Source organism: Triticum aestivum, chromosome 6D (genome assembly GCF_018294505.1).
Source record: "Triticum aestivum cultivar Chinese Spring chromosome 6D, IWGSC CS RefSeq v2.1, whole genome shotgun sequence".
NCBI lineage: Eukaryota > Viridiplantae > Streptophyta > Magnoliopsida > Poales > Poaceae > Triticum > Triticum aestivum.
The window spans coordinates 266,326,749-266,470,927 of record NC_057811.1 but is presented as its reverse complement, the minus strand read 5'-3'; positions in this window follow the sequence as shown (position 1 = coordinate 266,470,927).

Here is a 144,179-nt window from a genome sequence, read left to right as displayed (position 1 = left end):
ATCATGCTTGTTGTGAGAAGCTCTGGTTTGTGAGAAGCATATACCCCAACCTGCCCGAAATGGGACAAAAAATTTACGACGGCATGTTGATGCTGCTCCATGATAGCATGCCAAGTTTCATGAATTTCAAACAAGTTTTGGATTTATTAGAATTTAAAAACAAAGTATCTCAATGTTTTGCCGGCAATCAAGGGTGCCCTGGTGTTTGAAATTCATTCCCATTACTTGCATTGGACCTAAGCATGCACCCAAGGACAAAGATTTGGTTTTTCAACCAATTTATATGCATTGGAGCATGTGCATGTAGTTCAAATTTGAATTATGCACACAAATGCATTGAAAACTCAATTAATGCATGAAGATGTCCAAAGGAACCCCGAAAAATCACAAAAATTGACACAACACTCCTGTTGTTCTATGTTGACACGAGAATTTTTTTGAAAGCAATAAGAGGCAATGGATATCATTTCGTCCCAAAAGGTGGGACGTTCCCTACCAAAACCATCATGCTTGTTGTGAGAAGCTCTGGGTTGTGAGAAGCATATACCCAAACCTGCCCCAAATGGGACAAAAACTTTACCACAGCATGTTGATGCCGCTCCATGATAGCATGCCAAGTTTCATGAATTTCAGACGAGTTTTGGATTTACTAGAATTTAAAAACCAGGTATCTCAATGTTTGAGGCCGAGTGACGGTGGCAGGGTGTTTGAAATTCATTCCCATTTCTTGCATTGGACCTAAGCATGCACCCAAGGACAAAGATTTGATTTTTCAACCAATTCATATGCATTGGAGCATGTGCATGTAGTTCAAATTTGAATTATGCACATAAATGCATTGAAAACTCAGTTAATGCATAAAAATATCCTAACAAACCCCGAAAAATCACAAAAATTGACACAACACTCCTGTTGTTCTATGTTGAGACGAGAAATTTGTTGAAAGCAATAAGAGGCAATGGATATCGTTTCGTCCCCAAAGGTGGGACGTTCCCTACCGAAACCATCATGCTTGTTGTGAGAAGCTCTGGTTTGTGAGAAGCATACACCCAAACCTGCCCCAAATGGGACAAAAGAATTACCACGGCATGCTGATGCCGCTCCATGGTAGCATGCCAAGTTTCATGAATTTCAGACGAGTTTTGGATTTACTAGAATTAAAAAACCAGGTATCTCAATGTTTGCCGCCGAGTGGCGGTGGTAGGGTGTTTGAAATTCATTTCAATTTCTTGCATGGGACCAAAGCATGCAACCAAGGACACATATTTGAATTTTCAACTAATTTATATGTATTAGAGCATGTGCACATAGTTCGAATTTGAATTATGCACATGAATGCATAGAAAACTCAGTTAAAGTATAAAAATGTCCAAGCGAACCCCAAAAATCCCAAGAATTGACACAACACTCCTGTTGTTCTATGTTGACACTAGCTAGGAAAAAAAATTGAAATCAAGAAGAGGCAATGGATATCGTTTAGTCCAGAAAGGTGAAACGTTCCCTACCGAAACCATCACGCTTGTTGTGAGAAGCTTATACCCAAACCTGCCCCAAATGGGACAAAAATTTTACCACGACATGTTGATGCCGCTGCATGATAGCATGCCAAGTTTCATGAATTTTAGAGGACTTTTGGATTTACACTACTGGAATCAGCTAATTTGCCATCTGCCAGCTCTTTGCCGTCTGCTAGCTGACGGCAAAGAAGCTCTTTGCCATCAGCTACCTAAAAGCAGACGGCAAAGAAATGGCAGACGACAAAATAGGTCTTTGCCATCTGCGAGCTCTTTGCCGTCTGCTGGCAGACGGCAAAGAGAGAGGTGGCCCCCACCCCCCGCCCGTTTGGAAAAAACTTAACGCCCCACCTCTTTGCCGTCTGCTAGCAGACGACAAAGAGACAAAAAGGCGGACGGCAAAGATTGGCGGACGGCAAAGAGGAGAGTACCTAACGGCCCGTACCCCCCCGCCCGTTACTCTCTGTTCTCTCCCTCTCTATCCTCCCCGACGCGGCCCGCCACCACATCCCACCCCACCGCCGCCGCCGCCGCCCGCCGCCGCCCCCGCCCCCCCGCCGCCCCGCCACCCGCCGCCCGGCGCCGCCCCGTCGCCCCCTCTGCCCCGTTGCCCCCACCCCCCGCCCGGCGCCACCCCGTCGCCCCCTCTGCCCCGTCGCCCCCACCCCTCCGCCCCGTCGCCCCCACCCCTCCGCCCGGCCAGCGCCACCCCGCCGCCCCTCCGTCGGCGAGCGCCACCCCGCCGCCCCTCCGTCGGCGAGCGCCCCGCCGCCCCTCCGCCGGCGAGCGCCCCTCCGCCGCCCCTCCGTCGGCGAGCGCCCCACCCCTGCCGCAGGTGAGCCCCACCCCTCTTCTCCTTTTTTTTCTTCTATTTTTTCTGTTTTTTAGTTTAGATTACTTTTGGTTTAGTTTTAGATTTAGTTTAGTTTAGTTTTAGAATTTTTTTCTGTTTTTTCTGTTTTTTAGTATAGATTACTTTTAGTTTAGTTTTAGTTTTGTTTTAGGTTACTTAGTGCTAGGTTGAAGAAGAGGAAAAAGGAGAAGAAGAAGAAGAAGAGGAGGAGGAGAAGAAAGAAGAAGAAGAAGAAGAAGAAGAAGAAGAAGAAGAAGAAAGAGGAGAGGAGGAGGAGGAGGAGAAAGCTAGAGGAGAGGAGGAGAAGAAGAAGACCACCGACACGCCGACCCCGACCACCGACACCCCCACCCTGACGCGACACCCCGACACGACACCCCGACCCCGACACGACACCCCGACACGACACGACACGACACCCCGACACGACACGACACCCCGACCCCGACACGACACCCTGACACCGACACCCTGACGCCACACCACCCTTACCCCGACACCGACACGACACCCCGACCCCGACCCGGCACCCCGACCCGACACCCCGACCCCGAGACCCCGACCCCGAGCCTGACCCGACACCCCGACCCCGACACCGACACGGCACCCCGACCCGGACCCGGCACCCCGACCCTGAGACCCCGATCCCGACCCCGACCCCGAGACCCCGAACCCGAGCCTGACCCGACACCCCGACCCCGACACCGACACGGCACCCCGACCCCGACCCAGCACCCCGACCCAACACCCCGACCCCGAGACCCCGACCCCGACCCCGACCCCGAGACCCCGACCCCGAGCCTGACCCGACACCCCAACCCCGACACCGAAACGGCACCACGACCCCGACCCCGAGACCCCGACCCCGAGACCCCGACCCCGAGACCCCGACCGCTGACATCATACGGCAGACGGCAAAGGCACTAGAAAGTTTGCCGTCAGCGGCGGACGACAAAGGCACTAGAAAGTTTGCCGTCAGCGGCGGACGGCAAAGGCCTGCCGTTAGCCACTTAACGGACTGACAACGCAATTATTGCCGTCCGCTCTCTTTGCCGTCCGCGGCAGACGGCAAAGGGCCTTTGCCGTCAGCCGCCAGGAAGCAGACGGCAAAGTAGCTCTTTACCGTAGCCTACTTTGCCGGAGCCTTTTGCCGTCCGCGGCTGACGACAAAGGTCTTTGCCGTCCGCCGTTCATGCCTTTGCCGTCCGCCGTGGCAGACGGCAAAATAGCTGATTCCTGTAGTGTTACTAGAATTACAAAAGCAAGTACGTCAACATTTTCCGGAGAGCCACGGTGTCGTGGTGTTCGAAATTCATCCCCATTTATTGCATGGGACATAAGCATAAACTCATGGACACATATATGATTTTACAACCCATGTTGGTGCACCGGAGCATGTGCATGTAGTTTAATTTTGAATTGTGCATGTGAAATTGTCGGCGTTCTGGGACAGGGGGTGCCCAGACTTGCCTGCCTGCGGCCCGTCGCGTGGCTCCACCAACGGCCTGGTACGACCCAGCTTCGGCAGTAGCAGCTCAAGACCCTCGCGAGGAAGACGGCACCAAGACCTCCCTGGGGGCGGTCTCACCAGGCTAGCTCCAGAGGACCGGAGATATCTATGCAAGGGGCACCTCGTGAGGTTCACGTGACGTGAGCCATGACGACCAAGGCCAGGCGGGCGCCAGCGGGCGCAGTGTACCAGTTTCCTCTTTGGTGCCAAGGAGGCAAGCACAGGAGCGGGGTCCCGAGGCATCAAGCAAAGGTTTCCATATCGGTGCAACAAGACCAAGACCAGCAGGACGACAGGACGGAGGTCATCGCAGAGCCCACAGCAGCGTCACCACCCTAGCCTTTGGCAGGCGAAGACCACCTTTTGTCAGGATAGCTTGTGCTAGTTGTCTCCCTTCAAACTTGGCCGTTGTGGGATCCCTTCTCGCCTAACATTTGGGAAGAGGACCAGGGCCTCTATAAGTAGGACTAGCCACCACCGTAGGAGGCATCTGATAGAGAACTGACCGGGGATTGGATCCATTCCATCCTCACATCCACCAGCTCATCGAGCCCAAGAACACCTCTCCTCCTGAGGCGGTTCATCCACTGTACTAGTTCATCCTCAGCCCTCGAGGCAATCCACCACCACACTGGAGTAGGGTATTACACCACGCGGTGGCCCGAACCAGTATAAAACTCTATGTCTCTTGTTCTTCGGGTTCATCGAGCTAGGCCATGGGATCGTTGAGAGAGCGATCTTGGAAGAGAGAGTTCTTCGTGCGCACCCCAGAGTTCGAACCTCACAAGGGTTTGCCGGAACCCGCAATCCGACATTTGGCGTGCGAGGCAGGGGTGCGCCGAAGCTTCGCCTCTCTGCTTGCTTTGTCTCTCCGTCCGGCTCCCATGGCAGGCGCCACTCCTCCGACTGGATCGACGGGCGCGTGCGGAGGCGCCATGGGCCTCCGGGCCTTCACCCCCACCTTGCGGCATGTGCGGTAGCTGCACAAGTTCAAGCCGGAGATGCCGCCTCGCAATGACGGCGCGGCGGATCCAGCGGCCTTCCTGCTGGCGTACTAGGAGGCCGTTCTGGAAGCCGGAGGCGATGACAAGGTCATGGCCAACTGGTTCCCCATGGCCCTCACTGGCGTGCCGCGCGCCTGGTTGCCCAACCTGCCGGAGTCCTCTGTGGCCTCCTGGGAGGAGCTGCGTGACCTTTTCATCGCGTGCTTCGCGTGCTTCGCGGCACTGGCGCCGCCCGCCGTCGCGGCCCTCTGGGTGGATCTTAGGCGCCGCCCTCGGATCGCCACGTCAAGCAGTTCGTCCGCTAGATGGGCGCAACACGTGTACAGTAGGGGGATCCTCCTGGATGGGCGGCACCCAAGGCCGGCCTCACCTTCGACTCGGGGGACACCCACCATCTGCAATGTAGCAGTTACCAAGACCCTCATCGATGGAGGAGCCGGCCTCAATGTGCTCTCTGTGGAGGCCTTCAGCTTGCTCCAGGTGCCACTCGGCCGGCTCCGTCACACCAAGCCCTTCTCCGGAGTTGGTGGTGGATCCACCAGCCCCCTAGGGCCGATCTGCCTCCCAGTCACCTTCGGCACCCGCGAAAACTACCACACCGAGCTTATCGACTTCGACATCGCCCGCATCGGCCTCCTGTACAACGCCATCCTCGGGTACCCTGCCTTGGCTCAGTTCATGGCGGCAACCCATCCCGCCTACAACCTCATGAAGATGCCGGGGAGCAACGGTGTCCTTCCCGTGGCCGGAGACACCAAGGAGGCCTTAGAGGCCCTAAGGCTCGCCCTTAGGGCCGCAGCGACAGCTCGCCCCACTGACGAGGCAGCGAATGGGGCCCAGGGGGCTGTGCCGGCGAAGAAGAAGTAGTTATTCTCACAAGATCGGGCCAAGACGAAGCAAGTACCGGTCGAGGATGACGGGGCCTTGGGAGACACCTTCACCATAGGCACCAACCTCGACCTGGACCAAGAAGAGGCACTGGTGAAATTCCTGCGCGCGAACAAGGAGGTATTCGCCTGGGAGCCCAAGCAACTAGTGGGAGTCCCAAGGGGAGTAATCGAGCACCACTTGAGGGTGTGCCCCAATGTGCGCCCGGTGAAGCAGAAGGCGCGACGATAGTCCACGAAGAAGTAGTCCTTCATCACCCAGGAAACCCGCAAGCTACAGGCAGCGGGTGTCATCCGCGAAGGCCGGTACCCGGAGTGGCTGGCAAACCTTGTCGTCGTGCCCAAGAAGGGCAGGAAGGAGCGCATGTGCGTCGACTTCACCAACCTCAAGAAGGCCTGCCCTCAGGACCCGTTCCCGCTTCCTCGCATCGATCAGATCGCCAACTCCACCGCCGAGTGCGACCTGTTATGTTTTCTAGATGCCTTCTTAGGTTACCACCAGATCAAGATGGCGGTGGAGGATGTAGAGAAAGACGAAAGACGACCTTCTTGACCCCGTGCGGGGTGTACTACTACAATTGCATGCCGTTCGGGCTGCGCAATGCTAGGGCGACCTTCCAGCGACTAATGCACATCGCTCTGGGCCAACAGCCCGGGAGGAACGCAGAGGCCTACGTCGACGACATTGTGGTGAAGTCTCGGGAGGCAAGGACCCTCATTCAGGACCTGTAGGAGACTTTCGCCAGCCTGCGCAAGGTGAACCTGCGGCTCAACCCGGAGAAGTGTGTGTTGGGCGTCCCCTCCAGCAAGCTGTTGGGTTTCCTCGTGTCGCACAGGGGGATCGAGGCGAATCCGGAGAAGGTCAAGGCAATAGAAGACATGAGCCCGCCGCAGACACTCAAGGAAATGCAAAAGCTCGCGGGCTGTGTGACCTCGCTAGGGCGCATCATCTCCAAGCTTGGGGAGCATGCCCTCCTGTTCTTCAAGCTGATGAAGAAGAAGGGCCCGTTCGAGTGGACCCGGAGGCCGACACAGCATTTCAAGACCTCAAGAGATACCTGACCAGCCCACCGATGATGGTAGCGCCTCATCCCCTTGAGCCCCTGGTGCTTTACCTAGCCGCCACACCTCATTCCGCCAGCGCAGCGCTGGTGGCCATCCGGGAGGAGCGCCAGGCCAAGGGCCTGCCACACAATGACGCATCTTTGGTTGGGATGGTTGTTGGGGAACGTAGCAGAAATTCAAAATTTTCTACGCATCACCAGGATCAATCTATGGAGTAATCTAGCAACGAAGGGAAGGGGAGTGCATCTACATACCATTGTAGACCGCGATACGGAAGCGTTGCAAGAACGCGGATGAAGGAGTCGTACTCGTAGCGATTCAGCTCGCGGTTGATTCCGATCTAAGCGCCGAACCACGACGCCTCCGCGTTCAACACACGTGCAGCCCGGTAACGTCTCCTACGCCTTGATCCAGCAAGGAGAGAGGGAGAGGTTGGGGAAGACTCCGTCCAGCAGCAGCACGACGGCGTGGTGGTGATGGAGGAGCGTGGCAATCATGCAGGGCTTCGCCAAGCACTGCGGGAGAGGAGGAGGGAGAGGGGTAGGGCTGCGCCAAGAGAGAGATGTTCTCATGTGTATGGCAGCCCCAAAACCCCCACTATATATAGGGGAGGGGGAGGGGCTACGCCCCCATCTAGGGTTTCCCCCCCAAGGGGTGCGGCCAGCCCTAGATCCATCTAGGGGGCGGCCAAGGGGGGAGAGAGGGGGGGCGCACCACTAGGTGGGCCTTAGGCCCATCTGAGCCTAGGGTTTCCCCCTTCCCCCCCTTCCTGCGCCCTGGGCCCCTTGTGGGAGGCGCACCAGCCCACCTAGGGGCTGGTCCCTTCCCACACTTGGCCCACGCAGCCCTCTGGGGCCGGTGGCCCCACCTAGTGGACCCCGGGACCCTCCCGGTGGTCCCGGTACGTTACCGATAGCACCCAAAACTTTTTCGGTGACCAAAACAGGACTTCCCATATATAAATCTTTACCTCCGGACCATTCCGGAACTCCTAGTGACATCCGGGATCTCATTCGGGACTCCGGACAACATTCGGTAACCACGTATATCTATTCCCTATAACCCTAGCGTCATCGAACCTTAAGTGTGTAGACCCTACGGGTTCGGGAACCATGCAGACATGACCGAGACGTTCTCCGGTCAATAACCAACAGCGGGATCTGGATACCCATGTTGGTTCCCACATGTTCCACGATGATCTCATCGGATGAACCACGATGTCGGGGATTCAATCAATCCCGTATACAATTCCCTTTGTCAATCGGTATGTTACTTGCCCGAGATTCGATCGTCGGTATCCCGATACCTTGTTCAATCTCGTTACCGGCAAGTCTCTTTACTCGTTCCATAACACATCATCCCGTGATCAACTCCTTGGTCACATTGTGCACATTATGATGATGTCCTACCGAGTGGGCCCAGAGATACCTCTCCGTTTACACGGAGTGACAAATCCCAATCTCGATTCGTGCCAACCCAACAGACACTTTCGGAGATACCTGTAGTGCACCTTTATAGCCACCCAGTTACGTTGTGACGTTTGGTACACCCAAAGCATTCCTACGGTATCCGGGAGTTGCACAATCTCATGGTCTAAGGAACTGATACTTAACATTAGAAAAGCTCTTAGCAAACGAACTACACGATCTTGTGCTAGGCTTAGGATTGGGTCTTGTCCATCACATCATTCTCCTAATGATGTGATCCCGTTATCAACGACATCCAATGTCCATGGTCAGGAAACCGTAACCATCTGTTGACCAACGAGCTAGTCAACTAGAGGCTTACTAGGGACATGGTGTTGTCTATATATCCACACATGTATCTGAGTTTCCTATCAATACAATTCTAGCATGGATAATAAACGATTATCATGAACAAGGAAATATAATAATAACCAATTTATTATTGCCTCTAGGGCATATTTCCAACAGTCTCACGCTTGCACTAGAGTCAATAATCCAGTTCACATCACCATGTGATTAACACTCACAGGTCATATCACCATGTGACCAACATCCAAAGAGTTTACTAGAGTCAACAATCTAGTTCACATCACTATGCGATTAACACTCAATGAGTTCTGGTTTGATCATGTTATGCATGTGAGAGAGGTTATTAGTCAACGGGTCTGAACCTTTCAGATCCGTGTGTGCTTTACGAATATCTATGTCATCTTGTGGATGCTACCACGTGCTACTTGGAGCCATTTCAAATAACTGCTCTACTATACAAATCTGGTTTACTACTCAGAGTCATCCGGATTAGTGTCAAAGTTCGCATCGAGGTAACCCTTTACGACGAACTCCTTTTCACCTCCATAATCGAGAAAATTCCTTAGTCCACTACATACTAAGGATAAGTTCGACCGCTATTATGTGATCCATTCCCGGATCACTATTGTACCCCTTGACCAACTCATGGCAAGGCACACTTCATGTGCGGTACACAACTTAGCATACTGTAGAGCCTACGTCTAAAGCATAGGGGACGACCTTCGTCCTTTCTCTCTCTTCTGCTGTGGTCAGGTCTTGAGTCTTACTCAATACTCACACCTTGTAACACAGCCAAGAACTCCTTCTTTGCTGATCTATTTTGAACTCTTTCAAAATCATGTCAAGGTGTGCGTTCTTGGAAAGTATCATCAGGCGTCTTGATCTATCTCTATAGATCTTGATGCCCAATATGTAAGCAGCTTTATCCAGGTCTTCCTTTGAAAAACTCCTTTCAAACAACCCTTTATGCTTTCCAGAAATTCTACATCATTTCGGATCAACAATATGTCATTCACATATACTTATCAGAAATGTTGTAGCGCTCCCACTCACTTTATTGTAAATACAAGTTTCTAACAAACTTTGTATAAACCCAAAAAATTTGATCACTCCATCAAAGCGTATATTCTGACTCCAAGATGCTTGCTCTAATCCATGGAAGGATCGCTGGAGCTAGCATACCTTTCAGCATCCTTAGGATCGACAAAACCTTTCTGATTGTATCACATACAACCTTTCCTTACGAAAAACTGGTAAGGAAACTTGTTTTGACATCCATCTGCCAGATTTCATAAATGCAGCTAATGCTAACATGATTCCGACGGACTTAAGCATCGCTACGGATGAGAAAAATCTCATCGTAGTCAACTCCTTGAACTTGTGAAAATACTCTTTGCCACAAGTCGAGCTTCATAGACGGTAACCTTACCGTCCACGTCCGTCTTCTTCTTAAAGATCCATTTATCTCAATGGCTTGCCGATCATCGGGCAAGTTCACCAAAGTCCATGCTTTGTTCTGAAACATGGATCCTATCTCGGATTTCATGGCTTCTAACCATTTGTCGGAATATGGGCCCACCATCGCTTCTCCATAGCTCGTAGGTTCATTGTTGTCTAGCAACATGACTTCCAAGACAGGATCACGCATTACTCTGAAGTAGTACGCATCCTCGTCGTCCTATGAGGTTTGGTAGTGACTTGATCCAAAGTTTCATGATCACTATCATAAGCTTCCACTTCAATTGGTGTAGGTGCCACAGGAACAACTTCCTGTGCCCTGCTACACACTAGTTGAAGTGACGGTTCAATAACCTTATCAAGTCTCCACCATCCTCCCACTCAATTCTTTTCGAGAGAAACTTTTCCTCGAGAAAGGACCCGTTTCTAGAAGCAATTACTTTTGCTTCCAGATCTGAAATAGGAGGTATACCCAACTATTTTGGGTATTCTATGAAGATGCATTTATCCGCTTTGGGTTCGAGCTTATCAGCCTGAAACTTTTTCACATAAGCGTCGCAGCCCCAAACTTTTAAGAAACGACAGCTTAGGTTTCTCTAAACCATAGTTCATACGGTGTCGTCTTAACGGAATTGCGTGGTGCCCTATTTAAAGTGAATGCGGTTGTCTCTAATGCCTAACCCATAAATGATAGTTGTAATTCGATAAGAGACATCATGGTATGCACCATATCCAATAGGGTGCAGTTATGATGTTCGGACACACCATCACACTATGGTGTTCCAGGCGGTATTAATTGTGAAACACTTTCCACAATGTCTTAATTGTGTGCCAAACTCGTAACTCAGATATCTCTATGATCATATCATAGACATTTTATCCTCTTGTCACGACGATCTTCAACTTCACTCTGAAATTACTTGAACCTTTCAATAATTCAGACTTGTGTTTCATCAAGTAAATCTCAGCATCTACTCAAATCATCTGTGAAGTAAGAACGTATCGATATCCACTGCGTGCCTCAGCACTCATTGGACTGCACACATCAAATGTATTACTTCCAACAAGTTGCTCTCTTGTTCCATCTTACTGAAAATGAGGCCTTTCAGTCATCTTGCCCATGTGGTATGATTTGCATGTCTCAAGTGATTCAAAATCAAGTGAGTCCAAACGATCCATCTGCATGGAGTTTCTTCATGCATATATACCAATAGACATGGTTCGCATGTCTCAATCTTTTCAAAAACGAGTGAGTCCAAAGATCCATCTACATGGAGCTTCTTCATGCATTCTATACCAATATGACTCAAATGGCAGTGCCACAAGTATGTGGTACTATCATTACTATTTTATATCTTTTGGCACGAACATGTGTATCACTGCGATCGAGATTCATTTTAGGTGCAAGACCATTGAAGGTATTATTCAAATAAACAGAGTAACCATTATTCTCCTTAAATGAATAACTGTATTGCGATAAAGATAATCCAATCATGTTTATGCTCAACGCAAACACCAAATAACAATTATTTAGGTTTAACACCAATCTCGATGGTAGAGGGAGCATGCGACGCTTGATCACATCAACCTTGGAAACACTTCCAACACATATCGTCATCTCACCTTTAGCTAGTCTCCGTTTACACCGCAACTTTTATTTCGAGTTACTAACACTTAGCAACCGAACCGGTATCTAATACCCTGGTGCTGCTAGGAGTACTAGTAAAGTACACATTCATATAATGTATATCCAATATACTTCTGTCGACCTTGCCTGCCTTCTCATCTACCAAGTATCTAGGGTAGTTCTGCTTCAGTGACCGTTCCCCTCATTACAGGAGCACTTAGTCTTGGGTTTGGGTTTAACCTTGGGATTCTTCACTAGAGCAGCAAATGATTTGCTGTTTCATGAAGTATCCCTTCTTCCCTTGCCCTTCTTAAAACTAGTGGTTTTACTAACCATCAACAATTGATGCTCCTATTTGATTTCTACTTTGGCGGTGTCAAACATCGCGAATAGCTCAAGAATCATCATATCTATCCCTGATATGTTATAGTTCATCATGAAGCTCTAATAGCTTGGTGGCAATGACTATGGAGAACCATCACTATCTCATCTGGAAGATTAACTCCCACTCGATTCAAGCGATTGTGGCACTCAGACAATCTGAGCACATGCTCAACGATTGAGCTTTTCTCCCTTAGTCTGCAGGCTTAAGAAACTTGTCAGAGGTCTCATACCTCTTGACGTGCGCACTAGTCTGAAATCCCAATTTCAGTCTTCGGAACATCTCATATGTTCTGCGACGTTTCAAAAACGTCTCTCGTGCCACAATTCTAAACCGTTAGCATTACGCACTGAACTATCACGTAGTCATCAAAACGTGTATGTCGGATGTTTCACAACATCCACAGACGACGCTGAGGTTCAGCACACCGAGCGGTGCATTAAGGACATAAGCCTTCTGTGCAGCAATGAGGACAATCCTCAGTTTACGGACCCAGTCCGCATAATTGCTACTATCGACTTTCAACTAAATTTTCTCTAGGAACATCTCTTAAACAATAGAGCTATGACATAATTTGCAAAGACCTTTTGACTATGTTCATGATAATGAAGTTCATCTGATTAATGAACTCCCACTCAGATAGACATCCCTCTAGTCATCTAAGTGATACATGATCCGAGTCAAACTAGGCCGTGTCCGATCATCACGTGAGACGGACTAGTCATCATCGGTGAACATCTCCATGTTGATCGCATCTACTATACGACTCATGTTCGACCTTTCGCTCTCTTGTGTTCCGAGGCCATGTCTGTACATAATAGGCTCGTCAAGTCAACCTAAGTGTTTCGCATGTGTTCCGAGGCCATGTCTGTACATGCTAGGCTCGTCAACACCCGTTGTATTCGAACGTTAGAATCTATCACACCCGATCATCACGTGGTGCTTCGAAACAACGAACCTTCGCAAAGGTGCACAGTTAGGGGGAACACGTCTCTTGAAATTTTAGTGAGGGATCATCTTATTTATGCTACCGTCGTTCTAAGCAAATAAGATGTAAACATGACAAACATCACATGCAAATCATAAAGTGACGTGATATGGCCAATATCATCTTGCGCCTTTGATCTCCATCTTCGAGGCGCGCCATGATCACCTTCGTCACCGGCATGACACCATGATCTCCATCATCATGATCTCCATCACCGTGTCTTCATGAAGTTGTCTCGCCAACTATTACTTCTACTACTATGGCTAACGGTTAGCAATAAAGTAAAGTAATTACATGGCGTTTTCATTGACACGCAGGTCATACAATAAATTAAGACAACTCCTATGGCTCCTGCCGGTTGTCATACTCATCGACATGCAAGTCGTGATTCCTATTACAAGAACATGATCAATCTCATACATCACATATATCATTCATCACATCCTTTTGGCCATATCACATCACATAGCATACCCTGCAAAAACAAGTTAGACGTCCTCTAATTGTTGTTGCATGTTTTACGTGGCTGCTATGGGATTCTAGCAAGAACGTTTCTTACCTACGCAAAAGCCACAACGTGATATGCCAATTTCTATTTACCCTTCATAAGGACCCTTTTCATCGAATCCGATCCGACTAAAGTGGGAGAGACAGACACCCGCTAGCCACCTTATGCAACTAGTGCATGTCAGTCGGTGGAACCTGTCTCACGTAAGTGTACGTGTAAGGTCGGTCCGGGCCGCTTCATCCCACGATGCCGCCGAATCAAGATAAGACTAGTAACGGCAAGTAAATTGACAAAATCGACGCCCACAACTACTTTGTGTTCTACTCGTGCATACACGCATAGACCTAGCTCATGATGCCACTGTTGGGGAACGTAGCAGAAATTCAAAATTTTCTACGCATCACCAGGATCAATCTATGGAGTAATCTAGCAACGAAGGGAAGGGGAGTGCATCTACATACCATTGTAGATCGCGATGCGGAAGCGTTGCAAGAACGCGGATGAAGGAGTCGTACTCGTAGCGATTCAGATCGCGGTTGATTCCGATCTAAGCGCCGAACCACGGCGCCTCCGCGTTCAACACACGTGCAGCCCGGTGACGTCTCCTACGCCTTGATCCAGCAAGGAGAGAGGGAGAGGTTGGGGAAGACTCCGTCCAGCAGCAGCACGACGGCGTGGTGGTGATGGAGGAGCGTGTCAATCATGCAGGGCTTCGCCAAGCACCGCGGGAGAGGAGGAGGGAGAGGGGTAGGGCTGCGCCAAGAGAGAGATGTTCTCATGTGTATGGCAGCCCCAAAACCCCCACTATATATAGGGGAGGGGGAGGGGCTGCGCCCCCATCTAGGGTTCCCCCCCCAAGGGGTGCGGCCAGCCCTAGATCCATCTAGGGGGCGGCCAAGGGGGGAGAGAGGGGGGGCGCACCACTAGGTGGGCCTTAGGCCCATCTGAGCCTAGGGTTTCCCCCTTCCCCCCTTCCTGCGCCCTGGGCCCCTTGTGGGAGGCGCACCAGCCCACCTAGGGGCTGGTCCCTTCCCACACTTGGCCCACGCAGCCCTCTGGGGCCGGTGGCCCCACCTAGTGGACCCCCGGGACCCTCCCGGTGGTCCCGGTACGTTACCGATAGCACCCGAAACTTTTCCGGTGACCAAAACAGGACTTCCCATATATAAATCTTTACCTCCGGACCATTCCGGAACTCCTCGTGACGTCCGGGATCTCATCGGGACTCCGAACAACATTCGGTAACCACGTATATCTATTCCCTATAACCCTAGCGTCATCGAACCTTAAGTGTGTAGACCCTACGGGTTCGGGAACCATGCAGACATGACCGAGACGTTCTCCGGTCAATAACCAACAGCGGGATCTGGATACCCATGTTGGCTCCCACATGTTCCACGATGATCTCATCGGATGAACCACGATGTCGGGGATTCAATCAATCCCGTATACAATTCCCTTTGTCAATCGGTATGTTACTTGCCCGAGATTCGATCGTCGGTATCCCGATACCTTGTTCAATCTCGTTACCGGCAAGTCTCTTTACTCGTTCCGTAACACATCATCCCGTGATCAACTCCTTGGTCACATTGTGCACATTATGATGATGTCCTACCGAGTGGGCCCAGAGATACCTCTCCGTTTACACGGAGTGACAAATCCCAGTCTCGATTCGTGCCAACCCAACAGACACTTTCGGAGATACCTGTAGTGCACCTTTATAGCCACCCAGTTACGTTGTGACGTTTGGTACACCCAAAGCATTCCTACGGTATCCGGGAGTTGCACAATCTCATGGTCTAAGGAAATGATACTTGACATTAGAAAAGCTCTTAGCAAACGAACTACACGATCTTGTGCTAGGCTTAGGATTGGGTCTTGTCCATCACATCATTCTCCTAATGATGTGATCCCGTTATCAACGACATCCAATGTCCATGGTCAGGAAACCGTAACCATCTATTGATCAACGAGCTAGTCAACTAGAGGCTTACTAGGGACATGGTGTTGTCTATATATCCACACATGTATCTGAGTTTCCTATCAATACAATTCTAGCATGGATAATAAACGATTATCATGAACAAGGAAATATAATAATAACCAATTTATTATTGCCTCTAGGGCATATTTCCAACAATGGTGCGGCACCAAGACGGCGCCTCTGAAGCCACGGCGGCATTAGCAGATGACCAGGCTCCACAAGATCGCGCTCCTGAGACTGCGTGGCCCCGATGGGCAACCAAGCTCCTGAGGTCCCCTGGCCTCAGGAGGCGTCCCAACCTCTGGAGACCTCGGACTCCACCGACGCTCCGACCCTCGTCGAGCACCCGGTGTACTTCGTCACGGTGTTACGGGACGCAAGGGCACACTATCCCATGCCATAGAAGCTTCTACTCGCACTCCTCGTGGCCTCACGCAAGTTGCGTCACTACTTCCAAGGCCACCCCATCAAGGTCGTCTCGGCGTACCCGCTGGAGAGGGTACTCCGGAGCCCCAATGCTGCGGGGAGGGTGCCGAATGGAACATCGAGTTGCAGGCATTCCAGCTGGAGTTCAGCAACACCAGGGTCATCAAGGGAGCCGCACTCGCCGACTTCATGGCGGAATGGACCGACGCTCCAAGGCCCGAAGCGGGCGAGGACCGATCTCTCTCGCCAGGAAGCGAAGCACGAGACGGCTGAGTCATGTACTTCGACGGCGCTTTCGCACGCCAGGGCGCGAGGGCTGGTGCCGTGCTCATCTCGCCCACCCAAGACAAACTCTACTACGCCGTGCAGCTCTGGTTCCAGCGAGGCAAGAAGGTCTCCAACAACATCGCGGAATACGAAGGATTGATCGCCGGCCTCAAGGCTGCGGTGGCCTTGGGAGTGAAGTGCCTCACCATCAAGGGCGACTCTCAGCTCCTCGTCGACTTTTCCAACAAAGTGTACGAGCCAAAGGACGAGCACATGGAGGCGTACCTCGCAGAGGTACGCAAAATGGAGAAGCAATTCTTGGGCCTGGAACTGCAGCATGTGCCCCGCGACACAAACAAGGAAGCCGACAATATCACCAAAAGGGCGTCAAAGCATGAGCCCCAAGAGCCCGGTCTCTTCGAGGAGCGACTCTTCAAGCCCTCAGCGGCCCCTCCGGCGGCGGAGCCTGCGCCGCCTCATGAGGAACTTCCCCCGCCGCCAGCCTCGGGAGCCCCTGCCCGCGGTCCGACCTCAGGAGCACGCCTGCTCCTAGCACTCGAGCCCTAGGAGGGGAGCTGGACCTAAGAGTTCAGGGCATAATTGATGCAAGGAACACTGCCAGAGAAGGAGGAGGATCCGGAGCGCGTGGCCCAGCTGGCTACAACGTACTGCATTCAGGATGGTGAGCTATACCGGAAGCGACCGAATGACGTTTCCTTGCGATGCATCTCCAGGAAGCAGGGGTGCGAACTGCTAGCTGACATACACGGTGGGGACTACGGGCATCATTCGTCGTCGGGTACCTTGGTGGGTAAGGCGTTCCACAGCGGATTCTACTGGCCCACGGCACTCAACGACGCAACCGAGCTGGTGAGATCCTGCGAGGCATGCCAGTTCCACGCCAAGCAAATCCACCAGCCCGCTAGGGGCCTCCATACTATCCCACTCTCGTGGCCGTTTGCGGTTTGGGGGCTGGATATCCTGGGTCCATTCCCTCGAGTGCCTGGGGGCTACCGCTACCTCTACGTCTCCATCGACAAGTTCACTAAGTGGGAGGAGGTGGAAGCCATCCGCACCATCCCAGCCGGCTCTACAGTCAAGTTCAGCAAGGGCCTCGTGAGCCGGTTCGGAGTCCCTAATCGCATCATCACCGACAACGACTCGCAGTTCGCTAGGACTATCTTCAAAAAATATTGTGCTAACCTTGGAACGTAGATATGCTATGCCTTAGTGGTACACCCCAGGAGCAACGGCCAAGCCGAGCGCGCCAACGCGGAGGTCTTGAGAGGCCTCAAAACAAGGACCTTCAAGAAGAAGCTCGAGGCCTGCGGCAGAGGCTGGCACGATGAGCTCCAATCTGTGCCGTGGTCCATCCGCACCACCGCCACCAAGCCAACGGGCGAGACTCCGTTCTTCCTCGTCTACGGAGCCGAAGTGGTTCTCCCTCACGAGGTCAAACCTCATTTCGCGTGGATCTTGGCGTTTGACGAGGCACGCCAGGACACCATGCGGGGGATGGACCTCGTGCTGGGGGAGGAACACCGCCGCCAAGCCTCGCACCGTGCGGCAAGGTACCAGCAGGCGCTACGGCGGTACCACTGCCGCAGCGTCCGCTCCAGGACGCTCGAGGTCGGCGATCTCGTCCTGAGGTGGGTGCTCTCCAGGGAAGGGCTGCATAAGCTCTCACCCATGTGGGAGGGCCCATTTAGGATTGCCCGCGTCTCCAGGCCCGGCGCTGTGCGCCTGGAGACGCAGGACGGGATCCCCATCCAGAATGCCTGGAACATCTAGCACCTCCGGAAGTTCTACCCATGAAGCAAGGCCCAGTGCCTGTGAAGGTCTCTGCCAATGACACTCTCACGTAATAATGAGTGGGGCTGTACACACCCCGGAGTCTCCGGAGTGCCGCCCTCGGGCCTCGAGGGCTCCCTCCCATGTCCTAGTGGTAGCACTTAGCTCTGCGCTGGTGAGAAGACTAGACTAGGTGCTGGACGCGGCTGTTCATTTGCTTTCTATAGCTAGTTTGCAACCTTTTAGTGAAATTTGGAGTTCTTGCGTTTCTCGCTTGCTTGGTTGAGTTCCCCTCTCTTTTACTTCTTTGCTCGCTTCTTTGTCTTGCGCCAGGGAGGACGACAGTTGCCTGACGCTCTCCCTCTTGCGCCTCACGTGGGGGCTGGGCATGTGTGTGCGTGCGCTGGGTTAGCCTAAACCACGGACACACCTCTCCGAAGCGCTGCCGCTCTAGAGCTTCGGCTCCCTTGATCTTTGCGAGGCGCCCTCGATCGGGCTCGTGATTGGCGCACCCTCCTAAGTCTGTGCCCCACGGGTACCGCGACACGGTGCACTAAGCCATGATTAGCCCATGTCTGAAGGCTCGCGCAAGGAGGAACAAGGCACACGACAGATGTCCTAACAAATTTCTGCAGCTTCGCGGTGCCTCCCGAGGTCAGCGGCTCCCGAGTCGGCAGCAAGGAAACCTCACCAGATGCCAGGAGGCGCGCCCTCACGAGACGGAAACGAACCCCGAGCGTATTAAGCTAAGTTGCCCCTCCTACATCTACGTGGAGCGCGAACAGCGTCGGAACAACAAGCATAACATAATAGAATAAAGACCACAGTTCATTACACGCCCCAACAGGGCCATCTACCTTTTTTCAAAATGCAGGAAGGAGGGAAAAGTCAAACAAAAGCGGCCCGCACGACTGTGGCAGCTCATGAGGCCCGGCACCGAAGGCCTCCGGACTCAGCTCAGTCTGAGCCCCCCTCGCGCTTCACCGCCGCGCGGTGGCGGGATGACCCGCCACCGTCCTCGAAGCGGGCCCGGCGGCGAGGCGGCTGGTCGTAGCCGTCACTGTTGGTGCTCTCGCTGGCAGAGAAGCTGCCACCACTGGGCGAACCGCGACCGTCGCCAAGGGCGAGTTCGCCCTCAACCTCGTCACGGCCGTCGCCCAGGCGGAGCTCGTCGTCCCCGCCGCTGTCTTCGGGGCAGCACCTTGCGCGGCGACCATCTTCCTTGAAAACCCTCACAAAGAGGGTCGCGACGCCATCGTACTTGAAGTGGAGGGTGAAGGAAATATGCCCTAGAGGCAATAATAAAGAGTTTATTTCTATTTCCTTATATCATATTAAATGTTTATTATTCATGCTAGAATTGTATTAACCGGAAACTTAGTACATGTGTGAATACATAGACAAAATATAGTGTCCCTAGTATGCCTCTACTTGACTAGCTCGTTAATCAAAGATGGTTATGTTTCCTGACCATAGACATGTGTTGTCATTTGATGAACGGGATGACATCATTAGAGAATGATGTGATGGACAAGACCCATCCATTAGCTTAGCATAATGATCGTTTAGTTTTATTGCTATTGCTTTCATCATGACTTGTACATGTTCCTCTGACTATGAGATTATGCAACTCCCGAATACCGGAGGAACACCTTGTGTGCTATAAGACGTCACAACATAACTGGGTGATTATAAAGATGCTCTACAGATGTCTCCGAAGGTGTTTGTTGAGTTGGCATAGATCGAGATTAGGATTTGTCACTCCGTGTATCGGAGATGTATCTCTGGGCCCTCTCGGTAATGCACATCATTATAAGCCTTGCAAGCAATGTGACTAATGAGTTAGTCATAGGATGATGCATTACGAAACGAGTAACGAGACTTGCTGGTAACGAGATTGAACTAGGTATGATGATACTGACGATCGAATCTCAGGCAAGTAACATACCGATGACAAAGGGAACAACGTATGTTGATATGCGGTTTGACCGATAAAGATCTTCATAGAATATGTAGGAGACAATAAGAGCAACCAGGTTCCGCTATTGGTTATTGACTGGAGAGGTGTCTCGGTCATTTCTACATAGTTCTCGAACCCGTAGGGTCCGCACGCTTAACGTTCGATGACGATTGGTATTGTGAGTTTATGTGATTTGATGTACCGAAGGTTGTTCGGAGTCCTGGATGAGATCACGGACATGAAGAGGAGTCTCGAAATGGTCGAGACATAAAGATTGATATATTGGACCATGTTGTTCGGACACCGGAAGTGTTCCGGAGAGTTTCGGATAAAACCGGAGAGTCGGAGGGTTACCGGACCCCCCCGGGAAGTTATGGGCCTTAGTGGGCCTTAGGGCAGAGAGAGGGCAGCAGCTAGTAGGTGGCGCATGGCCCCCCAAGGGGAGTCCAAATAGGACTAGGGGAGGGGGGCGCGACCCCTCTTTCCCTCTCCCTCTCCGTCCTTCTTCTCCTAGTTGGACTAGGAAAGAGGGGAACCTATTCCTACCTGGAGTAGGATTCCCCCCTTGGGCGCGCCCCTTGTAGCCGGCTGGCCTCCTCCTCCCCTCCTTTATATACGGAGGAGGGGGCACCCCATAGACACACAAGTTGATCTTTAGCCGTGTGCGGTGCCCCCTCCACAGTTTTCCACCTCGGTCATATTGTCGTAGTGCTTAGGCGAAGCCCTACGCCAGTAACTTCATCATCACCGTCACCACGCCGTCGTGCTGACGGAACTCTCCCTCGGCCTCAGCTGGATCAAGAGTTCGAGGGACGTCACCGAGCTGAACGTGTGCAGATCACGGAGGTGTCGTGCATTTGGTACTTGATTGGTTGGATCGTGAAGACGTTCGACTACATCAACCGCGTTACTAAACGCTTCCGCTTTCGGTCTACGAGGGTACGTAGACACACTCTCCCCATTCGTTGCTATGCTTCTCCTAGATAGATCTTGCGTGTTCGTAGGTAATTTTTTTGAAATACGACGTTCCCCAACTGTGGCATCCGAGCCAGGTCTATGCGTAGATGTTATATGCACGAGTAGAACACAAAGAGTTGTGGGCGATAATAGTCATACTGCTTACCAACAACGTCTTACTTTGATCAGCAGTATTGTTGGATGAAGCGGCCCAGACCGACAGTACGTGACCATGTTCATGAGACTGGTTCTACCGGCGTGCTTTGCACACAGGTGGCTGGCGGGTGTCTGTTTCTCCAACTTTTGTTGAATCGAGTTTGACTACGCATGGTCCTTGTTGAAGGTTAAAACAGCACACTTGACGAAAAATCATTGTGGTTTTGATGCGTAGGTAAGAACGGTTCTTGCTAGAAGCCCATAGCAACCACGTAAAACTTGCAACAACAAAGTAGAGGACGTCTAACTTGTTTTTGCAGGGCATGTTGTGATGTGATATGGTCAAGACGTGATGATATACAAATTGTTGTATGAGATGATCATGTTTTGTTAAAGTTATTGGCAACTGGCAGGAGCCTTATGGTTGTCTCTTTATTGCATAAGATGCAAGCGCCATATAATTGCTTTACTTTATCGCTATGCGATAGCAATAGTTGCAAAAAGCAATAGTTGGCGAGACGACCATGTGACGACACGTTGATAAAGATCAAGATGATGGAGATCATGGTGTCATGCCGGTGACGATGGAGATCATGACGGTACTTTGGAGATGGAGATCAAAGGCACAAGATGATGATGGCCATATCATGTAACATATTTTGATTGCATGTGATGTTTATCTTTTATGCATCTTATATTGCTTAGTACGACGGTAGCATTATGAGATGATCCCTTACTAAAATTTTCAAGGTATAAGTGTTCTCCCTGAGTATGCACTGTTGCAACAGTTCTTCGTGCTGAGACACCACGTGATGATCGGGTGTGATAAGCTCTACATTCACATACAACAGGTGCAAGCCAGTTTTGCACATGCAGAATACTCGGGTTAAACTTGATGAGCCTAGCATATGCAGATATGGCCTCGGAACACTGAGACCGAAAGGTCAAATGTGAATCATATAGTAGATATGATCAACATAGTGATGTTCAGCATTGAAAGTTATTCCATATCACGTGATGATTGGACATGGTTTAGTTGATATGGATCACGTGATCATTTAGATGACTAGAGGGATGTCTATCTAAGTGGGAGTTCTTAAGTAATATGATTAATTGAAATTAAATTTATCATGAACTTAGTCCTGATAGTATTTGCATATCTATGTTGTAGATCAATTGCTCGCGTATAGCTTCCCTGTTTTATTTATGATATGTTCCTAGAGAAAACTAAGTTGAAAGATGATAGTAGCAATGATGCGGACTGGGTCCGTGATCTGAGGATTATCCTCATTGCTGCACAGAAGAATTATGTCCTTGATGCACCGCTAGCTGACGGACCTATTGCAGGAGCAGATGCAGACGATATGAACGTTTGGCAAGCTCGGTATGATGACTACTTGATAGTTTAGTGCGCCATGCTTTATAGCTTAGAACCAGGACTTCAAAAATGTTTTGAACGCCATGGAGCATATAAGATGTTCCAAGAGCTGAAATTGGTATTTCAGACTCATGCCCGAGTCGAGAGGTATGAGACCTCTCACAAGTACTTTGCCTACAAGATGGAGGAGAATAGCTCAACCAGTGAGCATGTGCTCAGAATGTCTGAGTACTACAATCACTTGAATAAAGTGGGAGTTAATCTTCTAGATAAGATAGGGATTGACAGAGTTCTCTAGTTACTTTCACCAAGTTACTGGAACTTCGTGATGAACTATAATATGCAAGGGATGACGAAAACGATTCCCGAGCATGCTGAAATCGACGAAGGTAGAAATCAAGAAAAGCATCAAATGTTGATGGTTGACAAGACCACTAGTTTCAAGTAAAAGGGCAATGGAAAGAAAGGGAACTTCAAGAAGAATGAGAAGCAAGTTGCCACTCCCATGAAGAAGCCCAAAGCTAGACCCAAGCCTGAAACTAAGTGCTTCTACTGCAAAGGAAATGGTCACTGGAAGCGAAATTGCCCCAAATACTTGGTGGATAAGAAGGATGACAAAGTGAACAAAAAAAAATATGATATACATGTTATTGATGTGTACTTTACTAGTATTCATTGTAGCCCCTGGATATTTGATACTGGTTCAGTTGCTATGATTAGTAACTTGAAACAGGAGTTACAAAATGAACAGAGACTAGTTGAGGGCAAGGTGACGATGTGTGTTGGAAGTGATTCCAAGGTTGATAAGATCACCATTGCACACTCCCTTTACCTTCGGGATTAGTGTTGAACCTAAAATAAATGTTATTTGGTGTTTGCGTTGAGCATAATATGATTGGATCACGTTTATTGCAATACGATTATTCATTTAAGTCAAAGAATAATTGTTATTCTGTTTACATGAATAAAACCTTATGTGGTCATACACCCAAGGTGAATGGTTTATTGAATCTCGATCATAGTGATACACATATTCATGATATTGATGCCAAAAGATGCAAAGTTGATAATGATAGTGCAACATACTAGTGGCACTGCCGTTTAGGTCATATTGATGTTAAGCGCATGAAGAAACTCCATGCTGATGGGCTTTTGGAATCACTTGATTATGAATCACTTGATGCTTGCGAACCATGTCTCATAGGCAAGATGACTAAGACTCCGTTCTCCGAAAAAATAGAGCGAGCCACTAACTTATTGGAAATAATACATACTGATGCATGCGGTCCGATAAGTGTTGAGGCTCGCGGCGGGTATCGTTATTTTCTGACCTTCATAGATGATTTAAGAAGATATGTGTATATCTACTTAATGAAACACAAGTCTGAAACATTTGAAAAGTTCAAAGAAATTCAGAGTGAAGTGGAGAATCATCGTAACAAGAAAATAAAGTTTCTACGATCTGATCGCGGAGGCGAATATTTGAGTTACGAGTTTGGCCTTCAATTAAAACAATGTGGAATAGTTTCACAAAATCATGCCACCTAGAACACCATAGCATAATGGTGTGTCCAAACGTTGTAACCGTACTTTATTAGATATGGTGCAATTTATGATGTCGCTTACCGATTTACCACTATCGTTTTGGGGTTATGCATTAGAGACAGCCGCATTCACGTTAAATTGGGCACCGTCTAAAAATCCATTGAGAAGACACCGTATGAACTGTGGTTTAGCAAGAAACCTAAGCCGTCGTTTCTTAAAGTTTGGGGTTGCGATGCTTATGTGAAAATGTTTCAGCTTGATAAGCTCAAACAGAAATTGGAGAAGTGCGCCTTCATAGGATACCCAAAAGAAACTGTTGGGTACACCTTCTATCACAGATCCAAAGGCAAGATCTTTGTTGCTAAGAGTGGATCCTTTCTAGAGAAGGAGTTTCTCTTGAAAGAAGTGAGTGGGAGGAAAGTAGAACTTGATGAGGTAATTGTACCTGCTCCCTTATTGGAAAGTAGTTCGTCACAGAAATTAGTTCCAGTGATTCCTACACCAATTAGTGAGGAAGCTAATGATGATGATCATGAAACTTCTGATCAAGTTACTACCGAACCTCGTAGGTCAACCAGAGTGGTACGATAATCCTGTTCTGGAGGTCATGTTACTTGACCATGACGAACCTACGAACTATGAGGAAGCGATGATGAGCCCAGATTCCGCAAAATGGCTTGAGGCCATGAAATCTGAGATGGGATCCATGTATGAGAACAAATTATGGACTTTGGTTGACTTGCCCGATGATCGGCAAGCCATAGAGAATAAATGGATCTTCAAGAAGAAGACTGACGCTGACGGTAATGTTACTGTCTACAAAGCTCGACTTGTTGAAAAGGGTTTTTTTGACAAATTCAAGATGTTACTGTCTACGATGCTTAAAGTCTATCCGAATCATGTTAGCAATTGCCACATTTTATGAAATCTGACAAATGGATATCAAAACTGCATTCCTTAATGGATTTATTAAAGAAGAGTTGTATATGATACAATCAGAAGTTTTTGTCAATCCTAAAGGTGCTAACAAAATGTGCAAGCTCCAGCGATCCATCTATGGACTGGTGCAAGCATCTCGGAGTTGGAATATATGCTTTGATAAGTTTGATCAAAGCATATAGTTTTATACAGACTAGCGGTGAAGCCTGTATTTACAAGAAAGTGAGTGGGTGCACTACAACTTTTCTGATAAGTATATGTGAATGATATATTGTTGATCAAAAATGATGTAGAATTTCCTGGAAAGCATAAATGAGTGTTTGAAAGGAGTTATTCAAAGAGAGACCTCAGTGAAGCTGCTTACATATTGGGCATCAATATTTATAGAGATAGATCAAGACGCTTGATAAGATTTTCAATGAGTACATACCTTGACAAGATTTTTGAAGTAGTTCAAAATGGAACAGTCAAAGAAGGAGTTCTTGCCTGTATTGCAAGGTGTAAAGTTGAGTAAGACTCAAAAACACGACCACGGTAGAAAATAGAAAGAGAATGAAAGTAATTCCCTATGCCTCAGCCATAGGTTCTATAAAATATGCTATGCTGTGTACCAAACCTATTGTGTACCTTACCATGAGTTTGGCAAGGGGTACGATATTGATCCAGGAGTGGATAACTTGACAGCGGTCAAAATTATCCTTAGAAGCTAAGGAGATATTTCTCGGTTATGGAGGTGATAAAGAGTTCGTCGTAAAGAGTTACGCTGATGCAAGCTTTTACACCGATCCGGATGACTCTGAGTCTCAATCTGGATACATATTGAAAGTGGGAACAATTAGCTAGAGTAGCTCCATGCAGAGCATTGTAGACATAGAAAATTTGCAAAATACATACGACTCTGAATGTGACAAACCAATTGACTAAGCTTCTCTCACAAGCAAAACATGATCACACCTTAGTACTCTTTGGGTGTTAATCACATAGCAATGTGAACTAGATTATTGACTATAGTAAAACCCTTTGGGTATTAGTCACATGGCGATGTGAACTAATCACATGGTGATGTGAACTATTGGTGTTAAATCACATGGCGATGTGAACTAGATTATTTAGTCTAGTGCAAGTGGGAGACTGAAGGAAATATGCCCTATAGGCAATAATAAAGTTGTTATTTATATTTCCTTATATCATGACAAATGTTTATTATTCATGCTAGAATTGTATTAACCGGAAACTTAGTACATGTGTGAATACATAGACAAAACATAGTGTCCCTAGTATGCCACTACTTGACTAGCTCGTTAATCAAAGATGGTTATGTTTCCTGACCATAGACATGTGTTGTCATTTGATGAACGATATCACATCATTAGAGAATGATGTGATGGACAAGACCCATCCGTTAGCTTAGCATAATGATCGTTTAGTTTTATTGCTATTGCTTTCATCATGACTTATACATGTTCCTCTGACTATGAGATTATGCAACACACGAATACCGGAGGAACACCTTGTGTGCTATAAAACGTCACAACGTAACTGGGTGATTATAAATATGCTCTATAGATGTCTCCGAAGGTGTTTGTTCAGTTGGCATAGATCGAGATTAGGATTTGTCACTCCGTGTATCGGAGAGGTATCTCTGGGCCCTCTCGGTAATGCACATCATTATAAGCCTTGCAAGCAACGTGACTAATGAGTTAGTCACAGGATCATGCATTACAGAACGAGTAAAGAGACTTGCTGGTAACGAGATTGAACTAGGTATGATGATACCGACGATCGAATCTCAGGCAAGTAACATACCGATGACAAAGGGAACAACATATGTTGTTATGAGGTTTGACCGATAAGGATCTTCGTAGAATATGTAGGAGCCAATATGAGCATCCAGGTTCCGCTATTGGTTATTGAATGGAGAGGTGTCTCGGTCATGTCTACATAGTTCTCGAACCTGTAGGGTCCGCACGCTTAACCTTCGACGACGATTGGTATTATGAGTTTATGTGATTTGATGTACCGAAGGTTGTTTGGAGTCCCAGATGAGATCACGGACATGACGAGGAGTCTCGAAATGGTCGAGACATAAAGATTGACATATTGGACCATGTTGTTCGGACACCAGAAGTGTTCCGGAGAGTTTCGGATAAATCCGGAGTGCCGGAGGGTTATCGAAACCCCCCGAGAAGTTATGGGCCTTAGGGGAGAGAGAGGGCAGCAGCCAGGAGGTGGCGCACGCCGCCCCAAGGGGAGTCCGAATAGGACTAGTGGAGGGGGGCGCGGCCCCTCTTTCCCTCTCCCTCTCCCTCTCCTTCCTTCTTCTCCTACTTGGACTAGGAAAGGGGGAACCTATTCCTACTTGCAGTAGGATTCCCCCCCTTGGGCGCGCCCCTTGTGGCCGGGTGGCCTCCTCCTCCCCTCCTTTATATACGGGGGGAGGGGGACACCCCATAGAAACACAAGTTGATCTTTAGCCATGTGCGGTGCCCCCCTCCACAGTTTTCCACCTCGGTCATATTGTCGTGGTGCTTAGGCGAAGCCCTGCGCCGGTAACTTCATCATCACCGTCACCACGCCGTCGTGCTGACGAAACTCTCCCTCAGCCTCAGCTGGATCAAGAGTTCGAGGGACGTCACCGAGATGAACGTGTGCAGATCGTGGAGGTGCCGTGCATTCAGTACTTGATCGGTTGGATCGCGAAGACGTTCGACTACATCAACCGCGTTACTAAACACTTCCGCTTTCGGTCTACGAGGGTACGTAGACACACTCTCCCCGCTCGTTGCTATGCTTCTCCTAGATAGATCTTGCGTGTTCGTAGGCAACTTTTTTGAAATACTACGTTCCCCAACAGAGGGTGCACCGCCCGCTTAGGCTGCGCGTGCGGGCAAACGTCTGCCAGCCGCGGGCCAGGGCCATGTTGCCCGCGACGGAGGTCTCCACCGCGACCCATGAGGCCTGGCTGCAGCAATCGTCGGCTGGAAGCCATAGGCCGCCAAGACCCCTAGCCAGCAGCTCATCTGCAAAGGAGCGCGGGAGCTGGAGCCAGGTGCCTGACGGACTCTCTGACCACACAACAAACTCCGGGAGCACCTCCGCCGAATGGAGGCGCGGACGAGGAGGCCGGGCGACCACGGCACGCCTACCCTCGGCACAAGGGCTTCTCCGCCTAGAGCGCCCGCCGCCGTGGGAGGAGGCACCGCTGCGGCCGCCGAGGACGACACCGGCCCCCGAAGGAGTGCGACCGCGCCCCCGAGGAGCCATGGCGGGGGTCGCAACATGCTTAAGGGGGCGTCCTCGCCCCCTTTTGGGCGGTGGCGAGCCGGGCCCCTCCTGGTGAGCCTTCCCTTTCTCCGCGTCCGAGAACCTCTTGGCCGGTGCCATGGGAATACAACAAGATGGCGAGGCGAGGAAGAAGAAGAAGCAGGCAGCGGGGAGAAGGAGATGAGCAACAAGGGCTCCGCCCCACTCTTCATTTATAGCCGGAAGGATGCCAACCGCCAGCCTCCATGATCGCAGGTAATGAAGGTTTCCTTCTGCATGTAGCAGCGTCTCATCAAGTCGAACGGTTGCCGAGGCAGCATGGGGAAGCGGCGATGCCCACGTACCATCAACCGCCATGTGTTAATCAAGGCCGCAGGCGGTTGGGGCCCGCGGCGCTCCGCACATGCCCTTTGGCTTCGTCTTGAAGCCAAGTTCGAGCGCGCCTTGAGCCCGGGGGCTACTGTCGGTGTTTTGGGACCGGGGGTGCCCAGACTTGCTTGCCTGTGGCCCGTGGCGTGGCTCCACCAACGCCTGGTATGGCCCAGCTTTGGCAGCAGCAGCTCAAGACCCTTGCGAGGGGACAAGCCTCGCGAGGCGGACGACACCAAGACCTCCCTGGGGGCGGTCTCACCAGGCTGGCTACTGAGGAGCAGAGATATCTATGCAAGGGGCACCTCGCGAGGTTCACTTGACGTGAGCCGTGACGACCAAGACCAGGTTGGCGCCAGCGGGCGCAGTGTACCAGTTTCCTCTTTGGTGCCAAGGAGGCAAGCATAGGCGCGGGGTCCCGAGGCATCAGGCAAAGGTTTCCATATCGGTGCAACAAGACCAAGACTAGCAGGACGGCAGGACGGAGCCCACAGCAGCGTCATCACCCGAGCCTTTGGTAGGCGAAGACCACCTTTTGTCAGGATAGCTTGTACTAGTTGTCTCCCTTCAAACTTGGCCGTTGTGGGATCCCTTCCCGCCTAACATTTGGGAAGAGTACCAGGGCCTCTATAAGTAGGACTAGCCACCACCGTAGGAGGCATCTGATAGAGAACTGACCGGGGATTGGATCCATTCCATCCTCACATCCACCAGCTCATCAAGCCCAAGAACACCTCTCCTCCTGAGGCGGTTCATCCACTGTACCAGTTCATCCTCAGCCCTCGAGGCAATCCACCACCACACTGGAGTAGGGTACAACACCACTCGGTGGCCCGAACCAGTATAAACCTCTGTGTCTCTTGTTCTTCGGGTTCATCGAGCTAGGCCGTGGGATCGTTGAGAGAGAGAGAGAGAGAGCTTGGAAGAGAGAGTTCTCCGTGCGCACCCCAGAGTTCGAACCTCACAAGGGTTTGTCGGAACCCGCAATCCGACAGAAATGGCTAGAAAACCAATTTAATGTATAAAATGTCCAAATGAACCCCGAATAATTCGAATTCTTTTACGATAGACATATAGTTGCATGTTCACTGCAGATAAAAGGTCTAGCAATTCAAACACCATCCATTGCTGCTGTGACCCCATTATGTAATTCAAATCAAGATGAAAAATCAAGTAGATTCCACAAAGTTTATTATAACCAACCGTGTGAGATGTAGCACAAAATATCTTGGAGCATCGTTGGAGTATAGTACAGATACAACTTATGTGAGAAGGTGCGATGGCTATAGTCCACAGCCCTCTCTGAATAAGGGACCTTGTCTGATGACAGTTTGCGTGCCAGTTTTTTGCTGAAGCGATTCCAAATTTCCGCCTTCCGCGGAAATATCTACCTACCCGCCCCCTCCCCCTTACCAAAATCCACATTTCCCCTGTTTCCGCCTTCCTTTCCAAGTTGAAACCTTCAATCCTTGCTTGCAGCGTCACCTCCTCGCCGGCGACCATCCTTCACGCTGCTCGGCCTCGTCTATCCAGGCAGGTAATCCACACCCAACCCCCATCCTCCTCCTCCTTCCACATCCCACATGCCCCGACCGCTGGCGCGACACTTCCACCCAAATCACCGACCTCTCCACCAAATAAGCACCGCCGTAAGCCATGGTGCATGCAGTATAGCCAGGAGCTCAAGGAGCATTTGGCAGCGGAGAAGCAAATCGCGGCCGCACGCGCGGATGAGGTTGTGCTGGCTGCCATTCGTGCGGACCCCCAGATCTTGGAGGAGCACCGCACCGTCGAGGCCACCGTCGAGGCCACCGTCGATGCCTCATGCGCCGACGCCGCGACGCGGTTGGCTGCTTTAAATGACAGTTTGTGGCGTTTTCTCGAGGTCACCATCGGTGCCTTCGACGAAGACTACAAGGTGTTTTCTCAGCGTGCATGTGCTTACCTCATCTTGAGAGCCAGCAGGTTGGTGCCCGAAGTGGCTCAGGAAAATCACCACTACGACGAGGACACCCACGATGCGGAGGCCTCGCCCTCTTCCATGTCCAAGGAGCCAATCGTCATCGATATCTCCGACAATCAGGAGTAGGTTGTCTTATTAGCTCACTATAAGGACCCATGTTCAGTTTGCTAGCTACTGCCTTTCCTTAACAAATTCTAGTGGATTGTGCTATCTACTTTTACCATGGAATCTTCTACTCTAGAGTATATGTTCTATATGTCGTGCAATGCGGTGTTCAGTTAACTGTTTGGTTCAATTCTGCAAATGTGATGTTCAATTCTTCAGGGTGCAATTTTCCAAGTTGTCAAGCATGCTTGGTTTTGTTAACTGTCTGATCTTGTATTAGGAGTATGTTATATTGTGCAATGTGGTGCTCAGTTAACGTTTGGTTCATTTGTTGTGGTGTTTAGTTAACTGGTTGGTTCAATTCTGCAATGCGATGTTCAATTGTTGTGGGTGCATTCTGTTATTGTATACCATGTGAGAAATAAATCGAATTTGGCTGTACTAAATACATGAGAAACAAATACAATTGCTATATTTCCAAGTTGTTAAGCATGCTTGGTTCGGTTAACTGTCTGATCTTCTATTAGGAGTATGTTTTATTGTGTAATGTGGTGCTCAGTTAACGTTTGGTTCATTTGTTGTGGTGTTTAGTTAACTGCTTGGTTCAATTCTGCAATGCGATGTTCAATTGTTGTGGCTGCATTCTGTTATTGTATACCATGTGAGAAATAAATCGAATTTGGCTGTACTAAATACATGAGAAACAAATAAAATTGCTATATTTCCAAGTTGTTAAGCATGCTTGGTTTGGTTAACTGTTTGATCTTCTATTAGGAGTATGTTATATTGTGCAATGTGGTGCTCAGTTAACGTTTGGTTCATTTGTTGTGGTGTTTAGTTAACTGCTTGGTTCAATTCTGTAATGCGATGTTCAATTGTTGTGGCTGCATTCTTTTATTGTATACCGTGTGAGGAATAAATCAAATTTGGCTGCACTTAATACATGAGAAACATATACAAGTGCTATATTTCCTAGTTCTTAATCATGCTTGGTGTGGATAAATGGGTTTTCCATGTGGCTTGAATTAATTTGATGAATCTGCAATGTGCTTATTTATCATCAACATATTTACTAATAGCATGCGAACCCTTACTTATCCTGATGACTAACTACCTTATATGTGTTGCAGGGAAACAATGGAAGCAATGAGGTTTACAAGATGGTACTAACTATTATACCTTGCCTTTTTTATTCCTTTGCCCCATTTCCAAAGCAGTTCACTGATGATTACCTCTCAAACCATCTTTGTGGTCAGGAGGCGAGGAAAGTTTTCATACAACACCCATGGTTCAACATTGAAGTGTTCCTGAAGAGGTTGAAGGATGGACGGTCAATCATCCACATGCACTGGCCTAAAGTTGCAAAGACCTTCAACATGAATGAAGGCTCAATATTCGCCTTCCGCTTCAACAGTTTTCCAGATGAGATGCATCTGTCTATGTACCATCTACGATGCTAATTTTGAAAGGTTCTAGATGTTGCATGTGAAACTTGGTGCTGGTGCAGTTGTGTAATGGGGTAGCTAAGTGCTGAAGCTATATCATGTTGTATTCGGATGTATTTCAATTATGAAATCCTTCTTCCTTAATATGGAAATAAAATATACTATGTGCTTAATATGAATGTCAATTAGATTATTAAATGGATTATTAATAATAGGGCAATTAGCCTGCTAATTGGGTTTTCCTATTGCAAACGGTTATTGAGAAAACACCATGGGTGATGACCTCAGGAAACGCACACAGTTTCTAGGAATAAACCGTGTTGGATCAATGAACAATCACACACGACATTCTCTTGAAAACTATTTGCATTACGCCACCTTGCGCAAATGTTTTCCTTGGAGTGACTGTGTGGGATGTATATACAAACGGAAACGTTTAGCGGTGACTGACGACTGTGTGGGATGTACTTACGACCGGAAACGATTTTGCCTGTATAATTGTATTTTTAGCACTATTGTACGTATAACCATATTTGGTCGCTCGCCGATCGCACACGACCTCATTTTGCCGAGCGTGTGTGCCAGGAGGGCATATCCCCGACGGTTTTTGGGTCATGTGGGAAGGACCCCCCTATTGCAGTCGCTCACTAGGTGACGGTTCCGAACGCCGTCGCAGAAAGGGGTTAAGAACCGTTTGAATAGAACCTCGCTATACAAGTGAATAGATTTGAAAACAAATAAGATAAGAGATAGATCTGAAAGCAACATGATAAAAGATAAACCCGGGGGCCGTAGATTTCACTAGTGGCTTCTCTCGAGAAAATAGCATACGGTGGGTAAACAAATTACTGTTGGGCAATTGATAGAAGAACAAATAGTTATGAAAATATCAAAGGCAATGGTCATGAATATAGGCATCACGTCCAAGATTAGTAGACCAACTCTTGACTGCATCTACTACTATTACTCCACACATCGACCGCTATCCAGCATGCATCTAATGTATTAAGTTCATGGAGAAACAGAGTAATGCAATAAGAACGATGACATGATGTAGACAAGATCTATTCATGTAGGAATAGACCCCATCTTTTTATCCTTAATAGCAACGATACATGCGTGCCTCACTACCCCTTCTGTCACTGGGTGAGGACACCGCAAGATTGAACCCATCACAAAGTACCTCTTCCCATTGCAAGAAAAATCAATCTTGTTGGCCTAACTAAACCATAGATCCAGAGAAGAAATAGGAGGCGATAAATAATAATGCATATAAGAGATCAAAGAAGCAAATAATATTCATGGATATAGATCTGATCATAAACTCGAACCTCATCAGATCCCAACAAACACACCATAAAAAGTCATTACATCAAATAGATCTCCAAGAAACCATTGTATTGAGAAGAAAAAAGAGAGAAGAAGCCATCTAGGTAATGCCTACGGACCCGTAGGTCTATGGTGAACTACTCACACACCATTGGAGGAGCACCAATGAGGATGATGAACCCCTTCATGATCGTGTTCCCCTCCAGTAAAGTGCCGGAATAGGGCTCTAGATTGGATCTCGTGGTTCTGGAACTTGCGGCGGCTAGAATTGTGTTACGTCAACTCCCCTAGGGTTCCTGGATCATTTGGGTATTTATAGAGATGAGAGGCGGTGGAGGAGACACCCGTGGGCCCCACAACCCATCAGGGCACGCCAGGGGCCTCTGGCACGCCCTGGTATCTTGTGGGCCCCAGGGGCCTCCCCTCTGGTACTTCCTTGGCTCCCAAGTTGTCTTCTGGTCCAAAAACATCTCCAAAAAGTTTCGCTGCGTTTGGACTCCGTTTGATAGGAATATTCTGCGAAGTAAAAACAAGCAAAATACAGCAACTGGCACTGGGCACTATGTCAATAGGTTAGTCCCAAAAAATAATATAAAGTTGCTATAAAATGATTGTAAAACATCCAAGAATGATAATATAATAGCACAGAACAATCAAAAATTATAGATACAATGGAGATGTATCAGCATCCCCAAGCTTAATTCCTGCTCGTCTTCGAGTAGGTAAATGATAAAAGCAGAATTTTTGATGTGGAATGCTGCCTAACATGTTCATCACATATTCTTTTCCTCTGTAGCTTGGACATTTGGACTTTTAGATGGTTCAAAGCAATAGTCTATATTTGACATAAGACTTCAATACTCAAGCATATCAACAAGCAACTGTGTCTTTCAAAATATCAACACTAAAGAAAGTTATCCCTAGCCATCATGCTCAATCATTGATACATTCACGAAACACACTCGAATATTAGCTACATCCAATGCTCAAGTATGATCATAGTGCTCCCTAGTTGGTGCTTTATAAGAGAAGATGAAGACTTAAATAAAAATTGCGTAAAAGTAAATAGATAGGCCCTTTGCAGAAGGAAGCCAAGATTTGTAGAGGTGCCAGAGCTCAAAGCTTAAATCGAGAGATAAAAAATATTTTGAGAGGCATGCTTTTCCCAAACATGCCACTCAAAATACGACCGGCTAGCCTATCATACCAACACTTTCCAAGGAATTTATTATTTGACAACATAAAGTAAATTTCTTTTTCATTTTGGGACTGGGCATCCCTATTATCGCCATACTCTCGTGCAATGAAAGTGAATAAACACTCATATTGAGAATAACACATCTAGCATGAAAAATATTGGCCACCCCCTGCGACTTCATGAGCGGTACGGGCACACAAAAAGGAAATTAATTTTGAAAATTAGAGTTGGCACATACAAAATTGTAGGGGAACGTTGCATGGAAAACAAAAAAATTCTACACAAACGCAAGATCTATCCATGGAGATGCATAGCTACGAGAGGGGGAGAGCATCTACATACCCTTGTAGATCGCTAAGCGGAAGCGTTTATCAACGCGGTTTATGTAGTCGTACACCTTCACGATCCGTCCCGATCAAGTACTGAACGCATGACACCTCCATCTTCACACGTTTAGCTCGATGACGTCTTTGCCATCTTGATCCAGCAAGAGAGGCAAAGTGGTAGATGAGTTCCGGCAGCACGACGACGTGGTGACAAAGGTGTTGAAACTATCAGGGCTTCACCAAGCACAACGGCCCTGGATGGAGGAGGAAGTAGAACTAGAGGGAGACAGGGCGCCGCACACGTCTTGGGGATCGTGGTGTGTGTTTCCCCTCTCCCTCCTCTCATATATATAGGTGGGGGGAGTAGCGGAGGCAGTCTAGGGCGCCCCCAAGGGGGTCGGCGGCTAGCCCTAGGGCCTGCCCTGGCCGTGCCCCCCCTCTTCCTTCTTTGGCGCTAGGGGAAAGGAAAGGGGGCTGGCTGCTTTAGGGCACCCCCTTTCCCTTTCTCTCTTGGAGAAAGGAAGGAGGGGGCCAGCCCCTCCCTTTCCTTTACAAGGTCGGCGGCCAGGTTGGGGGCGCGCCAGCCCCTCGTGGGCTGGCGTGTGCCTGTTAGGCCCAGTAACTTCCCGTGGCCTCCCGGAACCCCTTTCGATGATCCGATAAATACCCGGTGCATTCCAAAACCTTTTTGGAGACCAAAACTATCATCCTATATATCAATCTTTACCTTTGGACCATTCCAGAGCTCCTCGTCATGTTTGTGATCTCATTCGGGACTCCGAACAACATTCAGTCACTATTCCACAGAACACATATAATACTATATCGTCAATGAACGTTAAGTGTGCGGACCCTACGGGTTCAAGAATTATGTAGACATGACTGAGACACTTCTCCGGTCAATAACCAATAGCGGGGCCTGGATGCCCATATTGGTTCCTACATATTCTACGAAGATCTTTATCGGTCGAACCTTTATGACAACATACGTAGTTCCCTTAGTTTGTCGGTATGTTACTTGCCCGAGATTCGATCGTCGGCATCTCCATACCTAGTTCAATCTCGTTACCGGCAAGTCTCTTTACTCGTTTCGTAATACATCATGTCTAACTAACTCCTTAGTCACTTTGCTTTCAAGCTTCTTGTGATGCTATATTACCGAGAAGGCCCAGAGATACCTCTCCGTCATACGGAGTGACAAGTCCCAATCTCGATTGACGCCAACTCAACAGACACCTTCGAAGATACCTGTAGAGCATCTTTATGATCACCCAGTTACGTTGTGATGTTTGATAGCACACAAGGTATTCCTCCGGTATCTAGGAGTTGCATGATCTAATGGTCGAAGGAATATGTATTTGACATTAAGAAAGCAATAGCAATAAATTGAATGATCATATGCTATGCTAAAGGATGCGTCTTGTCCATCACATCATTCTCCTAATGACATGATCCCGTTATGAATTTACAACATAGGTCTATGGTTAGGAAACCTTAACCATCTTTTGATCAACGAGCTAGTCTAGTAGAGGCTCACTAGGGACACAGTATTTGTTTATGTATGCACACATGTATTTAAGTTTCCTGTTAATAGAATTCTAGCATGAATAATAAACCTTTATCATGAATAAGGAAATATAATAATAACCATTTTATTATTTCCTCTAGGGCATAGTTCCAACAGTCTCCCACTTGCACTAGAGAGTCAATAATCTAGTTCACATCGCTATGTGATTAACACCCTTTCGGTGATCCGAGAAATACCCGATGAATTCGAAAACCTTTACGGACACCAAATACTATCATCCTATATATCAATCTTTACCTCCAGACCATTCCGGAGCTCCTCGTCATGTCCATGATCTCATCCGGGACTCCGAACAACATTCGGTCACTATTTCACAGAACTCATATAATACTATATCGTCAACACACGTTAAGTGTGCGGACCCTACTGGTTCAAGATTGATGTAGACATGACTAAGACGCTTCTCCGGTCAATAAACAATAGTGGGGCCTGGATGCCCATATTGGTTCCTACATATTCTACGAAGATCTTTATCGATCGAACCTTTATGACAACATACGTAGTTCCCTTTGTCTATCGGTATGTTACTTGCCCGAGATTCGATCGTCGGTATCTCTGTACCTAGTTCAATCTCGTTACTGGCAAGTCTCTTTACTCATTCGGTAATACATCATCTCGTAACTAACTCCTTAGTCACTTTGCTTGCAAGCATCTTGTGATGTGGTATTACCAAGAGGGCCCAGAGATACCTCTCCGTCATACGGAGTGACAAATCCGAATCTCGATTCACGCCAACTCAACAAACACCTTGGGAGATACCTGTAGAGCATCTTTATGATCACCCAGTTACGTTGTGATGTTTGATAGCACACAAGGTATTCCTCCGGTATCTGGGAGTTGCATGATCTCATTGTCGAACGAATATTTATTTGACATTAAGAAACTAGTAGCAACAAACTGAACGATCATATGCTATGGTGGGTCTTGTCCATCACGTCATTCTCCTAATGATGCGATCCCATTATCAAATGAAAACACATGTCTATGGTTAGGAAACCTTAACCATCGTTTGATCAACGAGCTAGTCTAGTAGAGGCTCACTAGGGACACGGTATTTATTTATGTATCCACTCATGTATTTAAATGTCCAGCCAATACAATTCTAGCATGAATAATAAACCTTTATCATGATTAAGGAAATATAATAATAACCATTTTATTATTGCCTCTAGGGCATATTTCCAACAAAAATTACTTAGAATGGCGAGGAAATACCACATATAGGTAGGTATGGTGGACTCATATGGCAAAACTGGGTTTAGGGATTTTGGATACACAAGTAGTATTTCTACTTAGTACAAATGGAGGCTAGCAAATAGATTTAGAAGCAACCAACCAAGAAACAAAAATTCACATAAACGAGCATTAAGCATAACTAACACCGAGTAATGCACCACAAGTATGAAGTAATTTCATTGCATAACTATTGACTTTCGTGCTTGCATAGGGAATCACAAACCTTAACACCTATATTCTTACTAAAGCATAATTACTCACCAACATGACTCACATATTACTATCATCATATCTCAAAACAATTACAAATAATCAAGTTTATTTTGTCCAGTGATCTTCATGAAAGTTTTTATTATATCCCTCTTGAATATCTATCACTTTGGGACTAATTTCATATGTTGCAATTGAGCTTAAACAAATTTAAGTGAAGAACATGAGCATGAAAATTTTCATCTCTCATATAATATAAGTGAAGCATGAGAGAATTTCTCCAAAATATTAAAGAACACCATGCTCAAAAAGATATAAGTGAAGCACTAGAGCAATTGCACAGCTCAAAAAACTTAAGTGAAGTACATAGAGCAATTCTAACAAATCATAGCATATTTTTGGCTCTCTCAAATAGGTTTGTCCAGCAAGGATAGTTGTGACAAACTAAATGGAAAAATAAGCAAAGACTCATATAATGCAAGACGCTCCAAGCAAAACTGATGATATGTGACAAATAAAAATATAGCTCCAAGTAAAATTACTGATGGTCGTTAGAAGAAAGAGGGGATGCCTTCCAGGGCATCCCCAAGCTTAGTTGCTTGGTTCTCCTTGAATATTAACTTGGGGTGCCATGGGCATCCCCAAGATTAGGCTCTTTTCACTCCTTATTCCTTCATCCATCGTGATCTCACCCAAAACTTCAATCACACAAAACTTAACAAAACCTTCGTGAGACCCGTTAGTGTAATAAAGCAAATCACCACTCTAAGTACTATTGCAAACACATTCATATTTTATTATTTTATTATACCTACTGTATTCTAACTTTACTATGGCTTATACCCCCGATACAATCCATAGAATCATCAAAATAAGCACATAATGCAACGAAAACAGAAACTATCAAAAACAGAACAGTCTGTAGTAATCTGGACTTTGCCCATACTTCTGTAACTCCAAACATTCTGAAAAATTAGGAGAAGGTAGGAAATTTGTATATCAATCTTGTATAAAAAAATTCAGAAATTTTCATCGCTTGTGTGAATTTAAACAATTCTGTTACTGGATGCAAAACTTTCTGTTCTTCAACAGGATAAAATCAACTATCACCCAAAGCTATCCCAAAGGCTTTATTTGGCACAAACACTAATTAAAACATAAAAAATACAATCATAATAGAGGCATAATTGTGCAAACACTCAAGAACAGAAAGAAAAAGGCAAAAATAAATTTTACTCATTGGGTTGCCTCCTAACAAACGCTATTGTTTTATGCCCCTAGCTAGGTGTAATGCATAGATTCAAGTATTGTCATCTTTATCCTCCATAGATGTGGTTTTGTCGGGAGGTTTCTCAAATATAACTTGAAACACATTGTCCATAGCAATTTTAGCATTATCAAGTTGTCCATCCTTATATCCCCTTTGATTCCCGGCTACAATCCAAGAATATTGTTGATTAACATCATTAAAAAACTTATTGGATAACATCCAAAACAGGGAATTTCCTTTTTTAAGGTTCTCATAAAAAATTTGATTATTTCCAAACAAATGTCTCAACACATAATCACTATTGTAAAGGATCCCATCTATTACCAGTTTTTCATGGTTCATGCCATAAAAATAAAAAATTTCCCTAGCTTCCTGTACTATGTGATCGAATTCATTCATAAGGATATGGGTGGCTAACTTTTTAGCTTTCGGATCCTTTATAATGGGTAGTTCATAGAACAATCTTTGTAAGGTGGTTTTAGGACTAGTGCTGAAATAGCTTCCGCATAAGTTTTAATTCTTTTAAGTATAGGAACATCATCATAAGTGAAATTTCCAACATAATTGAAAAATTCTTGGATAGTTTCTTTTCTTATAACGTTCCATTGTCCCAAAATAAAAGTTTTAGCATCCAGATTGTCCAATTTTTGGAGTTAGGCCATCGTATGTTTCTGCCATACCAAAGTCACTCACGATGATGAGTTCAAGCAATCAAAAGATCGAACGAGAAAAAGGCGAATGAAAAAGAAGGCGAATAAAAAAGCAAATTTTTGTGAAGTGGGGGAGATGAACACGAGAGGCAAATGGAAAATAATGTAAATTGCAAGCAGATGCGATTTTTTATTAGGAACCTAATAGATCTTGATGATGTCTCCCCGGCAACGGCGCGAGAAGTTCCTTTGACATGGCTTGAGACTGCGTTGGTATTTCCCCAAAGAGGAAGAGATGATGCAGCACAACTACGGTAAGTATTTCCCTCAATTGTGAAACCAAGGTATCAATCCAGTAGGAGAACCAAGCAACACTATGTAAACGGTACCTGCACACAAAGAACAAATACTTGCAACCCAACACATAAGAGGGGTTGTCAATCCATCCTCGGTAAAAAAGATAGATTTATTTATATGAGATTGGATAAATAGATCCGAGTAAAACACGAAAAAAATAAGTAAAGAAAAAGTGCAGCAAGGTATTTTTGGGTTTTTGGAATAATAGATCTGAAAACAAATATGATAAAAGATAGATTTGAAAACTTGATAAAAGATAGACCCGGGGCCCGTAGATTTCACTAGTGGCTTCTCTCGAGAGAATAGCATACGGTGGGTAAACAAATTTCTGTTGGGAAATTGATAGAAGACCAAGTAATTATGATGATATCCAAGGAAATGATCATGAACATACATATCACGTCCAATATTAGTAGACCGACTCCTTCCTGCATCTACTACTACTACTACTCCACTCATCGACTGCTATCCAGCACGCATCTAGTGTATTAAGTTCATGGAGAAATGGAGTAATGCAATAAGAACGATGACATGATGTAGACAAGATCTATTCATGTAGGAATAGACTCCATCTTTTTATCCTTAATAGCAACGATACATGCATGCCTCGCTACCCCTTCTGTCACTGGGTGAGGACACCGCAAGATCGAACCCATCACAAAGCACCTCTTCCCATTGCAAGAAAAAACAATCTAGTTGGCCTAACTAAACCAAAGATTCAGATAAGAAATATGAGGCTATAAATAATCATGCGTATAAGAGATTAAAGAAGACTCAAATAATATTCAGGGATATAGATGTGATCATAAACTCGATTTTCATCGGATCCCAAGAAACACACTATAAAAAGTCATTACATCAAATAGATCTCCAAGAGACCATTGTATTGAGAATCAAAAAGAGAGAAGAAGATATCTAGGTAGTGCCTACGGACTCGTAGGTCTATGGTGAACTACTCACGCATCATCGGAGGAGCACCAATGAGGATGATGAACCCCTCCGTGATCTTGTTGCCCTCCAGCAATGTGCCGGAATCTGGCTCTAGATTGGATCTCGTGGTTCTGGAACTTGCGGCGGCTGGAATTGTGTTTCGTCTACTCCCCTAGGGTTTATGGAATATTTGGGTATTTATAGAGCTCAGAGGTGGTTGAGGAGACCCCCGTGGGCCCCACAACCCATCAGGGCGCGCCAGGGGCCTCTAGCGTGCGCTGGTGTCTTGTGAGCCCCACGGGCCTCCCCTCTGGTACTTCCTTGGGTCCCAAGTTGTCTTCTGGTCCAAACAAAATCTCCAAAAAAATGCTGCGTTTGGACTCCGTTTGATAGGGATATTCTGCGAAGTAAAAACCAAGAAAAAAACAGCAACTCGTACTTGGGACTATGTCAATAGGTTAGTCCCAAAAAATGATATAAAGTTGCTATAAAATGATTGTAAAACATCCAAGAATGATAATATAACAACATGGAACAATAAAAAATTATAGATACGTTGGAGACGTATCATCCCCTACCGCTGTTAACTAGGGGCGTGGTGGACGCTGTGCGGCCGCCCAGTGCTAGTTCTTGAGCTTGCGTTGGTTTTTCTCTTGAAGAGGAAAGGGTAATGCAGCAAAGTAGAGATACGTATTTCCCTCAGATTGAGAACCAAGGTATCAATCCAGTAGGAGACAACACAAAAATCACCGAATACCTGCACAAACAATCAAACAACTTGCACCCAACGCGATAAAGGGGTTGTTAATCCCTTCACGGTTACTTGCAAAAGTGAGATCTGATAGAGATAGATAAACGATAAAGTAAATATTTTTGGTATTTTTGGTTTATAGATCGGAAAGTAAAAGATTGCAAAATAGTAGATCGGAAACTTATATGATGGAAAATAGACCCGGGGGCCATAGGTTTTAGTAGAGGCTTCTCTCAAGATAGCAAATAATACGGTGGGTGAACAAATTACTGCCGAGCAATTGATAGAAAAGCGCAAAGTTATGACGATATCTAAGGCAATGATCATGAATATAGGCATCACGTCCGTGTCAAGTAGACTGAAAAGATTCTGCATCTACTACTATTACTCCACACATCGACCGCTATCCAGCATGCATCTAGAGTATTAAGTTCATAAAGAATGGAGTAACTGATAATCCCCAAGTGCAGGGAATCATCGTAGCAATTCCCAATGGTGGAAGTGATAAGTATGGAGTGTCGAACCCACAACGAGCTAAAGGTAAGATCAATATTCTCTCAAGTCCTATCTGCCACTGATACGACTCTACGTACACCGAACATTTGCTTCTAACTAGAAACGAGAAATAAAACTACGTTGTGGGTATGAAGAGGATAACTTTGCATGATATTGGAGAGCTAAAACATAAAGGTAGGTGCTGTTATCATAAAGTTAGAATATATTACTAAATATTATAAATAGTGAGTGTGGAATAATGATGGATCGGTGTGTGGAATTGTCCTAGGCAATTGTTAACAAGACCGGTAGTGGTCATTGCAATTTCATATGAGGGAGAGGCATAAGCTAACATACTTTCTCTTCTTGGATCATAATATGTGGCATAAAGCACCATGTTCAAGTAGGGATTACAGCGGAGTGCGGGAGAGTGGACCGCGTAAAAGAGATGAGGATGGTGATGATGATGGTGATGTTGATGAAGACGATCACCACGGCGATGATTCCCCTCCCGATGGCCCTCCGGTGCCACTGAGAGAGAGGAGGAGAGGTTCTCCCCCTTGTGCTTCCTGCTCCATGGCCTCCCCCCTAGATGGGGAGAGATTCTCCCTCTGGTCCTTGGCCTTCATGGCGACGATGGCCTCTCCGGGATCCTCCTCCATGGCCACCGGTGATGATGGCCCCCTTCGGCAGGGTGCCAGAGATGGCCTAGATTGATTTCTCGTGGCTACAGAGGCTTGTGGCGGCGGAACTTCTGATCTAGGTTATTTTCTGGGGGTTTCTGTATTTATAGGATTTTTTGGCGTTGTTTTCACGTCAGGGGGATCTTCGAGTCGTCCACGAGGTAGGAGCCCACGCCCAGGGGGTGGGCGCGCCCCTCACCCTCGTGGACAACCCGGGACTGTTCTGGCCCAACTCTTTTGCTCCAGGGGCTTCTTTTGGTCCATAAAAAATCAACAAAAATTGGCACGTCAATTGGACTCCATTTGGTATTCCTTTTCTGTATAACTCAAAAACAAGGAAAAAAACAGAAACTGGCACTGGGCTCTAGGTTAATAGGTTAGTCCCAAAAATCATATAAAATAGCATATAAATGCATATAAAACATCTAAGATGGATAATATAATAGCACGAATACTTCATAAATTATAGATACGTTGGAGACGTATCAGCATCCCCAAGCTTAATTCCTGCTCGTCCTCGAGTAGGTAAATGATAAAAGAAATAATTTATGAAGTGTGAATGCTAGCAGGTGCACAAGTTTGATCAATGATAATTTCATTCACCTTTTCTAGCATCATTATATGTCATAACAGTAGCTCATTTTATAAAACTTTTCATGATCAAGTAACAAGCTATTCACATGTTAAAGTATAGATCATAAACTTTCTTGAAAACTAACAAACAGTGCTCTTAGTCATCAAACAATTGCAATTCTTCTTATTTTCGGGAAGGGTCTATTTAAGAGCTTTGATCCAGCAAACTCCACATACTCAACTATCATTTAATCTTTCACAATTGCTAACACTCATGTGATATTTATGGGTACAAAGTTTTAATGGGACACAGAGAAAGATAGGGGCTTATAGTTTCGCCTCCCAACCTTTTACCTCAAGGGTAATGTCAACAATAATAATTTATGAAAACCTACATCCAAGTGGATATATATATATATCTGGATCGCTCCAACACAATGTGCTTGCCAAAGGAAAAAGTGTAAAAAGGAAAGGTGATGATCACCATGACTCTTGTATAAGGGTAGAAGATAAAAGTAAAAGATAGGCCCTTCGCAGAGGGAAGCAGAGGTTTTCATGTGCTTTTAAGGTTGAATGCACAAAATCTTAATGCAAAAGAACGTCACTTTATATTGCCTCTTGTGATAGAGACCTTTATTATGCAGTCCGTCGCTCTTATTTCTTCCCTATCACAAGTTTGTATAAAGCTAATTTTCTTCCCACTAATAGATCATACATATTTAGATAGCAATTTTTATTGCATGCACCGATGACAACTTACTTGAAGGATCTTACTCAATCCATAGGTAGGTATGGTGGACTCTCATGGCATAACTAGTTTAAGGGTTATTCGGAAGCATAAGTAGTATCTCTACTTGGTGCAAAGAATTTGGCTAGCATGAGGGGGAAAGGCAAGCTCAGCATGTTGGATGATCCAAGACAATATACTTTATTTCGGATATAAGAAAACATAACCCATTACGTTGTCTTCCTTGTCCAACATCAACCTTTTAGCATGTCATATTTTAATGAGTGCTCACAATTACAAAAGATGTCCAAGATAGTATATTTATATGTGAAATCTCTCTTCCTTCAATATTCTTTCATGAATTGTTCAAGTGACCAATTCTACGTTTGCTAACTTTCAATAAGTTTACTACCTATACTTATTATGTGTGAAGTCATTACTCCCCATTTCATAAGCATATGAAACGTATATAAATTAAGATTTATGATACTCAATTCATTCAACCATTTACTCATAGGATATACGTGAAACACGTGAGTAAATGACAAACTACTCCAAAAAGATATAAGTGAAGAACCCTGAGTAGTCAATTAATTAACTAGCCACGGGAGGATTATTTTTCATTCAAAATTTCAGATCCAATGATTTTATTCAAACAGCAAGTAAAATTGAAAATACGCTCCAAGCAAAACACATATCATGTGATGAATAAAAATATAGCTCCGAGTAAGGTATACCGATAGTTTCGAAGACGAAAGAGGGGATGCCTTCCGGGGCATCCCCAAGCTTAGGCGCTTGACTCTTCCTTGAATATTACCTTGGGGTGCCTTGGGCATCCCCAAGCTTAGGGTCTGATATCTGACCCAAAGCTTGAAAACTTCAATCACACAAAACTTAACGGAACTTCGTGAGATAGGTTAGTATGATAAAGAGTAAACCATTCACTTTGGTACTGTCAAAGACAAGGTTCATAATTTTTCTCACACAATGCCTACTGTGCCATATCATTTCTACAATTTATATTGAGAAATATAAGCCATAGAAACTAGAAAACAAGCAAACTATGCAATGAAAACAGAATCTGTCAGAAACAGAACAGTCTGTAATGATTTGAACAGCAACCATACTTCTGCTACTCCAAAAATTATGAAATAAATTGGTGGACGTGAGGAATTTGTCTATTAATCTGCCGCAAAAATAATCAACTTGAAATAACTCTTCTGTAAAAATTGGTAGCTAAGCCCGTGAGCGCAAAGTTTCTGTTTTTACAGCAAGATCACATTAACTTTCACCCAAGTCTTCCCAAAGGTCTTACTTGGCACTTTATTGAAACACAAGCTATAAAACATGATTAATACAGTATCTTAATCATGTAAGTACACAAAAACAGTAAGGGTAACTATTGGGTTGTCTCCCAACAAGTGCTTTTCTTTAGTGCCTTTTAGCTAGTCATGATGATTTCAATGATGCTCACATAAAGGATACGAATTGAAACATAAAGAGAGCATCATGAATAATATGACTAGCATATTTAAATCTAACCCACTTCCTATTCCTAGGGATTTTGTGAGCACGTAATTTATAGGAACTAGAATCAACTAGCATAGGAAGGCAAAAGAAGTATAACTTCAAAACTTTAAGCCCATAGAGAGGAAACTTGATATTATTGCAACTCCTATAAGCATATATTCCTCCCTCATAATAGTTTTCAGTAGCATCATGAATGAATTCAACAATATAACCATCACATAAGGCATTCTTTTCATGATCTATAACCATAGGAATTTTACTACTCTCCACATAAACAAAATTCTTCTCATTCGGAATAGTGGGATCACTAATTCCTAAAGTTGACACTCTTCCAAACCCACTTTAGATGATAGCCTTATTCATACTCCAAAATATATAAGTGAAGTTCATGGAGCATTCCACAATTAATATAGAATAACTAATATCCAAGCTCAAAATATGTAAGTGAAGCACACGAAGCATTCTATAAAACCATTCTCAAAAGGTTTAAGTGAAGCACAAAGAGCAATTCTATAAGATCATACTTAAAAGATATAAGTGAATCACATGAAGTATTCTATAAATAAATGAAGGGCTATCTCATAATAGCTTGGTTCTTAAAGGAAAAACAAAAACACAAAGGACACAAATCATGTGAACAAAACAAAAACCGAGGTATACTGATATTTGTTGAAGAAGAAAGATGGGATGCCAACCGGGGGATCCCCAAGCTTAGATGCTTGAGTATCCTTTGAAATATATACTTGGGGTGCCTTGGGCATCCCCAATCTTGAACTCTCGCCTCTCTTTATTCTTCTCACATTGATTGTTCCTCGATCTTCGAACACTTCATCCACACAAAACTTTAACAAAAACTTTGTGAGATCCGTTAGTGTAATAAAGCAAACTACCACTTTAAGGTACTATAATGAACTCATTCTTTATTTATATTGGTGTTAAACCTACTTTATTCCAACTTCTCTATGGTTCATACCCCCCGATACTAGCCATAGATTCATCAAAATAAGCAAACAACACGCGGAAAACAGAATCTGTCAAAAACAGGACAGTCTGTAGTAATATGGAAGTTCATTAAACTTCTGTAACTCCCAAAATTATGAAATAAATTTGAAAACTTGAAAAATTTGTACAGAAGTAACGTGCAAAAAGTTTCAGACCCATTTGACCTTCCAGTAAAAAATGTAAAATCACGCGCTACAGCCAAAGTTTCTGTTTTTGTTCTGCACATAGTAAACAAGCAATCTAATCATCCTAAAACCAAAGCTTGGCACATTATGTTTATAATACAGTGGATATACACAAAGGGATAATTATTTACAGAGAAACTTCCACGAAAAATTCTACATTGTTTCTGTGAGCATGAACACAAGTGCTCAAGGTCGACCCTCACTTCTTCAATGCATAACTTTCCAATCACTTCTCTTTTTGAAAAACTTTTTAGTCATGAAAGGCAAGTAATTTTTTTGTATTTTCATTCTTATTTTTTTGTATGTTTCACCCAGAACTAAATAGAAACAAAAAGGAACTTAGTGAAGAAAGCAAACAAGCACACACGAGAATATCAACCCCACACTATATCTCCCCGGCAACGGCCCCAGAAAAGAGCTTGATAATCCCCAAGTGCAGGGAATCATCGTAGCAATTCCCAATGGTGGAAGTGAAAAGTATGGAGTGTCGAACCCAGAAGGAGCTAAAGGTAAGATCAATATTCTCTCAGGTCCTATCTGCCACAAATACGACTCTACGTACACCGAACGTTTGCTTCGAACTAGAAATGAGAAATAAAAGTACGTTGTGGGTATGAAGAAGATAACTTTGCATGATATCGGAGAGCTAAAACATAAAAGTAGGTGCTGTTATCATAAAGTTAGAATATATTACTAAATATTATAAATAGCGAGTGTGGAATAATGATGGATCGGTGTGCGGAATTGTCCTAGGCAATTGTTAACAAGACCGGTAGTCGTCATTGCAATTTCATATGAGGGAGAGGCATAAGCTAACATACTTTCTCTTATTGGATCATAATATGTGGAATAAAGCACCATGTTCAAGTAGGGATTACAGCGGGGTGCGGGAGAGTGGACCGCGTAAAAGAGATGAGGATGATGATGATGATGGTGATGTTGATGAAGACGATCACCACGGCGATGATTCCCCTCCCGATGGCACTCCGGCGCCACCGAGAGAGAGGAGGAGAGGTTCTCCCCCTTGTGCTTCCTCCTCCATGGCCTCCCCCTAGATGGGGAGAGGTTCTCCCTCTGGTCCTTGGCCTTCATGGCGATGATGGCCTCTCCGGGATCCGCCTCCATAGCCACCGGTGATGATGGCCCCCTCCGGCAGGGTGCCAGAGAGGGCCTAGATTGATTTCTCGTGGCTACAGAGGCTTGCGGTGGCGGAACTTCCGATCTAGGTTATTTTCTAGGGGTTTCTGTATTTATAGGAATTTTTGGCGTTGGTTTCGCGTCAGGGGGTCTCCGAGTCGTCCACGAGGCAGGGGCCCACGCCCAGGGGGGTGGGCGCGCCCCCCACCCTCGTGGACAGCCCGGGACTCTTCTGGCCCAACTCTTTTTCTCCAGGGGCTTCTTTTGGTCCATAAAAAATCAACAAAAATTGGCATGTCGATTGGACTCCATTTGGTATTCCTTTTATGTAAAACTCAAAAAGAAGGAAAAAACAGAAACTGGCACTGGGCTCTAGGTTAATAGGCTAGTCCCAAAAATCATATAAAATAGAATATAAATGCATATAAAACATCTAAGATGGATAATATAATAGCATGAATACTCTATAAATTATAGATATGTTGGAGACGTATCAGCATCCCCAAGCTTAATTCCTACTCGTCCTCGAGTAGGTAAATGATAAAAGAAATAATTTATGAAGTGTGAATGCTAGCAGGTGCACAAGTTTGATCAATGATAATTTCATTCACCTTTTCTAGCATCATTATATGTCATAACAGTAGCTCATTTCATAAAACTTTTCATGATCAAGTAACAAGCTATTCACATGTTAAAGTATAGATCATAAACTTTCTTGAAAACTAACAAACAGTGCTCTTAGTCATCAAACAATTGCAATTCTTCTTATTTTCGGGAAGGGTCTATTTAAGAGCTTTGATCCAGCAAACTCCACATACTCAACTATCATTTAATCTTTCACAATTGCTAACACTCATGTGATATTTATGGGTACAAAGTTTTAATGGGACACAGAGAAAGATAGGGGCTTATAGTTTCGCCTCCCAACCTTTTACCTCAAGGGTAATGTCAACAATAATAATTTATGAAAACCTACATCCAAGTGGATATATATATATCTGGATCGCTCCAACACAATGTGCTTGCCAAAGGAAAAAGTGTAAAAAGGAAAGGTGATGATCACCATGACTCTTGTATAAGGGTAGAAGATAAAAGTAAAAGATAGGCCCTTCGCAGAGGGAAGCAGAGGTTGTCATGTGCTTCTAAGGTTGGATGCACAAAATCTTAATGCTAAAGAACGTCACTTTATATTGCCTCTTGTGATAGAGACCTTTATTATGCAGTCCGCCGCTTTTATTTCTTCCCTATCACAAGTTCGTATAAAGCTTATTTTCTTCGCACTAATAGATCATACATATTTAGAGAGCAATTTTTATTGCATGCACCGATGACAACTTACTTGAAGGATCTTACTCAATCCATAGGTAGGTATGGTGGACTCTCTTGGCATAACTAGTTTAAGGGGTATTCGGAAGCACAAGTAGTATCTTTACTTGGTGCAAATAATTTGGCTAGCATGAGGGGGAAAGGCAAGCTGAGCATGTTGGATGATCCAAGACAATATACTTTATTTCAGATATAAGAAAACATAACCCATTACGTTGTCCTCCTTGTCCAACATCAACCTTTTAGCATGTCATATTTTAATGAGTGCTCACAATTACAAAAGATGTCCAAGATAGTATATTTATATGTGAAATCTCTCTTCCTTCAGTATTGTTTCATGAATTGTTCATGTGACCAATTTTACGTATGCTAACTTTCAATAAGTTTACTACCTATACTTATTACGTGTGAAGTCATTACTCCCCATTTCATAAGCATATGAAACGTATATAAATTCAGATTTATGATATTCAATTCATTCAACCATTTACTCATAGGATATACGTGAAGCACGTGAGTAAATGACAAACTACTCCAAAAAGATATAAGTGAAGAACACTGAGTAGTCAAATAATTAACTAGCCATGGGAGGATTATTTTTCATTCAAAATTTCAGATCCAATGATTTTATTCAAACAGCAAGTAAAATTGAAAATACGCTCCAAGCAAAACACATATCATGTGACGAATAAAAATATAGCTCCGAGTAAGGTATATCGATAGTTTCAAAGACGAAAAAGGGGATGCCTTCCGGGGCATCCCCAAGCTTAGGCGCTTGAGTCTTCCTTGAATATTACCTTGGTGTGCCTTGGGAATCCCCACGCTTAGGTTCTTTCCACTCCTTATTCTCCTCATATCGATGTCTCACCCAAAGCTTGAAAACTTCAATCACACAAAACTTAACGGAACTTCGTGAGATAGGTTAGTATGATAAGGAGTAAACCATTCACTTTGGTACTGTCAAAGACAAGGTTCATAATTTTTCTCACACAATTCCTACTGTACCATATCATTTCTACAATTTATATTGAGAAATATTAGCCATAGAAACTAGAAAACAAGCAAACTATGCAATGAAAACAGAATCTGTCAGAAACAAAACAGTCTGTAATGATTTGAACAGCAACCATACTTCTGCTACTCCAACAATTATGAAATAAATTGGTGGACGTGAGGAATTTGTCTATTAATCTTCTGCAAAAAGAATCAACTCAAAATCACTCTTTTGTAAAAATTGGTAGCTAATCCCGTGAGCGCAAAGTTTCTGTTTTTTACAGCAAGATCACATTAACTTTCACCCAAGTGTTCCCAAAGGTCTTACTTGGCACTTTATTGAAATACAAGCTATAAAACATGATTACTGCAGTAGCTTAATCATGTAATACACAAAAACAGTAAGGGTAGCTATTGGGTTGTCTCCCAACAAGCGCTTTTCTTTAGTGCCTTTTAGCTAGGCATGATGATTTCAATGATGCTCACATAAAGGATAAGAATTGAAACATAAAGAGAGCATAATGAAGAATATGACTAGCATATTTAAATATAACCCACTTCCTATGCCCAGGGATTTTGTGAGCACATAATTTATAGAAACAAGAATCAACTAGCATAGGAAGGCAAAACAAGTATAACTTCAAAACTTTAAGCCCATAGAGAGGAAACTTGATATTATTGCAACTCCTATAAGCATATATTCCTCCCTCATAATAGTTTTCAGTAGCATCATGAATGAATTCAACAATATAACCATCACATAAGGCATTCTTTTCATGATCTATAAGCATAGAAATTTTACTACTATCCACATAAACAAAATTCTTCTCATTCGGAATAGTGGGATCACTAATTCCTAAAGTTGACACTCTTCCAAACCCACTTTAGATGATAGCCTTATTCATACTCCAAAATATATAAGTGAAGTTCATGGAGCATTCCACAATTAATATAGAATAACTAATATCCAAGCTCAAAATATGTAAGTGAAGCACACGAAGCATTCTATAAAACCATTCTCAAAAGGTTTAAGTGAAGCACAAAGAGCAATTCTATAATATCATACTTAAAAGATATAAGTGGAGCACATGAAGTATTCTATAAATAAATGAAGGGCTATCTCATAATAGCTTGGTTCTTAAAGGAAAAACAAAAACACAAAGGACACAAATCATGTGAACAAAACAAAAACCGAGGTATACTGATATTTGTTGAAGAAGAAAGATGGGATGCCAACCGGGGGATCCCCAAGCTTAGATGCTTGAGTATCCTTTGAAATATATGCTTGGGGTGCCTTGGGCATCCCCAAGCTTGAACTCTTGCCTCTCTTTATTCTTCTCATATTGATAGTTCCTCGATCTTCGAACACTTCATCCACACAAAACTTTAACAAAAACTTTGTGAGATCCGTTAGTGTAATAAAGCAAACTACCACTTTAAGGTACTATAATGAACTCATTCTTTATTTATATTGGTGTTAAACCTACTTTATTCCAACTTCTCTATGGTTCATACCCCCCGATACTAGCCATAGATTCATCAAAATAAGCAAACAACACGCGGAAAACAGAATCTGTCAAAAACAGGACAGTCTGTAGTAATATGGAAGTTCATTAAACTTCTGTAACTCCCAAAATTATGAAATAAATTTGACAACTTGAAAAATTTGTACAGAAGTAACGTGCAAAAAGTTTCAGACCCATTTGACCTTCCAGTAAAAAATGTAAAATCACGCGCTACAGCCAAAGTTTCTGTTTTTGTTCTGCACATAGTAAACAAGCAATCTAATCATCCTAAAACCAAAGCTTGGCACATTATTTTTATAATACAGTGGATATACACAAAGGGATAATTATTTACAGAGAAACTTCCACGAAAAATTCTACATTGTTTCCATGAGCATGAACACAAGTGCTCAAGGTCGACCCTCACTTCTTCAATGCATAACTTTCCAATCACTTCTCTTTTTGAAAAACTTTTTAGGCATGAAAGGCAAGTAATTTTTTTGTATTTTCATTCTTAATTTTTTTTGTATGTTTCACCCAGAACTAAACAGAAACAAAAAGGAAAAACAAAATCTACTTAGTGAAGAAAGCAAACAAGCACACACGAGAATATCAACCCCACACTATTGCTCCCCGGCAACGGCGCCAGAAAAGAGTTTGATAATCCCCAAGTGCAGGGAATCATCGTAGCAATTCCCAATGGTGGAAGTGATAAGTATGGAGTGTCGAACCCACAAGGAGCTAAAAGTAAGATCAATATTCTCTCAGGTCCTATCTGCCACTGATACGACTCTATATACACCGAACGTTTGCTTCCAACTAGAAACGAGAAATAAAACTACGTTGTGGGTATGAAGAGGATAACTTTGCATGATATCGGAGAGCTAAAACATAAAAGTAGGTGCTGTTATCATAAAGTTAGAACATATTACTAAATATTATAAATATGAAGTGTGGAATAATGATGGATCGGTGTGCGGAATTGTCCTAGGCAATTGTTAACAAGACCGGTACTCGTCATTGCAATTTCATATGAGGGAGAGGCATAAGCTAACATACTTTCTCTTATTGGATCATAATATGTGGCATAAAGCACCATGTTCAAGTAGGGATTACAGCGGGGTGCAGGAGAGTGGATCGCGTAAAAGAGATGAGGATGGTGATGATGATGGTGATGTTGATGAAGACGATCACCGCGGCGATGATTCCCCTCCCGATGGCACTCCGGCGCCACCGAGAGAGAGGAGGAGAGGTTCTCCCCCTTGTGCTTCCTCCTCCATGGCCTCACCCCTAGATGGGGAGAGGTTCTCCCTCTGGTCCTTGGCCTTCATGGCGATGATGGCCTCTCCGGGATCCTTCTCCATGGCCACCGGTGATGATGGCCCTCTCCGGCAGGGTGCCAGAGATGGCCTAGATTGATTTGTCGTGGCTACAGAGGCTTGCGGCGGCGGAACTTCCGATCTAGGTTATTTTCTGGGGGTTTATGTATTTATAGGAATTTTTGGTGTTGGTTTCACATCAGGGGGGGTCTCCGAGTCATCCACGAGGTAGGGGCCCACGCCCAGGGGGTTGGGCGCGCCCCCCACCCTCGTGGACAGACCGGGACTCTTCTGGCCCAACTCTTTTGCTCCAGGGGCTTATTTTGGTCCATAAAAAATCAACAAAAATTGGCACGTCAATTGGACTCCGTTTGGTATTCCTTTTCTGTAAAACTCAAAAACAAGGAAAAAACAGAAACTAGCACTGGGCTCTCGGTTAATAGGTTAGTGCCAAAAATCATATAAAATAGGATATAAATGCATATAAAACATCTAAGATGGATAATATAATAGCATGAATACTTCATAAATTATAGATACGTTGGAGACGTATCAGCATCCCCAAGCTTAATTCCTGCTCGTCCTCGAGTAGGTAAATGATAAAAGAAATAATTTATGAAGTGTGAATGCTAGCAGGTGCACAAGTTTGATCAATGATAATTTCATTCACCTTTTCTAGCATCATTATATGTCATAACAGTAGCTCATTTCATAAAACTTTTCATGATCAAGTAACAAGCTATTCACATGTTAAAGTATAGATCATAAACTTTCTTGAAAACTAACAAACAGTGCTCTTAGTCATCAAACAATTGCAATTCATCTTATTTTCGGGAAGGGTCTATGTAAGAGCTTTGATTCAGCAAACTCCACATACTCAATTATCATTTAATGTTTCACAATTGCTAACACTCATGTGATATTTATGGGTTCAAAGTTTTAATGGGACACAGTGAAGGATAGGGGCTTATAGTTTTGCCTCCCAACCTTTTACCTCAAGGGTAATGTCAACAATAATAATTTATGAAAACCTACATCCAAGTGGATATATATATATCCGGATCGCTCCAACACAAAGTGCTTGCCAAAGTAAAAAGTGTAAAAAGGAAAGGTGATGATCACCATGACTCTTGTATAAGGGTAGAAGATAAAAGTAAAAGATAGGCCCTTCGCAGAGGGAAGCAGAGGTTGTCATGTGCTTTTAAGGTTGGATGCAAAAAATCTTAATGCAAAAGAATGTCACTTTATATTGCCTCTTGTGATAGAGACCTTTATTATGCAGTCCGTCGCTTTTATTTCTTCCCTATCACAAGTTCGTATAAAGCTTATTTTCTTCGCACTAATAGATCATACATATTTAGAGAGCAACTTTTATTGCATGCACCGATGACAACTTACTTGAAGGATCTTACTCAATCCATAGTTAGGTATGGTGGACTCTCATGGCATAACTAGTTTAAGGGGTATTCGGAAGCACAAGTAGTATCTCTACTTGGTGCAAAGAATTTGGCAAGCATGAGGGGGAAAGGCAAGCTCAGCATGTTGGATGATCCAAGACAATATACTTTATTTCGGATATAAGAAAACATAACCCATTACGTTTTCTTCCTTGTCCAACATCAACCTTTTAGCATGTCATATTTTAACGAGTGCTCACAATTACAAAAGAAGTCCAAGATAGTATATTTATATGTGAAATCTCTCTTCCTTCAATATTGTTTCATGAATTGTTCAAGTGACCAATTCTACGTTTGCTAACTTTCAATAAGTTTACTACCTATACTTATTAGTGTGAAGTCATTACTCCCCATTTCATAAGCATATGAAACGTATATAAATTCAGATTTATGATATTCGATTCATTCAACCATTTACTCATAGGATATACGTGAAGCACGTGAGTAAATGACAAACTACTCCAAAAAGATATAAGTGAAGAACACTGAGTAGTCAAATAATTAACTAGCCACGGGAGGATTATTTTTCATTCAAAATTTCAGATCCAATGATTTTATTCAAACAGCAAGTAAAATTGAAAATACGCCCCAAGCAAAACACATATCACGTGACGAATAAAAATATAGCTCCGAGTAAGGTATACCGATAGCTTCGAAGACGAAAGAGGGGATGCCCCCCAAGCTTAGGCGCTTGAGTCTTCCTTGAATATTACCTTGGGGTGCCTTGGGCCTCCCCAAGCTTAGGGTCTATCCACTCCTTATTCTCCTCATATCGATATCTCACCCAAAGCTTGAAAACTTCAATCACACAAAACTTAACGGAACTTCGTGAGATAGGTTAGTATGATAAAGAGTAAACCATTCACTTTGGTACTGTCAAAGACAAGGTTCATAATTGTTCTCACGCAATGCCTACTGTACCATATCATTTCTACAATTTATATTGAGAAATATAAGCCATAGAAACTAGAAAACAAGCAAACTATGCAATGAAAACAGAATCTGTCAGAAACAGAACAGTCTGTAATGATTTGAACAGAAACCATACCTCTGCTACTCCAAAAATTATGAAATAAATTTGTGGAGGTCAGGAATCTGTCTATTAATCTTCTGCAAAAAGAATCAACTCAAAATACATCTTCTGTAAAAATTGGTAGCTAATCCCGTGAGCGCAAAGTTTCTGTTTTTTACAGCAAGATCACATTAACTGTCACCCAAGTCTTCCCAAAGGTCTTACTTGGCACTTTATTGAAACACAAGCTATAAAACATGATTACTACATTAGCTTAATCATGTAAATACACAAAAACAGTAAGGGTAACTATTGGGTTGTCTCCCAACAAGCACTTTTCTTTAGTGCCTTTTAGCTAGGCATGATGATTTCAATGATGCTCACATAAAGGATAAAAATTGAAACATAAAGAGAGCATCATGAAGAATATGACTATCATATTTAAATCTAACACACTTCCTATGCCTAGGGATTTTGTGATCACATAATTTATAGGAAAAAGAATCAACTAGCATAGGAAGGCAAAACAAGTATAACTTCAAAACTTTAAGCCCATAGAGAGGAAACTTGATATTATTGCAACTCCTATAAGCATATATTCCTCCCTCATAATAGTTTTCAGTAGCATAATGAATGAATTCAACAATATAACCATCACATAAGGCATTCTTTTCATGATCTATAAGCATAGAAATTTTACTACTCTCCACATAAACAAGCATTCTACAATTAATATAGACTAACTAATATCCAAGCTCAAAATATGTAAGTGAAGCACACGAAGCATTCTATAAAACCATACTCAAAAGATTTAAGTGAAGCACAAAGAGCAATTCTATAATATCATACTTAAAAGATATAAGTGAAGCACATGAATTATTCTATAAATAAATGAAGGGCGATCTCATAATAGCTTGGTTCTTAAAGGAAAAACAAAAACACAAAGGACACAAATCATGTGAACAAAACAAAAACCGAGGTATACTGATATTTGTTGAAGAAGAAAGATGGGATGCCAACCGGGGCATCCCCAAGCTTAGATGCTTGAGTATCCTTTGAAATATATACTTGGGGTGCCTTGGGCATCCCCAAGCATGAACTCTTGCCTCTCTTTATTCTTCTCATATTGATAGCTCCTCGATCTTCGAACACTTCATCCACACAAAACTTTAACAAAAACTTTGTGATATCCGTTAGTGTAATAAAGCAAACTACCACTTTAAGATAGTATAACAAACTCATTCTTTATTTATATTGGTGTTAAACCTACTGTATTCCAACTTATCTATGGTTCATACCCCCCGATACTAGCCATAGATTCATCAAAATAAGCAAACAACACGCGAAAAACAGAATCTGTCAAAAACAGGACAGTCTGTAGTAATATGGAAGTTTAGTGAACTTCTGTAACTCCCAAAATTATGAAATAAATTTGACAACTTGAAAAATTTGTACATAAGTAACGTGCAAAAAGTTTCAGACCCATTTGACCTTCCAGTAAAAAAATGTAAAATCACGCGCTACAGCCAAAGTTTCTGTTTTTGTTCTGCACATAGTAAACAAGCAATCTAATCATCCTAAAACCAAAGCTTGGCACATTATTTTTATAATACAATGGATATACACAAAGGGATAATTATTTACAGAGAAACTTCCATGAAAAATTCTACATTGTTTCCGTGAGCATGAACACAAGTGCTCAAGGTCGACCCTCACTTCTTCAATGCATAACTTTCCAATCACTTCTCTTTTTGAAAAACTTTTTAGGCATGAAAGGCAAGTAATTTTTTTGTATTTTCATTCTTAATTTTTTTTGTATGTTTCACCCAGAACTAAACAGAAACAAAAAGGAAAAACAAAATCTACTTAGTGAAGAAAGCAAACAAGCACACACGAGAATATCAACCCCACAGTATTGCTCCCCGGCAACGGTGCCAGAAAAGAGCTTGATAATCCCCAAGTGCAGGGAATCATCGCAGCAATTCCCAATGGTGGAAGTGATAAGTATGGAGTGTCAAACCCACAAGGAGCTATAGGTAAGATCAATATTCTCGCAAGTCCTATCTACCACTGATACGACTCTCCACATAAACAAGCATTCTACAATTAATATAGACTAACTAATATCCAAGCTCAAAATATGTAAGTGAAGCACATGAAGCATTCTATAAAACCATACTCAAAAGATTTAAGTGAAGCACAAAGAGCAATTCTATAATATCATACTTAAAAGATATAAGTGGAGCACATGAAGTATTCTATAAATAAATGAAGGGCTATCTCATAATAGCTTGGTTCTTAAAGGAAAAACAAAAACACAAAGGACACAAATCATGTGAACAAAACAAAAACCGAGGTATACTGATATTTGTTGAAGAAGAAAGATGGGATGCCAACCGGGGGATCCCCAAGCTTAGATGCTTGAGTATCCTTTGAAATATATGCTTGGGGTGCCTTGGGCATCCCCAAGCTTGAACTCTTGCCTCTCTTTATTCTTCTCATATTGATAGTTCCTCGATCTTCGAACACTTCATCCACACAAAACTTTAACAAAAACTTTGTGAGATCCGTTAGTGTAATAAAGCAAACTACCACTTTAAGGTACTATAATGAACTCATTCTTTATTTATATTGGTGTTAAACCTACTTTATTACAACTTCTCTATGGTTCATACCCCCCGATACTAGCCATAGATTCATCAAAATAAGCAAACAACACGCGGAAAACAGAATCTGTCAAAAACAGGACAGTCTGTAGTAATATGGAAGTTCATTAAACTTCTGTAACTCCCAAAATTATGAAATAAATTTGACAACTTGAAAAATTTGTACAGAAGTAACGTGCAAAAAGTTTCAGACCCATTTGACCTTCCAGTAAAAAATGTAAAATCACGCGCTACAGCCAAAGTTTCTGTTTTTGTTCTGCACATAGTAAACAAGCAATCTAATCATCCTAAAACCAAAGCTTGGCACATTATTTTTATAATACAGTGGATATACACAAAGGGATAATTATTTACAGAGAAACTTCCACGAAAAATTCTACATTGTTTCCATGAGCATGAACACAAGTGCTCAAGGTCGACCCTCACTTCTTCAATGCATAACTTTCCAATCACTTCTCTTTTTGAAAAACTTTTTAGGCATGAAAGGCAAGTAATTTTTTTGTATTTTCATTCTTAATTTTTTTTGTATGTTTCACCCAGAACTAAACAGAAACAAAAAGGAAAAACAAAATCTACTTAGTGAAGAAAGAAAACAAGCACACACGAGAATATCAACCCCACAGTATTGCTCCCCGGCAACGGTGCCAGAAAAGAGCTTGATAATCCCCAAGTGCAGGGAATCATCGCAGCAATTCCCAATGGTGGAAGTGATAAGTATGGAGTGTCAAACCCACAAGGAGCTATAGGTAAGATCAATATTCTCGCAAGTCCTATCTACCACTGATACGACTCTATGTACACCGAACATTTGCTTCCAACTAGAAACGAGAAATAAAACTACGTTGTGGGTATGAAGAGGATAACTTTGCATGATATCGGAGAGCTAAAACATAAAAGTAGGTGCTGTTATCATAAAGTTAGAACATATTACTAAATATTATAAATATCAAGTGTGGAATAATGATGGATCGGTGTGCGGAATTGTCCTAGGCAATTGTTAACAAGACCGGTAGTCGTCATTGCAATTTCATATGAGGGAGAGGCATAAGATAACATACTTTCTCTTATTGGATCATAATATGTGGCATAAAGCACCATGTTCAAGTAGGGATTACAGCGGGGTGCAGGAGAGTGGACCGCGTAAAAGAGATGAGGATGGTGATGATGATGGTGATGTTGATGAAGACGATCACCGCGGCGATGATTCCCCTCCCGATGGCACTCCGGCGCCACCGAGAGAGAGGAGGAGAGGTTCTCCCCCTTGTGCTTCCTCCTCCATGGCCTCCCCCCTAGATGGGGAGAGGTTCTCCCTCTGGTCCTTGGCCTTCATGGCGATGATGGCCTCTGCGGGATCCTCCTCCATGGCCACCGGTAATGATGTCCCCCTCCGGCAGGGTGCCAGAGAGGGCCTAGATTGATTTCTCGTGGCTACAGAGGCTTGCGGCGACGGAACTTCTGGTCTAGGTTATTTTCTGGGGGTTTCTGTATTTATAGGAATTTTTGGCGTTGGTTTCACGTCAGGGGGGTCTCCGAGTCGTCCATGAGGCAGGGGCCCACGCCCAAGGGGGTGGGCGTGCCCCCCACCCTCGTGGATAGCCCGAGACTCTTCTAGCCCAACTCTTTTGCTCCAGGGGCTTCTTTTGGTCCATAAAAAATCAACAAAAATTGGCATGTCAATTGGACTCTGTTTGGTATTCCTTTTTTGTAACACTCAAAAACAAGGAAAAAACAGAAACTGGCACTGGGCTCTAGGTTAATAGGTTAGTCCCAAAAATCATATAAAATAGCATATAAATGCATATAAAACATCTAAGATGGATAATATAATAGCATGAATACTTCATAAATTATAGATACGTTGGAGACGTATCAGTAACGCATTAAGTAAGATGATATGATGTAGAGGAATTAACTCAAGCAATATGATGAAAACCCCATCTTTTTATCCTCGGTGGCAACAATACAATACGTGCCTTGCTGCCCCTGCTGTCACCTAGAAAGGACACCACATGATTGAACCCAAAGCTAAGCACTTCTCCCACTGAAAGAAAAACCAATCTATTTGGCCAAACCAAACCGATAGTTCGAAGAGAATTACAAAGATATGAAATCAGGCATAAAAGAATTCAGAGAAGATTCAAATAATATTCATAGATAAGCTGATCATAAATGCACAATTCATCGGATCTCGGAAAACGCGCCCCAAAAGAGTATTACATCGAATAGATCTCCAAGAACATCGATGATAACATGGTATTGAGAATCAAAGAGAGAGTAGAAGCCATCTAGCTACTAGCTATGGACCCGTAGGTGTGTGGTAAACTACTCACGCTTCATCGGAAGGGCAATAGAGTTGATGTAGAAGCCCTCCACGATCGAATCCCCCTCCGACAGGGTGGCGGAAAAGGTCCCTAGATGGGATCTCACGGGTACAGAAGGTTGCGGCGGTGGAGAAGTGTTTTCGTGGATGCCTCTGGTGGTTTGGGGACATTTGAGAATATATAGGCGAAAGTATTAGGTCAGGAGGTGCACGAGGGGTCCACAAGGGTGGGGGGCGCGCCCTACCCCCCTGGGCCCGCCCTCCGTCCTTGTGGCCGCCTCACATCTCCAAGTCTCCTGGTTTTTTTTGGTCCAAGAAAAATCATCGCGAAGGTTTCATTCCATTTGGACTCCGCTTGGTATTCCTTTTCTGCGAAACTCAAAAATAGGGAAAAAACAAGAACTAGCACTGGGCTCTAGGTTAATAGGTTAGTCCCAAAAATAATATAAAATAGCATATTAATGCATATGAAACATCCAAAACAGATAATATAGTAGCCTGGAACAATAAAAAATTGTAGATACATTTGAGACGTATCAAGCGTCCCCAAACTTAATTCCTGCTCGTCCCCGAGTAGGTAAATGATAAAAACAGAATCTTTGATGTGGAATGCTACCTAACATATTCATTCGTGTAATTCTCTCTATTGTGGCATGAATGTTCAGATCCATAAGATTCAAAACAAAAGTTTAATATTGACATAAAAACAATAATACTTCAAGCATACTAACAAGACAATTATTTCTTCTCAAAATAACATGGCCAAAGAAAGCTTATCCCTAAAAAATCATATAGTCTGGGTATGCTCCATCTTCATCACACAAAATATTCAAATCATGCACAACCCCGATGACAAGCCAAGCAATTGTTTCATACTTTTGATGTTCTCAAACTTTTTCAACTTTCACGCAATACATGAGCGTGAGCCATGGACATAGCACTATAGGTGGAATACAAGGTGGTTGTGGAGAAACAAAAGAGGGAGATAGTCTCACATCAACTACGCATATCAACGGGCTATGGAGATGCCCATCAATAGATATCAATGTGAGTGAGTAGGGATTGTCATGCAACGGATGCACTAGATCTATAAGTTTATGAAAGCTCAAAAAGAAACTAAGTGGGTGTGCATCCAACTCGCTTGCTCACGAAGACCTAGGGCAATTTGAGGAAGCCCATCATTGGAATATACAAGCCAAGTTCTATAATGAAAAATCCCCGCTAGTATATGAAAGTGACAAAATAGGAGACTCTCTATAATGAATATCATGGTGCTTACTTTGAATCAAAAGTGTGGTAAAAGGATAGTAACATTGTCCCTTCTCTTTTTTCTCTCATTTTTTATTTGGGCGTTCTCTCATTTGTTTGGCCTCTTTTTTTCGTCTGGAGTCTCATCCCGACTTGTGGGGGAATTATAGTCTCCATCATCCTTTCCTCACCTGGGACAATGCTCTAATGATGAAGATCATCACACTTTTATTTACTTACAACTCAAGAATTACAACTCGATACTTAGAACAAAATATAACTCTATATGAATGCCTTCGGCGGTGTACCGGGATGTGCAATGAATCAAGAGTGACATGTATGAAAGAATTATGAACGGTGGCTTTGCCACAAATACGATGCCAACTACATGATCATGCAAAGCAATATGACAATGATGGAACGTGTCATAATAAACGGAACGGTGGAAAGTTGCATGGAAATATATCTTGGAATGGCTATGGAAATGCCATAATAGGTAGGTATGGCGGCTGTTTTGAGGAAGGTATATGGTGGGTTTATGGTACCGGTGAAAGTTGCGTGACACTAGAGAGGCTAGCAATGGTGGAAGGGTGAGAGTGCGTATAATCCATGGACTCAACATTAGTCATAAAGAACTCACATACTTCTTGCAAAAATCTATTTAGTTATTGAAACGAAGTACTACGCGCATGCTCCTAGAGGGATAGATTGGTAGGAAAATACCATTGCTCGTCCCCAACTGCCACTCCTAAGGAAGACAATCGATAAATAAATCATGCTCTGACTTCATCACATAACGGTTCACCATACGTGCATGCTACGGGAATCACAAACTTTAAAACAAGTATTTCTACAATCCACAATTACTCACTAGCATGACTCTAATATCACCATCTTTATATCTCAAAACAAACATAGGGAATCAAACTTCTCATAGTTTTCAATGCACTTTATATGAAAGTTTTTATTATATCCTTCTTGGATGCCTATCATATTAGGACTAAATTTATAACCAAAGAAAATTACCCTGCTGTTTAAAGACTATCAAAATAATATAATTGAAGCATGAGAGTTCGACAATTTCTATAAAATAAAACCGCCGCCATGCTCTAAAAAGATATAAGTGAAGCACTAGAGCAAAATTCACTAGCTCAAAAGATATAAGTGAAGCACATAGAGTATTCTAATAAATCACGATTCATGCATGTCTCATTCAAAAGGTGTGTACAGCAAGGATGATTGTGGCAAAAAAGCAAAGACTCAAATCATACAAGACGCTCCAAGCAAAACACATATCATGTGATGAATAAAAATATAGTCTCAAGTAAAGTTACCGATAGACGAAGACAAAAGAGGGGATGCCTTCCGGGGCATCCCCAAGCTTAGGCTCTTGGTTGTCCTTTAATATTACCTTGGGGTGCCTTGGGCATCCCCAAGCTTAGGCTCTTGCGACTCCTTATTCCATAGTCCATCAAATCTTTACCCAAAACTTGAAAACTTCACAACACAAAACTCAACAGAAAATCTCATAAGCTCCGTTAGTATAAGAAAATAAATGACCACTTTTTGTACTATTGTGAAATCATTCATTATTTATATTGGTGTAATATCTACTGTATTCCAACTTATCCATGGTTCATACCCCCCGATACTACCCATGGATTCATCAAAATAAGCAAACAACACATAGAAAACAGAATCTGTCAAAAACAGAACAGTCTGTAGTAATCTGTAACTCTCGAATACTTCTGCACCTCCAAAAATTCTAAAAATTAGTATGACCTAAGAAATTTGTTTATTAATCTTCTTCAAAAATAATCAAATCAAAATCACACTTCTGTAAAAAATCAAAATTATTTTCCTGGGCGCAAAAGTTTCTGATTTGCAGCAAGATCAAATCAACTATCACCGTAAGCTATCCCAAAGGTCTTACTTGGCACAAACACTAACTAAAACACAAAACCACATCTAATCAGAGGCTAGATGAATTATTTATTGCAAAATAGAACCTAAAAAGCAAAAACCAAAATAAAATTGGGTTGCCTCCCAACAAGCGCTATTGTTTAACGCCCTTAGCTAGGCATAAAACACGAATAGATCTAGGTATTGTCATCTTTGGTATGCAATCCATAAGTAGCTCTCATAATAGATTTATATGGCAATTTAATTTTCTTTGTTGGAAAGTGTTCCATGACCTTCCTTAATGGATATTGAAATCTAATGTTTCCTTCTTTCATATCAATAATTGCACCAATCGTTCTAAGGAAAGGTATGCCAAGAATAATAGGACATGTAGGATTGCAATTTATATCAAGAACAATGAAATCTATGGGCACATAATTCCTATTTTAAGAAATAATAACATCATTAATCCTTCCCATAGGTTTCTTAATAGTGAAATCTGCAGGATGCAAATTTAAAGAACAATCATAAAATTCACGGAAACCTAGCACATCACATAAAGTTTTTGGAATCGTGGAAACACTAGCACCCAAATCACACAAAGCATGGCACTCATAATCTTTAATCTTAATTTTAATAGTAGGTTCCCACTCATCATAAACTTTTTCTAGGGATAGAAACTTCCAATTCAATCTTTTCTTCAAAAGATTGCATCATATCATCAACGATATGTTTAGTAAAAGCTTTGTTTTGATTATAAGCATGAGGAGAATTCAATATGCATTGCAACAAGGAAATACAATCTATCAAAGAACAATTATCATAATTAAATTCCTTGAAATCCAAAAGAGTGGGTTCATTGCTACTTAAAGTTTTGACCTCTCCAATCCCACTTTTATCAATTTTTGCATCAAGATCTAAAAACACCGAATCATTGGGACGCCTTTTAACTAAAGTTGACTCATCTCTAGTCCCATCTTTATCAAGACTTATATTGGAAAACAAAGATTCAATAGGAGTCACATCAATCACTTTAAGATCTTCATGATTATTTTCACAGAAACTAGAAGAACCCGTTTTTAGAAACGAATCTCGTTTAGCACGCATCTTAGCGGTTCTTTCTTTGCATTCATTAATGGAAATTACCATAGCTTTGAGAGACTCATTAATATCATGCTTGGGTGGAATAGATCTAAGTTTCAAAGAATCAACATCAAGAGAAATTCTATCCACCTTCCTAGCCAAATCACCAATCTTAAGAATTTTTTCTTCAATCAAAGCATTGAAATTCTTTTGTGAACTCATAAATTCTTTAAAAATATTCTAAAAATCAGAGGGCATGTTATTATAATTTCCATAATAATTGTTGTAGGAATTACCATAATTATTAGAGTAATTACTAGGAAACAGCCTAGAATTAAAATTACCTCTATACACGTTATTACCAAAATTGTTCCTACCAACAAAATCCACATCCATAGATTCATTATTATTTTCAATCAAAGTAGACAATGGCATATCATTAGGATCAATAGAAGCACTATTGCTAGCAAATAATTTCATAAGCTCATCCATCTTTCCACTCAAACATTAATCTCTTCAATCGCATGCACCTTTTTTACTAGTGAAAGATCTTTCAGTATGCCATTGAGAATAATTAACCATAATATTATCTAGGAGTTTAGTAGCTTATCCTAAAGTAATTTCCATAAAAGTACCTCCCGCGGCCGAATCTAAAAGATTTCTAGAAGCAAAATTCAATCTAGCATAATTTTTTTGTATAATCATCCACAAATTCAAACCATGAGTAAGGCAATTTCGTATCATCAATTTCGTTCTCTCCCAAGATTGTGCAACAAGTTCATGATCAAGTTGCTTGAAATTCATAATCTCGTTCCTAAGGGAGATGATTTTAGCGGGAGGAAAATACTTGGAAATAAAAGCATCTTTACACTTATTCCATGAGTCAATACTATTTTTAGGCAAAGATGAAAACCAAGTTTTAGCACGATCTCGAAGCGAGAACGGAAATAGCTTCAATTTAACAATATCATTATACACATCTTTTTCTTTTGCATATCACACAAATCAACGAAATTGTTTAGATGGGAAGCGACATCTTCACTAGGAAGGCCAGAAAATTGATCTTTCATAACAAGATTCAGCAAAGTGGCATCAATTTCACAAGATTCAGCACTAGTGGCAGGAGCAATCAGAGTACTAATAAAATCATTATTATTGGTTGGAAAAGTCACATAATTTGGTATTCTCTTGAGCCATCATGACAAAGCAAGCAAGCAATCCAACACACGAGCACACAAAGAGCAAGAAAAGAAGACGAACGGAAGAGGGGCGAAGAAAAGGCAAATCTTTTCGAAAATCGTTTTAGAAGTGGGGGAGAGGAAAACGAGAGTCGAATGGCGAATAATGTAATGCAAGAGATGAGAATTTCTGATGGGTACTTGGTATGTCTTGACTTGGCGTAGATCTCCCCGGCAACGACGCCATAAATTTTTCCTGCTACTTCTTTAGCTTGCATTGGTCTTTCCCTTGAAGAGGAAAGGGTGATTCGGCGAAGTAGAGATAAGTATTTTCCTCAGTTTGAGAACCAATGTATCAATCCAGTAGGAGACAACGCACAAATCACCGAATACCTAATGAAACAACTTGCACCCAACGCGATAAAGGAGTTGTCAATCCCTTCACGGTTACTTGCAAAAGTGAGATCTGATAGAGATAGATAAACGATAAAGTAAATATTTTTTGGTATTTTTGGTTTATAGATCGGAAAGTAAAAGATTGCAAAATAGTAGATCAGAAACTTATATGGTGGAAAATAGACCCAGGGGCCATACGTTTCACTAGAGGCTTCTCTTAAGATAGCAAATAATATGGTGGGTGAACAAATTACTGCCGATCAATTGATAGAAAAGCGCAAAGTTATGACGATATCTAAGGCAATGATCATGAATATAGGCATCACGTACGTGTCAAGTAGACCAAAATGATTCTGCATCTACTACTATTACTCCACACATCGAGCGGTATCCAGCATGCATCTAGAGTATTAAGTTCATAAAGAACGGAGTAACGCATTAAGTAAGATGACATGATGTTGAGGAATTAACTCAAGCAATATGATGAAAACCCCATCTTTTTATCCTCGATGGCAACAATACAATACGTGCCTTGCTGCCCCTGCTGTCACTGGGAAAGGACACCGCACGATTGAACCCAAAGCTAAGCACTTCTCCCATTGCAAGAAAAACCAATCTAGTTGGCCAAACCAAACCGATAGTTCGAAGAGAATTACAAAGATATGAAATCATGCATAACAGAATTCAGAGAAGATTCAAATAATATTCATAGATAAGCTGATCATAAATCCACAATTCATCGGATCTTGGCAAACGCACCGCAAAAGATTATTACATCGAATAGATCTACAAGAACGTCGAGGAGAACATGGTATTGAGAATCAGAGAGAGATAAGAAGCCATCTAGCTACTAGCTATGGACTCGTAGTTCTGTGGTAAACTACTCACGTACCATCGGAAGGGCAATAGAGTTGATGTAGAAGTCCTCTCTGATCAAATCCCCCTCTGGGAGGGTGCCGGAAAATGTCCCTAGATGTGATCTCATGGGTACAGAAGGATGCGGCGATGGAAAAGTGTTTTCGTGGATGCCTCTGGTGTTTTGGGGATATTTGGGAATATATAGGCGAAAGAATTAGGTCAGGAGGTGCACGAGGGGCCCACAAGGGTGGGGGGCGCCCTACCCCCTGGGTGCGTCCTCCGTCCTTGTGGCCGCCTCGTGGATCCTCCGACTTCATCTCCAAGTCTCCTGATTTTCCTTTGGTCCAAGAAAAATTATCGCGAAGGTTTCATTCCTTTTGGAGTCCATTTGGTATTCCTTTTCTGCGAAACTCAAAAAAAGGGAAAAACAGGAACTGGCACTGGGCCCTAGGTTAATAGGTTAGTCCCAAAAATAATCTAAAATAGCATATTAGTGCATATAGAACATCCAAAACAAATAATATAATAGCATGGAACAATAAAAAATTATAGATACGTTGGAGACGTATCACGCATGGCCGCGGATGGCCATGTGCCAGCCATCCGCCGCACCCCGTAGTCCTTCAAGTCGCCATCGGCCTCCCCTACAAACCCTAGCCATGCCACCGACCGCCATTCGCCATCCACTGGTGACCACGAGGATCGTCGTCCTCATCTGCGTTGTTGCGCCACTGATTGAAGCCGGGCAGCCACATCATCGCCGGCCACCAGGATCCCATACACCGGCTGCCGCTGATACGTCTCCAACGTATCTATAACTTTTGATTGTTCCATGCTATTATATTATCTATTTTGCATGTTTTATATGCATTTATATGCTATTATGATTTTTGGGACTAACCTATTAACCTAGAGCCCAGTGCCAGTTTCTATTTTTTTCCTTGTTTTTGAGTTTCACAGAAAAGGAATATCAAACGGAGTCCAATTGACCTGAAAATTTATGGAGAATATTTTTGGAAAATATAAAAATACTGGAACGAAAAGTTATCGGAGAGGAGACCCGTGGCCACCACAAGGGTGGAGGGCTCGCCCCTGTCCTTGTCATCGCCTCGTGGGCCCCCTTGACTTGTCCCTGACGCCAACACTTCCTATAAATCCGCAAATCTCCAGAACAGAACCTAGATCGGGAGTTCCGCTGCCGCAAGCCTCTTTAGCCACGAAAACAAATCAGGAGCCCATTCCGGCACCCTGCCGGAGGAGGAAACCATTGCCGATGGCCATCTTCATCATCCCGGCGCTCTCCATGACGAGGAGGGAGTAGTGCACCCTCGAGGCTGAGGATATGTACCATTAGCTATGTGTTCGATCTCCCTCTCTCACTCTCTCTCTCTCGTGTTCTTGATTTGGCACAATCTTGATGTACCGCGAGCTTTTCTATTATAGTTGGATCTTATGATGTTTCTCCCCCTCTACCCTCTTGTAATGGATTGAGTTTTCCCTTTGAAGTTATCTTATCGGATTGAGTCTTTAAGGATTTGAGAATACTTGATGTATGTCTTGCATGTGCTTATCTGTGGTGACAATGGGATATTCACGTGATCTACTTGATGTATGTTTTGGTGATCAACTTGAGGGTTCCATGACCTTGTGAACTTATGCATAGGGGTTGGCACACGCTTTCGTCTTGACTCTCCCGTAGAAACTTTGGGGCACTCTTTGAAGTTCTTTGTGTTAGTTTTAATAGATGAATCTGAGGTTGTGTGATGCATATCATATAATCAAACCACGGATACTTGTGGTGACATTGGAGTATCTAGGTGACATTAGGTTTTGGTTGATGTGTGTCTTAAGGTGTTATTTTAGTACGAACTCTAGGGCTATTTGTGACACTTATAGGAATAGCCCGATAGATCGATCAGAAAGAATAACTTTGAGATGGTTTCGTACCCTACAATATTCTCTTCATTTATTCTCCGCTATTAGTGACTTTGGAGTGACTCTTTGTTGCACGTTGAGGGATTTTTATATGATATAATTATGTTATCATTGTTGAGAGAACTTGCACTAGTGAAAGTATGAACCCTAGGCCTTGTTCCTAAGCATTGCAATACCATTTTTGCCCACTTTTCCTATTAGTTACCTTGCTGTTTTTGTATTTTCAGATTACAAAAACCTATATCTACCATCCATATTGCACTTGTATCACCATCTCTTCGCCGAACTGGTGCACCTATTGAATATACCGTGGTATTGGGTGTGTTGGGGACAGAAGAGACTTACTTGGTTGCAGGGTTGTTTGAGAGAGACCATCTTCATCCTACACGTCCCATGAATTGATAAACCTTAGGTCATCCACTTTAGGGAAATTTGCTACTGTCCTACAGAACTCTGCGCCTGGAGGCCCAACACCAATCTACAAGAAGAAGGTTGCGTAGTAGACATCAAGCTCTTTTCTGGCGCCGTTGCTGGGGTGGCTAGTGCTTGAACGTATATCTTTAGATCTTGCAATTGAATCTTTTAGTTTCTTGTTTTATCACTAGTTTAGTCTATAGAAAGAAAACTACAAAAAAAAGAAATTGAGGTTGCCTCATATGCTTCATATTTTTAATGTCTTTCGTGAAAATAAGGATTCCGATAATTGTGCCAAAGTGTTAGAAGAAGAATGCATTAAAATGTTTGGCACTAAATCTGTGAATGATGAGCATGATTGCAATGTTGTTAGTATGAATTCTTTGAATATCCATGATGCTAAAGATATGCAAAGCTACAAACTTGGGGATGCTATGTTTGATGAAGATGATATTTTTAGTCCCCCAAGTTTTGATGAGAATATTTATTATGATGATAGCATGCCTCCCATTTATGATGATTATATTGATGAAAGTGGGTTTGGAAGAGTGTCAAATCAAGGTAATGATCCCACTATTTTGGAGGGTGTTGAATCTTATAATATTTATGAAAGTGGATTTGGAGAGGTCATTACTTTATTTAGTGATGAATCCACTATTTCAGAAGAGGTTCCAATTGATTATGAGAACAAAGTTGCTATCTATGATGATTATTGTGATGACATGCATGCTATAAAGAATAATGATAACCATGAAACTTGTCATAATGATTTTAATTTTCAATTGGATTATGCCTCACATGATAGTTGTTTTGTTGAGTTTGCTCCCACTACTATTGATGAGAATAAATTTGCTTATGTGGAGAGTAGTAAAATTTATATGCTTGTAGATCATGAAAATAATGCTTTATGTGATAGTTATATTGTTGAATTCATTCATGATGCTACTGAAAATTATTATGAGGGAGGAATATATGCTTGTAGGAGTTGCAATAATATCAAGTTTCCTCTCTATGTGTTGAAAATCTTGAAGTTTTTGCTTGTTTTACCTTCCTATGCTAGTTGATTCTTGTTCCCATAAGTTGTTTGCTCACAAAATCCCTATGCATAGGAAGTGCGTTAGACTTAAATGTGCTTGCCACATATGCTTGATGATGCTCTCTTTGCATTTCAATCTTATGTTTTATGTGAGCATCATTGGAATGATCATGCCTAGCTAAAAAGGCATTAAAGAAAAGCGCTTGTTGGGAGACAACCCAACATTTACCCCTACAGTTTTTGTGGGTTCACATGATTGAGCTACTGTAGTAATCATGTTTTATAGCCTTTGTTTCAATAAAGTGCCAAGTAAAGCCTTTGGGATAGTATGGATGATAGTTGACTTGATTCTGTGCAAAACATAAACTTTTCTCCCAGTCCAGGAATTTTGAAAATTCACTGGAACGTGATTTTGATCTGAATTTTTTACACAAGATTGGTATACAAATTGTCTAGATTTTCCTAATGTTTCAGAATTTTTGGAGTTACAGAAGTATGATTTCAGTTCAGATCTTTACACACTTTTCTGTTTTTAACAGATTCTATTTTCAATGCATAGTTTGGTTGTTTTCTAGTTTCTATGGCTTATATTGCTTAATATAAATTGTAGAAATGATAGGGTACAGTATGCATCACGTGAGAAAAATTAGGAATCTTGTCTTGACACTACCAAAGTGAATGATTTGTTTTATTATACTAACGGAGCTTACGAGTTTTCTGTTGAGTTTTGTGTTGTGAAGTTTTCAAGTTTTGGGTAAAGTTTGGATGGACTATGGAATATGGAGTGGAAAGCGCCTAAGCTTGGGGATTCCCAAGGCACCCCAAGGTAATATTCAAGGACAACCAAGAGCCTAAGCTTGGGGATGCCCCGGATGGCATCCCCTCTTTCGTCTTCGTTCATCGGTAACCTTACTTGGAGCTATATTTTTATTCACCACATGATATGTGTTTTGCTTGGAGTGCCGTTTTATTTTATTAGGATTTGCTTGCTTCTATTAGGGTGATGTTCTTCATCTTTTAGTTCGATAAAAAGGTCAAGTATAGCATTTACCATGCTTATTTTGCAAGTCCATATGTTGCTGTTTTTAAAAACAGAAAGTTTGCTGTTTTAAAAACAGAAAGTTTGCTGTTATGTTTTGAATATTTGTGAATAGTCAGAACATGATAAAATCTTGAATTTTTACAAAATGAGTAACAACAATTTTTTTATAGTGTGTTAATTTTTCAGAATTTTTGGAGTTAGGGAAGTATGATTCCTCTTGCATTCTTTACAGACTGTTCTGTTTAGACAGATTGCTGTTATGTTTGCATTGTATGCATATGTTTGCTTGTTTAATGATTCTATTTGATGATAGGACTCTTAAATATGCAGAGGCATTTAGTATGCAATGTCAAATTTTATTTTTAGTGATTTTCTACAGTAGATAAGGTTTTGCGTGGATTAATACTAACTTATCTCATGAGTTCTTGTTGAGTTTTGTGTGGATGAAGTTTTTGAGAATTAGGGAAACTGTGATATGAGAGGAAGTAAGGAGACACAAAAGCTCAAGCTTGGGGATGCCCAAGGCATCCCTAGTTAATATTCCAAGAAGTCTCAAGCATCTAAGCTTGGGGATGCCCCGATAGGCATTCCACCTTTTTTCTTCAACAACTATCAGTCAGTTTTGGCTGAGCCTAAGTTTTTTCTTCTTGACATGATATGTGCTATCCTTGCAATGTCATTTTATTTTGTTTTGCTTGCTGTTTGAATAAAGTAACCAAGATCTGAAATTCTTAAATGTTAGAGAGTCTTCACATAGTTGCACAATTATTCGACTACTCATTGATCTTCGCTTATATTATTTGGAGTAGTTTGTCAGTTGCTCTGGTGCTTCACTTCAATATTTTTAGAGCATGACGGCGGTTTTATTTTGAGGAAATTGATGAACTCTCATGCTTCACTTATATTATTTTGAGAGTCTTTAAACAGCATGGTAATTTGCTTTGGTTATAAATTTAGTCCTAATATGATAGGCAGCCAAGAGGGATATAATAAAAACTTTCATATAAAGTGCATTGACTACTATGAGAAGTTTGATTCCTTATGATTGTTTTGAGATATGAAGATGGTGATATTAGAGTCATGCTAGTGAGTAGTTGTGAATTTGAGAAATACTCGTGTTAAGGTTTGTGAGTCCATGAACCGTTATGTAACGAAGTTGGAGCATGAGATATTTTTTTGATTGTCTTCCTTATGAGTGGCGGTCGGGGACGAGCTATGGTCTTTTCCTACCAATCTATCCCCCTAGGAGCATGCGTGTAGTACTTTGTTTCGATGACTAATAGATTTTTGCAATAAGTATGTGAGTTCTTTATGACTAATGTTGAGTCCATGGATTATACGCACTCTCACCCTTCCACCATTACTAGCCTCTCTAGTACCACACAACTTTCACCTGTACCATATACCTTCCTCAAAACAGCCACCATATCTACCTATTATGGCATTTCCATAGCCATTCCGAGATATATTGCCATGCAACATTCCACCGCCGTTTATTATGACATGCTTCATCATTGTCATATTTCTTTGCATGATCATGTAGTTGACATCGTATTTGTGGCAAAGCCACCGTTCATAAATCTTTCATACATGTCACTCTTGATTCATTACACATCCCGGTACACCGTCGGAGGCATTCATATATAGTCATATTTTGTTCTAAGTACCGAGTTGTAATTCTTGAGTTGTAAAGTAAATAAAAGTGTGATGATCTTCATTATTAGAGCATTGTCCCATGTGAGGAAATAAAAAAGGGAGGAAAGGCCAAATAATAAAAAAGTGAAGGCCCAAAAAAATGAGAGAAAAAGAGAGAAGGGGCAGTGTTACTATCCTTTTTTCACACTTGTGCTTCGTAGCTCCATGATCTTCATAATAGAGAGTCTCCTATGTTGTCACTTTCATATACTAGTGGCAATTTTTCATTATACAACTTGGCCTGTATATTACAACAATGGGTGTCGGTGTCAAAACCGTCCGATCTCAGGTAGGGGGTCCCGAACTGTGCGTCTGAGGATCGAAGGTAACAAGGGACACAAGGAACACAATGTTTATCTAGGTTTGGGACCTCTTAATGGAGGTAAAACCCTACGTTTTGCTTGATTGTATTTGATGAGTATAGGGGTTACAAGAGTCGATCTACCTCGAGATCGTAATGGCTAAACCCTAGATGTCTAGCCTATGTGAATTCTGATAGCCCCAACAGACAAAACCATTCAGTTTATATATACACCGGAGGGGTACAGAGTCTGTTTACAAGGGAAGGAAACAATACATCTAGACTCCAATCTTGCCGTCCACGCATCCAGGAGTCCAACCCGAATACGGGGAATGATCTTCCGTTCTATCTGCACGGCCCATCAGCCCGGCCCATGTTCGAATAGGCCGGACACCTGAGGACCCCCGAATCCAAGACTCCCTCAGTAGCCCCCGAACTTGCCTTCAATGATGAGTAGTATCTGGCTTATGTCTTCGGCTTTGCAAGGTGGGTTCTTCACTATACTTCGGACTAACGATAGTCTGGTTTTGACCCCTATGTTTTGCCTTTATGATTCCTTCCTGTTGTCGCTTCGATTTCCATGCACCGGGCGAATGCGAACGATCCATATTTTTTGCAAATAAGCCCTTCGTCACGCTCGGGCGGCATCTATATAAGGAGGTTAGATCCCCAAATGCCATCTCACATCGGGCAAAGCAAAATCGTCAGGATTAACTACGAAAAAAGCTTTCCAACATGACCAGTGCCCTTGGCTCTTCTTCGCGCCCCCATGGCCCTGAAGAGGGCGATTGGCAGAGCTGCTCAGTGCCTCATCTTCAATTGAGTCGACTCCAAACGCAGGGCTATCTTCCCTCGCAGATCTAGTCTCCGTTCGAGCGGGATTAGCCTCAATCGGCAACGACGTGATGGCTGAAAATTTCCCCAACCCCAATAAGGAGGAGAGGGTTGATGTCTACTACACAACCTGCTTCTTGTAGACGTTGTTGGGCCTCCATGTGCAGAGGTTTGTAGGATAGTAGCAAATTTCCCTCAAGTGGATGACCTAAGGTTTATCAATCCGTGGGAGGCGTAGGATGAAGATGGTCTCTCTCAAACAACCCTGCAACCAAATATCAAAGTGTCTCTTGTGTCCCCAACACACCCAATACAATGGTAAATTGTATAGGTGCACTAGTTCGGCAAAGAGATGGTGATACAAGTGCAATATGGATGGTAGATATAGGTTTTTGTAATCTGAAAATATAAAAACAGCAAGGTAACTAATGATAAAAGTGAGCGTAAATGGTATTGCCATGCTAGGAAACAAGACCTAGGGTTCATACTTTCACTAGAGCAAGTTCTCTCAACAATAATAACATAATTGGATCATATAACTATCCCTCAACATGCAACAAAGAGTCACTTCAAAGTCACTAATAGCGGAGAACAAACGAAGAGATTATCGTAGGGTACGAAACCACCTCAAAGTTATCCTTTCTAATCGATCTATTCAAGAGTCCGTAGTAAAATAACACGAAGCTATTCTTTCTGTTCGATCTATCCTAGAGTTCGTACTAGAATAACACCTTGAGACACAAATCAACCAAAACCCTAATGTCACCTAGATACTCCAATGTCACCTCAAGTATCCGCGGGTATGATTATACGATATGCATCACACAATCTCAGATTCATCTGTTCAACCAACACAAAGACTTCAAAGAGTGCCCAAAGTTTCTACCGGAGAGTCAAGACGAAAACATGTGCCAACCCTATGCATAAGTTCACAAGGTCACTGAACCCGCAAGTTGATCACCAAAACATACATCAAGTGGATCACGTGAATATCCCATTGTCACCACAGATATGCACATGCAAGACATACATCAAGTGTTCTCAAATCCTTAAAGACTCAATCCGATAAGATAACTTCAAAGGGAAAACTCAATCCATTACAAGAGAGTAGAGGGGGAGAAACATCATAAGATCCAACTATAATAGCAAAGCTCGCGATACATCAAGATCGTGCCGAATCAAGAACACGAGAGAGAGAGATCAAACACATAGCTACTGGTACATACCCTCAGCCCCGAGGGTGAACTACTCCCTCATCATCATGGAGAGCACCGGGATGATGAAGATGGCCACCGGTGAGGGATCCCCCCCACCAAAAGGGTGCCAGAATAGGGTCCCGATTTCTTTTTGGGGGCTACAGAGGCTTGCGGCGGCGGAACTCCCAATCTAGGTTATGTTCTAGAAGTTTGGGTATATATAAGAGGTTTTGGCGTCGGGAACAAGTCAGGGGGGGTCTCTGAGGTGGCCACGAGGTAGGGGGCGCACCCCCACCCTCGTGGGTGCCTCGGGACTCTATTGGCCCATCTCCGATACTCCGTGGGCTTCTTCTGGTCCAAAAATAATCTCCGTCAATTTTCAAGTCAATTGGACTCCGTTTGGTTTTCCTTTTCTGCGATACTCAAAAACAAGGAAAAACAGAAACTTGCACTGGGCTCTAGGTTAATAGGTTAGTCCCAAAAATCATATAAAATAGCATATAAATGCATATAAAACATCCTTGATGGATAATATAATAGCATGGAACAATTAAAAAATTATAGATACGTTGGAGACGTATCAAGGGTGTGCTTCGTCCCATTCCTATTGTGGGGCCTAGGATTTCCAATCCATCCCTTTCTTAGGGGCCTATTGGATTTTTACGGCATTCAACTGCACAACCTTACCCCAGGTTCGATTCTGCACATCTCATGATTCGTTGCCCTTTGCGAACTGTTCTTAGGCATCGAGGCCCATTTTGAACTATGGAGGAAGTTCTTTTGTCTCGTTCCTCGCCATCGAGGAGGATCTATATTTGAAGTGGGCGGTGCCTAAGTATGGCGTATAGCCGGATCCAGATACCTCGTAGGAACTCCCAAATAATATACCCACAGTGGTCTTTGAGGTGGTTCTATATGGACAACGTCCCACTGCCGGACCCAGTTTGGCGTGGCCTCCCTGAATTTTCCAGCGCTCCTCTAAGGAAGCACCTCAACTGGCGCCCCCGAAGTCCAAGGAGGAGGACAGTGCGGAAATAAAAAGATTAGTCAGCAAGGTCAGTTTATTGGCCAATACCAAGCTCTCGCTAATTGAGGTTATGGCCATTGCAATAAAAAGATGCATCCAGCCTCTCCAGTCCAGGGTAACTCCTTTATGGTGCTCTTGTTACACATGCAAGGGTCCGGATACCCCGGCCGAACTGGCCATGATTTTGACCGATCTATATAAGGGCGAAAAGGAAGACTTCCTCCACTTAAAATGTCGGGAAGGTTACTCCATGTAAAACCCCATTGAATGGGTAAGATTTCGATTGCCTGTGCTGCCTTATTGCTGTCACGGCGTGCTAATCCAATTTGTTCTTTGTTAAAACAGTCATGGCGGAAGATGATCGACGACGTTCACTGTCCTGCTCCATAGCCAGAGGATCACAATCGCGATGGAGACCTTGGCTTTCGTGAGGATCCGTATATATACATAGAGTTCGATGATGGGGTATTTTATCAAGCGAGCCTTGACGGCTCGGAAGTGGCTATCGCAGCCGACTACCCCTGCCCCTATCCCTTCTCCATCGTAAGTATTCGGTGGGATCTTAAAAAGAAGTCCCTACTTGCTCCTTTGTCCATTATACTGATCCGGACTTTAATAGGATCGGCGCTCGGCGGACCGTACCTCCTCAAGGGCGGCCCCTACGCAGGGTAGTCGTTCAAAACGAAAGGGGACCGGGAGCGCTGTAGAAACCTCACAGTCTTCCAAGAGGTATGTTCGCTTAATACATGCCTGGGCACGAGTCCGGATTGTTTAAAATCTCATTTTATCCTTGATGTCAGGAGAAACACGCGACAAACGGTGGGAAAACGCCCTGCTAGCCGAATGTCAGCCAATCCGGTTGCCGGACTCGCCAACTAGGATGAGGGCCGATGCAATGCCAGTTCCGCTGCCTTATGAGGATTCGGACGACATATCTGTCATGAATTCCGAGGTGGAGAGCATAATGAATCACCGTCGATTGAAAGAGGCCATGCGCGCTCCGGCCTTTTCCGAGCAAGAATTTACTGCACTCAACTTGGTGGCTGCATATATCCGAGCCACTCGAGATGGACTTGCCGGAGTCACTCAGCTATTATCAAAGGATATACAAGTAAAACTTTATGCAATTTTGATAGTCATATGCCAGTAGCCCCCGAGACTTGAAGTGGTGAGGCAAACCGATTTAAGGATCGATATGACCCGCATGTTCTCAAAGAGAAGAATACTACGCTATCCCAGGAGCTAAAGATAAACCAGACGCAGCTAAATGCCGTCACCGCCAAACTGGCGTAAATGAAAAAGGTCGCAATGAGAACGTCCGGGAAGAAAAAACACGAGGCGGAAAAGGACAAACAATCCGAAGAGATAGAGAGCTTAAAGGCTCAGTTATCGGCCGCTCAGAAAGAAAATGAGAAGTTGAAGGGCGGCATGTTCGGTATGTCTTCCTTTAAAAAAACCACCATAGGGGCTCATGTTTAGTCCATAATTCGAAACGTCATGACTCTGTTGCTGCAGATCGGTTAACTGGTCGGCCGGAAGAAGAAGTATCCGGATTTCGAGGCTACGTGCTGAAGGAACTGTCCGTGGTACATGCTCGGGCCCGGAAAGCCATGAGGAGTATGGTCAAGGAATTATGGCCAACCGATACCCCTCCAGAAAGTATGGAGGGCTTGGCAAACCTGTTCAGAGGTGCCCATCGCTGTTTTGAGCTATGGAAGACGCCCGCCTACCGTGAAGGTGCACGAGAAGCTTGGGCCATGGTGAATACACACTTCACCAAGCTAGATCCGAATCATATGGCCCGAGTAGGACCGCAGGGACCGTACGGGAAATAAATTCCATTGAATTTGGTGTATGACCAAGTAATGATAGCTGTGAAGTATGTGAAGAAGACTGTAGGTTAGACAGTCTTATAGATGGAATAAATAGGGAATAGGTATTTGATTCAATGTATTAATGTGCTTTATGATCAACCTGTACGTTTATCCGAACATGTGGAAAGTTTGTCATAACAGGCTTTCAGCTTTAACCTCCGAACCAAAATGGTGGAGTGTTTCCGGATACTATTTGTAATGAAAAGAAGCATTCACTATGTCCGGAAACCAGGCAACCCAGTCATTGTGCTCGAACAGACAAAAATTTTAGTTCGGGATGTATGTTATATTACATATGTAAGAAACATCTTCCAAGGAGAATAGTTCCGTTAAGGGTTCCTTTCCTTGGGTTGGCATGCTTTTAATTATGCGTGCCTAGGCTTTGGTCCGCAATACGAAAAAAGTTGTCATGTATGTCTGAAGAGTTACCAGAATGTAACAATCTGTCGTTTGATTGCCGACCAATTATTCTCTTAAGAACGCTAGCTTTCGGCTTCACCCGTCTAAGGCATAGGTCCAGATTACCCGGTTGTAACAATCGTAGAGCTGCTCCCTTTACGCCCTAGCCGAACAAATCGGGAACGTAGGGCATAAACACAGGAGCAAGGGAACCTAGCTTGGCAAAAACTTAAGTCATAGAGGTGCATATAATGGCAAAAAGAGTGTATATGAACAAACGACGTATACATTGTGAGCTCCAGGCTCTGAATAATATTAAGCTTCGGTCAAAGAAGCCCCCAGGCGTCGTGGGGTGTATACATTTTAGGATGTGTACCCCTTAAGTGTTCGGCCTGTCCGAACATACCCTGGGAATCATACAAAAACAAGGAAATAAAAAGAAATGAAGAGGAAACAAATGAAAAAGAAACATGGCCGAACTTATGTGTAGAATCTTCGGAGCCGAGCAACGTTCCATGGATTCGGCTCTAGGCGATTATCCGATGCATTACGAAGGCGATAGGCCCCTCCTATGAGAACTTCATCTATGATAAAGGGGCCCTCCCATTTTGGTTTGAGCTTGTCCTTCTTCTTCTTCTCAGGGTGGCGTAGAGCGAGTTCGCCGACATTATAAGTCTTGGCCCGACTTCTCTGCTTTCGTACCGCCGAGCCTGTTGTTGGTAAAATGCGGAACGGGCTTTTGCAAAGTCATGCTCCTCCTCCAGGCCATCTAGGTCACCCTGCCGATCGAGTTTGGCCTCTCTCTCATCATACATGTGCCCTCGAGGTGATTCATGAATAAAGTCGCAGGCAGGACAGCCTCTGCGTCGTACACCATAAAAAAGGGGGTGTATCCGGTTGTGCAATTGGGCGTAGTCCGCAGTCCCCAGAGTACTGAATCGAGTTCCTCGACCCATTGTTTATCTGACTCCCATAGGGATCGCACTAGCCTGGGTTTGATGCCGCTCATTATCAGGACATTAGCCCGTTCAACCTGACCGTTTGTTTGAGGGTGATATACGGAGGCGTAATCAAGCTTAATGCCCAGATTAGCACACCAAATTTTCACCTCCTCTGCTGTGAAGTTAGAGCCATTGTCGGTGACGATGCTGTGCGGGACACCATAACGGTGTACAACGCCGAATATAAAGTCGATCACCGGCCCAGCTTCAGCCGTTTTTACTGGTTTGGCCTCTATCCACTTAGTGAATTTATCCACCATAACCAGCAAATATTTCTTCTTATGGCTTCCCCTTTTAAGGGGTCCAACCATATCTAGCCCCCAGACCGCAAAAGGCCAAGTAGTGGGGATTGTTCTTAAGGCAGTGGGCGGCATACGACTTTGATTGGCGAAAAGCTGACATCCTACACAACGCTGTACAAGGGCATGTGCATCTGCTCGGGCCGTTGGCCAAAAGAAACCTATACGGAAGGCCTTGCTTACGAGGGCCCGAGTTGCAGCGTGATGGCCACAAAGACTAGCATGTATTTTGGCAAAGAGCTGTTGTCCTTCCTCTTCGGAGATACATCTTTGAAGAACTCCAGTAGTACTTTTCTTGTAGAGTTCACCTTCGTGAACTTTATAGGCTTTAGGGCGTCGAACTATGCGACAGGCCTCATTCTGGTCATCAGGGAGCTCCTGCCTATTAAGGTAGACTAGGAAGGGTTCTGTCCATGGAGCAATGACAGCCACGATTACATGGGCGAAAGGTGTCATTTCGGAGCCCGAACCCCCGATGATATCAGAATTGTGTTCGGCATCCGTGGGTCTGATCGGCTCTAGACTAGTATTTCAACTCTCGTCCTGCCATACCACGGATGGCTTGAAGAGCCTTTCCACAAAGCTGTTAGGCGGGTCGGGGTCGCGTTTAGCGCCCATTCGAGCAAGGATGTCCGATGCCTGATTACTGTCTTGAGCAACATGATGGAACTCGAGCCCCTCGAATCGAGCTAATATTTTGAGTACGACATTTCAGTATGCCGCCATCTTTGGATCTTTTGCATCGAATTCTCCATTTATTTGGGATATTGCGAGGTTCGAATCCCCACGCACCTCTAGGCATTGTATGCCTATAGAAACAGCCATTCGGAGACCATGTAGTAGTGCCTCATATTCGGCCGCATTGTTGGAGTCCGTGTACATGATTTGTAATATGTAGCGGACTGTGTCCCCTGTAGGGGATGTTAAGATAACACCATCCCCCAATCCGGCTAACATTTTAGAGCCGTCGAAGTACATTACCCAGTTGGAGTATGTGCTGTACTCTTTAAGGAGTTCGGCTTCCGTCCACTCGGCGACACAGTCGGCCAACACCTGAGATTTAACAGCTCAACGTGGCTTGTATGTTATTTTAGATGGTGAGAGCTTGATGGCCCATTTGGCTATGCGGCCGGTGGCGTCCCAATTATTTATGATGTCATTGAGTGGTACTTCGGATGCCACCGTGATCGAACACTCTTGAAATTAGTGCCGCAGCTTCCGGGATGCCATGAAGACCACATACACCATCTTTTGATAGTGTGGGTATCGAGATTTGCATGGTTTAAGGACCACCAATACATAGTACACTAGTTTCTGGAGTGGGAATTTGTGTCCCTCTTCCTCTCGTTCGACGATGAGTACGGCGCTCACCACCTGGTGAGTCGCAGATATGTAGAGCAGCATAGGTTCGCCAACACTTGGTGCGGCAAGGATTGGGTTGCTTGCTAACAAAGTTTTTATTTCTTCCAATGCGGCTGTAGCCGCATATGTCCATTCGAAGTGGTCGGTGTGTCGGAGCAGTTGATAAAGTGGCAGCACCTTTGCTCCCAATATGGAGATAAAGCGGCTCAAGGCTGCCACACACCTAGCTAGTTTTTGGACCTGCTTTAAGTCTGTTAGCGTCGCTAATTGTGACAGGGCTCAGATTTTGGCTGGGTTCGCTTCGATTCCTCTATTGGAAACAATGAACCCGAGTAGTTTTCTGGTTGGAACACCGAAGACACATTTTTCCGGATTCGAATGTTCGGAGGTTATCGAATGTGAGGTGTAGATCGTCAACCAATGATTCGACATGTTTAGTCTTGATGACTACATCATCTACGTATGCCTCCACTGTCTTGCCAATTTTGTTTTCCAGACATGTTTGAATCATGCGTTGGTAAGTGGCCCAGCGTTTTTAGCCCGAAAGGCATAGTGTTGAACCAGAAAGGCCTGTACGGGGTAATGAATGTCGTTGCGTCCTGGTCGGATTCCTTCATCTTAATTTGATGGTATCCAGAGTATGCATTGAGGAAACACAATGAGTCTTGTCCTGCGGTCGCGTCAATGATTTGGTCAATGCGGGGCAGCGGGAAGGGGTCCTTAGGGCAAGCCTTATTGAGGTCTTTGAAATCAACGCAGAGGAGCCAGGATTTATCCTTCTTCGGTACCATGACCAGATTGGCTAGCCAGTCCGGGTGCTTGATTTCTCTAATGAACCCGGTCTCAATTAGTTTGGCTAGCTCTTCACCCATAGCTTGTCTTTTGGGCTCGAAAAAGCACCGCAACATTTGCTTGACTGGTTTGAACCCTTTTATTATGTTGAGGCTATGTTCGGCCAGTCGTCGTGGGATTCCAGGCATGTTCGATGGATGCCAGGCAAAAATGTCCCAATTTTCGCGTAGGAATGCTCGTGGGGCGACGTCGATCGTTGGATCCAGCTGTGCTCCAATGGATGCTATTTTGTTTGGATCCGTGGGGTGCACTTGAAATTTGACTATTTCATTTGCTGGTTTGAAAGACGTGGATTTGGGCCTCTTGTCAAGGATTACATCCTCTTTGTCTACTGTGGAAGGCAGAGTGGTTAGCTCCTCGGCCGCGAGGGCCTCGGATAGTGCCTTGAGGGCAAGGATGCAGTTTTGTTTTCAATGCGGAGTCCTATATCCGGATCACTGGTGATAGTGATAACTCCGTTGGGCCCTGGCATTTTGAGCTTCATGTACCCGTAATGGGGTATGGCTTGAAAGCATGTGAAATCATCTCGCCCAACAGGGCGTGATATTCGCTATTGAAAGGTGCCATGTGGAAGAGCAACTCTTCGGACCTATAGTTCTTAGGCATGCCGAATACTACATCAAGTTTAATTTTCCCCGAGCATCGTGCTTCTCAACTGGGGATAATGCCTCGAATGGTGGTACTACTTTGCTTGATGCAACTCTTGTCCATTTGCTTTTTGTTGAGCGTATCTTCATAGATGAGGTTCAGTCCGCTGCCGTCGTCCATGAGCACTTTGGTGAGTCGAAAGTCATCCACAATTGTGTTCAAGACCAAGGCGGCTGGTGCTCGGACTGATCGGTCCCTTGGTTCGTCATCGGCGGTGAAAGTTATTGTTGTATCATTCCAAGGATTTATTGCGGCTACTTGGTTAACTTCGGCGAGGTCGTGGAGTGCCCTTTTGCACCGATTTTTTGAAGAAAACCTCTCGAAGACCGTAAAGACATTGAAATCGTCATCCTCCGAAGAGTGCTTCTCTTGGGTAGTGTTGGTGAGGATGGCCTCACCGCTCTTAGCCACCTGCCGGAGTACCCAACATGCCCGAAGGCTATGCGTTGGTTTGGTACTCAGCGTCGTGTGTATTTGACAGGGCTTGTCGAGCAATTCGTCAAGGACGGTTCTATGTCCCGTGAAGGGCTTGATTTTCTTGTCGATAGGCTGATGATCGGATGCCCCGTAAGGGTGCATCCTTTTTGCCCGTCCGGTGGGTTGCTTAAAGGCAGGAGGTTCCCACCGGGCTGTCTGGGCTTTCCAGGCGCTTTCCATTGTGCAGTAGTTCTGTACTATGTGTGCCAAATCTGCAAAGTGCAATATGCGGCTGCGATTGAGGGCATTGAGAATTCCCTCGTCCATACAGGTGCGGCAAAAAACTGAAACCGCGTCGTCGTCGCAACAATCTTTAATCTTGATTTTAACAAGGAGGAACCTGGCCCAGAAGTGATGGACCCTTTCCTGAGGTTCCTGCCGTACATACATTAGGTCACATATGTCTGGAGGGCCCAAATTACTTGGGTAATATTGATTGTGGTGGGTGGGCGGGCTAAAATCCGCGTCCCGATCCACGATTGAGTCTGGAGCTCTAAGAGTCTCCGAGTTCGCCAGTTGAAGATCGGGAAGGTCCTGAGGACTTCCAGGGTCAATGCCTGATCCTGTGTTCGGAGGACATATAGTCTCTTCCCGGGGATGGGTATCCGGCTCGTAGGGCTCGGAGATTCGACCACAACTGGTTTTTTTACTTGGGGGAAGAATCGTTCTCGGCTCGTTCCTTAACGACCGCTACAAGATGGGTGACCGGCGGGGACTCGATTTCCCTCTGGTCGGGTTTCTGTTGTGACCCCCAGGGCGGCGATGCGATCTAGCAGCTTGTTTAAGGACGAGACATGTGCCGGATCCATCTTTTCGGAGTGTTCGAGGCTGATGTGGAGATGAGGTCTGGCGATTGTGGGGGTCGTCGTTGGCTTGACGACCGGGCGGGCGTCAATGGTAAAACCACCGAGCTGGAGGACCTATCCTGGAATTAGGGCCCCTCCAGAAGTGATATCATCATTAATGACAAGGCGAGCCATCGATCCTTTTGTCGACAACAAAAAGGAACTCTCAATGAATGCACCAATGTCGGTGTCAAAACCGGCCGATCTCGGGTAGGGGGTCCCGAACTGTGCATCTGAGGATTGAAAGTAACAAGGGACACAGGGAACACGATGTTTACCCAGGTTCGGGCTCTCTTAATGGAGGTAAAACCCTACGTCCTGCTTGATTGTATTTGATGAGTATAGGGGTTACAAGAGTCGATCTACCTCAAGATCGTAATGGCTAAACCCTAGATGTCTAGCCTATATGAATTCTGATAGCTCCTACATACTAAACCCTTCGGTTTATATATACACTGGAGGGGTACAGAGTCGGTTTACAAGGGAAGGAAACAGTACATCCGGACTCCAATCTTGCCGTCCACGCATCCAGGAGTCCAACCCAAATACGGGAAATGATCTTCCGTTCTATCTTCACAGCCCATCAGCCCGGCCCCTGTTCGAATAGGCCGGACACCTGAGGGCCCCCGAATCAAGGGCTCCCTCAGTAGCCCCCGAACTTTCCTTCAATGAAGACGTAGTATCCGGCTTTTGTCTTCAGCTTTGCAAGGCGGGTTCTTCACTATACTTTGGACTGACGATAGTCTGGTTTTGACCCCTATGTTCCGCCATTATGATTCCTTCCTGTTGTCACCTCGATTTCCATGCACCGGGCGAATGCGAAGGGTCCATGATTTTTTGCAAATAAGCCATTCATCACGCTCGGGCGACACCTATATAAGGAGGTTAGATCCCCAAATGCCATGTCACATCGCGCAAAGAAAAATCGTCAAGATTATACCTATGAAGAAAGCATCCAACATGGCCAGTGCCCCAGGATCTTCTTCGCGCCCCATGGCCCTCAAGAGGGCGATTGGCAGAGATGCTCAGTGCCTCATCTTCAATTGAGTCGACTCCAAATGCAGGGCTATCTTCCCCTCGCAGATCTATTCTCCGTTCGAGCGGGATTAGCCTCAATCGGCAACGACGTGATGGCTGAAAGTTTCCCCAACCCCAATAAGGAGGAGACGGTGTGCTTCGTCCCATTCCTGTTGTGAGGCCTAGGATTTCCAATCCATCCCTTTCTTAGAGGCCTATTGGAATTTTACGGCATTCAACTTCACAACCTTACCCCAGGTTCGATTCTGCACATCTCAGGTTTTGTTGCCCTCTGCGAACTGTTCTTAGGCATTGAGGCCCATTTTGAACTATGGAGGAAGTTCTTTTGCCTCGTTCCTCGCCATCGAGGAGGCTCTATATTTGAAGTGGGCGGTGCCGAAGTATGGCGTATAGCTGGATCCGGATAACTCGTAGGAACTCCCAAAGAGATATACCCACAGTGGTCTTCGTAGTGGTTCTATATGGACGACGTCCCACTATCGGACCCAGGTTGGTGCGAACTCCCTGAATTTTCTAGCGCTCCTCTAAGCAAGCGCCTCAACTGCCGCCCCCGAAGTCCTAAGGAGGAGGACAGTGCGGAAATAAAAATATTAGTCAGCAAGGTTAGATTATTGGCCAATACCAAGCTCTCGATAATCGAGGTTATGGCCATTGCAATAAAAAGATGCGTCCAGCCTCTCCAGTCCAGGGTAACTCCTTTATGGTGCTACAACGGAGAAGACGACGCGTCTCGTTACAGATGCAAGTGTTGGTGTACAAAAGTAGGGGCTCTCCTTTTGACCCCTTTACTTGTGCACGGGCAGTCAGAGCCGCGCGCCACGACCACACTTAGCAGGGCAGAGGAGGGAAGCCGGAGAGAAACCAAAGCACAAGACAACCAAGGCAATGCCAAGACCAGAAACGCGGGAGAGCAAGAGGGAGAGGTGGACTCCCTCGGCAAGATCCTTGCCAAGGCAGCCTCCGCAGGCCCAGCAAGAGCCTTGCCGGGGCAACTTGCCCGACGCCAGCAGAGCAAGCCACCCTTGAGCCCACGGGTTCCAACACCACCAACTATCCATGTTAGGACCAAGGCTCGGGAGGCGCCTCTGTGGTGGCATGCAGATCTTCGTCAAGATCATAAACATGTGAGATCAGATGAGGACTAGAAGACGGCGACCCTCGGCGGGATCCTAGCGGAGGAAATCCACAAGACCCGCGGCAAGCGCCTTGCCGGGGACGACTGCAACGCCACAGCAAGACCCTTGCCGGCCCCCCGGCAAGAACCTTGCCGAGGGCATCAACGGGGCCACTGCCACACCCACGCCTGCCAAGACTCCACCGCCGTCCCCAAGCAGTTGCTAGCTCAACCAGCTGAGCAGGCACCTGCATGGCGACGGGTGGCCTCTACACCGACTCAGCAAGCACCTGTGTGGTGGCATGCGACCCTTCGTGAAGGCTCCACCACCGCGCCAGCCCAGCAGCTAGCCAACGTGGCGCAACAAGGCCTCGTCAGCTCGGGCGCGTGTCAAAGCCAGGTGAGGCGACAACAGCTTGGACGTGCTTCCTTGCCATCCCCGATAAAGAAAGGGGGACACGTCGGCAGCGCATTAAATGCGTTTGTCCGACGGTGCCAGAGGATAGACTCATCCACTGTACACCTTTCCACCTCCTGTGTGCCATTGTGGCGACCCCTTTTGCCTATAAAAGGAGGCCCGAGGCGTCCAGGAGGGGGATTCAGCTCTTTTAGGCAAGTTGCACCCCGTAGCTAGCTCAAGAACACAAGAACACTCTAATACATCCACCAAAGCAGGACTAGGGTATTACGCATCTTCGCGGCCCGAACCTGGGTAAACGATCCGTGTGCTTCCTGTCAGACCCGCTCTTTGCACAACCTCGCGCCCGCCAACCGTAGAAGGGATCCCAGTGATTCCATAGGTGTCGCTCCCACCGACATCTTTGGCGCACCAGGTATGGGTCGTAGTTTGTCACGACCGGTTTTTCAATAAAATATTTATTGAGAGACCAATCCCTTTTACGGACCAGTAAAGAAGAATTCCTTCTCACTGGTAGACAATATCTTGGTCACAGAAGAAAAAAAAGACCAGGAGTACTGAATATAATACAAGGTTGAGCGGAGACTGCTCAACAATTTATTACAAGAACGCCGATAAAACATAACGGCGGATAGGGTGGCATGACTACTAACTCACGATAACAACGGTGGTGGAAATATCACCGCGAAGTGGGTGATATGACTCCTGAAAACTATAGCTCTTCGAGCGTCGGAGTGAGGCTCGAGGAGGCTTATTGCGGGTGGCGGAAGCGTATATAATACAAGTGACCAATATCCGGGATCGCACAGGACTGACTGGGACTCCTCTAGGCGTCAGACGCACTATCAAACTCTTCATCCAAGAGATCGCCTTCGTCAACATCTGGCCAAATCAACAAGCCAGGCGAGTACTATGAAAGTACTCGCAAGACAGTTCGGACATAAGATATAACAAATGTAAACATGAAGCATATGAATAGATTAACAAGTGCGTTCAGACATAGAGATAATGATGCATGGGAAAATAACAGAGAAGTCGGGCGGTAGTCCTCTCGAAATCCCAAAATAAATACTGGGTGCCAAACGAGGGTCTGAATGACTCCTCGAGAGGGAACTGCAAGAATAATAATGCCGCAGTCGGGCGTCAGGGCGACACCACATAAAGGGCTTATATCAAAAGTAAATAATCAATATGCCACAGTCGGACGTCTGAGCGACATCACATAAAGGGCTTATATTGGGAATAAAAGACAAACATGCCACAGTCGGACGTCTGAGCGACATCACATAAAGGGCTTCATAACTTAACATCTTATTAGCTCAAGAATTTAAATCATATCCAGAGAATAATGAGGCATGAGATAAACATCAGGGTTAGTCCATCCACAGGAGTAACGTTCAGCTAAGTCTACTACTCATGCCCACTTACCGGAAAGAAGAACAAACCACGAGGACTTGACATAGATATGGATACACTTATCACGATACTTGACCATGGATACGATGACTCGAAAGGATTTGACTCTGTAGAGTTTGTACTTTAACCACAGCCAACAGATTTCAGTAGTCATGGGGACTAGTTCCATCTACGGTGTTTTGGAAGAAACACGTCTAACCAGTACACACCCATTCAACATTCCGAAGCCAGGAATCACCCTCGGCAACGTTCAAGAAAAACCTTGAGACGGGGAGGCTACAACCTCGCGTAGCATGGGATCAAAATTTCTATACGCGCGCTCTAAGGGGTGCCCCCCTCTCGGTCCCAACCGGAAACACCCATGCCCCCTGACCGGATGACTGGCTTTAATCCAGGGCCATGGAACCATCATCCCGGCCCCTCTGTTTGGTGTGTACACGGAAAGAGGTTACCAACTTACTAAACCGCATTCTGGCAGAAAACATGTGGTAGCACGGAAGGGGGAAGAACGATAACGTGACTCCGTCCACGTTAACGTCGGAATTTAACGGATGACGTAAGGCTGGCATGCTACAACAGTACCACCTTACTGCCCTTCATGTCACCACATGACTAGGCCATCTCTCATCAGAGATCACCGTAACTTTGGAACACACGGGTTGTTGCCTCACATGCAACGAGGTGCTCACCGATACTCGTATGCCATGCACAACCTTTCACGCAATCATGCAAACACCTATCATATCAAAGGTTCAAACATGCTTGCCTGGTTCGGAGAAGTCGGAGTCTAGCTCGGCGAAGTTCTCGGCTTCGTCACCTCTTCCGGAACCTACGGTATAGCGAAAAAGCATACTAACGTGAAAACCAACGCGTGCATAAAAGTTGTTCCAAATTTTTTTTCAAATAAATCCCATAAAAACTAGACAAAATTTGAAGACCGTCAGAAAAAGAATCACTCAAAAATCACTTTTTATTAAAAAGTTATAAGGGTTTCTGTCCAGGGACTCATCTGTAATGAAACAGAAAAGTTCCAGGGGTTTAACTGAGAAAACAGAAAACGGTTCGAATAGAAACGCGCAAGCCCACAGAGAAAACGTACTCTGCCCGAAGGCGTCAGGTTTGAAAGACCTCGCCGGCACCCGAAGGCTGCGGTGGTCGCCGGCGTCGAACCACGGCGAGTCAGGGAGATCGGAGTGTACCAAGAGTATCAGCGTGTCCTTCCGCGTCGGTGGGTGGTGGACTTGGGCGTCGGGGAGCACCACGTCGACGGCGACACTTTCTCCGGCGGACGGCGGCTCGGGCGATGGTGGGGAACTCCGGTGGTGTGCTGCAAACTTCGAATTGAAGCGCGGGTCAGAAGGAGGGATGCACTAGAGAGCTACTGGCAAGAGATGGGAGGCAGAGGTGCATGCACGGGAGCGAATCGAGCTGGATCCCGTGGCAGGTCGCGGCGGCCGGAGTTGAGGAAGGAGACTTCCTCGGGGCTCTTCCAGTGGCTAGGCAGGGTCTTGGTGGAGTGTAGAGGTGGTGTGGGTACTAGCTGGAGCTCGGGGCCTCTATTTATAGGCGGCTCGAGGGGTGGCCGTGAACGGGGTTGCTCCGGCGAGCAATTACGGCGAGGCAACGGCTTGGCAAGGAGTTTAGGTGGCCAGGCAGCATCAGTGAGGTGTACTGGTGCCATTCCCCCACTAATCCTGGTCGGTCTTGGCGTAATGGCGCCGGTCCACGGTGGGGTGGCCGCACGGGCACGACGGCGGCAGAGAGCGCGCTCCACGCCCAGCGGTTCACGACGAGGGTGGCAGCGCGCACTGGGGAGTGGAAGACCACGCGACGCTCTCCGGTGGCTTGGGCGGCGCTAGGTGGCGCCGTCTGCGCTGCGCCTCTCTCTGGCGGCCGCAAAGCCGCCGCTGGCGTCTGTCACGGGGCGGCGCACCTCCTCCAGCTCGTCGCCGATGCCCGCAAGCATCCAGGCGCTCATGCGGTGCAGAGGACAAGGGGGAGCGGACAGGAAACACGGCGACGCCGGGCACTGGCGAGATCGACAACAGACACTGAAGAAAACGACAGTGATTCAGCCACTGTTAACTGAATTTGACTGAACCTGATATTGACAGTGCTCTGAAGGTGTTCGATGAAATGATTAGGTATGAAGAAAATTTTTCCTGGAGCTGGGGCTTGGTGAGGTGACCACTCAATGCACCCAGAGGCTGCCTGATTTTACTTAGAATTTTTGGAGAAGGATTTGAATGAATTTCATCAAATTTGGCAAATCTGGTCCAAACTTGCTGCAAGTATAGTTTGAAAAATTTGAACTGGAGACCAGTGGATCTTCATGGATCTTGGTTGAGGGTTCAAAGGACTAGGAAGGGAAAAAGGTTTGGGGGCAAAAATCAAAGCAGAAAGAGTAGCTCCTTTGTAAACCTCCAATGATCAAGATATAAGGTAGAAATTGTTTTGATAAGAAATAAGTGGAAAATAAAAATATGGAGAGGTACAACTTGCTGGATTTGAAGTAAATCATGATCCAAAGATAAGGAAAGGTTTATGAGAGTGGATTTGCACTAAGGTCATGGCAAGAGAGATTTGTTGAGAGTGGTAAAGGATTATTCCAAAAGCTATAGAGTATTTTCAAAGAAATTTTCAAAAGACATTTTTCCCAAGTGAAAAGCATTTTGGCTTGAGTCCAAAAAAAAGCAAGAACCTCCAAGACCAAAAACAAGTCTTGGGTGAATCCAAATAAAACTCTTGCCATAAAAAAATATTTTGAAAGGGAGGGTTCTTTTGAAGAAATTTTTTAAATCACCTCCCTCAAGTCAAGTAAAATTTTTGAAAAATCCTAATGAAATTTTAGGTGTCACAACACCTACTCCCTTAGGAAAAATCTCGTCTTCGAGATTTCAGCTGATCCTCGAATAGATATGGATATTCTGCCTGAAGAAAATCTTTCCTTTCCCATGTAGCTTCATCCTCAGTGTGGTTGCTCCACTGAACTCTGAAAAATTTGGTCGTTTTCTGACGGGTCCTCCGTTCAGACACTCCCAGTATCTTTACTGGCCGCTCTCTGTAGGTGAGATCTGGTTGTACATCAATGCCCTCATGAGATACATGCTTCTCCGGGTTACTCACACATTTTCTCAATTGTGAGACGTGGAATACGTCATGGACGTCTGACAGCTCCTTGGGTAAGTCTAGTTTGTAGGCCACTCTGCCCCTTCGTGCCTCTATACAAAATGGTCCGATAAATCTCGGGGCTAGCTTCCCCTTAATTTTGAACCGTTGCAGGCCCCTCATAGGAGACACTCATAGGTATACGGAATCACCGGGTTCAAAGCTGACCTCACGATGTTTTTGATCGTAGTAGCTCTTTTGTCGGCTCTGCGCTGTCTTGAGTCTGTCCCTGATCTGCTTAACTTTCTCCTCGGCCTCTTTAAGCATGTCTGGGCCGAAGATACGGCTGTCACCTGTTTCTGACCAATTCAGTGGGGTACGACACCTCCGCCCGTACAATGCTTCAAAGGGTGCCATTTGCAAGCTGGCTTGGTAACTGTTGTTGTAAGCAAACTCGGCATACGGCAAACTCTCTTCCCAACTGGACCCATAGGTGAGCACACAGGCTCTCAGCATATCCTCTAGGATTTGGTTCACACGTTCCGTTTGTCCATCAGTCTGAGGGTGGTACGCTGTACTGAAAGCTAGCTGCGTGCCCAGAGCTTGTTGCAGGTGATCCCAAAATTTGGAGACAAATTGTGTGCCTCGGTCGGATATTATAGTCTCTGGGACTCCATGCAAACAAACTATACGGGAGAGATAAAGTTTGGCCAGTCTTTGTCTGGAGTAGGTAGTCTTGACGGGAATGAAATGAGCAACCTTGGTTAGTCGGTCTGTGATGACCCATATGGCGTCATTCCCGCGTTGTGATCGGGGTAGTCCGACGATGAAGTCCATTCCTATTTCATCCCATTTCCACTCCGGTATCCTGTTTGGCTGGAGTAGCCCTGCTGGCTTTTGATGCTTGGCCTTGATGCGCTGACATGAATCGCAACAAGCAATAAATGCGGCTATATCCCTTTTCATACCGTGCCACCAAAATCTTTCCTGAATGTCTTTGTACATTTTGGTTCCTCCAGGATGGATCGAGTATGGAGCGGTGTGGCTTTCGGTTAGGATTTGTTGCTTGAGTTCCTCAATGTTAGGTACGCAAAGTCTGTCTCCGTACCATAATATTCCTTCACTGTCTGTGACGAACTCTGAAGCCTTACCAAGGTTCATTTTCTTCTTTATACCTTCGATGCTAGGATGTCCCTGTTGAGCCTTCTTAATTTCTTCCACTAGGGTGGGTTGTATCTCCAGATTTGATACGGTGCCCTCAGAGACTAACACCATGTTGAGCCTAGCGAACTCTTGCTGAAACTCAGGCCTCAAGTTTTGTGGACCGTTGTTGTCCGGGCTGGGGTTTCGACTAAGGGCATCAGCCATTACATTTGCTTTCCCTGGATGGTAGTGAATGCCGACATCATAGTCCTTGACCAATTCCAACCAGCATCGTTGGCGTAAATTTAGCTCTGGCTGTGTGAAAATATATTTGAGGCTCTTATGGTCCGTATATATTTCACAGCGATTTCCCAACAGAAAGTGCCTCCACTCCTTGAGTGCATGTATGACTGCTGCTAGCTCCAAGTCATGTGTTGGGTAATTTTCCTCATGTTTTCGCAGCTGCCTGGAGGCATACGCGACAACTTTGCCATCTTGCATTAGTACACATCCGAGGCCTTTTCGGGACGCGTCACAATATACTTCAAAACTCTTGTGTATGTCTGGCACGATTAATACCGGTGCGGTTGTTAGCTTCTTCTTAAGTTCTTGGAAGCTTCTCTCGCATGCTTCCGTCCATACAAATTTCTTGTCCTTCTTGAGCAACTGTGTTATTGGTTTTGCCACAGTGGAGAATCTTTCAATAAATCTTCTGTAATATCCGGCCATTCCCAGGAAACTCCGCACATCTGTAACGTTGGCGGGTGGCTTCCAGTCAAGTATGGCTTTGACTTTTCTGGGTCTACGGCCACGCCTTCTTGGTTCAATATATGGCCTAGGAAACCAACCTGCCTTAGCCAAAACTCACACTTGCTAAATTTGGCGTACAACTGATGTTTCCTTAATTCTCCCAAAACAATTTTGAGATGCTCAGCATGCTCTTCTGGTGTCCTTGAGTATACCAGAATATCGTCGATGAACACCACAACAAATTTGTCCATGAATTTCATGAACACTTTGTTCATGAGGTGGACGAAATATGCGGGGGCGTTTGTTAGACCAAAAGGCATCACTGTGAATTCATATAATCCGTATCTGGAGGTGAATGCTGTTTTAGGGATATCTTCTGTCCGTACTTTCAATTGATGATATCCCGATCTCAAATCAATTTTTAATAACACCTTGGCTTGTGCGAGCTGGTCAAACAAATCATTTATCCGTAGCATTGGATATTTGTTTTTGATGGTGACCATATTGAGAGCTCGATAGTCTATACACAGTCTCAGTGTCCCATCCTTTTTCTTGGCGAACAACACTGGCGAACCCCATGGTGAGGAGCTAGCTCGAATAAATCCTTTGTCCAATAATTCCTTTATCTGCTTCTTCAACTCCACCAATTCTGAGGGTGCCATTCTATAAGGTTTCTTATAGATGGGAGCGGTGCCAGGTGCTAGTTCGATGCTGAATTCTATTTCTCGGTCTGGTGGCATGCCTGGTAGTTCTTCAGGAAATACGTCAGGGAACTCGCATACCACTGGAACTTTTCTCAGTTCTGAAATGTCCACTTTGTTCAGCTTTGGTTGCCGTGACCGTGGCCTTTTTGAGCTGTAACCTTTATTGTCTTGCCGTGATGGTGAGTGAGAATCACGGTCCGATTGAAACAGTCAATGAATCCTTTGTTGGTGGTCAACCAGTCCATCCCTAAAATGACATCCAGTCCTTTATTTTCCAACACGATGAGATTTGCTTGGAACTGTAGTCCTTGGAATTCAATGATCACTCCTTGGCAGTAACTCTGAGCGATTTGCTTATTTCCGGGGGACTTGATGATCATAGATTTTTCCAAGGGAAGTATTGGAAAACCATGTTGCAAAACAAAACTCTTCGAAACGAACGAATGGGAAGCTCCAGAATCAAACAAAACCGTGGCAGGTACTGTGTTGACAGGGAACGTACCGAGCACGATGTCTGGGGCATTCTGCGCTTCTTCCCTGGTCACATGGTTTAGGTGACCCTTCCTGTGGTTGTTGTTGGGATTGAAATTGTTGCGCTTGGGGGCTGGATTATTCCCACCATTGTTTGGCTTGGGGGCCGAGTTCCTCGGCTTTGGGCATTGTTTAGCATAGTGCCCTTCTTCACCACAAGCATAGCAGGTGACCCCTGGACGGTACGTGAACTCCTTGTCCCTGGCATGAAACTGTCTGACGGGCCTTAGATCAGTAGTCGTGGATTTCCTTGCTTCTGTCCTTGGAACCTCAGTCTTGCTTCGGTTGTTGCGAGCAAGAGTCGTCTTGTCCCTCTTTCGCTTACGGAGCTCTTCCAGACTACGGCGCGCATTCTCCAAGGTAATGGCCTTGTCAACCAGAGTTTTAAAATCCGGGAAAGTGTGTACAACCAGTTGGCATTTTAGTGTCGGTGCCAGGCCGTCCAGGAATTTTTCCATCTTCTTGTTCTCTGTCATGTGCTCGTCGTAGGCATAACGAGATAGCTGGGTAAACTGACCGTTGTATTCTGTCACTGACATGCCTCTTTGCTTGAGATCGTCAAATTCTCTCTTCTTGATTTTTATGATGCTCCTGGGGATGTGTGCCCCACGAAAGCCTTCCTTGAATTCTTCCCAGGTGATGTTGTGTTCACTGGGATGCATGTGTAAGAAGTTCTCCCACCATGCTGCAGCTGCTCCAGTAAGGTAGTGTGGTGCATAAAGCAGCTTCTCATTATCTGAGCACTGAGCAATAATCAGCTTCCTCTCAATATCACGAAGCCAGTCATCGGCTTCCAGCGGCCTATCAGTGTGAGCAAAAGTTGAAGGGCGAGTCTTCTGTAACTCAGATAACTTGGAATGTGGTTGATAGGGTTCACGGTGGTTTCCCATATTGATGATGTGATTCATCATCTCTTGGTGCTATTGCTGGCTTTGTTCGAAGAGACGACATACTTGAGACAAGGCTGCTTCGCTGTCCTACTGACTGGACTGTCCCTGAGTGAAGTTGTTGCTAGTCTGTGTCCCATAAACTTCTTCTGGCTGATTGGGCATGGAACGAGTCCACGGACGAGACATTTTTCCAGTCTGGGGTATTATTTTGCAAAACTCATGAGAAGAACTGTGTGGCACAAGGAAAATCTTGCAAAGGCAAAAACTTAAAAGACCTCAAGATTTTTCAAGAAAGCATAAACGATTTTGCACGGAGAAGAACTGCTTAACACCAATCTTACACGCGAAAAGCAAACACACGATACAGCACTCAGGATGTGCATACACAATCCTGACATGTTATTTAGACTAGCATACTCCTCCGGAAAGCAGCGAACACACTAATACAAACTAGCGTACAGATAAAACACATCATACAAGCAGACATAACGCGCGGCTACTCGGCGCTCTCAGTCGGAGATGGTGACGATGTCCTTCCTCTTGCCGAGGGTAAGACCCAGCGGTACAGGAGACTCAACCTCCACCTCCTCTCTAGCTGGCTCCTGGTGCGTAGCACTGCGCTGCGGTGATGGTACGGGGGCGACAGGTGGTAGTGCGGGTGTGGCAGGCGGTGCAGCTCTGACTGGAGTAGGAGCGATGACTCGGTCGAACTCCTCAGTGGTAGGCAGACGGCGAGCAGTGGCCAAAATGGCCGGTGCATAAGAGGCTGAAGACGAGACGAATGTCGGAGGCGGTGCCGTGTGGAGAAGCTCCTTCCTGCAGCCAGGACCGCCCCGGACTAAGTCCATGCGGGCAGCCACAAGATCATCCACGAGGTTGTCGAAGGATTCCTCCAGAGCCTTGAGGTACTCCACGACCATCTCGATGGCTTCGTCTCGCTCTCCCCGATGGCAGGCGAATGCATAGTGACAAGTGTATGGCACATGGCATGGGAGGTAGCGGTAGCGACGAGTCTTCATCATAGGAAGGATGTCCCGAAGATGAGCTATCGCCTCACGGGCAGCCATCTGCATGGCATGCCTCTCTGTAGGCATGGCCCTTCCCACAAAACGGAAGTGGCGAGATGCAGAACGTCCTCCCTTGAATTGCACCACGGCTTGGTGCATAGACACGTCGTCGCTGAGATTGTGCTGGTAAAGCGTGAACTCCGGACGAGTCGCTGGCCCGATCGCGAGCTTGGTGATGGAGATGAGGAGTTTGACAAACCCCTCGGGCACGTTAGTGAACACTCGAGTCTCGCAGTGGCTGCCAGCCATCTGCAAAAGTAGGCAAGAATTCTGAGAAGTCATGTCATAAATTTATGATGACCAACAGAAAAATTAGCTACATTTGCAAAATGCTGAAAAGGCACAAAAGACGCTAATAACCGATTAACGATCGCACCTACTGGCTTCCTATAGTCAGCCTGGCTCTGGTACCAAGCTTGTCACGACCGGTTTTTCAATAAAATATTTATTGAGAGACCAATCCCTTTTACGGACCAGTAAAGAAGAATTCCTTCTCACTGGTAGACAATATCTTGGTCACAGAAGAAAAAAAGACCAGGAGTACTGAATATAATACAAGGTTGAGCGGAGACTGCTCAACAATTTATTACAAGAACGCCGATAAAACATAACGGCGGATAGGGTGGCATGACTACTAACTCACGATAACAACGGTGGTGGAAATATCACCGCGAAGTGGGTGATATGACTCCTGAAAACTATAGCTCTTCGAGCGTCGGAGTGAGGCTCGAGGAGGCTTATTGCGGGTGGCGGAAGCGTATATAATACAAGTGACCAATATCCGGGATCGCACAGGACTGACTGGGACTCCTCTAGGCGTCAGACGCACTATCAAACTCTTCATCCAAGAGATCGCCTTCGTCAACATCTGGCCAAATCAACAAGCCAGGCGAGTACTATGAAAGTACTCGCAAGACAGTTCGGACATAAGATATAACAAATGTAAACATGAAGCATATGAATAGATTAACAAGTGCGTTCAGACATAGAGATAATGATGCATGGGAAAATAACAGAGAAGTCGGGCGGTAGTCCTCTCGAAATCCCAAAATAAATACTGGGTGCCAAACGAGGGTCTGAATGACTCCTCGAGAGGAAACTGCAAGAATAATAATGCCGCAGTCGGGCGTCAGGGCGACACCACATAAAGGGCTTATATCAAAAGTAAATAATCAATATGCCACAGTCGGACGTCTGAGCGACATCACATAAAGGGCTTATATTGGGAATAAAAGACAAACATGCCACAGTCGGACGTCTGAGCGACATCACATAAAGGGCTTCATAACTTAACATCTTATTAGCTCAAGAATTTAAATCATATCCAGAGAATAATGAGGCATGAGATAAACATCAGGGTTAGTCCATCCACAGGAGTAACGTTCAGCTAAGTCTACTACTCATGCCCACTTACCGGAAAGAAGAACAAACCACGAGGACTTGACATAGATATGGATACACTGATCACGATACTTGACCATGGATACGATGACTCAAAAGGATTTGACTCTGCAGAGTTTGTACTTTAACCACAGCCAACGGATTTCAGTAGTCACGGGGACTAGTTCCGTCTACGGTGTTTTGGAAGAAACACGTCTAACTAGTACACACCCATTCAACATTCCGAAGCCAGGAATCACCCTCGGCAACGTTCAAGAAAAACCTTGAGACGGGGAGGCTACAACCTCGCGTAGCATGGGATCAAAATTTCTATACGCGCGCTCTAAGGGGTGCCCCCCTCTCGGTCCCAACCGGAAACACCCATGCCCCCGACCGGATGACTGGCTTTAATCCAGGGCCATGGAACCATCATCCCGGCCCCTCTGTTTGGTGTGTACACGGAAAGAGGTTACCAACTTACTAAACCGCATTCTGGCAGAAAACATGTGGTAGCACGGAAGGGGGAAGAACGATAACGTGACTCCGTCCACGTTAACGTCGGAATTTAACGGATGACGTAAGGCTGACATGCTACAATAGTACCACCTTACTGCCCTACATGTCACCACATGACTAGGCCATCTCTCATCAGAGATCACCGTAACTTTGGAACACACGGGTAGTTGCCTCACATGCAACGAGGTGCTCACCGATACTCGTATGCCATGCACAACCTTTCACGCAATCATGCAAACACCTATCATATCAAAGGTTCAAACATGCTTGCCTGGTTCGGAGAAGTCGGAGTCTAGCTCGACGAAGTTCGCGGCTCCGTCACCTCTTCCGGAACCTACGGTATAGCGAAAAAGCATACTAACGTGAAAACCAACGCGTGCATAAAAGTTGTTCCAAATTTTTTTCAAATAAATCCCGTAAAAAACTAGACAAAATTTTAAGACTGTCAGAAAAAGAATCACTCAAAAATCACTTTTTATTAAAAAGTTATAAGGGTTTCTGTCCAGGGACTCATCTGTAATGAAACAGAAAAGTTCCAGGGGTTTAACTGAGAAAACAGAAAACGGTTCGAATAGAAACGCGCAAGCCCACAAAGAAAACGTACTCTGCCCGAAGGCGCCAACAGAAAACGGTTCGCGGGGAAAGAAAGAGAGGCTGACGTGGGGGGTCCACATGTCAGGTTTGAAAGACCTCGCCGGCGCCCGAAGGCTGCGGTGGTCGCCGGCGTCGAACCACGGCGAGTCAGGGAGATCGGAGTGTACCAAGAGTATCAGCGTGTCCTTCCGCGTCGGTGGGTGGTGGACTTGGGCGTCGGGGAGCACCACGTCGACGGCGACACTTTCTCCGGCGGACGGCGGCTCGGGCGATGGTGGGGAACTCCGGTGGTGTGCTGCAAACTTCGAATTGAAGCGCGGGTCAGAAGGAGGGATGCACTAGAGAGCTACTGGCAAGAGATGGGAGGCAGAGGTGCACGCACGGGAGCGAATCGAGCTGGATCCCGTGGCGGGTCGCGGCGGCCGGAGTTGAGGAAGGAGACTTCCTCGGGGCTCTTCCAGTGGCTAGGCAGGGTCTTGGTGGAGTGTAGAGGTGGTGTGGGTACTAGCTGGAGCTCGGGGCCTCTATTTATAGGCGGCTCGAGGGGTGGCCATGAACGGGGTTGCTCCGGCGAGCAATTACGGCGAGGCAACGGCTTGGCAAGGAGTTTAGGTGGCCAGGCAGCATCAGTGAGGTGTACTGGTGCCATTCCCCCGCTAATCCTGGTCGGTCTTGGCGTAATGGCGCCGGTCCACGGTGGGGTGGCCGCACGGGCACGACGGCGGCAGAGAGCGCGCTCCACGCCCAGCGGTTCACGACGAGGGTGGCAGCGCGCACTGGGGAGTGGAAGACCACGCGACGCTCTCCGGTGGCTTGGGCGGCGCTGGGTGGCGCCGTCTGCGCTGCGCCTCTCTCTGGCGGCCGCAAAGCCGCCGCTGGCGTCGGTCACGGGGCGGCGCACCTCCTCCAGCTCGTCGCCGACGCCCGCAAGCATCCAGGCGCTCATGCGGTGCAGAGGACAAGGGGGAGCGGACAGGAAACACGGCGACGCCGGGCACTGGCGAGATCGACAACAGACACTGAAGAAAACGACAGTGATTCAGCCACTGTTAACTGAATTTGACTGAACCTGATATTGACAGTGCTCTGAAGGTGTTCGATGAAATGATTAGGTATGAAGAAAATTTTTCCTGGAGCTGGGGCTTGGTGAGGTGACCACTCAATGCACCCAGAGGCTGCCTGATTTTACTTAGAATTTTTGGAGAAGGATTTGAATGAATTTCATCAAATTTGGCAAATCTGGTCCAAACTTGCTGCAAGTATAGTTTGAAAAATTTGAACTGGAGACCAGTGGATCTTCATGGATCTTGGTTGAGGGTTCAAAGGACTAGGAAGGGAAAAAGGTTTGGGGGCAAAAATCAAAGCAGAAAGAGTAGCTCCTTTGTAAACCTCCAATGATCAAGATATAAGGTAGAAATTGTTTTGATAAGAAATAAGTGGAAAATAAAAATATGGAGAGGTCCAACTTGCTGGATTTGAAGTAAATCATGATCCAAAGATAAGGAAAGGTTTATGAGAGTGGATTTGCACTAAGGTCATGGCAAGAGAGATTTGTTGAGAGTGGTAAAGGATTATTCCAAAAGCTATAGAGTATTTTCAAAGAAATTTTCAAAAGACATTTTTCCCAAGTGAAAAGCATTTTGGCTTGAGTCCAAAAAAAAAAGCAAGAACCTCCAAGACCAAAAACAAGTCTTGGGTGAATCCAAATAAAAATCTTGCCATAAAAAAATATTTTGAAAGGGAGGGTTCTTTTGAAGAAAATTTTTAAATCACCTCCCTCAAGTCAAGTAAATTTTTTGAAAAATCCAAATGAAATTTTAGGTGTCACATAGTTGTGCAAATCCGGTCTAGTAGTTAGCCTAGCAGTTCTTCATCGTCATGGCTCCCAAGAAGAAGGCGGTCACGACGATCGGTTCGTCGGGGGCTGGACGGCCCTTACCGAGCCAGGCAAACAGCGGGCCAGTCGCGAACAGGACCCGAGGCGCGGCCCGCGAGCATGAATATCGCTCTGGCAGTCAGAGCCTGGCGAGCGGCGTCGTTCGTGCGGAAGACGACAGGCCGCACGCCGCAAAATCCAGAGTTGGAGCTGGGCCCCCCGCAGGCGGTGCGGGGCCCTCCGAGGGCGTCGCCGTGCCGCCCACGGGCGGCGCGGCGACCTCCAAGTCGCCCACAGTGCGCTCTACCCAGGGTGTGTGCGATGAGCAGCGTCACCACGCCGGTGACCCTGGACACCGCCGTGGGAAGAGTCATGTGCATCATTTGTGGGACGAAGGTGGCCAGCATGCCCGCCGAAGTGCTGGCGAAAATGGCGCACAACTGCCGGGCTGTGACAGAGCTCTTTCTAACATGGTTTGAAGTCGAAGCGCGCCACGGCCCACACAGCTTTCGCCGCCACCTACGCCAGCGGAAGCTTTGGCGCGCGCGCAGCTGCTCCTTGACTTCCCTCCTGCTGCGGAGAAGCTTGACGAGTGGAGAGCCACTATCCGGAGCCTCGTCGGCGTCGCCAACAAAGACGAGCCACGGCCAGCAGGGCCCTCAGGCCGGTGCTCCGTCGAGCCACCGCACGCCAGCGGTGGAGGGGCCGGAGGCGCCGTATCCACGGTGCACTCTCCTCCTCCACGCCAGCCACCGCGGGTGTCGGTCCGTCGTGATGACGCTTGTGATAACATTTCCATAGCGTCGTCCGACCCACGGACCCACCGCGACCAGCGCCAAGTTCTTCGGGAGCGAGCCCATGAAGACACTCGAACCACCATCGAGCGCCGGCGCGATACACGCCACCAGTCAGATAGGTGGGCGGGGCCCGCTATGGACCACCCAGCGCTGGGAGGCTCCGGCGGCCTACCCTACGAGGTGGGTTGCCCAGCCTTTACCCGTGAGCTGCGACAGTTCCAGTGGTCGTCCCAACGCACGTTCAAGCCCGACGTAGGCGAGAAGTACAATGGCAAGACCCACCCATCGGAGTTCCTCAGCATCTACACCATTGCGATGCAAGCCGCTGGGGCTCGCGACGATAAGGTGCTTGCCAATTACTTCCCGTTGGCCCTGAAACCCAATGTCATGTCTTGGTTGATGCACTTGCCGGTGGATTCCATTTCTTCTTGGTCGGACCTGTGTCATGAGTTCGTTGGTGCCTTCACTGGAGGCTACCAAGCTCATGGCTAGGCGAGTGATTTGCATATCATTCCCCAGAAGGAAGGTGAAAATCTGCGCAAGTACATACAGAGGTTCAGCCGAGTGTAATACAACATCCCAGATGTTCACCCTGCCGTCGTGATCGGCACATTCCATCAGAATGTGCACAACCGCAAGATGCGTGAAGAGCTGGCAATGAACAAGGTCAAGGATGTGGCTGAACTTTACGTTCTGGCCGATAGATGTGCTCGGGCTGAAGAGGGGAGGAAGTACCCCGGCGAAGATGCCGGCGCGGAAACCGACTCTACCGACGAAGACACCGCCGCCCCGACGAAGAAGGGTCGGCGTCGCAATAGGAAGCGCAAGGGCAAGACCGTGCTTGCCGTTGAGGGATCCAATGACACCGGCGCCGCCAAGAAGGCTAAGGCTGACGACCCCGGCAAGGAGATTGTCAGGTGTGCCGCTGGCTGGGCCTTGGCGGCTGCCGACAAGCTAGGAGGCTCCGACAAGCAGTACTGCAAGATCCACCACACCAAAGGCCACGACCTCCAGAACTGCCGACAAGTCGAGCTGCTTGCTGAAAAGAAAAAAGCCGAGTATGAGAGGCGGGACAAAGAGAAGGGCCCAGATGGCACTGAAGGATCCGGCAAGAAGCGTGGCGGCCAAGGAGGTCGCCGCGGCTAGGATAACCAGCGAGAGAGGCCCGCTCGGGGCCGCGACAACAAGCAGGAAGACGATGATTATGACGAGGACGACGAGTCCGGCGAGCATGAGTTTCAGAAGGCTACGGAGGCCATGTGCATCGATGGTGGCACCTCGCTGCATACTTCTCATCGCCAGCTCAAACAGTGGGCGCGTGAGATAACAGCAGCGGAGCCCTCGTTCGACGCTCAGAAGACACTGAAGTGGTCCAGCACGCCCCTCATCTTTGACGCCGAGGACCACCCTGACCGCACAACTGCGGTCGGGTGTTTGCCGTTGTTGGTCTCACCAACGATACGCAACCTCAATGTGAACAAGATGCTGGTTGACGGCGGGGCCGGTCTGAACTTGATCTCACCCATTGTGATCAAAAGGCTGCAAATTCCTGATGGAGACCTCGAGGAAATGGGCACGTTTCAAGGGGTCAACCCGGGAAGGAGCCAGCCGAAGCGGAAGGTCACATTGCCTGTGACGTTTGGAGGCGAGTTGAACTACAGGATAGAGAGGATTGTCTTTGATGTAGCCGAGATCCCCTTGCCCTACAACGGGATCCTCGGCTGCCCGGCACTAGCCATGTTCATGGCGGCGTCGCACTACGCCTACAACACGCTGAAGATGCCTGGGCCGATGACCGTCATCACCGTCCCCTCCGACAAGAAGGACGCGCTGATCTGCGCTGACCAACTCTACCGAGAAGCAGTTGTAGCAGCTGCCACCAAGGCACCTGCTCCTGCCGCTGAAGCCCCGGGAGGGAAGAAGAAGACCGACAAGACCTCTCGCACCCACTCCGGCAAGCGCACCTCTTCGGAGTGTTGTGCTACCGTCGAGGACGTGCTAGAGAATTCCACCGGCAAGAGCAAGAAATCCAGAGCTGCACCACCAGAGACCAAGAGGGTGTCTGTCGGCGTTCTGGGAACGGGGGTCCCCAGACTTGCCTGCCTGCGGCCCACGGCGTGGCTAAGCCAGCAGGCCGTACAGCCCATCTTCATCAACAAGGCATTCAAGACCCACGCGAGGGGCCAAGCCTCGCGAGGCGGACGACGCAAGACCTCCTCAGGAGTGGCCTAGTCAGGTAGGCTCATGAGGAGCGGAGATATCAAGGTGGGGCAAACCTCACGAGGCTCTCGTGACGTGAGCCATGACGACCGACACCAGGCGGGCGCCAGCACGTGTAGCGTCCTAGTTTCCTCTTTGGTGCTAAGGAAGCAGGCGCAGGCGAGGAGTAGCGAGGCATCATGCAAAGGTTGCCATATCGGTGCAATGAGACCATGACCAGGAGGACGGCAAGACGGAGGTCATCGTGGAGCCCAAGACGGCGTCACCACCAGAGCTTTTCGCAGGCGAAGACTGCTTTTGTCAGGATAGCTTGTACTGGCTGTCCCCCTTCAAATTTGCCTGCCGTTGTTGGCTCCCTTCCCGCTCAATATTTGGGAAGAGGACCAGGGCCTATATAAGTAGAGCTAGCCACCACAGTAGATGGCATCGAGCAGTCCATCCAGCTCTCATCCGCTAAGTCACCAAGCACAAGAACACCTCAACCTCAGGAGGCTGTTCTTCCCTCTGTATTGTTCATCATCAGCCCAAGAGGCAATCCACCACCGCCACACTGGAGTAGGGTATTACACCACAATGGTGGCCCGAACCAGTATAAATCTCGTGTCTTTCTGTGTTGCGAGTTTGTCGAGTCCGTCCGCGAGATCTTAGCGAGCTAGGGCGTAGATCGGTAGGAGGGAAAGACTTCGCGCGCACCCCAGTGTTCGAACCTAAAGGGTTTGCCGGAACCCCACATCCGACATTTGGCACGCCAGGTAGGGGTGCGCTGGAGCTCCTCTCCACCAACCTGCGCCCCGCGCCGCCGCACTTCACCTCCATGGAAGGTGCCCCCCATCCGCCTCTGCGGCCGACATTGATAGCGGGGTGTCTGGGTACCGAGCCCTTGCCCCCGCCCTACGGCGAGTGCGGTGGCCAACCAAGTTCAAGCCAGAGATGCCGCTGCGTTACGACGGCGCGGCAGACCCGTCGCCGTTCCTGCTGGCGTACGAGGAGGCTGTCCTCGAAGGCGGAGGCAACGACAAGATCATGGCCAACTGGTTCCCTATGGCCCTCACCAGCGAGCCGCGCGCTTGGATGCTCAACCTCCCGAGATCCACGGTGGCCTCCTGGGGGGAACTCCGTGACCTCTTCACCGCTCGCTACGCGGTGCCGGCGCACCATGCAGTCGCGGCCCTGCTGGGCGGCTCTCAAGCACCGCCTTCGGACCGCCACGTCAAGCCGTTCCTCCGTCGGATCAGGGCCACCTCCAAGCGCCCGGGGGCTCCGCCGGGTTGGGCCGCGCCGGAGGCCGACCTCACCTTCGGCTCAGAAGACCACCCCGACTCCACCACCGGCTCCGGCATGCTCCTAATGCTCTGCACGCCCACCATCTGCAACGTGGCCGTTACCAAGACCCTCATCGACGGCGGTGCCAGCCTCAACTTGCTCTCCGTAGAAGCCTTCATCCTTCTTCACGTGCCGCTCAAGCGGCTCAGCCTCAGCATGCCCTTCTCGGGAGTGGGTAGTGGAGCTGCCCACTCTCTAGGGCAGATCCGCCTCCCTTTAACCTTTGGCACGCGCGACAATTACCGCACCGAGCTGGTGGACTTCGACATCGCCCGCATCGGTCTCCCGTACAACGCCATCCTCGGATACCCAGCTCTCGCTCAGTTCATGGCGGCTACTCACCCGGCCTACAACCTCATGAAGATGCCAGGGAGCAAGGGCGTCCTCACCATCAAGGGGGACACTAAGGAGGCCGTGACGGCACTCAGGCTCGCCTTCAAGACCGCGGCAGGAGCACAACCCACCGGCGCCAATACCCCCGAGGCCGAGGAGGCCGCACCTACCAAGAAGAAACAACTGTTCACCCAAGACAAGGCAGAAACCAAGCAGGTGCCGGTCAACGAGGACGAGCCTTAGGGAGCCACCTTTACCATAGGCGCCGGCCTCGACCCGGGTCAAGAAGAGGCCTTGGTGAGGTTCTTGCACGCGAACAAGGAGATATTCGCGTGGGAGCCCAATCAGCAGGTAGGGGTCCTGAGAGAGGTGATTCAGCATCATCTGAGGGTATGCCCCAACATACGCCCCGTGAAGCAGCGGGCGAGACGGCAGTCCACTGAGAAGCAGGCCTTCATCGTCCAGGAGACGCGCAAGCTGGAGGCGGCAGGTGCCATTCACGAAGTTCGATATCCCAAATGGCTGGAGAACCCCATCGTAGTGCCAAAGAAAGGCGGGAAGGAACAAATGTGTGTCGACTTCACCAACCTTAACAAAGCCTGCCGCCAAGATCTGTTCCCGCTCCCGCGCATGGACCAGATAGTCGACTCCACCGCCGAGTGCGACCTGCTGTGCTTCCTGGACGCATTCTCGGGGTATCATCAGATCAAAATGGTGATAGAAGACGTGGAGAAGACAACCTTCCTGACATCATGTGGGGTGTACTGCTACACCTGCATGCCCTTCGGGCCGTGCAACGCAAGCGCGACTTTTCAGCGACTGATGCACATCGCCCTGGGGCGGAAGCTCGGGAGAAACACAGAGGCCTATGTCGGCAACATAGTGGTAAAGTCTTGCGAGGCGAGGACATTGATCCAAGACTTGGAGGAGACCTTCGAGAGCCTGCGCCAAGTGAAATTGAGGCTTAACCCGGAGAAGTGCGTGTTCGGTGTCCCCTCCGGCAAGCTGCTGGGATTCCTCGTATCCCACTGAGGGATCGAGGCGAACCCGGAGAAGATCAAGGCCATCGAGGACATGAGCCCACCACAGACCCTGAAAGAGATGCAGAAGCCAGCAGGGCGGGTGACCGCATTAGGGCGTTTCATCTCCAAACTGGGAGAGCGCGCCTTGCCCTTCTTCAAGCTCATGAAGAAGAAGGGCCCGTTCGAATGGACCCCGGAGGCCGACCAGGCCTTCCAAGACCTCAAGAAATACCTTACCAGCCCTCCGGTGATGGTGGCACCACGGCCTCTCGAGCCCCTGGTACTCTACCTTGCTGCCACCCCGTACTCCGCCAAGCCAAGGGCGCGCTGCGCCAAGCCAAAGTTGAAGCGGCGTAGAGTCAAGAAGGCATAGCAAAGACATCAGCGGTGGAAGACCAAGCTCGGCAGGACAACGTCGTAGAAGGTCCTGAGGATAGTCAAGTCTCCGGAGCCCCTCCACCTCAGGAGATGCCCCAATCTCCACAGGACCCGAGCCCCGACAGTGTGCCAGCCCTCGTCGAACACCCAGTGTACTTCGTCAGCACCGTGTTGCGAGACGCGAGGGCACGCTACCCCATGCCTTGGAAGCTCATGCTCGCACTCTTGGTGGCCTCACGCAAGCTGCGACACTACTTCCAGGGGCACCCCATCAAGGTCGTCTCAGCCTACCCATTGGAGAGGGTGCTCAGGAGCCCTAACTTAGCTGGAAGGGTCGTTGAGTTGAACATCGAGCAGCAAGCATTCCAGTTAGAGTTCAGCACTACCAGGGTCATCAAGGGGGCCGCGCTCGCTGACTTTGTGGCAGAATGGAAGGATGCCCCGACACTTGAGGAAGGCGAAGACCGGTCCACCTCCCCAGGGAGCGAGGCTCCAGACGGCTGGGTCATGTATTTCGATGGTGACTTCACGCACCAGGGCGCGGGGGCTGGAGCAGTGCTCATGTCGCCCACCCAGGACAAGATCTACTATGCCGTGCAACTCTGCTTTCAGCATGGCGACAAGGTCTCCAACAATATCGCAGAATACGAAGGCCTCATAGCTGGCCTGAAGGCTGCGGCGGCCCTAGGTGTGAAGCGCCTTACCGTCAGAGGCGACTCGCAACTCCTCGTCAACTTATCCAACAAGGTGTACGAGCCGAAGGACGAGCATATGAAGGCCTACCTCGCGGAGGTGCGCAAGATGGAAAAACAGTTCTCGGGCCTGGAGCTGCAGCACGTGCCCCGGGGCACCAACAGGGAAGCCGGCGACATCGCCAGGAGAGCGTCCAAGCGGCAACCACAAGAACCCGGTGTCTTTGAGGAGCGGCTCTTCAAGCCATTAGCTACACCACCCCTTTCAAGCACGACTCAGCCTCGGGAGGAGCTCCCACAGCCTCCTACCATGGGAGCCCCGGCCTGTGGCCCGACCTCAGGAGCTCGACTGCTCTTGGCGCTCGAGCCCCAAGAGGAATGCTGGACCAAGGAATTCAAGCAGTACCTGACGCACGGGACGCTGCCGGAGAAGGAAGAGGACGCAGAGCGCGTGGCCCGGCAAGCCACGACATACTGTATCCAAGACGGCGAGTTGTACAGGAAACGACCGAACAATGTCACGCTGCGCTGCATCTCCGGTGATCAAGGAAGGGAGTTGCTGATTGACATACACGGCGGGGACCGCGGACACCACTCGTCGTCATGAACCCTTGTCGGCAAGGTGTTTCGTAGTGGATTCTACTGGCCAACAACACTCAACGACGCAGCCGAACTGGTGAAGTCCTGCGAAGCTTGCCAATTCCACGCCAAGCAAATCCATTAGCCAGCTCAGGGCCTCCAAACCATCCCGCTGACATGGCCGTTCGCGGTTTGGGGGCTGGACATCTTAGGCCCATTCCCTCGGGCGCCAGGAGGCTACCGCTATCTCTACATGGCCATCGACAAGTTCACCAAGTGGGCGGAAGTGGAAGCCGTCCGTACCATCCCGGCCGGCTCTGCTATCAAGTTCATCAAGGGCCTCGTGAGCCGCTTCGGGGTCCCCAACTGCATCATCACAGATAACGGTTCGCAGTTTACTAGTAACCTCTTCAAAACCTACTGTGCTAACCTTGGAACGCAGATCTGCTACGCTTCGGCGGCCCACCCCAGGAGCAATGGTCAGGCTGAACGCGCCAACACGAAGGTCCTGAGGGGCCTCAAGACCAGGACCTTCAAGAAGAAGCTGGATGCCTATGGCAGGGGCTGGCACAACGAGCTCTAGTCCCTGTTGTGGTCCATCCGCACCACCGCTACCAAGCCAACGGGTGAGACTCCATTCTTCCTCGTCTACGGAGCTGAAGCAGTCCTTCCTCACAAGGTCAAGCATCGCTCCGCATGGGTCCTGGCGTTCGACGAAACGCAGCAGGACGCCACGCGGGGGATGGATCTCGTGCTGGGGGAGGAACGTCGTCGCGAAGCTGCACTGAGGGTGGCAAGGTACCAGCAAGCGCTGCGGCGATACCACTGCCGCAACATTCGCTCCAGGACGCTCGAGATGGGTGACCTAGTCCTGAGGCGGGTCCTCTCCAGGGAAGGGCTGCATAAGCTTTCACCCATGTGGGAGCGACCGTTCAAGGTTGTCCACATCTCCAGGCCCGGCGCCGTGCGCCTGGAGACACAAGACGGGATACCTATCCAAAACGCCTAGAACATTAGCACCTCCGGAAGTTCTACCCATGAAGCAAGGCCCAGAGCCTGTGAAGAAAGGCCCAGCGCCTGTGAAGAATCGCCGCCCCTGACACTCCCACGTAATAATGAGTTGGGGCTGTACACGCCCCGGAGTCTCAGGAGCACTGGCCTCAGGCCCTAGGGCTCCCGCCCACGCCTAGTGGCCGCACTTAGCTCCGCGCTGGTGAGAAGACTTGAAGACTAGATTAGGTGCCGGACGCGGCTTTTCATTTGCTTTCCGTAGTTGGCTCACTTTTCCTTAAATCAAAGTTTGCTTTCGGCGTTCCTTGCTGATTTGATTCCCTCGCCTCTTACCACATTTTTCGGCTCTGGTTTGCTCGTATTCTCTCTCTCGCATACCTCGCGAGGGGACTTGGCAGGTGCCCTCGTGAGTGTTTTTCTCCTCTCTGCCTTCTCGTGAGCCACCCTCGTTCGAGCCCAAAAGCTGGCGCATCCCTCCTGGTCCGTGCCCCTCGGGTACCGCGATACAAAGCATCAGGTCAAGGCTTGAGTGGACGGCAAATCTTTTAACGCACTTCCTAACGAACTTTTGCAGTTCCTAAGTGAATGCAGGCCACCAAGGCAAGATGGACACGAGTAAACAAACACCTCGTGAGGAAGAGGGCATCCTGAATATATCAGGTTAAGTTATCTTTGCGCAAAATAACGACACGGCACGGGAGCGACACGTGTAATGCAATAACCAAGGAACCATAGTTCGGTACACTCCCCCCTGGGCCCATACTGGTTTTGTTCTTGATGCAGGAAAAAGAGCAAAACAAAAGCGGTGTTACGGTGATCCACGGAGGCAGGCGCCGAGCGACATCCCGAGCCTAGCCAGACCCCTCCTCGCGCTTCACGGAGGCGCGGAGATGAGATGACCCGCTGCCGCCTTTGAAGCGGGCGCGGCGGCACGACAGCTGGTCGTAGCCACCACTGCTGGAGCTGTTGCCGGAGGAAGAGCCGCTGTAGCTGGACGAGGCACGGCCGCCGCCAGGGGCGGGCTCGCCCTCATCCTCGTCACGACCGTCCCCAAGGCCGAGCACCTCCTCACCGTCGTTCGTCTCGGGGCAGCACCCAGCGCGGTGACCATCTTCCCCAACCACCCTCACATAGAGGGTCGATCCACCATCGTACTTGAAGTGGAGGGTGCACCGCTTGCCCATGCCACGCGCGCGGGCGAAAGTCTACCAGCCGCGGGCCAGGGCTATGTTGCCCGCGGCGGAAGTCTTGATCGCAACCCAAGAGGCCGTGATGCAGTAACCATCCGCCTGCAACCAGAGTCCGCCTGGACCAGAGGCCGACAGTTCGCCGGCGAAGAAGCGCGGAAGTTGGAGCCAGTTGTCAGCCGGGTTCTCTGACCAGACGACAAACTCCGGCGATACCTCCGCCGTGTGGAAGCACGGACGGGGGGGCCGCGCCACCATATTACGCCTCCCCTCGTCAAATGGACCGCCATAGCTGGGACGACCCCCTCCGTGTGCCGCGGCGCCGCCTCGACAGTGGGCCACGATGGGGGACGCGGTGTGCTTGCAGAGACGGCCGCGTCCGCGCTTGGGCGCCGGGGAGCCGGGTCCCTCGCAAGGGGCCTTTCCCTTCTCGGCGGCGGAGAACTTCCTTCGTGGCGCCATTGGTGGCACTGCAAGCAATGGAGCGAGGAGGAAGAAGCAAGCAAGCGAGGAAGAGATGGGCGACGGGGGCTCCGCCCCCTCCCCATTTATAACGGAAGAAGGCCAACCGGCGCCTCCCACGATCGCAGGTAATGATGGTTTTCCTTGCATGTCGCAGGGACTTGTCAAGTCGTGCAGTTGTCGAGGCAACGTGGGGAAGCGGAGACGCCCACGTCCAATCAACCGCCACACGTCAACCGAGGCCGCAGGCTTTTGGGGCCCGCGGTGCTCCGTACTTGACCCTTGACTTCACCGCGAGGCCAAGCCCGAGTGCACCTTGGGCCCAGGGGCTACTGTCGGTGTTCTGGGAACGGGGGTCCCCAGACTTGCCTGCGGCCCATGGCGTGGCTAAGCCAGCAGGTCGTACGGCCCATCTTCATCAACAAGGCATTCAAGACCCACGCGAGGGGCCAAGCCTCGCGAGGCGGATGACGCAAGACCTCCTCAGGAGTGGCCTAGTCAGGCAGGCTCCCGAGGAGCGGAGATATCAAGGCGGGGCAAACCTCACGAGGCTCTCGTCACGTGAGCCATGACGACCGACACCAGGCAGGCGCCAGCGCGTGCAGCGTCCTTGTTTCCTCTTTGGTGCTAAGGAAGCAGGTGCAGGCAAGGAGTACCGAGGCATCAGGCAAAGGTTGCCATATCGGTGCAACGAGACCAAGACCAGGAGGACGGCAAGACGGAGGTCATCGTGGAGCCCAAGATGGCGTCACCACCAGAGCTTTTCGCAGGCGAAGACCGCTTTTGTCAGGATAGCTTGTACTGGCTGTCCCCCTTCAAATTTGCCCGCCGTTGTTGGCTCCCTTCCCGCTCAATATTTGGGAAGAGGACCAAGGCCTATTTAAGTAGAGCTAGCCACCATAGTAGGGGGCATCGAGTAGTGCATCCAGCTCTCACCCGCTAAGTCACCAAGCACAAGAACACCTCAACCTCAGGAGGTTGTTCTTCCCTCTGTACTGTTCATCATCAGCCCAAGAGGCAATCCACCACCGCCACACTGGAGTAGGGTATTACACCACAATGGTGGCCCGAACCCGTATAAATCTCGTGTCTTTCTGTGTTGCGAGTTCATCAAGTCCGTCCGCGAGATCTTAGCGAGCTAGGGTGTAGATCGGTAGGAGGGAAAGACTTCGCGCGCACCCCAGTGTTCGAACCTTAAGGGTTTGCCGGAACCCCACATACGACAGTGTCCGTCAAGGAGGATGGCACGGGAGGGGCTTTCACCATAACCTCCACCCTCGACAGCAAATAGGAAAAGCGCGCTCATCACTTTCCTGCGGGCGAATGTCGATGTGTTTGCATGGCAAGCATCCGACATCCCCAGGGAAGTGATTGAGCACCATCTTGCTGTCTGTCCCCATGCGTGACCCGTCAAGCAGAAGGTCAGAAAGCAAGCTTTGAAACGGTAGGATTTCATCACAGAGGAGATCAGGAAGTTGGAAGTGGCGGGCTTGGTGAGAGGAGTGCTCCATCTGATGTGGTTGGCCAATAGTGGTGGTGCGCAAGGCGAATGGGAAGTGGAGGCTATGTATTGATAACACAGACATCAATAAGGCTTGTCATAAGGACCCCTTCCTGTTGCTGCGCATTTACTAGATTGTTGACTCCATGGCAGGGTGCGACCTGTTATCATTCCTCGACGCCTACTCGGCCTACCACCTGATCTTCATGACAAAGGAAGACAAAGAGAAGACAGCATTCATCACCCCATGTGGTACGTATTGCTTTTTACGGATGCCTTTCGGGTTGAAGAGTGCTGGATCGACATTCCCAAGGGCAGTCCAAATTGGTTTTGAGCCCCAGCTACATAGAAATATGGAAGCTTATATGGATGACATAGTGGTCAAAACCAAGGACAAGGCAACCCTTGTACAAGACTTAGAAGAGACGTTTGCCAACCTACGCAAGATCAACCTCAAGTTGAACCCTGAGAAGTGTGTCTTCGGCGTTCTGTCCGGCAAACTTCTCAGGTTCTTTGTGTCGCAGCGTGGGATCGGGGCAAACCTGGACAAGATAAAGGCTATTGAGCAGATTGAGGCACCCAAGCGGATCAAGGATGTGCGTCGGCTCACTGGCTGCGTTGCTGCCATGAGCAGATTCATCTCCAAGTCCGGTGAGCGTGCCCTTCCCTTTTTCAAAATCTTGAAGAAGGCGGGCCCAATGGAGCGGACCCCAGAGGCCGAGGCAGCATTGCAGGATCTGAAGAAATACCTTTCCTCTACACCAATACTGGTTGCGCCTAAACCACAAGAGCCGTTGCTGCTGTATCTGGCGGCGACGAATCAAGTGGCCAGTGCCGTGCTAGTGGCGCAGAGGGAGGTCGATGAAGAGGCAGTGGCGACGGCGGGACTGGTAGATGGCAAGCCAGAGATTCCCCCGGTAGTGCCCGATGCCGACAAGGCAAGGCCCCCGGAAGAGTCTGACGCCATCAGGACAGGGCCCATGCAATCAAATGAGGTGGTGCAGAAGAAGAAGATGATGCAGCACCCGGTTTACTTTGTCAGCTCCCACCTGCAGGGGGCTAGGTCAAGGTACTCTGGTGTGCAGAAATTGCTCCTTGGCCTCCTTATGGCCTCGAGAAAGCCGCGGCACTAATTCCAAGCACACGAAATCACCGTCGTCACCCGCCTCCCATTACAATGGATACTGCACAACCCAGACGCAACCGGAAGGATTGTGGAGTGGGCCCTGGAGCTTTCCAGCTTTGGTTTGAAGTTTGAAAGTACTTCGACAATCCAGAGCAGAGTCTTGGCGGAGTTCATTGCAGAACGGACCTCAACGCCTGACGAGGAAATCCAGGAGACCACTCTCCCCTGCAAGGAAGCAAGTCACAACTGGATCATGTACTTTGACGGGCTTTCTCGCTGCAAGGCGCCGGTGCTGGTGTGCTGCTCGTCGCACCCACCAGAGAGCACCTCAAGTATATAATCCAGATGCACTTTCCCAGGGAGATGTCCACCAACAACACTGCTGAGTACGAGGGGTTGTTTGCCGGTCTCAGGATCGCGGCAGACCTCGGGGTTAAGAAGCTCATCGTCAGGGGTGATTCGCAGCTTGTCGTCAGACAAGTCAACAAAGATTATCAGAGCCCGTTGATGGAGGCCCACGTAGATGAGGTGAGGAAGCTGGAGGAGTGCTTCGACGGTATACAAGCTGAGCACATTCCCTGAGCGGAGAACGACATCGCCGATTACCTGTCAATGCGCGCTGCATTCAAGCTACTTGTGGAACCAGGTACTTTTTTGCTTCGGTTAACTCAACCATCCGTCGAACCATCGATGGAGCAGAACAAACGGAGGAAATCAGGCCTCGGCAAGGAGTTTCCCGCTGAGCCCCCGGGGGCCGCCGGCAAGGGTGTTGCCGCGGATTCTGTGCCTGCCGAGGAGCGACTTACTCCGGCAGGCCGTCAAGCCCTGGCCGTAGAGACGGCCGCTCCCATGGCAGAAGAAATGCCTTTGGTCCTTGCCGTCGAGCCCCAGGCTCCGGCATGGGCACAACATACCGTTCGATTCCTCCAAACAGTGGAGCTTCTTGAGGAGCAGGAAGAAGCGGAGAAAGTAGCCAGTCGGTCTGCTATGTACCAGTTCGTCAACGACGTCCTGTATAGGAAGCGATCGAACGGTGTGAAATTGAAGTGCATTCCCCGGGAGGAAGGACTGGAGCTGTTAGCGGAGATACACTGAGGCATATGTGGCTCCCACATAGGGTCGAGGGCCCTTGCCGGCAAAGCGTGCCGGCAGGGTTTCTTCTGGCCCACTGCCCTCCAGGATGCAAAGGCACTAGTAACCAAGTGTGAACCGTGTCAGCTCCCTTCGAAGAAGCTTCATCAACCGGCTCAAGCCCTTCAAACAATCCCTCTTTCCTGGCCATTCTCGGTCTGGGGGCTCGACATCCTGGGCCCTTTCCCCCGCTCTGTCGGGGGCTTTGAGTACTTGTACGTTGCGATCGACAAGTTCACAAAGTGGCCGGAGGTGGACGCAGTGAGGAAGGTGACAGCACAGTCAGCCGTCAAGGTCTTCAAGGGGCTAGTGTGCCGTTTTGGTGTGCCAACCAGAGTCATCACCGACAACGGCACGCAGTTCACAAGCCACACCTTCATGCAATACATCCAAGACCTCGGCAGCAGGGTTTGTTTCGCTTCCGTGGCACACCCACGGAGCAACAGCCAGGCAGAGAGGGCAAATGCTGAAGTGTTGCGAGGCCTGAGGACAAAGACTTTTGACAGGCTGCACATGAGCGGAAGGTGCTGGATTGATGAGTTGCCAGCGGTTCTTTGGTCAATCAGAACGATGCCAAATCGAGCCACCGGCCAGACACCCTTTGCCCTGGTATACGGGGCAGAAGTAGTTCTCCCCACGAAACTCATATACGGGTCACCTCGAGTGCTCTGTTACGACGAGCTTGAGCAAGAGCAATTGCGGCAAGATGACGCAACGCTCCTTGAGGAAGATCGTCTTCGGGCGGCTGTGAGAGCAGCATGCTACCAGCAAGCCTTGCGCCCTTTCATAGCCGCAAGGTTCATGCCCGAAGCTTTGAGGAAGGCGACCTTGTTCTTCGGCGCGTTCAATCAACCAAGAATTCCAACAAGTTGACGCCGAAGTGGGAAGGCCCTTATCGGGTAATACGAGTCACCAGGCCTGGCGCAGTCCGCCTGGAGACCGAAGATGCTATTCCAGTGAGCAACTCCTGGAACATCGAACATCTTCGCAAGTTCTACCCATAAAGCGCGGTTGTCGGGCCCCCTGGCACACCACCTTTGTACAAGCCTTGCCGACAAGGCATGTAACCCTCTGTACAAAGCCAGGCGCAGACCCTGAGCATAAATAAATGAAGCGATGGCGCCCTAAGTTATAGCTTGCATGATAGGTTGAGTGTCTCCCTCGGTTAGGGTTGATAGTGCTTAGCGGCGACTAACCCCTAGCATAGAGGTCGAGTTTGCGTTTCTCTGTTCCTTTCTGTCCTCTTTGGTTCACAGGGTACACGGACGCTCCTGCTGAGCTGTTTGGAAGAAAGAGAACGAGCCGACGCTCCGGCCTCGGTAAGCCAAGGTTGTCGGGGGCTGCAGATACAAGAATCCAACCATGGCAAGCCAAGCCTGCCAGGGGCTGCAGATTCAGATAAGTCTTTCATCCTCTGCCGTGCATTTCCAAATGAAGTTGGCGTGTATGAAGCCTCGTTTTGCTCGCCCACCATGCTCCCCCTCTTTCCTGTACCCAAGTCCCTGGGTCGGAACCTGGTCGTAGACGCATTGGCAAGGAAATAAACGAGGGGCCCGACTCTACTTCACCCTTGCCTCCGCCAAGAGCGTGAGAATGATAGGCTGAAGTAGGAGGATGGCAAGGCCTGTTGCCGGGTGACAATGTTTATCCTAAAAAATAACAGGGATCCACTCCTTGGCGTGGGCGTCGCCCACGAACAAAGAACCCGGCAAGCACCCTTTTCATTAAAAACATCCCATCCAGGTACAGTTCATGCGGAATTAAAACATGAGCAAGGGGATTACAAGTCTTAAAATTAACAAGTGCCCGTAGGCTTACAAACTAAAAAGAGATAAGGTGTCCGTAATCCTTTTCTTGTCCCTCTCCTCAGAAGGTGGAACAAGACAACAAGAGGGCAAAAAGAGTTCCTAGGCGAGGTGCGAGGAGCAGAAGGCACCAAGAGAGCATCCCGGTGCCGGGAGAGAAGCTGGAAGATGAGGCAGCGGGCCGATAATACGCGACGAAGGCATCGGTGCCCACGTACTCCGACTTAACGGCCGCCACCCGCCTTCTTTGCCTTCTCCGGCCCACCTATGCCAGCTGCCCAGGGAGACGACGGGGAGCGCACCAATGGAGAGCTTAACAAGGAAGGCCCTTGGTAGGGCGCGTGGCCGAGGGAGGGGCGACGTGGTCAGTCAGAGTCGGGGTCGGCATCCCGCCGCTCGACTCCCTCATTGTCTGTGTCGTTGTCCTCCTCGTCAGTCCCGCTTGAGGAGGAATCTTACTCGTCGGAGGAGCTCTCAACGCAGCACTTTAGGCGAGTTCCAAGATCTCCAAAAACCTTGACGGAGAGCAGGCCGCCCTCCATTGACTTACAGTAGAGGACGAGCCCCGCCGTCATGCTATGGACGCGAGCAAACGTCTTCCATCCGCGACGGAGGTACATGACGTGAGGAGCAGGGAAGTCGACGTTGACCCGCATGCCGCCGTTCCCGCAGCCCCTCATGTGCAACCTGAGGGTCTGGGGCGGATCGAGCTCCATCTCCCGAGCAAATGGGGTAGGGAGACGAAGACGACGACGCGGTGGCTGGCGCAGCCTGATGAAGAACTCGCGGGGCTGGTCCCAGACATGGGCCATCGCGGGAGGCATCGCTGGCGGAGGCGCGGCCATTGCGCCGCCTCGTCCCCCTCTTCCCTGAGCGCCACAGCGACCTCGGCCTCGCCCCCTCCCCCTTCCTCTCGTGGCCGGCTCCATCGCCGCGAGCTCTTGGGAAGGAGGAACGCGCTGTCGAGCGGCAACCCTCGCCGCCACCGTTGAAGGGCCTACGCCTCCTCTCGCCATGGCAGGTGGAAGAAAGGGGCGAAGGTGGAAGAGGATGGATGATGGGAGAGTGTGGGATGGCATTCCCCTCCCCCCTCCTTATAAAGGGGCAGGGTCGAGGCTCGGCCGCCCCACTCAACCAATCCGACCATCGGGGGCGCAGAGAATCGGGACCAACCTGCTGCCCCAATCAGCGACGACCCAGTTTCCCGCCTCCACCGCCTGCCACCTGCATGGGGGACGCGTGGCGAGCGAGCAGGATCGACGGGACGGGTGAAGCGACCGTTCCCCACCCCGTGATCATGGAGCGCGGGCGCCTTGAACACCGTGACCCGAGTCCACTCAGTAAATGAGCTGCTCCTCCATGCCTCCCTCTTTTTTATGGGGAAGGCGCGAGCAGCCTCTTTACCACGATATGACGCATGCATGCGGAAACCGTCCCACGCATGCCCCCCACATCACGCACGACCCTCCACGTCGCGCGTTCAACGCGGGGCCTGGCCCAACAACGCGTCGCGCTTATGTGTGGCCCAGACCCCGGGGCTCCTGTCGGTGTACAAAAGTAGGGGCTCTCCTTTTGACCCCTTTACTTGTGCACGGGCTGTCAGAGCCTCGCGCCATGGCCACACTTAGCAGGGCAGAGGAGGGAAGCCGGAGAGAAGCCAAATCATAAGACAACCAAGGCAACACCCAGACCAGAAACGCGGGAGAGCAAGAGGGCGAGGTGGACTCCCTCGGCAAGATCCTTGCCGAGGCAGCCTCCGCTACCCCGCAAGAACCTTGCCGGGGCAACTTGCCCGATGCCAGCAGAGCAAGCCACCCTTGAGCCCACGGGTTCCAACACCACCAACTATCCACGTTAGGACCAAAGCTCGGGAGGAGCCTCTGTGGTGGCATGCAGATCTTCGTCAAGATCATAAACATGTGAGATCAGATGAGGACCAGAAGACGACGACCCTCGGCGGGATCCTAGCCGAGGAAATCCACAAGACCGCCGGCAAGCGCCTGGCCGGGGACGACTGCAATGCCACGGCAAGACCCTTGCCGTGCCCCCGGCAAGGCCCTTGCCGAGGGCATCAGCGGGGCCACTGTGTCGGCGTTCTGGGAACGGGGGTCCCCAGACTTGCCTGGCTGCGGTCCACGGCGTGGCTGTGCTGCAGGCCTGTATGGCCCACCTTCATCAACGAGGCATTGAAGACCCTCGCGAGGGGCCAAGCCTCGCGAGGCGGCCGATGCAAGACTTCTTCAGGAGCGGCCTCACCAGGCTGCCTCGCGAGGAGCGGAGATATGAAGGCAGGGCAAACCATGCGAGGCTCTCGTGACGTGAGCCATGACGATCAGGATCAGGCGGGCGCCAGGCGGGCGCCAGCGCACACAGTATCCTTATTTCCTCTTCGGTGCTAAGGGGGCAACCGCAGACACGGAGTACCGAGGGATCAGGCAAAGGTTTCCATATCGGTGCAACGAGAGCAAGACCAGCAGGACGGCAGGACGGAGGTCACCATGGAGCCCAAGACGGCGTCATCACCAGAGCCTTTTGCAGGCGAAGACCGCTTTTGTCAGGATAAGCTGTACTAGCTGTCCCCTTTCAAATTGGCCACCGTTGTTGGCTCCCTTCCCGCTCAATATTTGGGGAGAGGACTAGGGCCTATATAAGTAGAACCATCCACCGCAGTAGGGGCATCTGACCTTGAGCCAACCCTTAGCCACACACCGAGCACAAGAACACCTCAACCTCAGGAGGCTATTCTTCCCCTTGTACTGTCCATCATCAGCCCAAGAGGCAATCCACCACCACCACACTGGAGTAAGGTATTACACCACAATGGTGGCCCGAACCAGTATAAATCTTGTGTCTTTGTGTTGTGAGTTCGTCGAGTTCGTTCGCGAGATCTTAGCGAGCTAGGGCGTAGATCGGTAGAGAGGAAATCTTCGTGCGCACCCCACTGTTCGAACCTTAAGGGTTTTGCCGGAACCCGTGATCCGATATTTGGCGCGCCAGGTAGGGGTGCGCCGGAGCTTCCTTCCCGCCGTCTCGCGTCCAGTTGCTCCGTCGTCTCCATGGCCAACGCTCGCCGTGCTCGCACAGAGCGCCGGGCTGCCATAGCCACTCGCGTCGCTCAGATGGCTCCCGTCGGTGGGCCACCTCGTCGTTCTCCGTCTCCTGCCGCCAGCGTTCCGGCGGGGAATGAGCAGCAAGCGTCCTCGCTGCACCCCTCGGTGCGGTGGGACGGCCGCATCGCCACTCCATTGCTGACCCCGGCCGGTTCCTCGTCCCATGCTCGTCGCGCTCCGATGGATGCACGGGCCGCACTCCTCATGGCGCATGAGCTTCTGCGCTACCGCCCGGTCGATGACCTCTACGAGGACTGGCTCAACCGCATCGCCGAGCTCGTCCGCGCCGCAGGGGGCTCCCCTGCGCCGTCTCTCTCTCTGCCTCACTCTGCGCCAGCTACGGGCGACGTAGCTCATGGAGCGCCTCTACCACCTCTGCCCCAAGACGGCGCCCTGGCGCCAAGGCGCGCAGCCCCACGACGCAACCCGCCGCGTCCCGCGCCCACGCGTGAAGAAAGAAGCTGTCAAGAAGTCCCTCCGCCGCAAGAGAATGCTCCACCACTCCTCGCACCGCCGCGCCAGGATCGTCTGCCACGACAGGGCCCCGCGCCGCTTGCTGTGGCGGCACGTGGGCGTCACGATCAAGCTCCACCCCCAAGACGGGCCCCGGCGACCATGCTCGGCTGCCGCGCCTTCACCCCTGAGCTGCGTAGCGTCGCCTGGACGGGGAAGTTCAAGCCAGATCTGCCACCTCGCTACGACGGCACCCCCGAACCCGCAGAGTTCCTGCAACTCTACGAGCTGAGCATCGAGGCGGCCAACAGTGACGAAAAGATCATGGCGAACTGGTTCCCCATGGCACTCAAAGACGGCGCCCGTTCGTGGCTCCTGAACCTGCCTCCGGGCTTGATCTCCTCCTGGGACAAGATGCGCGACCGCTTCATCGCCAACTTCCAGGGCACTCACGACCGCCCGCCGGCCGCGGGTGACCTGTGCCGTGTCAAGAAACAACCAGGAGAGATCCTCCAGAAGTTCATCCAGCGCTTCAACAACATTCGTCTCAAGATGCCCAAGGTGACGGACGAGGCCATCATCTCTGTGTTCTTTGATGGCGTCCGCGACGTCAAGAGCAGCCGTGCTCGCAGCGGAGCCGGACACCAAGCGAGGCAGAGACCAGCCCGAGTCATCCAAGAGCAGCCGACCATTCTGCGCCTTTCACAACCTGAACACCCACAACACCAGCGACTGTCAAGAGCTCAGAGCCATTCGTGAAGGACGCTTCGGTCGACGCCCGAGCGCAGTGACCGGGGCTATGGCCGAGGAGGAGGACGTGGAGGCGGACGCTGGGACGACCGTGGCCCACGCCAGGAGTGGCGTGACCGGCCTCGTGAGGACTGCTGGCAGGATCATGCTCCCGAGGGCGCCTGGACGGACCAGCCTTGCGAGGATCGTCCTCAGGGCAACGCCGGTCTTCCCCCGCTACCGCCACCACCAAGAAGGAATGACGACCACCATCAGGACGAGGGGGCTGGGGGCTTCCAGGAGCCGCGCGCTATCACCTGCATCTTGGGCGGGGCCCAGGCCCCAGCCTCGTAGCGTATCCTCAAACAGTTTACTCGTGAAGTGAATGCAGTCCTCCCCAAGCTTGAAGCCACGCGCCCGCTCAGGTGGTCCCAGTGCGCCATCACCTTCAACTCGGCAGATCAGCTCAAGTGCGCAGCGACCGCCGGCGCCCTCTCGATGCTTTGTTCCCTAGTCATCAGCAATGTGCAAGTTACCAAGACCCTCATCGATGGCGGTGCAGGACTCAATGTCCTGTCCGTCGACACGTTTGAAAACCTCCAAGTGCCATATGACCAGCTTCAGCCTACCAAGCCCTTCTCAGGAGTGACCGACGGCTCCACCACACCGATAGGGCAGGTCCGCCTCCCTGTCACCTTCGGGGAACGCAAGAACTACAACACCGAGCTCATCGACTTTGACGTCGCGCACATCCGTCTGCCATACAACGCCATCCTTGGGTATCCAGCCCTGGCCAAGTTCATGGCGGTGACACACCAAGGCTACAACGTCCTCAAGATGCCGGGAAGTGGCGGAATCATCACGGTCCCATGCGAAGAAAGAGACGCGCTGTGCTCCCTCGAGCGTGCCTTCCAAGCCGCAGCAATCGACGACCCCGACAGCAAGGGCGAGGGCCCTCCAGAGGCCCTCCCCAAGAAGAAGAAGCACCTGCGCCATGCAGGATCTCATGAGGATGGCGTCGTAACTGGAACCTCATCAGGATCAGCACCCGCTCTAGGGGCGCCTTCCTCTGTCGCATAGGAAGGCGCGCCCAGCGCCCTCCTCGGGCAGGGCTCTCTTCTGGAGGGCCTCAGACCTTGCCAACATCACGAGGGAGGCGCTCGGGCACCACTTGGAGGCGTGCTTCGCGGCATGTTTCCCTCAGGAGAACACAGGGCAAGGAGCGCCCACCGCTCAGGAGTTCATCACCAAGACCACACAGGAACTGCAAGACGCAAGGGCCATGCGCGGAGACCGCCGCTCACGAAGCGCAGCTCCCCATCCAGGCGAGGATGCCAGGCTGCGCGTCGGTATCGATGTTCCAGGGCTCAACAGGGCCGCATCTCAGGAGCCTTTCTGGCCTTCGCGCGTGGGCCGTTGTGAGGGTCCACCACACAGCTATGTTCGCATGCCTTTCGGCCTGCCGAGCGTGTAGTCAGCCTATCAGCGCAACCTGCGGCGTGTCCTGGCAGCTCAGGAGGCCAGGCACCACGTCTTCCTGGCGGAGATGGAGACGGTCCTCAGAGAACCACCTGAGCCCCCAGAGCCTCCCGAGGCTCAGGGCCCCGGTGGCTCGTGAGGAGCAATCCCTTCGCCGCGTACCTTCGGCTGCCCCAACTCTCCTTCTTTAACAGAACCAGGTGACATTTTCCAAGTTCATTCAGCTAGGAGCGCCCCTCGGGCTGCATCATTCCCAGGCCGCGTGGGTCCGTCCCTGTGGCATGTACCCCTTTTTATGTCTTTAGTTTACCCTGTTGGGGGCGCCCCTTGGGCTGCATCATCCCCAAGCCGCTCGGACCTGGCCCAGTGGCATGTATCTTTCTGCATTTACCCAAGCCGATCTGCCTTTCATGCGTAATCTACTTGTGGTTATCACCTGCTCGATCGTCGCCTCCCATGGGGCCTCCTCACGCCGGCACAGTGCTGGTGCACGGGTCTGTCCCTGCCACGTTGATAAACCTAAGCGGTCGAGCTCTGGCTCGCGGCACGCCCTGCGCACGTCACCTCAACGGGACCTTAGTGCCTTCACCCCCTCACGGAGCAACCAGTAGCGGGCTGGCGACCATAACGGCAGATTGTGTTCTTCCTTGTGCTGGCTCGCAGAATCTCACGAGGATAGCACCAGGCGGCACCGCGAGCTCCCACCTCTTCCAAGTAATCCGCTTGCACGTTGAAAGGGGGGCTCCTGAGCATCACGACTCAGGGGCTCTTACTAGCTCTCCAGCCCTCACCCTGGCCTTGCCCACGGCATCGCGACCTGGCATACCATCGGCGGGTGAGCTCGCTCGAGGGCCAGGACCTGAGGACGTAGAGCACGAAGGAGAGCATTGGAAGGGGGAGGACTCGTACGGGCCTGACCTAGCTACGCTGTGGATGTTCATGCATAGGTCTGGCGCATCACGAAGAATCGACCCCGGACCGCCAAGATAAGTCACCAGCTCAGGACAACTAAATTGTTGAAACCTAGGGGACACCCTCATCACAGCTCTGTCGCGGCCACGTCGCCTCCCTTTCTTATCTTACCACAGCTGCTTGAGCGCTAAAGGGGACCCCCTGAGCATCACGCCTCAGGAGCTCTTACTGGACCTCGGGCCGCTCACCTCCTGGCCTTGACCACTGCACGCGACCTGGCATACCAGCAACGGCTGAAGCCTGCCTGGGGACCGGGACCTGTCGGAGTAGAGCAATAAGCTGTCGCGAGGTTGGAAAGGGGAGACCGAGCCTTAACAGGACATGCATTCGCAGATTTTCATAATAAGGAAGATATACACAAAAGACATCACAGATCCTTACACGCCCCCGCGGGGCATTTCTTGACTCCTCGCAAGGAACAAAAGATGAGAACTTAGTAGAATCCTATCTACGCCCTCCCGCGGCTGACGCCATCATCAATAGTGGGCCGTGGGAGGCTGGCTCCAACCCCATCGAGATCAGCGGCGGCGGCGGCTGGACACTGCGGCCCTGCTCCGAGCCCGGCGAGAGCTCGGGGGCACGCAGCTATCGTCGCTCATCTCTGGAGTCTCGTAGAGCTCAGGAGAACCGCTGGACTCCCGTGGGTCGCTGCTGCTGGAGTACCCACGAGCAGAGCGTGCGTCATCCTGGCGCTCCCTTCCAGGGCAACACTCCAAGTGGCGGCCCTCCGCGTTGAAAACATTGAAGAAAAGCGTGGAGGCGCCGTCGTACTCGAAGTGGATCGCGAGGGCGGCTTCCGCGCGGCAAACCCGCGCGACCTCGCCCCAGCCACGGGTCATGAAGATCTTGCCGGTTGAGACTGCTTCAACCTCTGCTCTGGTCGCCGGGGTATCGCAGTCGGCATGCTGCAACCAGAGCTCGAGAGGCCCCCTCGGCGGCATCACGTCAGAGAAGAACCGCGGGAAGTGGATCCAAGAGCTGGGGGCATCGGCGCCCACAGCACAAGCTCACACGGGGAATCCATGACATGGATTCCAGGGGCAACGGCGTGCGTCGCCATCACACGGCGACCCTGGGCGCGGCGCGGGCGGCGCCTTTCGTCGCCCCGTTCTCCTGCGCCCCCAGCTTGGGCGTACAAGGGTAGCGGATACCCTGGAGGAGGCCGCTCGCACCAAGGCCTCGTCACCACCTGCATCGCCGCCTCGTCATGACGATGAGCCGACCTCTTCTTTGGCGAGAGCGGAACTGGATCATCGCGGGGAGCCTTTCCTTTCTCATCAGCGGAGAATCTTCGGATCGGTGCCATCGGAGCTGCAACTAGCGATGGAGCGGAGAAGAAGAAGCAAGTGAACAAGGAAGAGTTGGGCGATGGGGGCTCTGCCCCCCTCCCCATTTATAGCGGAAGAAGGCCAACCAGCGTCTCCCACGATCGCAGGTAATGATGATTTTCCTTGCATGTCGCAAGGACTTGTCAAGTCGGGCAGTTGCCGAGGCGGCGTGGGGAAGCGGAGACGCCCACGTCCAATCAACTACCATGCATCGACCGAGGCCGCAGGATTTTGGGGCCCACGGCGCTCCATGTTTGACCTTTGGCTTCGCCTCGAAGCCAAGCCCGAGCGCACCTTGGGCCCGGGGGCTACTGTCGGTGTTCTGGGAACGGGGGTCCCCAGCCTTGCCTGCCTGCGGCCCACGGCGTGGCTGTGCTGCAGGCATGTACGACCCACCTTCATCAACGAGGCATTCAAGACCCTCGCGAGGGGCCAAGCCTCGCGAGGCGGACGATGCAAGACCTCCTCAGGAGCGGCCTCACCAGGCTGCCTCGCGAGGAGCAGAGATATCAAGGCAGGGCAAACCTCGCGAGGCTCTCGTGACGTGAGCCATGACGATCAGGATCAGGCGGGCGCCAGCGCATGCAGTGTCCTTGTTTCCTCTTCGGTTGCTAAGGGGGCAAGCGCAGGCGTGGAGTACCAAGGCATCAGGCAAAGGTTTCCATATCGGTGCAACGAGACCAAGACCTGCAGGATGGCAGGACGGAGGTAAACATGGAGCCATATACGGCGTCATCACCAGAGCCTTTTGCAGGCGAAGACCGCTTTTGTCAGGATAAGCTGTACTAGCTGTCCCCTTTCGAATTGGCCACCGTTGTTGGCTCCCTTGCCGCTCAATATTTGGGGAGAGGACCAGGGCCTATATAAGTAGAACTAGCCACCGCAGTAGGGGCATCTGACCTTGAGCCAATCCTTAGCCACACACCGAGCACAAGAACACCTCAACCTCAGGAGGCCGTTCTTCCCCTTGTACTGTCCATCATCAGCCCAAGAGGCAATCCACCACCACCACATTGGAGTAGGGTATTACACCACAATGGTGGCCCGAACCAGTATAAATCTTGTGTCTTTGTGTTGTGAGTTCGTCGAGTTCGTCTGCGAGATCTTAGCGAGCTTGGGCGTAGATCGGTAGAGAGGAAATCTTCGCGCGCACCCCAGTGTTCGAACCTTAAGGGTTTTGCCGGAACCCGTGATCCGACACACTGCCAGGCCCGCGCCTGCCAAGACTCCACCACCGTCCCCAAGCAGCTGCTAGCTCAACCAGCTGAGCAAGCACCTGTGTGGCGACGGGCGGCCTCTACACCGACTCAGCAAGCACCTGCGTGGTGGCATGTGACCCTTCATGAAGGCTCCACCATCGCGCTAGCCCAGCAGCTAGCCAACATGGCGCCGCAAGGCCTCGTCAGCTCAGGCGCATGTCAAAGCGAGGCGAGATGGCGACAGCTGGGACGTGCTTCGCTGCCGTCCCCGATAATGCAAGGGGGACATGTCGGCAGCGCATTAAATGCGTTTGTCCGATGGTGCCAGAGGATAGACTTATCCACTGTACACCTTTCCACCTCCTGTGTGCCACTACGGCAACCCCTTTTGCCTATAAAAGGAGGCTCGAGGCGTCCAGGAGGGGGATTCAGCTCTTTTGGGCAAGTTGCACCCCGTAGCTAGCTCAAGAACATAAGAACACTCTAATACATCCACCAAAGCAGGACTAGGGTATTACACATCTTTGCGGCCCGAACCTGGGTAAACGATCCGTGTGCTTCCTGTCAGACCCGCTCTTTGCACAACCTCGCGCCCGCCAACCGTAGAAGGGATTCCAGTGATTCCATAGGTGTCGTTCCCACCGACAGCAAGGGTCCGGATATCATGGACGAACTGGTCGTGATTTTGACTGATCTATATAAGGGCGAAAAGGAAGACTTCCTCCAGTTAAACTATCGGGAAGGGTACTCCATGTACATCCCCATTGAATGGGTAAGATTTCGATTGCCTGTGCTTCCTTATTGCTGTCACGACATGCTAATCCAATTTATCTTTGTTAAAACTGTCATGGCGGAAGATGATCAAGGACGTTCACTATCCTGCCCCATAGCCAGAGGATCACAATCGCGACGGAGACCCTGGCTTTTTTGAGGATCCGGATATATACATAGAGTTCGATGATGGGGTATTTTATCAAGCGAGCCTTGACGGATCGGAAGTGGCTATCACCGCCGACTACCCCCGCCCCTATCCCTTCTCCATCGTAAGTATTCGGAGGGCTCTTAAAAAGAAGTCCCTACTTGCACCTTTGTCCATTATACTGAACCGGACTTTAATGGGATCGGCACTCGGCGGACCGTATCTCCTCAAGCGCGGCCCCTACGCAGGGTAGTCGTTCAAACGAAAGGGGACCGGGAGCGCTGTAGAAACCTCACAGTCTTCCAAGAGGTATGTTTGCTTAATACATGCCTGGGCACGAGTATGCATTGTTTAAAGTCTCCATTCATCCTTGATGTCAGGAGAAACACGCGGTAGACGGTGGGAAAATTCCCTGCTAGTCGAATGTCAGCCAATCCGGTGCCGGACTTGCCAACTAGGACGAGGGCCGATGCAATGCCAGTTCCGCCGCCTTATGAGGATTCAGACGACGTATCTGTCACGAATTCCGATGTGGAGAGTGACGATGACATGTACCTAGGGTAGGGTAATAGGCCTGACCTAGAAGCCCTCCCCAAGGACACTGCCCTAGAGTCAGAAGCATTCCAAGTACAGCAGCATCTACCGATTGAAATCACATCAGTGTGCAGCCCACTCGACCAACGACTCCACTCAGATAACCCAATTCCATTCGACCAGGATATACTCATTCGACCATACCAGAAACCACTCGGAGTACAGAAGATCTAAAGTCACCCAGAATAGCAACGGTCAGGCATTCACACCGTAGTGTTAATGATCATTTATATGCCTTTATTGTTGGTGTTACCAGTAACGCCACTCCTTAATGTACATTGAACTTCTTGTAACGTGGGCTGGCTGGGGTCCTGGCGCACTCTATATAAGCCACCCCTCCACTGGCACAAGGGTTCGCACCCCCTGTAACTTCACACATAATCCAGTCGACCGCCTCCGGGCACCGAGACGTAGGGCTTTTACTTCCTCCGAGAAGGGCCTGAACTCGTAAACTTTGCGTGCACAATCTCACCGTAGCTAGGATCTTGCCTCCTCCTACGTACCCCTATATTCTACTATCAGACTTAGAACCACGACAGTTGGCGCCCAGTGTGGGGCAGGTGTCTTAGCGACTTCCGGTGAGGTTGCGATTTTCTCGATCTCCATCATCATGGTTTCTGGCGGTGGTTTGGCTGAGAGCCGCGAAATCTGTCTCGGCGTGCTCGTTTTCATCGCCGACGACTCCGCCTGGCTCCAGGAGGCCCCCCTCGACATCGAGACGCTCCCCGTCGGCGGGGCAACACACTTTCGCGCGTGCGTCCGCCGCGTTCTTCTGCGGCAGCCGTTGGCTCAGTATCGGTCGGCTCCCGCAACGTCTTCGCTTCCCGCTGCTTGTCGCCGCAAGCGATCTGGTCCATCGCGGCTTCAGCGATGGGTGAAGCACGCGGTAGCCCGTCAGTTGGCCACCCCTCAAGTCGCGGCAATCGAGCCCGACGAATCTCTCTACGGGCTATTCGACCTGTCGACTGGCTCCGTCGAGACCCTGTCCGAGTGCGACAGCAGCGACCCCGCGGCAGAAATCCTGATGGTCGACACAGCGCGCGACCCGCCTGGTTTCCATCGTGGCGACAACGGCGATGGCGGCGGCGATGCATCGCATGTTCATGAGGAATACCATCCCGAAGCCCTTACTTCGCAGCAGAGGGATGAACTACACCGTCGCAATGTGGAGGCACTCCACACTCCTATCATCGGAGAGACCTCTCAGGCTCGGGCCTTGGAGGCTGTGCGCCTGGCCACTTTTGCTGAGCGCACTCGGCTGGAGAACCTTCAGCACGGACTCGACGAACGCGCTCGACGGCAGATCCCTGAGTCCAGTCGACAGCAGCGACAACTGTTCCCACCTGAACCTTAGGTATACCGCACCCCGATTCAGAATCTTGTAGCTGCAACCATATAGCAGAGTCGATTCAGCCGTCCCAATCAGAGGCTGGAAGAGGCTTGATGCAGATCCGAGCACTACTCAGGGTAGCTGGTGAGCAGAACACAACCGTTTATCAGTCTCGCAACAAGATCCACAACAGGTCCGTGGTAGCAGATACTCCCTCCGTTCTTAAAAGAGTATACTTCCAACTTTGTTGAAAAGTCAAACTTTTTTATGTTTGACCATATTTATACAATAATACATCAACATTTATGTCAATAAATTAGTAGCATTAGATTCATGATAATATATATTTTCATCATATGCCTATTTGGTGTCACAAATATTGATATGTTTTTGTACAAAATCGGTCAAACTTTGAGATAGTTTGACCCTCCAACAAATTTGGAAGTACACTCTTTAAAGGACGGAGGGAGTATAGTACAGTCAGCTCACAACCCAAGATCGCCTCTGCGGTGTGAAGGACGTGGGCACTGCCAGGAACAGTCTCTGGGTCAGAATCATGAGCAGTATGAGCACCGACTCGGTCGTAATGACCGTTGTCGAGTGCCTACGCCCCCTCTGAGGGGCGGATCATACGCGCCCCGGCAGTATGATGAAAGGCGCCCATACAGCGACGAGCGGAGGGTGCCAGTCAAACCAAGAGAGCTAGGGTTCGATGCGAGGTCAATCCTCGTTCAAGGTCTGGTCAACAGGAACAGAGCACATAGAGAAGGACTCGACAGAGATCGTCTGACTGGCAACAGGGTTCATGTCTCTAGACCCGAGTGTTCAGCAGAGCCATCAGAGTTGCAGAAATTCCTCCCAACTTCAGGTTGACTACGAGAGTGAGCAAGTTCATCGGTGAGTTGAACCCTGACACTTGGCTGGAAGATTACTGAGTGGCTATGCAGATTGGTGGTGGTAATGATGAGGTAGCCATGAAACATCTTCCCCTGATGTTAGAAGGCTCAGCCAGAGCTTGGTTGAATCAGTTGGCTCCTGCCAGCATATTCAGTTGGGCAGAGTTGGCCCGAGTGTTTGTCAGGACATTTGAGGGCACTTGTAAATGGCCTGCAGGATTGGCCGAACTACATCATTGTGTACAGAAACCAAATGAAACCTTGAGGGATTACATCTAGAGGTGGACCACTTTGCATCACACAGTGGAAAATGTGTCTCAACACCAAGCAGTTTGCGCCTTCAAGGAGGGCCTTTGGTATAGAGAGCTTAACCTGAAATTCGGTCGGACAGGAGATATGACCCTGACCCAAATGATGGAGATAGCTACTCGGTACACTAACAGCGAGGAAGAAGACTAACTCCGCAGTGGTAAGAGCAAACCAGTCGCCTAGGACACCGGAGGAGGTAATTTCAGCCGAAAACAGAAGCGCAAAGCCGAGCCAGCAAGCCCTGTAGAGGCCGCAGTTGTGACCCAAGGAAAATTCAAGGGGAAGCCTAAGGGGCCCTGGATCCCCAAGAAGGTGAAAGATCAAGCCGGAAATGATGTGCTAGATTTGCCGTGTCACATACACACCAAGAAGGATGAAGAGGTGAACCTGATTTATCCCAAGCATACCACTCGACAGTGTCAACTCCTTATCCAGCAGTTTCAGAGAACCAGCCCAGTGAGAAAGAGAAGGAATCTGATAAGGATGAAGACAAAGAGGAGGATGATGGTTACCCCAATGTCAATTCTACCTCAGTGATTTTTGTTGACGTCGAGAGCAAAAGTTGACTGAAAGTCATAAAGAGAGAGGTAAACATGGTTGCTCCGGCAACAATGACGTATTTTAAGTGGTCAAAGACCCCTATCACATTCGACCAGTCCAATCACCCAGCACACGTGGCCTTCCACGGGAGGCAAGCGTTGGTGGTCGACCCAGTCATTGGGGGCACCCGAGTGACAAAAGTACTGATGGATGGTGGCAGTGGCTTGAATATTTTGTATGGTGAGACCCTCCGGGGGATGGGCACAATATCCAAACTCAGTGAGAGCAACATGCGGTTCCACGGTGTCATCCTTGGGAATAAAGCCGATTCACTCGGCCAGATCACTCTTGACGTGGTTTTCGGTGATTCAAAGAATTACCGCAAAGAAAAGTTGACATTTGAAGTTGTGGATTTTCATAGTGCCTATCATGCTATTCTGGGCAGATCTGCATATGCCCGTTTCATGGCTCGACCATGTTACGTATACCTCAAGCTGAAGATGCCTAGTCCCAAGGGCGTGATCACAGTCAGTGGTAATCGGCAGAGAGTGGAAGAGTGCCTCCAGAAGGGCTCAAAGATCGCCGATGAATAGATGGCAGCAGTGGAAATGCAAGAATATCAGAAGAACGCAGATCGGAGTGATTTGTTACGTGCCAAGAAGCCTTCTTCAGAGTCTGCATTTCAGTCGTCTGGTGAAACGAAGCCAGTTCACATTCACCCGACCGATCCCAATGCTGCTCCGACTCATATTTTAACAACACTCGACAGCAAATAGGAAGAAGCGCTCATCCAGTTCCTCCGTGAGAACTGGGTCATGTTTGCATGGAAGCCTTCTGACATGCTAGGTGTACCCAGGGAACTGGCTGAGCACCGTTTGCGAGTCGACCCAAAAGTAAAACCTGTCAAAGAGCATCTCCGTCGGTCAGCCATGGAGAAGAGGAAGGCCATTGGCGAGGAGGTGGCTCGGCTTCTGGCAGCTAAGTTCACCCGAGAGATATACCACTCCGAGCGGCTCGCCAATGTTGTCATGGTCCCCGAAAAGGACGATTCACTCTGTATGTGCATCGACTTCAAGCATATCAATCGGGCCTTCCTGAAAGATCATTTCCCTCTGCCCCGCATCGATCAAATTGTCGACTCGACTGCGGGATGTGAGCGTTTGTCTTTTCTGGATGCTTATTCCGGGTATCATCAGATCCGACTGTATGGACCCGACGAAATAAAAACAACTTTTATCACCCCATTCGGGTGCTTTTGCTATGTTACCATGCCCTTTGGTCTCAAGAATGCTGGTGCCACATTCATGCGCATGATTCAGAAGTGCCTGCTCACTCAAATCAGTCGGAATGTGGAAGCATATATGGATGACATCGTGGTTAAGTCGCGTAAAGGTTCCGACCTACTGACGGACCTCGCTGAAACCTTTGCCAACCTGAGGAAATATGATATCAAGCTTAATCCATCGAAGTGTACATTCGGAGTCCCAGGTGGAAAGTTACTCGGTTTCCTCGTTTTCGAACAAGGGGTCGATGCAAACCGAGAGAAAGTTGGTGCAATCCTCCGAATGAAGCGCCCTGTGCGAGTGCATGACATTCAGAAGCTTACTGCTTGTTTGGCCGCTTTGAGTCGATTCATCTCTCGTCTCGGTGAAAAGGCATCGCCTCTTTACCGACTGATAAAGAAATCTGACAAGTTTGAGTGGACTCCTGAAGCTGACACAGCGTTTGCCCTGCTTTCCACCCAGCCGGTGCTCGCTGCCCCAATCAGCAAAGAGCCTTTACTGCTTTATATTGCAGCCACTGGACAAGTTGTCAGTATAGTGCTCATGGTCAAGCGGGAAGAAGAAGGCAAAGCCTATAAAGTTCAGCGCCAAGTGTACTATATTTCTGAAGTCTTGACTCCATCCAAGCAGAGATATCTGCATTATCAGAAGCTTGTTTCTGGAATCTATTTGACTACAAAGAAAGTTGGACACTACTTCTCAGATCACTCAGTTTCAGTCATCAGTGATGCTCCACTGTCAGAAATTTTGAACAATAGAGATGCAACTGGTCGAGTGGCGAAGTGGGCAATTGAACTTCTTCTCTTGGATATCAAGTTTGAGGCAAAGAAAGCAATCAAGTCCCAAGCAATAGTAGAGTTCCTCGCCGAGTGGAGTGAACAGCAACAACCGACTCAGATCCACTCGGAATATTGGCCTATGTTCTTTGATGGATCCAAGATGCTGAATGGTTCTGGTGCTGGGTTAGTCCTGGTATCCCCGTGAGGTGACAAACTCAGTTATGTTCTCCAGATTCATTTTGATTCCTCAAACAATGAAGTTGAATATGAGGCACTTCTCTACGGGTTGCGTATGGCCATTTCACTCGGCGTCCGTCGCCTAATGGTTTATGGCGACTCGGATTTGGTGGTCAATCAAGTGATGAAGGACTAGGACATGAGGAGCCCATCTATGACTGGCTATTGCAATGCAGTGAGAAAGTTGGAAAAGAGGTTTGAAGGTTTAGAGCTCCACCACATACCCCGACTCAAGAATCAAGCAGCTGATGACTTGGAGAAGATAGGTTCCAAGCGGGAGCCCATTCCCAGCAATGTGTTTTTGGAGCATCTTCACACCCCGTCAGTTTAGGAGGATCCTTTCACAGAAGAGCCCCCGCAACCAAAAAGTTCTACTGATCCGACTGAAGTCGAAATCCCAGCCGTGGTCGACCTGATCATGGAGGTTTTGGTCATCAGCCCCGATTGGACGGTGCCATATATTGCATACGTCCTCAGAAAATAGCTTCCGGAGGATGAAGATGAGGCCCGTCAGATTGTCCGTCGATCCAAAGCCTTCACCGTGATTGGTGGACGGGTTTTCAAAGAGAGTGTTACTACAGTTGCTCAGTGATGCATCACGCTAGAAGAATGTCAAATGATCCTCAATGATATCCACTCGGGGTCCTGTGTTCACCATGCGTCCTTTCAGACCATCGTGGCCAAAGCATACCGAGCAGGATTCTATTGGCCATGAGCAAATGAGATGGCAAAAGATATAGTTGAAAAATGTGAAGGCTGTCAGTTCTACTCCAACATGTCCCACAAGCCTGCATCAGCCTTGAAGACCATTCCACTCATCTGGCCATTTGCTGTTTGGGGATTGGACATGGTTGGACCCCTGAGGACCGGCAGAAGTGGTTTCACTCATTTGCATGTAGCAGTCGACAAGTTCACTAAATGGATCGAAGCCAAGCCCATCAAGAATCTCGATTCAAGCACTGCCCTCAGTTTCATCAGAGAGCTGACGTTCAGATATGGAGTCCCTCACGGTATTATCACAGATAATGGCTCCAACTTTGATTCTGGTGAGTTCAGAGCATTCTGTGCCTCCCAAAGAACTCAGGTCGACTACGCATCTGTCGCGCATCCATAGTCGAATGGGAAGGCAGAGAGAGCAAATGGTTTGATCCTCCAAGGGCTGAAATCCCGGTTGATGCGTCACATAAAGCATGCAGCTGGCTCTTGGGTGGACGAGTTACCATCAGTCCTTTGGGGACTGAGAACAACACCAAATCGGTCGACTGGTCGGTCCCCTTTCTTCATGGTCTATGGGGCTGAAGCCGTGCTGCCGAGTGATTTGCTTCACAACGCGCCCTGAGTAGAACTTTTTTGAGAAGCTGAAGCAGAACAGGCTCGACGGGATGCTATTGACCTTTTGGAAGAAGAAAGAGAGATGGCCTTGATCTGGTCAACCATTTATCAACAAGACCTCCGTCGATTCCATGCCAGAAACGTGCAAGGTCGAGCATTTCAGGAAGGAGACCTTGTGCTCCGAGTGGATCAGCAACGGCCTCACAAGCTTGCTCCTGCTTGGGAAGGTCCCTTCATCATCACGAAGGTGCTCCACAACGGAGAATATCACCTCTATAATGTGGAACAGAAGAAAGACGAGCCACACGCTTGGAATGCGGAGCTGCTCCACCATTTTTACACTTAAACACTCGAGTCGACGAGTTGTAATAAGAATCGTTCAGTTTGCTTATGAAAGACAAGATTTTTGTAACATCTTAATGATTGTTATCCCGTCAATACATGTTTCCAAATCCCCAAGTGGGCGGCTTAGCTGACCTGATTCGCCTAGGTCTCAAAAACTACTCCGAGTGAAGAGCAACCCTCTCACTCGGGGCTTAGCCGCGAACCTGATTCGCCTAAGTTTTTAAAATCCTACCAAGTGAAGAGCAACCCTCTCACTCGGGGGCTTAGCCGTGAACCTGATTCGCCTAAGTTTTTAAAATCCTACCGAGTGAAGAGCGACCCTCTCACTCGGGGGCTTAGATGCAGTCCCGTACTCGCCTAAGTTGTGAAAATCCTACCGACTGAAGAGCAACCCTCTCACTTGGGGGCTTAGCTGCAGTCTCGTACTCGCCTAAGTCTGAAAAATCCTACTGAGTGAAGAGCTACCCTCTCACTCGGGGGCTTAGCTGCAGTCCCGTACTCGTCTAAGTTGTGAAAATCCTACCGATTGAATAGCAACCCTCTCACTTGAGGGCTTAGCTGTAGTCCCGTACACGCCTAAGTTTGAAAAATCCTACTGAGTGAAGAGCAACCCTCTCACCCCGGGGCTTAGCTGTAGTCTCATACTCGCCTAAGTTTAAAAAATCCCACCAAGTGAAGAGCAACCCTCTCGCTCAGGGGCTTAGCTGCAGTCTCGTACTCGCCTAAGTTTGAAAAATCCCACCAAGTGAAGAGCAACCCTCTCACTCGGAGGCTTAGCTGCAGTCTCGTACTCGCCTAAGTTTTAAACCATTCCTAGTGGTCGAGTCACAAGTACAACGTGTGCTCCATCCTGATCCGCAAGGACGACGAGGTGCGGGTCGTGCACATCACTTAGTGCTCTTGTCCATGACCCACTCGACGGAGCTATGTCACAAGTATAACGTGCACTCCATCCTGGTCTGCAAGGACGACGAGGTGCAGGTCGTGCACAACACCTAGTGCTCTTGTCCATGACCCACTCGACGGAGCTGCGTCACAAGTACAATGTGCGCTCCATCCTGATCCGCAAGGAGGACGAGGTACAGGTCGTATGCAACACCCAATATTCGTGCCCACAACCTGCGTCACAAATCCAATGTCAGTTCCGAGTGAAGAATCAACTTTCACTCGGATCAGGAGATTCAAAAGCAGCAAAAACAAAGACACAACGGTTACAAAATTAAGTCCAGATAAATCTCACAAGGTTCCGAACTGCAGATAAAAGTGATCGGGCATCAGGCCCGAAGGATTTTAATGGTTACAAAATCACTCGGCATTCCGAGGCAAATTTAATCAGGGCATAAAGTATGTTCATTCCGCAGGAGGAGGGCTAGCAGGTTTGACGAACTCGTCCAGGTCGATTCCGTCTGCAATGCAAGTAGCGGCTTCGATGAAGGTCTCCATGAAGGACTCAAAGTCGAGCTTCTTAGTATTGGCAACCTTGAGTGCTGCAAGCTTGTCTTCCTTGGCCTCTTTGCAGTGGACGCGAACCAGAGACAGGGCTACATCAGCACTGCATCGGGCGGATGATTTCTTCCATTCCTGCACTCGACCAGGGATCTCGTTGAGTCGAGTCATCAGAGACTCGAGGTCATTCTAAAATGTCACCCTTGGCCAGAGCGTCGTGTCGATCCGTGACACCGCCACCTTCAGTCGGGCAATGTAGTCCATGGCACTAGCAAGACAAGATTCCAGTTGGAGCACATTCATGGCAGCTTCATCCTTGACAGGGGAGTTGATGGGGTGCAAGCTCGTCTCAATCCTCCCAGTCTCTTCCTCGAAGTTTTGACAGAATTTTGCGCATGCAGAGAAATGATGAGTCAATGGTTGTATGGCGAGTCAACAATAACGAATCAGTCGGACACGGAAAAAATACCTTCAAGTATAATGAACAGCTTCTTGGCAAGTCGTCCCAGATAAATTTCCAGCTCGTCTCTCTTCCGAGTGAGGTCTCCAACTTTGTAGTCAGAGTCACCTTGTCCTTCTTCAGTTCCACGACTTCTTTGTTGGCTTCATTGACGGCAGTCTTCAATTTGGTGTTTTCTTCTTCTAACTTGTCGAATGAAGCCAGCATCTTGTCGGCAAGTTCAGTTCTCTCCCGTGCCGCCTTCTGAGCTGCGACAAGATCAAGATCCTTCTGCTCCAGCGCCTGCTTCATTTTCTCTAAAGAAATAACATTCTTTAGACGGGCTTGGAGTTGTCTGTTTTCACTATGCACATCTATTCGAGTGAAGTCACTCGGTTCTAGAAGCGAAAAGTAAAGCTAACAAAGCAAGCAGTCGACAAGTAGTTACCTCCCATAGCAGCTGCTTCATCCTGAGCCTTCTGCAAGTTTTTCTTGGCTAACTCCAGGTCAAGATTGAGTTGGATCTGTATCTTCTCCAAGTCAGCAAATCGAGCCCCGAGCTCACAAGATCTCTGTAGTCAGTCGACACAAACAAGAATTGGTTGCTTCCGAGTGATAAAGTACAAGTTCAACTTGTTACAACAAAAAGAGTTCTAAGACTACTACCGAATCAAACATTCAACAGTAGTCTCGGGGACTACACCCATTGGGTGCACTTAGCGTGCCCCCACTGGTGCGACGTTTCAATCGACTTAGTCCGTCTAGTTGCAAAAAAGGACAAAGGTTATTCTCAGACCACAGCCGACTGCCCGAAGTCGACTGTGGTCTCGGGGACTACACCCAGTGGGTGCACTCAGCGTGCCCCCACTGGTCCAGATCCCACTCGACATGGTCCGTCCAGACCGAGTGGAAGAACTGTCAAGAAATATGTTGTTCAAAGACCCCTGCCGAAACAAACATTCGACGGTGGCTTCAGGGACTACACCTAGTGGGTGCACTCTGCGTGCCCCCACTAGTTCAAAGAAACACTCGACGCGATATAGTCGACTCAAGTGGAAAAACTATTCAGCAAAAGTCAAAACACCCAGTTGGTGTATAGATGCAAGGTGCACACTGACAATAGATGCACATCAAAGGTTTTTCGGGTAGCATATCCTAACAGAACAAGCGTCAATCCAAAAGATCAGTCGGAATTCAGGTAACCTGGACATTGGTCTGGAGTGCTGAGCTGGCATCATAGGAAGCCTGACTTGCTTCATGCACCACCTTCATCTGCTCCATCAGAAGACCTGCTTGGCTTATGGCTTCCTTGGCAGCGCTCACTTGATCCTCCGGGACGTGATGGGGGACGAAAAGCGGGGTTGGTGGAGCAGTCGCAGCAACCTGGGGATCTGAGGCATGGAGTTGCATAGACAAGGTAGGGACTTGGATAGTCGACGTCGAAGGACGTTCAGTCGACACATGATCAGCAAAAGTAACAAAAGCTTGATTGAGGTCTTCGGACTGCTGGATCACTGGTTCTCACACTTACATCTTCTGGGCCATCTTGCTAGCTGGACCCTCCTGCCTGAGGTCCTGCCCCTCCTTCCCGTAGGCTTCTGGGCATGTCTTCATCATCGTCTGGAAGTTCAATAACATTCTGCGAAGCTGCAAAAGACTCGACCGTAGTTTAGTTGACCGTGAAAACTAATTGACAAAGTAAAGGCAAGATGGCAGGAGTCATACCTACTTTGGAAGTGGCCGCATCTTCCATATCCTCATCGTCGTCATCCTTGTAAATGGAAGTCCCAGAGGTGGCAGCACTGCAAGTTTCAGAGTTCACTTGGTCAAGCTGAAGAATGAGTCGATTGAAATGCCGAAGTTTCCAAACAATGCAAAAGTAAAGAGGCAAAACAAAATACTTACGCAGAAGCAACAGGAACATCCACCTTGATCTTAGGCAGGGCCTTCCGAGGCTTTGTAGGTGCAACTTTGGGCTGCTTCGACGCCTTTTCAGTCGGCTCGGGAGAAGATGTCCGAGCGCGCTTCGATGCCTCCTTACTTGGAGTGACTACGTTGCCTCGTACAGTTGTTGGGTCCTGCTTTTGCTTGGAACATCTTTCGGAACAAGGTGGGGAGTCGACTTCTTCGCTGATACTTGAGTCTTCACTTTCTTCCCCTTCCTCGTCATCAGATTTCCCGTCGGTGCTCTCGCCTCCGCTCGCCTCTCCCTCCTGGACATGCTCTCCATTCGGCATAGAGTACATGTCAGTATAGATCTGCGAGGCAAAGAATTACACACATATCAGTCAGACTCAAGAACAGTTACAAATCAGAGCAAAAAGACACTCGGCAGTAAAGGTCAGACCTTGTCTGGTTCGTTGGTGGCGTCGAATGGTGGAACCCTCCTTGACCTCCTGGGGTTGTCTTTGTTTCTAGTGATGCCTAGCAACCACTATTCCACGGTCTCCTTGGTGACTTCATCCGGGTGGATCTGAGTAGTGTCATATATAACCGAGTACATCCACATAGGGTGATCGCGGGCCTGGAGTGGCTGGATGCATCGACTGAGAACCACCTCAAGCAAATCCATGCCAGTCACGCCATCACGGACTAATTGGACTACTCGTTCGACTAGCATGTTCACCTCTGCTTTCTCTGCCGGAGTCACTTTCAAAGAAGAGGGCTGCTGGACTCGGTCCATGGAGAAGGGAGGAAGACTAGTCAACTGACCAGTGGTCGGTTGGTCTTTACAATAATACCAGGTCGACTGCCACCCTCTCACTGAATCGGGAAGAGTAATAGCTGGAAAAGTGCTCCTACCCCTCATCTGAATCCCTAGGCCTCCGCACATCTGGATCACGTGCGTCCTCTCATCACTCGGACTAGCCTTTTTTACAGACTGGGAGCGGCGGGTAAAGATGTGTTTGAAGAGACCCCAATGCGGTCGACAACCCAGGAAATTCTCACACATGGACACAAACGCAGCGAGATAGCTAATGGTGTTGGGGGAATAGTGATGGAGTTGGGCTCCAAAAAAGTTCAAGAAACCCCGGAAAAAAGGATGAGGGGGCAGAGAGAAACCACGGTCGACATGAGTCGCGAGGAGGACGCACTCACCCTCCTGCGGTCGCGGCTCGGTCTCATTTCCCGGCAGCCTCCAAGATCCGTGGGCAATCAGGCCCCCTTCGACCAAATCCTCCATGTCCTCCTTCTGAATCATGGAACGAATCCAGTCGCCCTGGATCCAACCGGACAGTAGGCCGGACCTCGACGACGACCCCCCTACTCGTCTTCTTGCCCTTCGCCGCGACCGTCACCTTCTTTGCGTGCTCCAGGGTCGTCGTCTTGTCTTTCCCCATCATGGCGGACTGCGCTCAAGCAGGGCAGTGGCGTCAAGATTGGAGGTGGGCTTGGTGGAGAAGAAGAGGAAGAAGAAGGGGAATGGGGCGCACGGTGCACAACACATCGACCCCGACGTCTTATATAGTCCCACTTCCAAGTGGCTGACTTGTGGGCCCTGGCGATCCTATCAAATCCCACAACAATCGCGCGCTTAATACGTGGCGAACAAGGTGGCACAAGAATCGAGGCGCCCCTTGCCTAATCCGTTCCGTTTACTGCAGTGCTCTCCATCCCGCATGCTTCTCCAAATTTCGAATCCTGTGAAATCTAGGAACGGCAGCGCAACCAATCGCGCCAATGATTTCATACCGCTCCAACACTCAAAGAATATCAGCATAAGTTCACTCGACAAACTCTGAATGGATCAAGGCGACTAAAAACGAAGTTGAAGTTTCAGCATGGTTCATCGGCCCAGGTAAAATGCCTCCGAAGCACAAAAATCGGGTCGGAATCATCTTCAACCTCTTCTCCACTCGGACCACGATCCATTCGGGGGCTAATGATGATGACATGTACCTAGGGTAGGGTAATAGGCCTGACCTAGACGCCCTCCCGAAGAACACTGCCTTAGAGTTAGAAGCATTCAAAGTACAGCAGCATCTACCGATTTAAATCACATCAGAGTGCAGCCCACTCGACCAACGACTTCACTCGGATAACCCAATTCCATTCGACCAGGATATACTCATTCGACCATAGTAGAAACCACTCGGAGTACAGAAGATCTAAAGTCACTCAGGATAGAAATGGTCACGCGTTCACTCCGTAGTCTTAATGATCATTTATATGCCTTTATTGTTGGCGTTCCCAGTAACGCCACTCCTTAATGTACATTGAACTTCTTGTAACGTGGGATGGCTGGGTTCCTGGCGTACTCTATATAATCCACCCCCTCCACTGGCACAAAGGTTCGCACACCCTGTAACTTCACGCATAATCCAGTCGAGCGCCTCCGGGCACCGAAACGTAGGGCTTTTACTTCCTCAGAAAAGGGCCTGAACTTGTAAACCTTGCATGCACAATCTCACCGTAGTTAGGATCTTGCCTTCTCCTACGTACCCCTATATTCTACTGTCAGACCTAGAACCATGACAGAGAGCGTAATGAATCACCGCCGATTGAAAGAGGCCATGCGCGCTCTGGCCTTTTCCGAGCAAGAATTTACCGCACTCAGCTCGGTGGATGCATATATCCAAGCCGCTCGAGACGGACTTGCCGGAGTCACTCAGCTATTCTTAAAGGATATACATGTAAAAGTTTATGGAATTTTGATAGTCATATGCCAGTAGCCCCCGAGACTTGAAGTGGTGAGCCCAACCGATTTAAGGACCAATATGACCCGCAGGTTCTCAAAGAGAAGAATACTGCGCTATCCTAGGAGCTAAAGATAAACCAGACGCAGCTAAATGCCATCACCGCCAAACTGGCGAAAATGAAAAAGGCCGCAATGAGCACGTCCGGAAAGAAAAAAACATGAGGATAAAGACAAACAATCCGAAGAGATAGAGAGCTTAAAGGCTCAGTTATCGGCCACTCAGAAAGAAAATGAGAAGTTGAAGGGCGGCATGTTCGGTATGTCTTCCCTTAAAAAACCACCATAGGGGCTCATGTTTAGTCCATAATTTGGAACGTCATGACTCTGTTGCTGCAGGTCTGTTAACTGGTCGGCCGGAAGAAGAAGTATCCGAATTTCTAGGCGACGTGCTGAAGGAACTGTCTGTGGTACATGCTCGGGCCCGGAAAGCCATGAGGAGTACGGACAACACATTATGGCCATCCGATACCCCTCCAGAAAGTATGGAGGGCCTGGCAAACCTATTCAGAGGTGCCCGGTGCTGTTTTGAGCTATGGAAGACATCCGCCTACCATGAAGGCGCACGAGAAGCCTGGGCCATGTTGAAAAGACGCTTCACCAAGCTAGATCCGAATCATATGGCCCCAGTAGGACTGCATGGACCGGACGGGAAAGAAATTCCATTGAATTTGGTGTATGACCAAGTAATGATAGCTGCGAAGTATTCACAGGAAGACTGTAGGTTAGACAGTCTTATAGATGGAATAGATAAGGAATAGGTATTTCAATCAATGTATTAATGTGCTATATGATCAATTTGTACCTTTATCCAAACATGTGGAAAGTTTTTCATCACAGGCTTTCGGCTATAACCTCCGAACCAAAATGGTGGAGTGTTTCCAGATACTATTTGGAATGAAAAGAAGCATTCACTATGTCCGGAAACTAGGCAACCCAGTCATTGTGCTCGAACAGACAAATTTTTTAGTTCGGGATGTATGTTATATTACATATGTAAGAAACATCTTCCAAGGAGAATAGTTCCGTTAAGGGTTCCTTTCCTTGGGTTGGCATGCTTTTAATTATGCGTGCCTAGGATTTGGTACACAATACGGAAAAAGCTGTCCTGTATGTTTGAAGAGTTACCAGAATGTAACAATCTGTCGTTTGATTGCCGACCAATTATTCTCTTAAGAACGCTAGCTTTCGACTTGACCCGTCTTACGCACAGGTCCGGATTACCCGGGTGTAACAATCGCAGAGGTGCTCCCTTTACGCCCTAGCCGAAGAAATCGGGAACATAGGACATAAACACAGGAGCAAGGCAACCCAGCTTGGCAAAAACTTAAGTCATCGAGGTGCATATAATGGCAAAAAGAGTGTATATGAACAAACGACATATAGATTGTGAGCTCCAGGCTCTGAATAATAATAAGCTGTGGTCAAAGAAGCCCCCAGGCGTCGTGGGGTGTATACATTTTAGGATGTGTACCCCTTAAGTGTTTGGCCTGTCTAAACATACCCTGGGAATCATACAAAAACGAGGAAATAAAAAGAAATGAAGAGGAAAAAAATGAAAAAGAAACATGGCCGAACTTATGCGTAGAATCTTCGGAGCCGAGCAGCGTTCCATGGATTCGTATCTAGGAGATTATCCGATGCATTACGAAGGCGATAGGCCCCTCCTGTGAGAACTTCATCTATGATAAAGGGGCCCTCCCATTTTGGTTTGAGCTTGTCCTTCTTCTTCTAAGGGAGGCGTAGAACGAGTTCGCTGACATTATAAGTCTTGGCCCGCACTTCTCTGCTTTGGTATCGCCGAGTCTGTTTTCGATAAAATGCGGAACGGGCTTTTGCAATGTCACGCTCCTCCTCCAGGCCATCTAGGTCGTCCTGCCGATCGAGTTTGGCCTCTCTCTCCTCATACATGCGCACTCGAGGTGAGTCATGAATAATGTTGCAGGGCAGGACAGCCTCTGCGCCGTACACCATAAAAAGGGGGTGTATCCGGTCGTGCGATTAGGCGTTGTCCACTGTCCCCAGAGTACTGAATTGAGTTCCTCGTCCCATTGTTTATCTGACTCCCGTAGGGATCACACTAGCCTGGGTTTGATGCCGCTCATTATCAGGCCATTAGCCCGTTCAACGTGACCGTTTGTTTGAGGGTGATATACGGAGGCGTATTGAGCTGAATGCCCAGATTAATACACCAACTTTTCACCTCCTCGGCTGTGAAGTTAGAGCCATTGTCAGTGACGATGCTGTGCGGGATACCATAACGGTGTACAATGCCGGATATAAAGTCGATCACGGGCCCAGCTTCAGCCATTTTTACTGGTTTGGCCTCTATCCACTTAGTGAATTTATCCACCATAACCAGCAAATGTTTCTTCTTGTCGCTTCCCCCTTTAAGGGGTCCGACCATATCTAGCCCCCAGACCGCAAAAGGCCAAGTAATGGGGATTGTTCTTAAGGCAGTGGGCAGCATATGACTTTGATTGGCGAAAAGCTGACATCCCACATAGCGCTGTACAAGGGCATGTGCATCTTCTTGGGCCGTTGGCCAAAAGAAACCTGTACGGAAGGCCTTGCTTACGAGGGCCCGAGTTGCAGCGTGATGGCCACCAAGAACAGCATGTATTTCGGCCAAGAGCTGCCGTCCTTCCTCTTCGGAGATAAATGTTTGAAGAACTCTAGTAGTACTTTTCTTGTAGAGTTCACCTTCGTGAACTTTGTAGGCTTTAGAGCGTCGAACTATGCGACGGGCCTCATTCTGGTCATCTAGGAGCTCGTCCCTATTAAGGTAGGCCAGGAAGGGTTCGGTCCACGGAGCAATGACAGCCATGATCACATGGGCGGAAGGTGTCATTTCG